General features: G+C 57.0%; 4 protein-coding genes across 5 annotated transcripts; 3 read left to right on the forward strand and 1 right to left on the reverse strand.

Annotated features, from left to right (window-relative positions):
- Positions 1-27,181: 27,181 nt before the first annotated feature.
- Positions 27,182-30,758, forward strand: SPON2 (spondin 2). The gene is made up of 6 exons (XM_036852068.1): positions 27,182-27,395; positions 27,821-28,046; positions 28,400-28,623; positions 28,703-28,894; positions 29,005-29,176; positions 30,350-30,758. Exons 2-6 carry the CDS (start codon positions 27,824-27,826, stop codon positions 30,532-30,534), a joined length of 996 nt encoding a protein of 331 aa, XP_036707963.1. The 5' UTR covers positions 27,182-27,395; positions 27,821-27,823; the 3' UTR covers positions 30,535-30,758.
- A 21,342-nt stretch (positions 30,759-52,100) lies between these two features.
- LOC118895367 (transmembrane emp24 domain-containing protein 11-like) lies at positions 52,101-72,549 on the forward strand. The gene is made up of 5 exons (XM_036852272.1): positions 52,101-52,223; positions 58,251-58,351; positions 70,107-70,253; positions 71,039-71,128; positions 72,397-72,549. Exons 1-5 carry the CDS (start codon positions 52,169-52,171, stop codon positions 72,547-72,549), a joined length of 546 nt encoding a protein of 181 aa, XP_036708167.1. The 5' UTR covers positions 52,101-52,168.
- A 732-nt stretch (positions 72,550-73,281) lies between these two features.
- Positions 73,282-101,422, forward strand: RNF212 (ring finger protein 212). The gene is made up of 12 exons (XM_036853753.1): positions 73,282-73,390; positions 76,184-76,245; positions 79,874-79,948; positions 83,737-83,793; positions 84,038-84,096; positions 85,862-85,914; positions 86,002-86,062; positions 86,827-86,872; positions 90,189-90,252; positions 100,101-100,170; positions 101,052-101,185; positions 101,344-101,422. The coding sequence occupies exons 1-12, from the start codon at positions 73,282-73,284 to the stop codon at positions 101,379-101,381; spliced, it is 828 nt and encodes a 275-aa protein (XP_036709648.1). The 3' UTR covers positions 101,382-101,422.
- A 20,767-nt stretch (positions 101,423-122,189) lies between these two features.
- On the reverse strand, positions 122,190-135,502 carry FGFRL1 (fibroblast growth factor receptor like 1). 2 transcript variants are annotated; one of them, XM_036854028.1, is made up of 7 exons: positions 135,436-135,502; positions 134,769-134,863; positions 125,617-125,889; positions 124,382-124,462; positions 123,991-124,275; positions 123,566-123,919; positions 122,190-123,466 (listed from the first exon to the last, which is right to left on the reverse strand). In XM_036854028.1, the coding sequence occupies exons 2-7, from the start codon at positions 134,845-134,847 to the stop codon at positions 123,024-123,026; spliced, it is 1,515 nt and encodes a 504-aa protein (XP_036709923.1). In that variant the 5' UTR covers positions 134,848-134,863; positions 135,436-135,502; the 3' UTR covers positions 122,190-123,023. The 2 variants fall into 2 exon arrangements, with proteins under 2 accessions (XP_036709923.1, XP_036709924.1); XM_036854029.1 differs by lacking the exon at positions 135,436-135,502 and adding an exon at positions 135,076-135,122.
- Positions 135,503-138,518: the final 3,016 nt, after the last annotated feature.

Consider the following 138,518-nt stretch of genomic DNA (forward strand, 5'->3'; position numbering starts at 1 on the left):
CCGCCACTCGGGTCCACGCCGGGGTTTGGTTCATTTCTGCTTCTGGAGCCGCTTACCCTTGAGTCGTTACTTGATTGTGGAAGGTTCTCAGCTGTTCTGTCTTCAGTGGTCCCCCTTCTTCCCCCTTGGGAATCCTGAACAACAGTGAAAGTACAACTTGCACAAACTGGGAAGCAGCTAACGTAACTGAGAGCTGGTGGAGTAGTGACTTAGAAGGAAACTGAGAGGCAGTACAAATTTGAGAAAAGAATATAAAGGCTGGAATAAGGACATATTTATATGTATCTTAGCAATTAGAAAAAACTGAAAAAACAAACTTTTAAATTACAGATGGATGTACATGATAAATATAAGATCGGAATTAATCAAATACAACACAAATGTATAGTAGAGTGTCAAGAAATTCACTGGTTGGTTCTTTAAATTAGTAAAATTATTAAATTCAGATAAAGGAATTTATTTACCACCAGGAATAGGACTGAAAAGGAGCCTGTTATAACAGTTGGCGATGTCAGTAAATGACAGAGAATGTGATGACAACTTTCTGATGAGAATTTAGAAAACAAGGAAAATACACTTGCTAAAACAGACAAAAAATAAAAGATCTGAGTTGCTCTATAACTTAAAGAAATTGAACTTAAAAAAAAAACTTCCTGAAAGAAAATTACAAATGGCATCGATGGTTAGTTGGAAAAAATATTTGAAGTAGAAAAAACACAAATTACCAACTGATTCCACAGGACAGAAAGAAAGGAGGTGCACCTTCCAATCATTTTATGAGATTAACTCTGATTCAAATCTCCTAGGAAAAAAAGACAATCCAGCCTCATCTTCAGGAGTGAGTGCAGGTGGGGCGACTCCTACACCATCAGCCCAGGTGGTGCACGGGGCCACCTACGGGGACCAGGGCCCTCGGGTCTCCCTCAGGCTTAAGGGTGGCCGTATAGGGACAGGTCCCCCAGGTGTCCTCCACAGAGGACGGTGTTGATGGTTGTCCCAGCCCCGAGCTCCCATAGAGACACCAGCCCTCTGCCCGGGCCTGTCCCCTCCGGGCCTTGTAGGGGTCGCTGAGAGCACTAGGTGTACGTCTGCCGTGTGTGGACACGTGCGCTTCGTCCCTTCCCTGGGCCCAGTTGTCACCCAGTCCCTGCCTCTCTACCCTTGGTATCGCCACAGAATTGCGGCATGCCGAGGCTGGGAGACGCGTCCAGGAATCTTACGGCAGCTTCATCACAATGGTCAGCACAGGGCCCTCCTGCCCGCCAGCCCTGGCCTGGACAGGTCAGTGTGGGCCTCGCCCAGCGGGGGTCGGAGCCAGACGTCGGGTGTGCGCACGGAGCTCGGTGGGACAGCTGCTCACAGCGCACGTGTTGGTTGGGGGTCCGGTGACCGGGGCTGGCGAGGCTTGTTTCCCGGAGGCGTCCTCTCTCTGGCCCGCCCTGCCCCCTGGGATGCTTCCTACCGGTTTCTGCTCCCACGGCCTCAGCTCCAGGGGACCTGCTCTCGGCTGGGGTGCTGTTGTCAGCTGTCCCCCCAGATTTCAGGGTGGCGCTTTGCCCTGTGACCTCGGTTCTGGAATGGGTCCAGGAAACCCTGTTGGTTTTTCCTTGCTGTAAGGACAGGACTGGCGCTTCTGAGCTCTTTCCATGTCAGAGCTGAAACTTTATATTTTAATTTGAGCCCTTTTTTGGTCTAACTTCCTTTGCAGAAGTGTGAGCTTCAGGAGGCCGGCCCTTTGTCCATCTTGTTCTCTGCCCCGTGCCCAGTGTGTGAGGGTGTGAATGAATCAGTGAATCTGGGCCTTTGCTCAGATTGGAGGCACGGGTCATCCTTGGACCTCCCCGTGTTGGCGGCCCTATTTCCCGGGCCCACGACTCCCTCTTCTTGGGTTTTCACATTCATTTTGCTGAAGCACATCCTTCAGTAGCTTCCTGACAATGGGCTCAGGGGAGCTGATTTTGTAAAACCTCACGTGTCTGAAATATCCTCCTGTCGCCCGCACACTGACTGGTGGGGAGGCGGGGGGTCAGGCCCAACGTGCTGCTCCAGGGACGCTGGGACCCCTCCCCAGGCGCCCTTCCCAGCTGGGTGGGGCAGCACCTGGCAGGGAGGAGGCCTTGCAGGCACGGCCACTCTGCGGCGGGTGGGACAAAGTTCGGGACCCCAGCCCAGCCCCACTGGGCGAGAGCCTGGAGCAGGGCCCACTGCAGACCATCTCGCGAGGGTGGCGGATAGGATGGCGCTGGCCCTCTGGGCCTGGCCTGCACCTGCTCTGTCCAGTGGCTGGCTCCGGGCCTGGCGGCTCCTCAGTGCTCACCCTGGGGCCTCTGATCACCCCCATCTCTAAAGAGAAACCTCTCCTGCCCCCTCCCTGCTAGCCCTGCCCCTCCTGACCTGGTGCCTGGTCTCAGGGGACAGCACCCCACCCGGAGCTCCTGCCCCCAACTCCTCGGAGGTCACTGGCAGGTGTGGCCAGTGCCGGTGGTCTCGAGGCCAACCCCGCAGGTGGCCCCTGGGACACGTCACCGCCTCATGGAGCAGCCTCCACCGGCTCCAGGGCCTGAGTCAGGAGCCCAAGAGCTGCCAGGCCCCATGTCCTCAGGCCCTGCACCAAGTCCTGGGATCCCCCCCACAGGCCCGCACCCCGGGGCGGGGGTCCCTCACCTCACCACCAGCAGCCGCAGGAGGCCCTGTCCGGCCCTGCCTGGCCGCCCAGGCTGCTGAGGGACCCGAGAGCCCGGAGGTAGCTGACCTCAGTGCGAAGGGGGGTGGCTTCCAGATGTGTTTGGAGAAAACAGCCGCCGGCCTTGCTGGTTCGGGGTGTGGGCTGGAGAAGGGGGGTCACGGTGACTCCAGGGTCTCTGGCACAGGCGGGAAGGAGCTGGGGGCTGCAGGGAGGGCGGTGGGGAGGCGAGGAGCTCCCCTCTGACCTCGGGCCCCCGTGGGCCCCAGCTGCCCCTCAGCACCCAGGGCAGCCCCTCTGCACACCCAGCGCCCTGCGCTGTCCTGTGACCTCAGCGGGTCCCCCCCACCGGCAGCCAGGGTTTCTCTCTGGGAACGGAGGTCACAGGGTTGAGACTGGCAGTCACAGCCACAGCTACGAGGCAGGAGCATGAAGGGAGGGGTCGGGCTGTGGGAAAGCAAGAGACAAGCCGGCCGACGTTTGCCAATAGGCATCGGCACAGAAACCCCGACCCCACCAGGACCCATCAGAAGACGGCAGGGCCGTTTCACACCCAGAGCTCTGCCGGCGGCTCACAAATGGCTTTGACGAACCCATGGAAAGACATGTGAGCAAAGATTCTTCAACAACCTCCCCGATCTTAAGATCCAGAGTGTGTGTGACACACTGTGCTGACTCCAGAAGAAAGAAGCTTGATGAGCAGCCTGGGAATTAGCAAAGGCCACCGGCCTCTGGGGAGACACTGACCCATCAGGACGACCACCAGTCTGTGTTGGTGGGTGGCGCCAGGGGGGTAACACTGAAACACACGTTCTCTGCGTAGGAACACTGAGGTTCACTGTAACCCAGTCAAAATGCCAGCTGTTTATTGTCAGCAAATTCTTATCTCCAAATGTATATGGACTAACAAGGGTCTGTGAATTTGGGATTATAAAACTTTAAGGCACATTAAAAAGCAGACGTAGCAACAGAGACAGAGATGGGGCCAAACGGAAGAGAACCCGGAGAGAGCTGGCTCGGGGTGTGTGCGCTTGTGTGTGTGTGCATGGAACCTTGAGATGTCGTGGGGACACGAGTCAATGGGAAAGGACACCCTTTTGTGGACGGCATCTCCCTGTGGCCGGAATGGGGGTGGAACGGCTTCTTAAACATCAGGGCTGCAAAAGCGCAGACCACGAGGGAGAAGACGGCTGGATCTGCGTGTCCCCGTCGTGGGCTCCGTCCAAGGAGGGGCCGGGACAACGGGGGGTCAGGGCACACCCCGCTGGCGGTCCTGTGATCTGCAGAACAAAGCAGAACCTGGCGCAGGAGTGGGGGCCGAGGTCAGACTGCCTGCCCCTCTGCAGGCCCGGCCGTCTGGCCTCCCCTCCATCAGGGCTGCCCCCACTGTGGTCCTTCGAGGAACCCAGCGGTGACTGCCCTCAGGCCTCTGCCCCAGATCTGGGGCTCAGGGCCGTGGAGACGGTGAGTGGGCGCCCGTTGCCAGGGTCTGTGGATGCGCCGGGCCCTGGGCCGGGGCTCAGGGGACAGTTGTCCTGGGGGTGGCCTGAGTAGGACACGGGGTGCGGGGCAGGCTCTCTCCCTGCGGCCTCTGAGTCTCCGCCCGGCTGGCCCCCTCCTGCCCCGCCTCCCCTCTTTGGGCCCAGAAAGGGCTCAGAGGAGGCAGGAAGAGGCATTGGGTCCGCATCTGCCAAAGCACCGGCCGCACCGCCCCCAGCTGCTCTGGGCCAGGGCCCAGCTGGATTTGCAGAATTGATTTTCCAGCAAAAAACAACATCAGGGAGAAGCATGGAGACGAGGGCCAGCTGCAGGCTTTTCCGGGCTCTCTGCCCCTGACCGCCGGTGCTCCCCTCGTAAAGAGAACCATCTGGTCCTCTGGGCCGGCGCCCAGCACCCGGAGGAGGACCTCAGGCCCCCGTGACCAGCCCTGCTCCCTGGGCCGCCCTGCCGGCCTCTCCCCTGGCACACGGCATCCAGGCCTGCCCGGGTCATGGCATGGAGCCCAGTCTGCCTCGCCCAGTGGCCCTGGCAGGGACACACTGACCCCATCTGTGTCCCTGACCCTCTGGCCTCAGACCTGAAGCACCGAGGCCCAAGCGCGAGTCTACCTCTGCTCCAGGCTCCCGGCCCCCACAGGCTACCTCCGACAGAAGCCAGAGGGGCTTCGTCCTAGAATTAAGGGATGTCTCTGGCAGGCATCCCAGACGGCTTGGAACCATCTCCGAGAGGCGCAGAGAGACAGAAGGGAGGGGCACAAGACCCCCAGCCCAGCAGCCGCCCCCCCACCGGGGCACCCATGCTTCCTGCGTCCCCCTCACACGGCCAGGGATCTGGTGATGTCTGTATGGGACTCCACCGTGGGGATGAGTCACTGTTTATTCCCCATCCACGTGCCTTCCCCTCTTTTGCTCTTACAAACAGCGGCTCAGCCTGGGGTTGTCCTCGGTCATTGTCCTGGGTGATTCCCAGGAGTGGAATAGCTCCTGCAAGATACACCCCTGTGTAATCTGGGGAGATATTCCCAAACTGGCCAATTTACACTCCCAACTGCGTATACGAGAGCTATTTCCCCACAGCCACCCAGACACTCTGGTTATCAAACTTCACAATTCACGTCAATGTCACAGTGAGAAATGGCACCTCTGTGTGTGCTTGTCTCCTGGTACTAGTGAAGTTGCACGCTGCCCATGGCTCCATGTCCTGGGAGGTATCTTTGTTCATTTTCTATTTGGGAAATTATGGCTGGTCTTTTTCTTATTGATTTGTAAGAGCTCTTTATATATTAAGGAATTAGACTTATCTACAACATGAGTTGTAAATACTTTCCTCATTTGTTGTTTGTTTACATACACATTTACTGACTTTCCTTGGGAAGATCAGCCCTGGCGGGGAGTGTCTTGGCTGCCCCGGCACCATGTCCTCTTCACCCGGGAGCCTGCCCTACCCAGGCCTGGTGCCCAGGCTCAGGTGAGACTCTCCTTGCCCAGTGCCCTGGACTTTGCCAGGGGTGGAGGCCAGGGCAGGGCCCAGATCAAGAGGCTGGCGGGCCCCTCGGAGGCCAGGAGAGAAGTGCACCCCCCAGGAGGCCCCCACTCGGGAGGACAGACTCCCTCCTCACTCTGATAAAGGGCAGCTGATGTCTGATGGTCCTAACTGGGTCCAGAAACTAAGATTTCCCACAGAGGAGAACACCACCAAATCAACAGCAGGGTCAGAGCTGGCGTGTGGCGCCCAGAGCACAGAGCCCTCCGTCCTGGAGGTGGGGACGGGGCAGACCCCCCTCCTTCCTGTCCTTGAGGGTGAAATGCACTGTTTTCGGCAAATGTCCAGGCTCACAGGACACCGGAGGTCCCCACCTGCCTTGTATCTCCTGGCTGTCCCAGGGCATTTCCTCCAAACCCACACCCATAGCCCCTGATCATTCTAGAGCAGCCTGCCCCTGCCCCATGGCCCTGCTCCAGGAAGCAGCTCTTCCCAGCCACTCTTCCTCGCCTGCCCCTGGCCCGCAGCTGACCCCGGTGCGTCCCATCCAGTGTGAGCTGGGCCTGTCCCCTGGGTGCGGAGCTGCAGCTGGGTGGGTGGGGCAGACCCGGAGTTAGTCCTGTCCCCTCCCAATCAGGCACAGGGAGGAGGCCTGGGGCTGGGCAGGCAGAGCGCAGGCAGAGGAGGTCCCTCTGGTGAGGGCCAGGCCGGGCCCTTGGGGACGCAAGGCTGGGGAGAGAGGCCACCTCCATCCTGCTCTCGGGACACGTGGATTTCCAGGAGCCAGACCCGCCCACGTCCACCCCCACCTCCCGCGAGTCTCGGTGTCCCCATCTGAGCAGTGGCTGGTCACTCCCCTCAGGGCCGTGGCAGGCTGCCCAGTGCACCGTCCCCGGGGGGCCTGGTACCCGGGTGGGGGCAGGCCAGGGGTAGCAGCCCGAGCTCAGGGCTGGGGGCCAGCTTTCCAATAAAAGCGGTGAGTGTTTTAACAAATGGAAGGTTCTGGAAATTGCTGAGGAAAAAACCAGTCCTTGGGCCCATCAGGCTTGGCTGGGACGACCACAGGGAGGAGCCGCTGCCCTGGGCTCCCCGGACTCACAGGAGAAGAGGGGCGCTCAGATGGCCGCGGACAGGACGGGCGCCTGGCCCTTGCCCCTACCGCAGGCCACGTTGTGGACACTGGCTTTCTTTGGAACGGAATCCCTGGGCCCGGCAAGCTCGGACCCCGGACGCTCCCAGCTGGAGCCGGGAGTGGGGCTGGTCCAGCCGTTACCCCCGGGGCCCTGTTCAGGGAGCCTGGGATAAGCAGGTCTGTGCTGCTCCTCAGCTGTGCCCGACGCTCAGGGCCCACCTACCCCAGGCCAGCAACGACGACCCTGCAGACCTTCACGTCCTCTCTCGGGCCCTCCCCCAGCTGACCTTGGCCAGCAGTGCCCCTCCTCCCCTCCCCTCCCCTCCCTTCCCCTCCCCTCCCCCTCCCCCCTTCCCCTCCCCTCCCCCTCCCCCTTCCCCTCCCCTCCCCTCCCCCTCCCCCTTCCCCTCCCCTCCCCCCTCCCCCCTTCTCCCTCCCCTCCCCCCTTCTCCCCTCCCCTCCCCTCCCCCTTCTCCCCTCCCCTCCCCCTTCCCTCCCCTCCCTCCCCCTCCCCTCCCCTCCCCTCCCCCTCCCCCTCCCCTCCCCTCCCCTCCCCTCCCCTCCCCTCCCCCCCCCCTCCACCAGTGGCCCAGCCACCTGCTCTCACCCCCACACCCAGGGCTGGGCGTCGGTTTGTGCACCCCCTGTGCTCCTGGCGGAACTCCAACCACCCACCTCATGGGATGCCCCAGCCCTTCTGCCCCATGACCGAGACCCCCCCAGGCCAGGCTTGCTCCCCCTCGAGGGACCCTCCCCTGCTCTCCGCAGAGCTAGGCCAAGCACTGAGCCTGGAGGCGGGGCTGCTGGGGGGCTCCTATCCTGAGCTGCCGTGAACGCTGCTGGGGTCCGTCTCTGAAGGAGACCCGTCTTGCTCTGCGACCCCTGTCGGCAACAGGTGCCCCCTCCCCCGGGAGGCCGGCGGCCCTGGCATCCTGGCTGAGCCAGTGGCCCTCCGCTGGGCAGACTGGCCCCCACCCAGGGGCAGGGCCAAGGTGCCTGCTGTGGGTCCCAGACCTGAGGCCCCTTGTCACCTGCTGACTCTCATCGCTGGTCTCTGCCCCTGGGATGTGGTCCCCACCGAGGTCACCCTGGGTGGCAAGTGTGAATGGACGGTTGGGGACGCCCAGCAGTGGGGGGGGGGGCGGTGAGGGGTGGCTGTGTGACGCACTGGCCAGGGTCACACACTAGCCAGGTGACCTTGGCTACTGGCCCCTCTGCCCTGGCAGAGCTGTGGCAGCTCCACGTGGGCCCACGGTCAGCCCAGGGGAGCTGGGGCCTGGCCTCGGGGGACACGCTGTGGTCTGCGGCTGGGCCCTCCACGGGATAAGCGGATGGGCAGTGCCTATCCACCCCGTGCTGGGCCCTTTTAGTTCCAGAGGCTGGACTGGCCCGGCCCTCAGGCCGGCACCCGGAGAGGCGGCCGAGGCTGGGAGCTGCCCGCCGGCTTGCATGGTGGGACACGGGGACACCAGAGAGGGCCACCTCCCACTCAGGGCCCTGTGCCGGCCCTGGGCAGAGCAGGGTCACCCTGGTGGCCCCCAGTCTAGGGACGGGGGGAAGACTCTGGCGGGAGGCGCCGTCACCCGAAATCAAAACCACGTGCTGGGGCCTGGCCATTCCCGTGCTGCGCGTCTGCTCCCAGCCCCTCCATCTGTCTCCGGGGGCAACGGCGGGGCCCGTGCTGGGTTGGCAGGAAGCCGTGCTGCGTCCCGAGTGTGGCCCCCCTTCCGTGAGGACGGGGTGAAGGGTGGCTTCCCCTGAGGCCGCGTGAGCCCTCTGCCCTTCTGCCGGTCAGGGCGCCCCCTCTTTTCTTTTAGGGCCTCCGTCCTCCCCTGTGGTTTTGTGAGCTCATCCCATCCTCTGCCTGGACTGCAGGGCACAGGCCTGCTCCCTGGGGGGCCTCGCTCGTCCCTGCCCGCCCCCCCCCGCACCTGGGCCCTGTCTGTCCTCCCCACAGGGCTGCCCGGAGCAGGGCAGTGGCAGGAGGGGCGCCCACACCTGGCCTGCAGCCGTGGGGCCTCGGGCTTCCTGCTGGGGAGCTGATGGGGAGCAGCTGTCAGCCCCGGGCCCAGCACAGACCACGCTCCCCCAGCAGTTAGCTCACGGGTACACGTTCTCCGCAGACCAATGAGCTGTCCCGGGAGGGGACGGGTCCCGGGGTGCGGAGCCAGCGTGCCCTCCCAGAGCCGCCTCAGGCCGGGGCCCCGGCCTCCGCGAGGGGCTGGTTGTTGTGAGGCCAGACCTCCTCTTGGTGGCCTCGGCCCCCCCTCCGGGGCCCCTCCAGCACCCCAGCCGGGCCCCACCCCTGTCGTGGAGGGCTGCTCTGGCTGCTTCACCAAGAGGTCCTTTACGACTTGATCAAACCACCGTTTTCTGCACCGACTGTCTATCTGGCTTTGCTCACATATTCCAGAATCCGATTCTGGGCTCGATTCTGGGCACCAGACGGCTTACTCTGCGTCTCACTAGCACACGGACGGGGCTTCCATGGTTGCAGGTATGTTCTGAGTCGTGCAAATACCGCCGCCGAGACGAGCTGACCTTCGTCCAGCGCTTGGCAGGCGCCCCCGCTCCTGCAGGTCCCCATACTTCACGCGGACCAGCCCACAGCCACACGCCCCTCGACAGCCGTGGGGCCCCGGGCTCTGGAGGCACAGTGGCCACCCAGGGTCACTCGGCTGGATCTGGACCAGGGCCCGCGCCCCTCGGCCTCCGTCCCTCCACGTGTTCTACATGTGTCCTCCACGGCGACTTTAAGTAAGTCTCCATCACGGGAACAGCTGGGATCCCACCGGGAGCGTGTACACCTGCTGCGTCTGGGTTTCAAGCCCTCCGAGAGCCTTGAGTTTTTGCATCTGTTTAGGTCTTGTTTGCTCTGCACTCGGCGGGTGTGGTTCTGCTCCTGCCGTTTTGTTCTCGCGGCGAGACTGCTGCTTGACACGCTTGGTGCCCCTCCACGGCATCGTGCCCTCACCACGCACACGGCGAGGCTGCGCCCGGGCCCCTGGCAGCCAGGCGAGGCCTGGCCGAGCAGTGACCACGCGGAGCAGATGGGCTGACGTGGACCTCCGAGACGTGGCCTCGGAAGAGGTGGCAGCTGCTTCCTCCCGCAGGCTGGATCCCGCAGCCCACAAGGCAGCCCCGGAGGCCAGTGGGGAGGCGTGGTGGAGGGGCCGGTTCCTAGGCCTGCGGGAGCAGAGTGGCCATCAGGGTGAGAGCTGTGAATGCCTTTGGCCATTAATGTCACCTTTACTCTTGGGGCTGCTTGACCACAGTTACTGCTTTGAACGGAATCTCTGCTGCCTTGGCTTCTAGGTGCTCATTGCTCGAGAAGTTACTAGCTTTTGTACCTTTATCTAGTATCATTCTCTTATTCATTTTTAATTTTTTAAACTAGGGGATATGGGGGAGTCTTTAGATTTATAATCACGTCATCAACACTAAAAATTTTATCTATTTTTTCTAAGGTTGATGTCATTTATTTGTCTTCTCTTGTTGCATTTGCTAGAACCACCAAGAAAATGTTGAATTACAACAGACAAAGGGGAGTACCACTCCTCTCTCCTGGCATTTTTGAGACAGTTTTGTGTTTTCCATGCAGCATGATCTTGGCCTCTGTTGTGGGCAAAGTCTTCACTTTCTCTTTCTATTTTAATTAATGTTGTTACTATTAATAATCGCTGAATTTTGTCACATTTCTTTTCAGTACTTATTGATTTGGTTTTATGAATTTTCTGTGCTAATTTGTCCATTAAATTATTTAGGTGAATCATTGAGCCACCCTTGGAAGCCTGGCCTAGACCAGTCGTAGTACATAATTCTGCAGACTTTTTACTGGGTTCTCTTTGCTACTCTCTTATTTAGATTTTTTCCTCATCTTCATTTGTAAGTAATATTTGTCCACAGTTTTCTTTTTTGGTACTACATAAGGTTTTTGTATTAAATTATACTGGTTTCATGAGGTGAATTACAGAGTTTTCCGTCTTTTTAATGTGTCTCGGAAAAGTTAAAATAACACTGGAATAACTTTTCTTGTAACTTAAGGTTAGCTCTTACTCAGCTGTGAACATCTGTCCCTGGTGCTTTTCCCTATTTGTTCATTTTAAATCACCTTCCCAGGTTCTTGTATTCGTCTGCTCATGTTTTCCCTATTTTAAGTTATTTTGGTGATATGCATTCACTAGAAAATTACCAGTTTGCTTCAGGTTTCTGAACAGTTGTCCCAGATTTGAAAGTTGTGGTGTGTGTCAGCCTTCCCACCTTTTCTGTCCCTGAGTCTCCTTCCTCGTTCCTAATTATAGGCAGTTTTCTAAATTTCATACGTAAATTCTAAACCGAGACCGCCATTCCTTCATCAGGCTTTTGGGCGGGCCAGGCAGCTCCATTTTATTTTCTTTTGGAAAAATCCACTTTTATCATTTCTCCTTTTTTCTTATTTGTTTTCTACTTAACTTATTTCTGGTCTTACCTTCATAATTTCCTCTCTCTACTTTCTAAACTGCATCTTATTGCTCTCATTCTAATTTCCTAAGATGGGCACGAACTCCCTCACTGTTATTCTTTCCTTGGAGCGCCTGAGCGCTGGTCGGTTGAGCCTGTGGGCTCAGCTGAGATGCTGAGCTTTCCGGAGAGCCTATGTGTTCAGATTTGACTTCCCGCTTTATCTAAGTTACCTAGGAAAGTCTTTCTTAGTTTCTGAGTGGTCAAGATTGGGGCTATGTGTGTGACACCTTTTAAAATTTATTTTAAATTTTCTTGGATTATAATAAGATCATGTTTGTTAACCTACTTTTTGCTCATTGAGGTTTCCTTTGTGGGAGAGTCCACGTCACGGCCTCATAGAAAGTACAATGTTTTCTCTCTGAGGAACATGAAGATCCGTATCTACACCCACATCTGCTTGTTTTTCAGTTGCCACGAGACCTAACTATGAAGAGGTCCGGGGAGAAGTCCCGTGTCTGCATCCACAGTCCTTGTTTTACCTTTCAGTTGGCTTTATGTGTTTAGCCCCTGTGTTATCTGGCACGTATGTTTACGGCTTCCTGCCATCTGCTTGCTCATCGAACGCGTGTGTTAGCGTGTCCAGTGCTTACGTCAGCCTCCGTGCCCAACCTGCTTCCTGTCCTGAGCTGCGTCTGGACATCAGCTTGTACCCTCTGTTCTGATCCATGGTCAGTGCTGGTCTGTTTCTGGAATTCTCCTTGGATGGGATGTGTGGATGCCACGCTCACAGCCACTACTTCTGGGCTAGTGTGCGATGCTGGGTGGGGTCCTCCTCCCTCTGAGACCCATGGATGACATTTCACTGTCCTCCGCTTCCAGGGATGCCGATGAGAACTGCAGCCCTCCTTAATATTTTCTCTCTGGAAGTAACGTGTTCGTTCTGACAGCAAGCACGAAACCTTCCCCGCCTGCGAGGGTTTGGGAGGGTGAGGAGGGCGCCGGGGCGGCTGCGGTCACGATCACGGCAGCAGCTTCTGCGAGCCCCTGCCTGGCGCCCGCCGTGCTGCTGCCACACCCGCCTCCGTGCTTTCAGCCGGCGACCCCGTTGGACACCTGTGGGTTTGCCCAGTACAGTGGCAGAGGTGAGAGATCAAGAGAGAGCCCCCTCAGCCCTTCAGTGCCTTGCAGACCCTGTGCTCAGACGGGGAGAGGCGAGGCCCTGAGAGGCACAGAACCTCCCTGGGGGCGCACGGCTGGTGAGTAAAGGCTCTCCACGGCCTCCCCTCCCCAGAGCTCGCGGCCTCCTGCGGGCGTGGCCCAATAGGGAAGCGGGAGAGGCCGCTCCTTCCCTGGGCACATCCCCTGGCCTGGGCTCCCTCTGGGTGCGGCTTCCCGGCCCACCGGGGGTGAAGGGGGAAGGTCGGTGGGAGGGTGGGCAGCCGCCAGCCTCCACAAGCCTCCTAAGAGGCCAGGGTGCCAAGAACTCCCCGAATTGGCCCCCTCTCACATTAGTCACAGGACCCCAGCTCAGATCACCGCAGCAAAGGGGAAACTTACTGCCTTAAGGGGGGAGTGGTGGACAGCCCCCGCCAGGCCCTGTGGGACCCAGGTGTACCCACTTCCCTGCACTGCGTCCCCCAGGGTGGGCTGCCCCCCAGACAGCTGACGAGGGGCCGAGCCAAAGCCCACACCGCTTGGCACCCTCCCAGGCCCACTGCGGTCAGGACGTCCAGGACAGGGGGAGCCAGGAGAACGGAGACAGGACAGGGTCGCCCTGCAGAGGACCTGGGGAAGGTTGGCCAGAGCCACCGTCTCCCCACAAATCCCATCTGCACCCGCAGGGCCTGTGCCTGGCTGGGGGCCTCACCCCAGCAGCTCGGGGCCCAGGTGCCGACCCCTGGGGACTCTCGCCCCGGCCTGAACACAGGGATCTACACATTAGCACCCCGACCTGACCCCTGAGGGGGACGACCGCCCTGCTGCCCCCATGGGACTCCTGCCCAAGCCAGCCTCTGAGGTCTGATCACACCCTTCAAACCGCCCAGGACTCACGGGTCCGCAGGGCAGCACAGGGTCCGGGAGGGGCTCCTGCACGGGGGGACGCCAGCAGAAAGCTGCTGACCTTTGGGCGGGTCTGCGGCTTGGCTGGCGACAGGTGTTAGCGTTAGTGTGCTGGTTCTGACCGCTCTTTGGGGCACTTAAAGCCTGAACGGTGGACGGGACAAGCACCTCGACTGTTTCGGCAACTTTTCTGTAAGCCCAAGTCAGTTCAGAAACAAACGTTTTCTTCACAAGTGTCTCTGCAGTCGGGGTGGTGCGGGGCGAGGGCTCGTGATCTGCCTGTGGAAGCCCGGAGCGCACGCTGGCTCACCAGAGGGTGGACGTTCGTCCCCTCCCCGTCCTGTCACCCAACCGAGGCGGGCTCCGTGCCCCCCCAGCCGATGAGCGGCTGCTGGGCTCCTCCTCATTCCTCTCCTCTGTGGCTGGGGGGGGGCAGCTGATGCTTTCTTTAAATCCCTAAGAACAAGGCTCACTTTCCACGTGTGTAAGATGTCCTTTGGGAAGTCCCAGAGGAGGGGGGGCATTGCACAAAGTGCACGTGATCCTGCGAGCCCCCCACCGGCTCTGTTCTCCGCGGTCTGTAGGGGCCGCAGCAGGCGCCATGCCAGGGGCGCCCTCCCAAATTGGGGGACTCCTCTCCCCGCGAACAGAGCTATTTGGAGGATCGGGGCCCTGTGGGCTGCTCAGGGGGCCCGAGGACTCTAGGAGGTGCTGCAGACCCCCTGCAGGGGCGGTAGGGGCACCCACGGGGCGGGCAGGCCCCATCAGGTGCCCCTGGGGGAGGAGTGGGCCCCAGGGCGGGGTGCAGCACCTTCTTTTGGCAACGGCCAGCCTGACCTCCAACACGCAGCCAGACCCAGTCTGAGCACGGCAGCAGGAATGCACGGGGATGGGCGGCCGCTGCGGGGCCGGGGCTGCGCCGCGTGTTTTTCCTGCCAGTGGCTCTGGCCCCCGGCCACGGGAGCTGACGCTGACCCACATTTCCACCGCGCCCGGCAGAAAGCAGGCCACCGCGAGGCTGGAGCCGGGGCGTCTGGCCGCAAGGCTGTGGGCTCAGAATTTCTAGGCTGGGAAGCAGGTCCCGAAGGGGAGGGAGGCCTCCCCTGGTCCTCGGGGTGCTGGCCTCGCCAGGCTTGTGGGGGGAGGCGGGGAGGCCGCCTGGGCAGGGGGAAGGGGACAGAGCCTGGTGCCCCTCGCACTCCCCCCTGGTGACCCCTCCCCAGCGGGGCTGGTCCGGGGGCCCCCACCCTGGGGTTGGCTCCTCCGGTGATGCCCCCGTCTGAAGGCGGCCCCTTGACCGGGCTTCCTCTGGTTGCACCTGCCACCCTGACTAGACAGGACAGGCCTGGACGCTGCAACACAGACCCCAGGAGGGGCCATTCGCCATCCTGGGGGAGGGGTGGATGGAGGCCAGGGGGCATGGCTTGGGGAGGGTCCTTTGCCCTCTGGTAGCCCCGCCTGCCGTGCTCAAAGCCCAGGCAGTGTGTCTCCCCCACGATGGGGAGCCCTAGCTGCCGCTTCCCCCCAGGACCCCCCAGCAGTGCTCAGGGCCACAGCGAGTGAGGCCACCAGGGGTGTCAACGGCCTCACTTGCCGGCCCCAAGGCCGGGTGCGCTGGCACTGCAGGGGCCCTGGGGATTCTTCACCCAGACACCTCGGCCCCCCGCCTCCCTCCCCTGGTGCTCGGCCGGCTCTGCTCCCCAGAAGAGCCCAGCCCGAGGGTTCGGCCCCGGCTGTCACCGGCGGTCTGCAGCTTCAGCCAGCCCCTTCCCCGTGGCTCTGTCTCCTTGTTGACAGGATCAGTGGGTGGTGTGGCTCCCGGGAGCCTGCTGGACCAGGTGGGGCTGCGGCACAGGGAGCGCTGAGGCAAATGCCCTGGGGCTGGGGCACCCCGGACAGCGGGACACGTCCAGGCTTTTAGAGCAACAGGCTGTGCCTCCCCCTCTACGCCCCACCCCTCCCCAGCCTGTAACCCAGACTGTGAGTCCTGTGAGCCCGGCAGACGAGGAGGGAGGCGTCGACGGAGGTGCTCCCTGCCCCAGGGGCGAGGCGTCTCCTGGGGTCCCCTGCTTGGCCAGAGAGCACCCCCTCTGCTGACAGCACCCCCTCTGCTGGGAGCACCCCCTCTGCTGAGAGCACCCCTCGGCTGACAGCACCCCCTCTGCTGAGAGCACCCCCTCTGCTGACAGCACCCCTCTGCTGGGAGCACCCCCTCTGCTGGGAGCACCCCCTCTGCTGGGAGCACCCCCTCTGCTGGCTCTCTCCAAAGTTGCCCCTCTCCCCACCACATGTCCTTCCAAGGAAAGATGCTTTTCCTGTGGAGACGCAGCTCCCTGAGCCCATCAGAACTCGGCTTCCAGGTTCAGATATAGCAGATGACTTCACAGCCCCGTGGAGAGCAACAGAGGAAAATCCAGGGGGAGGAAGATAATGTGAAAATTAAAGTGTAAATCCCCAAATCCCAAAACTTTCCCCAGGATCCACAGCCAGCCTGGCCACCAGGGAGGGCTTCTGACTCAGGGCTTGTACGCAGCTCCATTCCTGCACAGCCGCTGCGCTGGCCTGTGGGGTCATGAGGACAGGGGTCATCTCTGTGGGAAAGCACTGGGAGCCAGAGGGGCTGGAGGGCCATCAGGGAGCTGGTCACACCCCACACTCCACAGAGACACCGAGGCAACTCTGGCTCAGGGATCCCTCAGCCCAGCTCACCCCCGAGCGCGGAGCGTCCGCCGCCCCGTCAGAGCCCAGAAACCCAGGGCCACCACCCTGGTGCTGGGCGCCCAGGCCCCGAGGCAGGGGCTGCTGTCCTGGGGGCCCTGCCCCCTCCACCTGCCCCGGTGCAAACCCCATCGGGAGTGTGTGTTGGGGTCCTGCCCACGGGTTCAGCGTCCCCTCTGGGCTGTACACACATTCAAGCACCGTCCCCTGCTGCCCACTCCAGCCAGTGCTCCCCTCCCCCGACCCCCAGGCCGTCCCTGCAGATCTCAGAGCCCTTCCCAAGGCCGAGCTCTGCTAGACAGGGTCCCAGAGAGGGTGTAAGAGGCAGCGGAGCGCACAGCCCGGGAAGAGGCCATTGGGCCAGGTGTCGGGTGAGGGCAGTGAGGACCCTCCTGCCCCCCTGGGTCCTTCCCGTGTGCGGCCATTCTGCACTGTCTGTCTACACTCGTGGCCGAGACCCAGAGCAGACGGGGAAGCACAGCCCCAACCCGCCCCATATCCTGCTGGGTGGGAGCCCACACTGGGCACCCTTGTCGTGGGCCTGGGCACGCAGGAAGCATGGGGTGGGGTCCCAGCCCTCGTCTGTATCTCAGCCCCGCCCCCCTCTGGGTAAACTTCCTACAAGGCTTTCACCTGCTCTCTGAGCACCTGACCTTCGGCTGCTCTGCAGCTGCTTCCCTGATCGACGCTGGCCAGCTGGTTACTCAGCGTCCCCTTTGGAGCCCACCTCTGATTGGTGGGTCGCATTGGGACCGGGGGCAGCAAAGAAACCTGGGGCGCTTGATCCTCTTCAACACGCCACGCTTTGGCCCCTGGGTGCGATGACCCTGTAACTGGTGTGTCCCTGCAGGGACCCGGAAGCTCCTGAGGGGTGTGAGCTGCAGCCAAGACCCAAGGGCAGCTCGTAGGTCCCCCAAATGCCCACAAGCCCTCCAGCCCCACGGCGCCGCTCCCCATCAGAGGTGGGGTCTGCTGCCTGTGCCGTGACCCGGGGCCGTGGCTCCACGACTCACGAGGGCAGGTCAGGAGCGGCCGTGCAGCTTCCTCCTGGCTCGTGTTCCCAGGGCACCTGCCCGGCAACCAGCCACCGCGCTGAGAGGAAGCACGGGGCACGCAGGAGCCACGTGCAGGGGCTCCAGGCCCCGCCAAGGTCCCAGGCCAGCACGAAAGCCCTGGCAGTGAGCGGAAGGGCCTCGGGATGACTTCGGCCATGGCCTTCCAGCCACCCGGTGACACCAAGAGGAGCAGGGGCCAGCTGCCCACTGAGCCCTGCCCACGTGCAGGTTTGTGGGCAAAACAGACGGCGCGGTGGTTTCCAGGCACTTGGTCCCGGGCTGGCCGGTTAAGTGCCGGCCGATAGCCAGAGCAGACGCCCCGCGGGGCCCTGGGTGCTGCCTGCTGGCAGCTCCTTCCAGACCCTTCTGAGGCGCGTGGTCCCTGCAGCGCTGGGGGTCTGAGTGCTCACGGGAGCCCAAAAAGGCTTCCTGCCCTGAATCCAAAGCCCCACGGCTGCGTCTTCCAGGACACTCTGCAGGGACGGTGCAGGCAGTCGGGCCTTCCCCCAGGATTGTTGCTCACGGGTCTAGTGGGTTGCTTCTCCTCAGAGCCCACGCATCCACCAACGCCCCCACTCCTGCGATGTCCAGACTCTCGGTGACTCCCGGCTGGCACCACTGTGTGAATCTGCTGATGCAGAACTTCCTTCGCTGAAGGAGCATTTTCTTCTACAGTGAGTCCCCTACATGCCAACCTTCAAGTTGTGAACTTTCAAAGACGCGAACGTGCGTTCCCATGTCCAATCATGCAAGTAAGTCATGTGTCTGGCATACGTTGTCACGTGTGTGCATCCTCTGCCAGTGGTTGTGCTTTTGTGTACTTTACTGCACAGTACCGTATAAAGTACGGTAGTAAAGTATCTTTATTTCAGGGCCAGGATGTCCGGAAGCAAGAGTAAAAGCAGCAGTGATGTAGCTGGTACTACTGTACTTTTCAAGGTACTGTACTGTAAGATTTTAAAAGTTTTCTTTATTTTTTGTTTGTTTTTTACGTATTATATGTGTGAAAAGTATAAACCTATTACAGTACAGTACTATATAGCCGATTGTGTTAGTTGGGTACCTAGGCTAACTTTGTTGGACGTACAAATAAATTGGACTTACGAACACGCTCTCGGAACAGAACTTGTTCGTACATAGGGGACTTACTATACTGTATTTTTGAGACAAATTTCCCTGTGTCTTATTCTCTCTGGAAATACCAGCAGTTTATTGTGAACCCATGTGCTTGTCTGGTTTCCTCTCTGTTTTTTCTCCTTTGCATCTCGTCTTGAATACCAGGCTCCACCCGGGCTGGCATCTTTGCTCTACCCCTTGACATGTCTGGTGCTGAGGACTGTGCCTGGCACACAGGAGTCACTGATTGTTTTGACTGTCTTTTCTTCTTTTTTTAAAAAATAAATTTATTTATTTTATTTATTTGTTTTTGGCTGCGTTGGGTCTTCATTGCTGCACACGGGCTTTCTCTAGTTGCAGCGAGTGGGGGCTACTCTTCGTTGCTGTGCACGGGCTTCTCACTGCTGTGGCTTCTCTTGTTGCAGAGCACAGGCTCTAGGCGCATGGGCTTCAGTAGTTGTGGCACGTGGGCTCTGTAGTTGTGACTCGCGGGCTCTAGAGCGCAGGCTCGGTATTTGTGGCACACGGGCTTAGTTGCTCCACGGCATGTGGGATCTTCCTGGACCAGGGTTCAAACCCGTGTCCCCTGCATTGCCAGGTGGATTCTTAACCACTGCATCACCAGGGAAGTCCTTGACTGTCTTTTCTTGATGGTGTCTTTTGGAGAACAAAGGTTTTTCATTTTGATGAAGCATAACTTATTTTTCCTTTGGTTGTTTGTGCTTCAGGTGTCAAAGCTAAGAAATCATTGCCTAAATCCACGGTCACAAAATTTATACCTAAGATTCCTTTTATAGTTTTATAGTTTTAGTTTTATGTTTGGGTCTTTGATCTGTTTGGACCTAATTTTTGTATACGGTGTGAGGTGGGAACCAAGTTCTCTCTTCTGCATGTGGACGTCCATTTGTCTCGGCACCATCTGTGAAGACACTGCTCTTTCCTCTAGCAAAAGGTTTTGGCACCCTTGTCAAAGATCAATTGACCATAAATGTAAGGGTTCATTTCTGAACTATCAATAATGTTCCATTGGTTTCTATGTCTATTCTTATGCCAGTGACACACTGTCTTGATTCCTGTAGATTTGTAATAATTTTTGAAATTGATAAGTGTGAGTTCTCCCACTTAGTGCCTCTTTTATAAGGTTATATTGGTTATCTGGGGCCCTTTGCAAATCCATACGAATTTTAAGTTCAGCCTTTCCATTTCTGGAGGGGAAAGAAAAGCGGCTGGAATTTTGATAGGGATTGTAATGAATATGTAGATGAATTTGGGGAATGTTTCTGTCTTAACAATACTAACTCTCCCAATCAATGAATGTGAGATGTCTGTACGTCTTCTTTAATTTCTTCCAACAACGTTCTATAGTTTTCAGTGTACGACTCTTATACTTCTTTGCTTAAGTTGACTCCTAAGTTTTTTATCCTTTTTGATGCTATTGTGAATGGAATTGTTTCCTTCATTTCACTTTCAGATTGTTTCTTGCTAGTGTATAGAAATACAACTGATTTTTGTGTATTGATCTTATATCTGCAGTCTTGCTAAGCTCATTTATTAGCTCCAATATTTTTTGTACAGATTTCTTTTGATTTTGTATACAAAATCATGTCATCTGCAAACAGAGATAGTTTTACTGCTACTTTGTCAACTGGTTGCCTTTTGTTTCATTTTCTTGCCTAATTTTCCTGGCTAGAACCCCCAACACAATGTTGAATAGAAGTAACAGGAGTGGGCAACCTTGTCTTGTTCCTAATTTTAGGGGGAAAGCTTTCCTTTTTCTTTTCTTGCAATGACTTTATCTAGTTTTGGTATCAGGGTAATACTAGCCTTGTAGAATGAGTTGGGAAGTGTTCCCTCTTCTATTTTTTCAGAAGATTTAGAGAAGGATTGGTGTTAATTCTCCTTTAAATATTTTGTGAAATTCACTGGTGAAGCCATATGATCCTGGACTTTTCTTTATGGTAAGTTTTTTTTTATTACTAATTCAACCTCTTTATTATAGGTCTATTCAGATTTTCTATTTCTTCTTCAGTCAGCATTGGTAGTTTGTGTCTTTCTAGGAATTTATCCATTTCATGTAGGTTATCTAATTTATTGGCATACTATTGTTCATAGGATTCTCTTATAATTCTTTTTTATTTCTGAAAGGTCATTAGTAATGTCTCCTATTTCACTCCTGATTTGAATAATTTGAATCTCCTCTTTTTTTTTCTTGGTCTAGCTGGTCAATTTTCTTGATCTTTTCAAAGAAACAACTTTTGTTTTCATTGATTTTTCTCAATTTTTGAAATTCTCCATTTCATGTATTTCTGCTCTAATATTTATTATTTCCTTCTGCTTGATTTGGATTTAGTTTGCTCTCCTTTTTCTAGTTTCTTTAGGTGGACGGTTAGGTTACTGATTTGAGATCTTATTTATTTCCTTCTAAGTACTGCTTTGCTTCATCCCATAAGTTTGCGTATGTTGTGTTTTCATTTTCATTTATCTCAAAATATTTTCTAAATTATAATGTGATTTTTTTCTTTGACCCATTGGTTACTAAGGAGTATAAGGTTTAATTTCAATGTATTTTTTAATTTCCCAAATGTCTTCCTGTTACTGATTTTTAATTTCAGTCCGTTGTGGTGAGAGAACGTATTTTGCATGATTTCAATCATTTTAAGTTTACTGAGACATCTTGTCACATGGTCTATTCTGGAGATGCTCCATGTGCTGAAGAACACTGTTGTTGGGTAGAATGTTCTCAGACGCCTGCTGGGCCGAGTCTACACTGGGTCTACAGAGTAGCTCACGTCCTGTGTCTCCTTATGATCTGCTGTCTTTTTTTTTTAAGATTGATTGATTGATTGATTGATTGATTGATTGCTATGTTGGGTCTTCGTTTCTGTGCTAGGGCTTTCTCTAGTTGCGGCAAGTGGGGGCCACTCTTCATTGCGGCGCACGGGCCTCTCACTATCGTGGCCTCTCTTGTTGTGGAGCACAGGCTCCTGACGCACAGGTTCAGTAGTTGTGGCTCACGGGCCCAGTTGCTCCGCGGCATGTGGGATCTTCCCAGACCAGGGCTCGAACCCGTGTCCCCTGCATTGGCAGGCAGATTCTCAACCAGTGCGCCACCAGGGAAGCCCCTGTTCTGCTGTCTTGTTGCTTTATCCATCATTGAAAACAGGCTATTGAAAGTTGACAGTCCCCAGTGATTATTGTTGAATTGTCCATTTCACCCTTCATTTGTCTAGTTTGCTTCACGCATTTTTGGACTCTACTGTGAGATGCATATACTTTATAACGGTTATATCTTCTTGATGGATTCACCTGCTATCATTATAAAACGCCCTTCTCTGTCTCTTGTAACCATATGTGTCCTGAAGCCTCTTTTGCCTCATATGGTAGAGTCACTCTCACTTGCTTTTGTTTACCGTTTGGTTCATCTGGTTCATCCTTTTACTTCCACCTCTTTCTGCCTTTGAATGGAATGTTGGTCTTTTGCAGACAGCATGTAGTAAGATCAGGTTTTACTTTTGTCCACTCTGCCATTCACTGTCAGTTAATTGATATTTAATTCATATTGAATCTTTAACTGTAAGGTAGGATCTGCTATTTGCTACTTGTTTTCACCTGTATTATATCTTTTTTGTTCCTCTATTGCTCCATGCTGCCTCCCTTTGTGTTAAAGGGATATTTTCTAGTGTCTCATTTTAATTCGCTTGTTGTTTCTTTTTAAATTTTATTTATTTATTTATTTTTTGCTGCATTGGGTCTTCATTGCTGTGCATGGGCTTTCTCTAGTTGTGGCGAGTGGGGGCTACTCTTTGTTGCAGTGACCACCAGACAGGTCAAATAATGACAAGTTTCTGGGGACACTGCTTTGAAAGTGCTTGGTTCCATTCTGATCTCCCCAGTGGCGCTGGGTTGTTGGTTTTCACCATGAATCTGGGTTGTCAATTTTCAAGGCTACTGTAGAGCTGGAGGGTGGGGCATGGGCCTAGGGCAAATTAAAACACCTCACAGCTTGGAGAGGATGTGGGGAACCTGGAACCCTTGTGCACTGTTAACAGGAATGTGAAATGGCGCAGCAGCTGTGGAAAACAATGTGGCTGTCCCTCAAAACATTAAAAACAGAGCTACCAACTATACTTCAACAAAAAAAATTTTAAAAAAAAGAATTTCCATGTGATTCAGCAATTCTACTTCTACCCAAAAGACTTGAAAGCAGGGTCCCAAAGAGATATTTGTGCCACCTTGTTCGGCAGCATTAGTCACAATAGCTAAGATGTGGAAGTGTCCATTGTCAGATGAATGAATAAGCAAAATGTGGTTAATACGTATTATTATACGTACTATTATTCAGCCTTAAAAAGGAAGGGAATTCTATGAAGGAAGTCAAACACCAACAGTACATTATGTGACTATTTGTATCAAGCATAAAAAGAGGCAAAAATAATTGATAAAGTTGGAAATTAGGCCAGTGTTCACTTTGGGGATGGTAGTGACTGGACGGTAACAAAAGCGGAGGCTTCATGTGTTCTTAAATTTCTGTTCCTTGATCCAATCACTGATTACATGAATGCCTTCCATTTCTGAAAATCCACTGAGCTACATGCAAGGAAAAATATCATTTTCTTTATGTACATTACACTTTGTAAACATTGACTTACAAGGAAAAAAAAAATTACAGGGACATTAAAAAAACAAAGGAAGGAAATTCTGACACCTGCTACAACATGGATGAGCCCAAGAACATTTTGCTGAGTAAATAAGCCAGATATAAAGGGACAAACACTGCATGATTCCACTCAGATCATGTCCCTAGAGTCGTCAAAATGACAGAGACAAAAGTAGAGTGAGGGTTTCCGGGGCTGAGAGGAGGGGACAGGGAGCTATTGCTGGAAAGGGACAGAGTTTCAGATTCAGAAGATGAAAAGTTCTGTGGACGTATGGTGGTGACGGCGGCACAACGATGCGAATGTGCTTCATGCCACTGAGCTGTCGCTGAAAAATGGTTGAGATGGTAAAAAGCAAAAACCTCAAAGCTGCTCTTACCAAGATTCAGCTAATTTTCTTGATTGAAAAACAGAAAACAAAAAACAGCTCTCCAAGGACTGCTGCAAGCTTCTGGTTAATTTCCAGAGTACAGAAAAAGTCGGTTCTGACCGTTTTTGCCTATTTTCTCGTTGCTATTACAACGGACAGTGTTTTCAGAGGTCCGCACTCTGCCGTTTTTGCTGAGGTCCTGGCATCGTAACTGGGATGGAGACACAGCAAATTCTGCTGCACAGACAGTCCTGTGTTTCTGGAAGCCGGGCTGCCGAGCAGAGGAGGGAACGTTCATGTTTACAGCCAGATGGAGGCATATCTCCCCCCAGGCCTGCGGTCGGCGGCCATGGAGGCCTCCCCCGTGAAGGTGAGGCTTGGCGAGAGCCCTGGCTCCCCTGGCCCTTCTGCAAGCCAGGCTTGCTCGCAGGGGTGACACCCACAGAGGCCGAGCCAGCGGCGAGGCCCCCCACTGGGCCTCCCTGCACGAGCGCGGGGAGCCGGGTGCTGTTGGGGGGCTCAGCTCGCCCAGCACCCATCGTAGCGCCTCCCGGACCCAGGGTTCCCTGACCTGACTCAGGCCCCACCAATCAGAAGTGCTAAGAGACCTGAACCCAGGATGGAGTGAGGTGGGAAGGGGGGAGGGAGGGAGGTCTCTGGGCAGGTGGGCAGCAGCTCACAGCTGCGTTCCTCAGACTCTGGGCTGCAGGACTCCAGGGGCAAATCCCTGTCTGCTCGGGCAGACTTACTTCTCTGCAGGAGCCAAGACTGTAAACAAGGCAGGGCCGACCAGGCCTTCCGGGGCCCCTGTCAGGAGGAGCTATCCCTGAGACCCGAGACGGGAAGAGGCCGACCTGGAAAGAGCTCTCCAGATAGAGGGAGCCGCAGTGCAAAGGCCCTGGGGCACACGGGGAGGAGGTGCTGGGACAGGAGGGCGGGCGGGCGGGCAAGGGGCCAGCTGGGCGCTGGGAGGGCTCAGCCTCGGGGATGGGAAGCCCCTGTGTGCGGGCTGTGGCGTCTGGCAGGAACTTGGCTCTCGGTCAACGTCTGGTGAGGGGACAGACCAGCAAACAAACGCGTGCCTGTCAGCCGGCCAGCCCCCGAGGAGCCAGACTCCACGCCAGGTCTGGGTGCTCCCAAGGAGATGGGCGTCCCCACGCCCAGGGCCCCACCTGAAAGAGCCCTTGTTACCCTGGCCCCAAGAGCCCCTTGGCCAGAATACAAATGGAAGGTCCCGCTGGAGCCCAATGCCCCTCGGGCCCCTTGGGTTCTGGGCCGTGGCAGGGCCCCAGCCCGGGGCACGGACATGACCACTGCGTCCCCGGCATCCCGTGTGCCTGGCCCGTCCTCAGCGGCTCGCACAGGGACTCCTGCTAACTCCACGCCCCACCGGGGCCAGTTGGGGCAGCCCAGACCCCGCCCCAAGCCCCCCAGGAGCACCACTCGGCTAGAAGACGCCGTTTAGAGCCGCCAGCCCCTGGGAGGACAGTGCCGGCGGCTCGCCCCGCGCTGTGCACTCATTTGAGCTACAGCGGCCCTGGGGTGGGCGCCTGGGGTCGGGGTGCCCACTGCAGCCATCCGAGTCGCGGGTGGGCGGGGGATGCAGGCAGGCCTGGCAAGCGGGGCTTGGACGGGGCTCTGCCACTGGGGCAAGCGGGGAGGGGCAGCAGTAAGCGAGTGTCGAGTCTGCGGAGGCCTGGCCACAGCACCGCCCTGAGCCTCGGTCCCCCGAAGCCACCTCGGGGTGACTGACCATAGACTGACGTACGGGAGGGGACCCTGGCCTCAGTGTCGGCCAAAGAACCAAGCAGTCGCCGAAGAACAGAATTCCACCCGCAAATGCACCCAGGTCCCCAGCCCCACAGCCTCGGGGAGCAGGGCTTCTGTCCGTTGGGGTCACTCCCGTGTTCCCGGCGCTGAGACCCGGGAGGTGCTGGACACGTGTTTGCAAACGGATGACTTTACCCGGCGGGGGCACCTGTGTGCAGAGGAGCCTGCTGTCTGCAGGGCTGTCAAGTGCTGCCCAGATGCCCCCTCACCTGCTGCCTGTGAGGGACGGGGCACCGCATCCTGGTTGGCGGAGGAGCCCGAGGGTCAGAGTGGTTTGCAGTGCGCCCGGGGCTCAGAGTGTAAGCTGACCCCCGACTGGCCAGGCTGCCCCGCCGGAGACCCAGCCCCGGCCAAGGGGCCACAGGCTGCCGGCTCCCAAGCCTGCCTCCACACCCCTCTCTGAGCAGGGCACCCCGTGCCCCGCTGTGTCCCAAGGACTCCTCAGGCATGCTCTCAGGGTCACTCCACCACCAAAGGAAGTGCCTCCCTGTTCACCCTCCCACCGGCCCCTCCCAGGGGAGCCCTGAGCAAACAGAAGGTCCAGCCTTCAGTCTCCACTGGCCGCACATCGAGGTGGGGCCCCGGCAGGGCAGAGCTGTGGGTGTGAGGGGCTAGGAGGGGAGCCTCCTGTAAAATGGGGCGAGCCCTGAGGCCACCCGCGGCCGCTGGACGGCGGGCCAGGGCTGCCCAAGCACGTCCTCACTTCCCAGCACGAAACGGCCCAGGCCCACCTCCCACTTTCTCTCCTCAAACCCGGATCAGCCACTTCTCCAAGGACAGGGTGTGAGCAAAGACACCCCTGCCCGTTCTGCACCCGCTTGTGAGGGTGTGGGGACGTCCCCAGAGGCCACGTGGCACATCCACGCGTGACGAGCCTTCCGAGCTCCAGCTGCGTCCCTGCACGGCTGGCCTGTCTGCGAGGATGCCAAACAGCACGGCACGCACCTCGGAGCGACCACGGGGTGGCAGTGACCGTCCCACGTCTCCCAGGAAGCCAGACAGAAAGAGATCTGCACTCCCCGCTTTTTTCACAAAGGTTTTCTTTTTGAAAAAGAGTTGTTTTTCATAAAGCATTGCTATTTATGTTAATGTGCAATACGTTTCTTTTTGTTACTTTTAAGTGAATTGGTAAGTATTCCGAGCATTTCCATTAGGATCTCAAACATGGTGAGATCGATGGATGTCACCCACACAAACAGAAGCTCCTTGTGGGTCTCAGTGACTTTTCAGAGTGCAAGGGGTCCCGAGACCAAAGTGTTTGAGAACCACCGCGTTGGGCTCTGTCTGGAGCCTGAGGACCCGCAGTCTGAAAGCGGTGTTTGCAGCCATTCCACCGCGGTTGTGTTGTTTACTTGAAACACAGGTTAGATCATTTGTTTTTGTTTGCGTTCTATTCTTGTGGATTCTGTTCATTTTTCTCTCTTTTTTTTGGAATATGTAAAACATTAACATGGTTTCAAACATCAGAATGCTTCCTTTTAAGCTTTAGAGCTCCCTGGGCGGTTCTTACAAGCCAGACCACCCCACTGTCCTTGTCTTTCCCGGCTCCCAGACCCCGTGATGAGGGTTCTGGAAATGTTCTCCTGACAGTGAGCAGAGATAAGAATCTGCTGGCATTTTCTTCCGTATGCCAGGCATCCTTGGGGCTCTTCCCCATGGAGGGAAGTTGGGGGACCCGGGGTCACCTCCTGGCCCTTGGGGAAGGCGGCCTCATGGTTCCGACTCCCCTCGGGGGGACGGTCCAGATGCCCTGGCCACGGTGTGGACGGCACGGCTGCTCTATGCAGCTCCGTACGCAGGAAGAAGGCAGCTGTGTCCGCTGAACCCAGGGCCCCTGCTTCCCCGCCCGTCCCCAGCACTCGGACAGACGGACAGACGGACAGACGTCAGGCCTGACCATGGCCCCCACGTCCCACCCTGCCCTGAGGGCAGGGCACGCTGGCGGCCCTGGCCCAGCTCTCTTCCCAGCCGCTGGCTTTGGCACCCCCTCCGGGGAGACACCAGGGAGGCCCTGATGGGAAAGGAGAGAACTGGGGGGAGAGGGGGGTGGGCGGGAGGAAAAGACAAAGGAAGGGGTGCGGCGAGTGGCCGGCGCCCGAGGGAGGAGTGACCTCAGCGCTGGAGCAGTGTCTGCTTGGCGTCAGAGCAGGCGGGCGGCCAGGCCAGCTCCAGCACTGAGGTCCCTTTCTCTCCCTCTCCCCCGCGTCCCATCTGCCGCTCGCTCTCCGGCGGCCGCGGTGGAGGACCTGGGGCCTCATTGGCCGGCTGGGTGCCGTCTGCAGCATAAATTGGAGCTCTGGGCTCTTGCTGGGACCTTCGGCTGCCCACAGCCTCCGGTCGCTCTTGCTGGGTGAGTACTGCGTGCGCTGGCCCCGGCCCCGCAGCCGCACTGGCCTCCTGGTGCTGCCCCCGCCCAGAAACCCGCAGCACCCCAAGAGGGGCAGCACCCCAAGAGGGAGGCCCATCTAGTCCGGGGCACGGCGACCCTCCTGGTTCCCAGGGTTCCCTCAGACGGCAGCGCCAGAGGTGTGTCCCTCGGGAAAGCTGCAGGGTGCTGAGCTGGCTGTGAGCTCCATGCCAGGTGTAACCGGCCAGGCACCCTGGGCTCCTGTAACCCAACCCGGCTTGGCTTTCCAGCCATGGGGTCAGGCCCAGCCGGAGCCTGGAGGGGGAACGCGGAGGGAGGTGCCCGGCGTCCTCGGGGGCCTGGAACCAGGGGCCGTGCGCAGGGCATCGGGGACCAGCGGCGCAGCATGTGGCCCCCCCTTCTCGTAGGTGATGGGAACCCTGAGATCGGCTGCCGCCTGGGGTGGAGCCCTCTGGGCGCTCCTCCTGGCCACACTTGGCTGCTCGGCCGGCCAGCCGCTGGGGGGAGAGCCCATGTGCACGGCCCAGCCCCCGGCCAAGTACAGCATCACCTTCACGGGCAAGTGGAGCCAGGCATCCTTCCCCAAGCAGTACCCGATGTTCCGCCCACCCGCGCAGTGGTCATCCCTGCTGGGTGAGTGCAGCCCCTGCCGTCCCGTGCCCGGCGGGCCTGGCGGTGACCCCCAATGCTCGGGAGGGGACGGTCACCCGACCGCGGCCCCGCACTTCACAGTGTGGAGGGGACCTCACCCAGTTCACTTCGGTGCAAGAGGTACTGGCTGAGTGCCTACTGTGTGCCGGCAGCAGTGCCCTGGGCTTCGGGGACGTGGCGGGGCAGGGTGGCCTGGGTCACGGGAAGGGCCGGCCGGTTGCCCGTCCTACCAGCGAGGCGCCGGGCAGCGTGAGCCGCCGTGGGACATGCCGCCCGGCCCCACGAGGGGTGGGACGGCGTCCAGGCGTGGTGCTCACAGGGCGGGCGGGGCCCAGGGGCAGCACACAGCCCCGACTACAGCCTGTGGAGGAAGGGCCAGTACGTGAGCAACGGGCTGAGGGACTTCGCGGAGCGCGGCGAGGCCTGGGCGCTGATGCGGGAGATGCAAGCTGCCGGGGAGACGCTGCAGAGCGTGCACGGCGTGTTCTCGGGCCCGGCCGTGCCCAGCGGCACCGGGCAGACGTCCGCGGAGTTTGAGGCCCACTCCAGGCACTCGCTCGTGAGTGGGGCGGCGTGGACGGGGGGCGGGCGGGCGGGCGGGGCGGCGCGGGGGCTGCCGCTGAGCCCTCGGCCCCCAGGTGTCCTTCGTGGTCCGCATCGTCCCCAGCCCCGACTGGTTCGTGGGCGTCAACAGCCTGGACCTGTGTGACGGGGGCCGCTGGAGGGAGCAGGTGGCGGTGGACCTCCACCCTTACGACGCCGGGACCGATAGCGGCTTCACCTTCTCATCCCCCAAGTTCGCGACCGTCCCGCAGGACACGGTGACCGAGGTGAGGGGAAGGCAGCTCTCTGGGCGGCGGCGCTCCCCGGGAGGACAGCCGAGGCCTGGGGGCGGGGCTGGCCCTTCCTGACCCGTCTCCGGGCCGGGCCCCTCCTGCAGATCACGGCCTCCTCTCCCAGCCACCCCGCGAACTCCTTCTACTACCCGCGGCTTAAGTCCTTGCCTCCCATCGCCACGGTGACCCTGGCGCGGCTCCCGCACAGCCCCAGGGCCTTCCCGCCCGCCCCGGGCCTGGGGCGCGGGGGCAACGAGGTCGCCGACAGCCTGCCAGGTGAGCCCAGCTCGCACCCCTCCGTAGCGCCCACGGCCACCCCCCACCCCCGCTTCACACGCGTGATCCTGGGTTGCAGGCGCTCGGGCTGGCGGGCAGCCGCGACATGCACCACTGGCTGCGTCGTAGCAGAAGCAGCACCTGGGTTTGGATGTCAGTCGGGGACTTGCTCAGACGTCACCTGGTCCCGAGCTCCCGCTCCAGCTCTTCCCTCTCACCCTTAGACTAACCCTCGAAAGTCAGTGCCCGCCCCAGAGGGAACGCCTGTGAGGTGACACCCGCTGCCTTCACAGAGGCAACCCCGTCCCCGCGTGCGCCCCGCCCCCAGGGGCCATGGTCCGGGGCTGAGCCCTGCACCGCCGGCCCGCCCCACGCAGCGCGCCCGTCGCCTGGCCACAGAGCTGGGTTGCGCGGCCGCGTGGGGTGTGAGGACGGGTCAAACCGGGAGAGGCCGCTGGTGCTCAGAGGGCGGGGCAGCGCCGTCGGGGCTGCGTGAACCCGCGTCTCTGAGCGACTTTAAAAGCAGGATGGGAGCATTTGGTTGGGGACGCTGGTTCTGAGAGATTTGGGATTTGGTTCATTCAACTCCAAACTGAAGAGTTAACTCTTGCCCAGCACTTTCAGCTGAAAGCCTTTCACACTTCTACAGCCCAGAAGTGAGTCGGAGAGGCCCCAGGCCCTGCCCGGTGTCCCCGCTGACCCCTGTGTGCCCTCCCGGCAGCGGGTCGGTGGCGGCGGCGCTGCCCGCGGGGGCGGGGCGAGCGGTGCGCCGGTGCCGGGCGAGCGAGGGGGCCGCGCCCCCAGTGTGGCCAGCTTGCCGAAGGGTCGGCGCCTGGAACAGCAGAGCAGGTGCTGGAGACCCTGCCGGTCTGTGCCCGCGTCAGAGAACGCTTCACGACAGGATCTCTGCTCTCCCCCCGCCCCACGCCCTCCCCCCCCCCACCCCGGAGAGCGGGGGTCCAGCCGGCATCGGGCTCGCAGGGCGGAAACCTTCACCCAGTCGCTCGGGGGTGGCTTTTCGGGGGTGTGCTTGGCGGCGTCGCCCTGGAGGCCGCTGGAAAGCGCGCTGATAAAATCAGGAGTTTCCTGGCCAAGTTCGGAGGCGGTCTCGGGCAAGGACCCCCTTCCTCTCCCGCAGCCCCGCCCCGCTCACCGTCCTCCTTGCGCCCCCAGCTCCGGAGACGCCGCTGGACTGCGAGGTGTCGCTGTGGTCGTCCTGGGGGCTGTGCGCAGGCCCGTGCGGGCAGCCCGGGGCCAAGAGCAGGACGCGCTACGTCCGTGCGCGGCCCGCCAACCATGGGGCGCCCTGCCCGGCGCTGGAGGAGGAGGCCCCGTGCGTCCCCGACAACTGCGTCTGACGCCGGGGCCGCCGAGCCCCCTGAGCCCCGCCACCGGCGACCTCCGCGCAGAGACTGGCCCCCGGCCCAGCGGCCGCGCTGCACGAGAGCCGCACCCAGGCCGTGAAATACCTCAGACCTGGTCGCCAGGCAGCCGCCCGGGGCCGCCGGGTCACCGGCGCGAGACCAACACCTGCCTCGTCGGTTCCCATCCCAGCTCTTGAATAAAGATCAGCGTCTCCTGACACCCGGTGCTGTGGTCTGTGTGTCCTGGGCGGGCGCCGGGTGAAGGCGGGGCCGGCAGATGGGCCACCAGACTTCCCTGAGGAGCAGGTGTCACCCTGCGGGGAGGAGCCGGTGGACCGCGGCACACACGTGGCACACACGGCACACACGCAGCACACACACACACACGGTGCACATGCAGCACACAGGCGGCACACACACACGGCGCACACGCAGCACACACCATACACACCACACGGCACACACGTGGCACACATGGCACACACGGCACACACACACGGCACACACGCGGCACACGGCACACACACGGCACACACGTGGCACACATGGCACACATGCGGCACACACCGCACACATCACACACACAGCACACACATGGCACACACGCACACACGTGACACACACAGCATGCACACACACGTGGCACACATGGCACACACCACACACGCGGCACACACGGCACACGCGGCACACGGCGCACACGGCACACACACGGCACACATGACACACGGCACACACGGCATACATGGCACACACGGCGCACACACACACACGGCACACACACACGGCACACACAGGGCACACGCGGCACACATGCACACACGCGGCACACACGGCACACACACACGGCACACACACGGCACACAGGGTACTCAGAGGACCAGCAGTACCGCCCCCCCCCCCAGGCCTCTGACCATCGAGGCCCCTGACCTCGCAGGAGGGCCCTGAGGCCTCACTCTTGACCTGCCCTAACCCTTGTCTGAGGTCGGGGTTCACAACCTCGTCCTGCTGGCGTGGATCCCGGCTGGTCCCTCAGGGGACTGCCTGCTCCCTTGACGCCCCCAGACCACTCTTTCTCCTGCTTGGCCTCCTTAGAATCAGACCCCACGGCCGCCCACCGCCCAGCACCACGCCCTCTGCCTGCTCCTGCCGATTCTCGGACCCTTTCTCTGCCACGTGGAGACCCACTCGCCCACCCTCTCCATCCCCTTAGGGTCACCTCGTCCACCTGAAGGTCGCTCTGGGCGGCCCTCCGGGCTCCCCACAGCCTCGGTCATCCCTCGAGGCAGCACAGGTGACCCTCCGTGTCCCGTCCAAGCGGCTGGCTCAGGCCCGCCCCCAGCTCCGCGCACCTGCCGTGGGGTCTCCATCACCAGTCTCCCCTCTGTGCCCCTCGTCCCTCTGCACCAGCAGACGTGCTCCTCCTTCCACCCGAGGACACGGTTCTCTCGTGCCCACCCCCGCTGGGTTGCAGACACGCCTGGAAAGGGCTCTCGCGCTGCCCGCCAGCGCCTACCCCTCCTCGCCATCCCCCTCTCCCTGCTGTCCAGGGCCCTGTCTGCCCATCCCTGCACCTGGGGGCCCGTGACTTTGCTCCTGTTCCTTGCCCCGCATGTGCCCGTGACCCCCAGGCCCCCGCCCCATCCCCCCACTGGCCTGTGTCCTCTGATGGCGCCCCTCTCCTCCCTGACACCCGTCCCCACGAGCTCGACCTCAGACCCCCCCACCCATCCTCTCCACAACAGATTCCTATCCCCCACGGTCACCTTGACCCTTGACCTCAGGGAGGAAGGAGTGAAAGCAGCCGCCCCCAGTCAGGGGCTGGAAGCCCAGAGGAAGCCCTGCTCGACAGACGGCACGTGTGCTAGGAGGAGACTCGTGTGCCCGAGGTTCCCAGCAGACGTGCTCCGTGGACTTATGGGCACAGGGTCTTCGGGCACAGCACTCCCCAATGGGGGTGCCAGCCCGCACCCCACCAGGCGCCGCACCCGCATCCCGCATCCCTGGCTCCCTGCACGTCACTGGAGCGCCACCCGGGCCAGATTCCTGGGAGTCCAGGGGCACAGACGTTCCTGCCCCCGGGCAGCAGCTGCCCCGCAGGCACCCAGCAAGCGGCCCTGGGGTGCAGGGCAGGGGCAGGGTGACTTCGAGTGGTTGAGAAGCTTGATTTGCTTCATCTATTTGGCAGGAGTCCTGACACTGAGTACCAGACAGAGGAGATGGCCTTGTTTTGCAGAGGGTGGCCACCGGCGAGCAGTGGTGCAGGAGCCAGACTCCACCCTGAGCAGCCCCTCTGACCTCTGAACCCTCTGCCTGGTGTCTGAGGCGCTCGCAGCGGCAGCCCCAGCATGGGAGCCCGTACACGGCCGGCCCTGCGAGAGCACAGCCTCCAGCACGGGGCTCTGCACAGAGAACACGATTCCCGAACGCACCCCGACGCTCGCCGGGGCTTGCGGTCTGAGACCACAGCAAAGGTCTGAAACCCCCAATTAACATCCTGAGGCACCGAGAAGAAATAAGCATAGGTGCTCCCTGCAGACCCCACAGTGGACTCTGGACTCAAAATCCCCACCTTGACATGAACTCAAATCAAACCCACCGAACACGGGAAAATGACACCCCTAAATTGGAGGAGACATCAAGCTCCAAAATCAGACCACAAAGCCATTCACGTTGGGATGATCACGTGTGAGATGCAGTGAAGCAGGTTGACTGTGTCATCCACACCTGAGCTCAAAACTCAAGTGTACCACTGAACCGAGCATGTAACACAATTACAGATTTAAACCTGAATCAATCGGCTAAACACTCTAGTCAAATGAGAGACTGTAGGCTGGACTCACAAACCATGTGCCATTTACAGTCCTGTGAGAACACTGAAAGGCTGGGGAAAGACGGTGGGGGCACCCCTGGGACACCCGTGTCCACCTCCCCCTCCTTCTGGGGCACAGGCTTGGGTGGGGCCTTGGGGGGAGGGGAGTGTTGTCTTTGGGGCCAGAACATCTACTGCCCATGTGGGAGCACAAGTCAACAGCGAGGTGCCTTTGCAGAAGCCTCTCGGGCCAGCACCCGGAGGACGGCACCTGGAGAGAGCCCAGGGCTTAGAGCAGACTCAGAAACAAGTTTGGTGTGTTCAGGAACGAGATGCGAAGGAAGCACGTGATGAAAGCAAAGCTGTAAAGGAATCCTGCGCTAGGAGATGCTCAGGCTCTGAGACAGAGGGGCTGCGGCGCTGCTGCTGCTGCTGGTGATGCGGGCGTGGGGCTGGTGGTGCTGGTGATGTGGGTGTGGGGCTGGTGGTGCTGGTGCTGCGGGTGTGGGGCTGGTGGTGCTGGTGATGCGGGTGTGGGGCTGCTGGTGCTGGTGATGCGGGTGTGGGGCTGGTGGTGCTGGTGCTGCGGGTGATGCTGGTGATGCGGGTGATGCGGGTGATGCGGGTGGTGCTGGTGATGCGGGTGATGCTGGTGATGCGGGTGGTGCTGGTGATGTGGGTGTGGGGCTGCTGGTGCTGGTGGTGCTGGTGATGCGGGTGTGGGGCTGGTGCTGGTGATGTGGGTGTGGGGCTGCTGGTGCTGGTGCTGGTGATGCGGGTGTGGGGCTGCTGGTGCTGGTGGTGCTGGTGATGCGGGTGTGGGGCTGGTGCTGGTGATGTGGGTGTGGGGCTGGTGCTGGTGATGCGGGTGTGGGGCTGGTGCTGGTGATGTGGGTGTGGGGCTGCTGGTGCTGGTGGTGCTGGTGATGTGGGTGTGGGGCTGGTGGGGCTGGTGATGCGGGTGTGGGGCTGCTGGTGATGTGGGTGTGGGGCTGCTGGTGATGTGGGTGTGGGGCTGCTGGTGCTGGTGGCGCTGGTGCTGGTGATGTGGGTGTGGGGCTGGTGCTGGTGATGTGGGTGTGGGGCTGGTGGTGCTGGTGCTGGTGATGTGGGTGTGGGGCTGGTGCTGGTGATGTGGGTGTGGGGCTGGTGCTGGTGATGTGGGTGTGGGGCTGGTGGTGCTGGTGATGTGGGTGTGGGGCTGGTGCTGGTGATGTGGGTGTGGGGCTGGTGGTGCTGGTGCTGGTGATGTGGGTGTGGGGCTGGTGCTGGTGATGTGGGTGTGGGGCTGCTGGTGCTGGTGGTGCTGGTGATGCGGGTGTGGGGCTGGTGGGGCTGGTGATGTGGGTGTGGGGCTGGTGCTGGTGATGCGGGTGTGGGGCTGGTGCTGGTGATGCGGGTGTGGGGCTGGTGCTGGTGATGCGGGTGTGGGGCTGGTGCTGGTGATGCGGGTGTGGGGCTGGTGCTGGTGATGTGGGTGTGGGGCTGGTGCTGGTGATGTGGGTGTGGGGCTGGTGCTGGTGATGTGGGTGTGGGGCTGGTGCTGGTGATGTGGGTGTGGGGCTGCTGGTGCTGGTGGTGCTGGTGATGTGGGTGTGGGGCTGGTGGGGCTGGTGATGCGGGTGTGGGGCTGCTGGTGATGTGGGTGTGGGGCTGCTGGTGCTGGTGATGTGGGTGTGGGGCTGCTGGTGGTGCTGGTGCTGGTGATGTGGGTGTGGGGCTGCTGGTGCTGGTGATGCGGGTGTGGGGCTGCTGGTGCTGGTGATGTGGGTGTGGGGCTGCTGGTGCTGGTGATGTGGGTGTGGGGCTGCTGGTGCTGGTGATGCGGGTGTGGGGCTGCTGGTGCTGGTGGTGCTGGTGATGCGGGTGTGGGGCTGCTGGTGCTGGTGGTGCTGGTGATGCGGGTGTGGGGCTGGTGGGGCTGGTGATGTGGGTGTGGGGCTGCTGGTGCTGGTGGCGCTGGTGCTGGTGGTGCTGGTGCTGTTGGTGTTAATGGTGGTGGTGATGGTGTTGGTACCGGTGGTGGTGGCGGAGGTGATGTTGATGGTGGTAGTGCTGGTGGTGATGCAGGTGGCGGTGCTGATGGTACAAGACGCTCTTTCAGGAAGGTGGCTGGGGACACCCTCCTGACAAGCCCCTCCAAGCAGAGCTCTGAAGGAGGGAGGGAAAGCCTTGCAGAGATGTGGCAATGCGTGTCTCGGCAGAGGAACATCGAGGGGCAGAGGACACAGCCAGGGGGCCTGTGTGGCCGGCACAGAGAGCGGGGGTAGCCTGGCAGGAGGCCGGGGCCGACGGGCTGTGAGCTTCTGCTCCTGGTGAGGTGAAGAGTGGATGGGACGTCACAGGAGGGCTTTGAGTAGAGAAATCACTCATCAGTGCGTGTTACAGATGGTCGTCTGGTCATTTGGAGAGCAGAGTGTAGGGGGGCAAAGGCAGAAAAAGAGAGAGTTAGGGGCCACTGCACTAACCCAGAGAAGAGGGAGGTTTGGGCCGCAAGGATATGGTGGAAGTGGTTGGAAGTTAATGAATTCCAGGCTGACTTTGATGTAAAGGCAACAACGGTACTCACAGACTGGAGACTAACAGTACGTCCCCCAGTCGGCTACGTCGGCCCATCCTACCTCGGAGCATTAAGTTCAGGAAGGTCTTGGCCTGGCTGGGTCGGCCCGGGGATGGGGGGCACCAGTGCTGACAGGCTCCCTCCTGAGGCTCCTATGGGTTCTGCAGTGCATCACACGTCAAATAGATGAGGGACACTGGGCCAAGCAAAGTGATCCCAGCATCTATGCTAATGCCTGAAGGCCCCTCGCATGGGCTAGAAATGCGTCTGCTGGGATTTCAGGGGGCTGCTGGCTGGGCCCCGTGGGTGGCCGGACACACAGCCAGCCCACTGCAAAGGAGGCAGAAGTGGTCAGAATGTCCACTGCTGGAGAAGGAAGGGGAGATCATGAGAAAGCAAGCAGGTAACGGGGATGGGGTGAGCAGTTGGTGGCACTGGGGGGAGGAAGGCAGAGGGTAGGACATTGAGAAGTGACAGGAGGGGTCTTCCTGGCAGAGATGGTGGGCTGAAAACTCACATCTAACTCTATTCCCACCCAAACCCCACTGTTTAGATGGCATAACCCAGATGCCTGCCTTGGGTGCTAGGTCTGCTCATACACCCTGAGGAGACTTCTTCCACCACCACTGTACAACTAGACCCCGCACTCTGGATGGAAACACCACTTGAGACACTGCCCTTTTCATAAGAGGTAGGAGAGAACTGTCACCTCCTCGTCCACTTCTACAAATAAGCAAACAAAAAACTGAACGGGGCCTGGAGCAAAGAGGAGCCGGGGTTAAGCCACATTAAGTAAGCGCATGAGCGGCCGGGTGAGGGCTCCCTGAGGGCTGCGGCTGAGCTTAGGTCAGTGGCAGGATGGGGAAGACACCCAGTCTCCTGCACCAAGTTCAGCCCTCAAGGTCAGCAGCAGCCCCTTGAATAAGGGAAGAGCAGAAATTAATCTCTCTGTAGAAAGCTTTCCCAACTCCCACCAATCAAAACCAAGCAGTGAGTGAAACACAAAAATCACCAATTAAATGAGAAAATAAGTCACTAAAATTGAAGGTCAGCAGAAAAAGACCCAAGATCACAGATAATGAAATTGTCAGAAATAAAATATAGAACAATGACAACAAAAAATGACCAATTAACACGGGATAATTAGAAACAAACAGATAAATCTGGAAAGGAAAAACTGTGTGGAATGACAAGTCCTCAGTGGGTTGAAGAGCTGAGCTAGGCATAGCTGGAGAAAGAATTAGTGAACTGGAAGATATATCACCCAGAATGCAGCACATAGAGACAAAGAGATGGAAATATTCAAAAAGATATGGGATATAAAGTTATAAAATGTTTTAAGTTAAACACTCTGAAGGATATAATAGGGATAATGGAGAAGAGATAATATTTAAAGAAAAAACAGTACAAAAGTTACAGAACTGGCTAAAATAAAAAACACCTTTTAGACCATATGCTTTCATATTTAAGAACCAGTGCTATTCTGTCCAACGGACACTGGAACCAAGAGACAGGGAAGATGGCAGAATAGGAGGCACCTGTGAGGTGAGACTCCATCTCCCACCCAGACAACAACTGCAGGGGCAGAACCCTCTGATGTAACCATCTGGGAACTCTGGAGTCTGCTGATGGCTTCCAGGGGAAGCCTTGGATGGTAAACTGCAGTTCATTTCGGTCAATTTCAGCTCTTAGCACCTAGAAGCTACCCACCCCCCCTCCCCCAGCGAGGAGGCCTGAGGCCAGGAGGCCATGCACCTGTTTCTGGAGCAGCCTGCCCACAGCTTGCAGGAACCGGTGGGGCAAAAAAGACCCTGTACAGATATCGGGGGCCTCTGCTCTGATCACTGATTGCTGCTTCTGATCACAGAGGTGCAGATGAATAGGCCGGCAGCCATTGTTGTTGCACTTCCCCCATTATTGCAAGACCCTCCCCCTCCAGCTGAAGTGACTGCCAGGGGACTTAAAGGGTTGGCAACCTTCCCCACCCCCTTCATTTTTTACTTTTTCTCCCTTTTGGGAACCAAACATTAAAGACAAGGACATTAAAAAACAACTGCAAATGCAGGGAAAATTATTGATAGAAACTGACCATGCACGCCCAGAAATGACCTGAGAAGACCTTAGGTTTACACCTTAGGCTGGTCCTCAGCACAGAGACAGCCTACAACTACGAACAACAACAATAACACCAAACAGCAAACTCTGGGGAAGGGGGAGAATCTGATTTCCAGAATTAGCACATTATTAGATCCAACTGTCCAGTGTTCAACAAAAAAAAATAATCACAAGGCATACAAATAAATAGGAAAAGTATGGCCTACACAAAGGAATAAAAATAAATCAACAGAAATTGTTCCTGAAAAAAGATCTAACGGCAAACACACTGGACAAAGACTTTAAAACAACTGTCTTAAAGGTGTTAAAAGAAGTAAAGGAAGATATGGAGAAAATCAAGAAAACAATGTGTAAACAAAATGGAAAAACCAATAAAGAGATGGAAAACCCATAAAGAAACCAAAAAGAAATTCTGGAGCTGAAAAGCATAATAACTGACATTTAAAATCCACCACAGGGATTCAAAGGCAGATTTTAGCAGGTAGAAGAATCAGTAAACTTAAAGCTAAGACAATGGAAATTATCAAGTTTGAAAAACAGAATGAAAAAGATGAAAGAAGAGTGAACAGAGCCTAAGGGATGTGCGGGACACCATCAAGCAGAGCAGTATACACACTTGGGAGTCCCAGAAGGAGAAGAGAAAGGAAAGGGCAGAGAGAATATCTGAACAAATAATGGCTGAAAACCTCTGAAATCTGATAAAAGACATCAATACAAAAATCCAAAAAGCTCAATGAATTCCAAGTAAAATGAACTCAAAGAGGGCTTCCCTGGTGGCGCAGTGGTTGAGAGTCTGCCTGCCAATGCAGGGGACACGGGTTCGAGCCCTGGTCTGGGGAGATCCCACATGCCACGGAGCAACTGGGCCCGTGAGCCACAATTACTGAGCCTGCGCGTCTGGAGCCTGTGCTCCGCAACAAGAGAGGCCGCGATAGTGAGAGGCCTACGCACCGCGATGAAGAGTGGCCCCCACTCGCCGCAACTAGAGAAAGCCCTCGCACAGAAATGAAGACCCAACACAGCCATAAATAAATAAATAAATAAAAATTAAACTTTAAAAAGAATATCACCAAACATTCCGAGAAGCAACTGGCCCTGAATCTGATCAGGGACCACTTCTAATCTCTTTAAAAAAAAAAAAAAAAAATGAACTCAAAGAGACCCCCACTAATACATATTATAATCAAACTTTCAAAAGACAAAGAATCTTGAGAGCAGCAAGAGAAGCAAACTGTCACATACAAGGGATCCTTAATAAGACTGTCATCGGACTTGCTCTCAGTGACTTTGGGGGCCAGAAGACCAATGTATTAAAAGTGCCAAAAGAAAAAAAAAAAAAGCTATCAACCAAGAATCCAGTATCTGGCAAAACTGTCTTTCGAAACTGAGGGAGAAATAAAGACATTCCCAGAAAAACAAAAGCTGGGGGGGTTCATGACCACTAGACCTGCCCTGCAAGAAATATCCTCAGGTGAAATGAAAGGACATCAAAGCTGTATGGAGAAATAAAGATCCCAGGAAAGGTAAATACATGAGCAATTATAAAAGCTAGTATCATTATAACAATGGTTTGCAACTGCAATTTCATTTTCTACATGATTTAAGAGACTGATACATTTAAAGAAAAAAATTATTAGTGTAAAATCTAGTAATACTATAACTTTGGTTTGTAACAACAAATCTTATTCTCTACATAATAGAAATAAGAGACTGATGCAGTTAAAATAATTATGAGTTTATGTTTTGGGGCATACAATGCATAAAAGTGTAATTTTGTGGGACTTCCCTGGCAGTCCAGTGGTTAAGACTCTGTGCTTCCACTGCAGGGGGCACAGGTTTGATCCCTGGTCAGGGAACTTAGATCCCGCATGCTGCATGGCATGGCCAAAAATAATAATAATAAAAATAAAATTTCAAAATGTAATTTTGTGACATCAAAAACTGAAAGGGATGGGAAGAGTGCTGTAAAGGAGCAGAGTTTTTGTATATTTTTGAAGTTAAGCTGGTATAAATTCAAATTAGAGTGTTATAACTTTAGGATTTAAATGTAATCCCTGTGATAACCACAAAGAAAATAGATATAAAATACACACAAAAAGAAATGAGAAAGGAATGTAAACATTCCTCTACAGAAAAATCAACTAAACACACAAAAAAGACAGTAATGCAGGAAACCAGGGCCAAAAAAAACCTCTAAGGTATATAGAAAACAAACAGCAAAATGACAGTAGTCCCTCCCTATCAGTAATTACTTTACATTTAAATGAATTAATTTTTCTCATCGAAAGACGTAGATTGGCAGAATGGATAAAAACACATGATCCAACTTTATGCTGTCTGCAAGAGACCCACTTTAAATCCAAAGACACAAATAGAGTGAAACTGAAAGGATGGAAAAAGACATTCCTTGCAAAAGACATTCCTTCCTGATTTCCTGCATTACTGTCTTTTCTGTGTGTTTAGTTGATTTTTCTGTTGAGGAGTATTTACATTCCTTTCTCATTTCTTTTTTTGTGTACTTTATATCTATCTTCTTTGTGGTTATCATAGGGATTATATTTAAATCCTAAAGAGAGCAGGGGTGGCTATACTAATATCATATAAAACAAATTTTAAATCAAAAATAGTTGTAAGAAACTAAGAAGGACATTATATATTAATAAAATTTTCAATACAACAAGAAAATATAGGGACTTCCCTGGTGGTCCAGTGGTTAAGACTCTGTGCTTCCACTGCAGGGGGCGTGGGTTCAATCCCTGGTCAGGGAACTTAGATCCCGCATGCCACGGGGTGCAGCCAAAAAATCTTTTTTAAAAAAAAAGAATAAAAAAAGGAAAATATAACAATTATAAACATTTACACACCTGACAGAATATCAAAATATATGAAGAAAAAACTGACACAATTGAAGGGAGAAATAGACAGTTTTACAATAATAGTTGGAGACTTCAATACCCCACTCACAATAATGGATAGAACAACCAGACAGAAGAGAAGTAAGGAAACAGAGGACTTAACCATCACCATAAACCAACTAGATCTAACAGACATGCACAGAACACTCTACCCAATAACAACAGTATACACAATCTTCTCAAGCGCACATGGGACACTTTATAGGATAGACCATATGTTAGGCCACATATTAAGTCTCAATGGATTTTAAAAGGTGATATCATATAAAATATCTTCTCCAACCACAACAGGATGAACTTAGAAATCAACAGCAGAAGTAAAACTGGAACATTCACAACTTTGTGGAAATTAAACAACACACTCTTAAACCGATGGATTAAAGAGGAAATCACAAGGAAATTAGAAAATACTTAGAAAGGAATGAAAACAAAAACACAACATACCAAACGTATGGGATGCAGTGAAAATAGTGCTAGGGGGGTGGGGGTGGGGGGTTATAGCTATAAACACATTAAAAAACAGGAAAGATCTCAAGTCATCAATCTACCTTTACAATCTAAGGATCTAGAAGAAGAAAAAACTACACCCAAAGCTAGCAGAAGAAAGGAAATAATAAAGATTAGAGTAGAGATAAACAAAATACAGAATAGAAAAGCAACAGAGAAAAATCAATGAAACCAAAAGCTTGTTCTTTGAAAATATCAAAATTGACAAACCTTTATCTATATGGACTAAGAAAAGAAGAGAGAAGACTCAACTTACTAAATCAGAAATGAAAGTAGGAACATTAAAATCAATACTACAGAATAAAAAGGATTACAAGAATACTATGAATAACTGTACACCAATAAATTAGATAATTTAGCTGAAATGGACAAATTCCTGGAAATACAAAACCTACCAGGACTGGATCATGGAGAAATAGAAAATCTGAATAAAACTATAACTAGTAAGGAGATTGAATCAGTTGTAATAATAATAATAAATCTCTTGACAAAGAAACTGGACCTGATGGCTTCACTGGTGAATTCTACCAAACATTTAATGAGGAACTAATACCAATCCTTCTCAAACTTTCCAAAAAAATTTAAGAGGAGTGGACACTTCCTAACTCATTCTTTGAGGCCATTATTACCCTGATCCAAAGCCAAACAAAGACACTACAAGAAAACTACAGATCAATATCCTTTATGAACACCGATGCAAAAACCGTCAATAAAATATTTGCAAACTGAATTCAGCAGCATATTAAAAGGATTACACACCACAACAAAGTGAGATTTATTCCTGGAATGCAAGGATGATTCAACATATGGAAATCAATCAATGTATTGAATATTATGACACATCAATAGAATGAAGGCAAAAAAAAACAACACATGATCATCTCAAGTGATAGAGAAAAACCATTTGACAAATTTCAAATTGATGCAGAAAAGCATCTGACAAAATTTCATGATAAAAACATTAAAAAAACTGGAAATAGAAGGAAATTACCTCAACATAATAAAAGTCATTTATGAAAAACTCACCAAAAGCATCATACTCAATGGTGAAAGAAAAAAGCATTTCCTCTAAGATCAGGAACAAAGCAAGGATGCCCACTTTCATCACTTCTATTCAACATAGTACTGGAAGTTCCAGCCAGAGCAATTAGATAAGAAAAAGAAATAAAAGGCAACTAAATTGGAAAGGAAGAAGTAAAATTATCTCTGTTTGCATATGTTCTTAAATGTAAGAAATCCTAAAGATAACACCAAAAATCTGTCAGACCTAATAAATGAATTCAGCAAAGTACCAGGGCACAAAGTCAACACACAAAAATCAGTTGCATTTCTATTCATGAACAATGAAAAGTCTGAAAAGAAACTTACAAAAACAATTACATTTATAGCAGCCTCAAAAAGAAGAAAATACATAGGAATCAATTTAACCAAGGAGGTGAAAGACTTGTACAGTGAAAACTATAAAATATTGCCAAAAGAAATTAAAGAAGACGTAAATAAATGGAAACACATTCTATGTTCATGGATTGAAAGACTTAAAGTTGTGAGAATGCCAAAACTACCCAAAGCAATCTAAAGATTCAATGCAATCCCTATCAAAATCTCAATGATGTTTTTTCAGAAATAGAAAAACCCATCCTAAAATTCATATGGAATCTCAAGGAAACTCAAATAGTCCAAACAATCTTGAAAAAGAAGACCAAAACTGGAGGACTTAAACTTCGGGATTTCAAAACTTACTACAAAGCTACAGTAATCAAAATAATTTGGTATTGGCATAAAGGCAGGGATATAGACCAATGGAATAGAATAGAGGGCCCCAAAATAAACTCTCGCATATATGGTGAAATGATTTTGACAAGGGTGCCAAGACCATTCAAGGGGAAAGGACAGTCTTTTCAACAAATGATTCTGAGAAAATTGGATCTCCATATGTAAAAGAATGATGTTGGACCCTTGTCTATACCATATACAAAAATTAACTCAAAATGTATCAAGAATCTAAATATAAGACCTAAAACAATAAAACTCTTAGATGAAAACATAGTAGAAAAGCTTCATGACATTGGATTTGGCAATGCTCTCTTGAATATGATACCAAAGGCAGAGGCAACAACAACAAAAAATAGACAAATTGAACTTCATGAAAATTTTAAAATTTTATGCATCAAAAGACACTAGCAACAGAATAAAAAACCATATATCTGATAAGGGATTAATATCCTGAATATATAGAGAACTCCTAAAACTCAACAACACGATTCAAAAATGGGTAAATGACTTGAATAGACATTTCTACAAAGAAGATATCAAATGGACGATAAGCACATGAAAAGATACTCAACATAACTAATTATTAGGGAGACGCAAACCAAAACTGCAATGAGATACCACTTCACACCCAATAGGAGAGCTACTATCAAAAAACAGAAAAAAATGAGCGTTGGCCAGGATGTAGAGGAGTTGGGACCCTTGTGCATTGTTGGCGGGAATGTAAAATGGTACAGCCACTGTGGAGAGCAGTATGGCAGTTCCTCGAAATGTTAAGAGTAGAACTACCCTATGATCCAGCAATTCCACTTCTGGGTATATACCCAAAAGAATTCAAAGCAGGCCCTCACCAGAACCCAACCAACCTCCAGAACCGTGAGAAACAAACACCTATTGTCTGTTCACTGCGCAGTCTGTGGTGTTTGGTTGTAGCAGCCCAAACAGACTACGCCAGTGGTCAGGGAGGGACATGGCGTGGAGGACACGGGTTGACAGGAAGGGAAAGGCCAAAGCCCCCGATAGAGCAAGGTCCCTGACGACAAGGAGAAGGAGGGCTCCAGTGCCAGGAGGGCTGGGGGCACGGTCACAGGTGGAGACAGAGACAGAGGACCCGTGCCTGGTGGCCAGTGCCTCGCACTAGGAATGCACCCAGCAGCCGCCCCACCGAGTGCCAGAAAGGCCACCATGCGCATCTTGTACTGAAGGCCCACTGTGTGCCTGGCACAGAGCTAGGACCTCCTACTACCGGCCTCACCTAGGCCCAACCACATTGCTGTGAGGTCAGTGCTACCACTAGCTCCCTGCTTTACAGATGACAACCCTGGGGTCTGCTGGCCTGTCTGTGTTCTCACAGCTACAAAGCAGGTCAGTGAAACAACCCAGCCATAGGAGTCTAATCTCTTAATCCAAAAGCAATGCTGCATTTCCCCCGTTTTTCTACTTGTTTCAAGAGTGTTCATAATTACTTGCTGAAGCATTCTTTTGACAGCACACTCACATTTTAAAAAAATGAGTGTGTGCAAAAGCTGCTGAAATCCATGTAAGGTCTGTAGTCGAGTTAACTGCACTCTGCCAATGTCAAAATCCTGGTTTCCGTGATGGCTGTGCAGTCCGTGGGTCATGTAAGATGTTACCGCTGCGGGGATCTGGGTGATGGGTATGATTTCTGCAACTTTTTGTGAGTCTATAAATATTTCAAAATAAAAGGTTTAAAAAGAAAACATTGCATGCCAGAGCTGAAAGAAATAATAAATCACACTGGACGACTTTAACTGTTTTCTTTTTAAAGAGAAAACGGAGACTCAAGAGAGTCGTTTTGGGGTGAGGACTCCGTTAGACTCCGGCTCTCACCCCTTCCCAGGCCCGGCGGACTTGCGTTTCTCTCCCCCACGAAGCAGCCTTCACTCCCTCCTCCCCCCACCTCCCGCCAAGCAGTGGAAGTGACCAGAGAATGGCCATTTGGGTTTGGTCACTCCCGCACAGCTCAGGCCATCTCTGGGCCTCTGCCGGGTGCGGCGCTTCAGGGTCTCCAAGACTTGTCCCTTGGCCTCACTGTCTTTCATTCCATTGGAACATTTCAAAATCCTTAAAAGGAACCGATCCAAAGGAATTCTGATGTCATCACACTTGGCAAGGTCCCAGGGTTCAGGCGTCTTTTATCTTGTTCTCTGGGACCTGCTGCAATCACCCGCCCAAGTGTAGCCACCATATGTCACTTCTCACAAAAATCAATTTACAAAGCTATCCGAAGAAATGTAAGCACTCAGTAAGCAGTATCAGCTGCAACGGATCCATTTCAAAAGAAGTAGAACCAGAAGTGGCAAAAGCAACAGAAATGCAGATGTTAACATTTCTTTTGAGTTTTTGTTTTTCACTTTCAACTGCTTTTTATTTCCACGTAGGGGAACGAGAGGAGAAATGCATAATAGAAGACATTCCAAGTGACACCTTGATAACAGGTGGGTTAGATGAACTCTGTTGAATGTTGAACTCAAGATGTCATCTTACGGTGGTGTCGTGCTAACCTCTTTTGTTTCTAACATCTTTATTGGACATGCTAACCTCTTGCTGTGTGTGCTCTTTGGCAGAGAGCTTCACGCTGTGCGCTTTTCTCTTGAGACACGTTAGCAAGTTACGCAGAACTGGCTTGAAAACAGCCTTAAGAGGGAATTGCATAATTCGTAAAACAGGAAACCCAAACACAAGACCACAGGATCCAAGCTTGATTTGTTTTTCCAGTTGTCAGGTTACCTTAAGTAAAACAATCTCTGATGCCGTTAATCATGCTAATTGTGGTTGAATTCTCAGAAGGTAAGTGCGGTCTCTAGACTGGTCCAGTAACACAAGACAAACCAGCAGGAGTCAGTGTGTCTTCTGATCTTCAGCTTCCAGAGGCTGATTTAATCATCAGCATACTACTTACATGCGCCAAACACTACAATGGCACCCTCGACACAATTCTTAAGCATTTCCTTTAAAGGTCCTTTTTATAAAACATTTCATTGCACATTTACTCTCTGCTTTTTGTTCCCTGTGTGTCGCAAGCCCCTAAGTCTACAGCCAGGACCTTAGCGCAGTCCATCCGCTCTGAGCGTGAATACATTCCCGACCGCTGTGGGCTCTGCACGCTTAGGCTGCCTGCACCCCGAATAACTCTGTTTCCACTCCCTGCCGCACTGAACTATCACTAAACCTTCGCTGCCTGTCAAATCCCTGACTTTCACTTAGTGATACTTGATCATAAATGCATGTGTCAAACCCTGCCTGGTTAAGAAGTGTCAATCCAGAATATGCTATATTTAATGTTTAGATCACCATTAAAATGGAAAAACAAAAATGTTAAAATTTCTGTGGATCTGTGGGGACCTGAGACCATGCCTAGTGGCCCAAGTCCAGGAAGAGTACACGGCAGCTATGCCTTTTCTCTTCACATCTCTGAGTTCCTATGAAGTCTGATGAAACACACCATCTCGAACGTCCAAGAGAGATGAGCTCAGAGCCAGCCATTTAGTCAAATCTACCTAAAAGTGTGTTTTTGCTCCTCGGGACTAGAAGTAGGCGGCCGCCTTCCCCAGGCAGAGGCCGCGCAGGGCACCGCAGGAGGACAGAGGTGTGCCGGCCATCGCCGTCATCGCCAGCAGCTGGGTGACTTTCAGCCTCGTCCCCTTATCCATGAGCTGGAGGCAGCACCTGCCTGGAGCACCTGGCAGCCCCGACCAGCTGCAGGCGTGCGTCCTGCTTTCTCCCAGCCTCTTGGACTCTGTTTCCAACCTGTCAACTCGGCCTCCCAGGGTCTGTCCGAAGGTACCAGAGAAGCAGGTGTGGCCCTGATTCTGGCTCCAACCCCTCCCTGAAAGGAAGGAAATTCCTGAGAAGCAGAGGAGAGCCTGGAATCCCTCTGCTGGAGGCTGAAAGGGAGACAAAGCCACCTGCGCACCTGTGAACCGTGCCAGCGCAGGGCACTGCAGCCAAGCGCAGGACTAGAAATCCTTGCTCTGTAAACTTGCTTGGAAACTTCAAATACATGGTGTACTTTTATACTGTTTCTCTTAGTTCCTCGTAGCAATGCTCTTTAACGATAAATTCCAGGTTGTTTTGAATGAACACAGGGGGCGAGGTTTTTAGGAGGAGAGGGACGAGAGGGACGAGGGAGCTCTGGGGGGCTGTGGGGTAAGGAACCGCCGCCGGCCCGACGAGCTTTACAACCACCTACTTGCTGATCCTTGGAAACACTTTTTTTAAAAATAAATTTATTTATTTTTCATTTATTTATTTTTGGCTGCGTTGGGTCTTCATTGCTGTGCACAGGCTCTCTCTAGTTGCGGCGAGCAGGGGCTACTTTTCGTTGCAGTGCGCAGGCTTCTCATTGCGGTGGCTCCTCTTGTTGCGGAACACTGGTTCTAGGCACATGGGCTTCAGTAGACGCAGCACGCGGGCTCAGGAGTTGTGGCTCGCGGGCTCTAGAGCGCAGGCTCAGTAGTTGTGGCGCACGGGCTTAGTTGCTCCGCGGCATGTGGGATCTTCCCAGACCAGGGCTCGACCCGTGTCCCCTGCATTGGCAGGTGGATTCTTAACCACTGCACCACCAGGGAAGTGCGGAGACACTTTTTTTTTTTTTTTTTTAATGTTTCTATTATCTAAATCAAGATGAAACAGAAAGATATTTCAAAGTTTCTGATACAATTTTTTTTTCTTTTTTAAAGGGGAAGAGGAGGAAATGAGGAGTCTTTTTTTTTTTAATTGATTGATTGATTGATTGCTATGTTGGGTCTTCGTTTCTGTGCACGGGCTTTCTCTAGTTGCGGCAAGCGGGGGCCACTCTTCATCGCGGTGCGCGGGCCTCTCACTATCGTGGCCTCTCTCGTTGCGGAGCACAGGCTCCAGACGCGCAGGCTCAGTAGTTGTGGCTCACGGGCCTAGTTGCTCGGCAGCATGTGGGATCTTCCCAGACCAGGGCTCGAACCCGTGTCCCCTGCATTAGCAGGCAGATTCTCAACCACTGCGCCACCAGGGAAGCCCCGGAGACACTTTTTAAACAAGGCTGTCAGTTCTTATAAAAGTCAGGCGCTGAGAGAAGGTGAGAAGTGCCGTGGAGCACAGTGATCACGTGGGAGACTGTTCATTAAAAGGAAAAGAATTAGAATTCAGAAGCAATGAAATCTCGCTCCTGGTCGCTCCCTTCCAAAGGGTCCTTGGATATGACTCTTGCACTCGGCCAAAGTCTCCAGGGTTCTGTAGTTCTCTTTCTTCAGAGTGCAAACCTTCAGCCAGACCAGGAGATGGAGGAGGAAGAAGCAAAGCTGAACGAGGATCATCGCTCATCACTGCACCTCAGGGGGTCAAGCGCTGGGTGCCCGCTGAAGCCCCCACCCCGAGCCAAGGAGTCAAGCGCAAGTGATTCATTAAGGGGGCGTCCCCCAGGAGAAGGAGGGAGAGAGGCCAGGCGAGGGGAGCCTCCAGGTGAGGCCAGGCTCAGACTGAGCCCGGGGAGCTCGGGAACGTGAGCCAGCACTGCAGATGCCCACCCAGTGTCCCCACCGCCGAGAGGACACCTGGGAGTGAGGCTGGGGACCCAGACAGACCCTCAGACCCCTCGTTCGGGCAGCATAATTCACAACAGCCAAAGGAGGCAGCGACCCGTGTCCATCAACAAACGGATGCATGAACAAAATGTGGTCCATGGCACAGTGGAATATTATTCAGTCGTGAAAAGGAGTGAAATGAATAAAAATGAAATTCGGAACCCACTGTAGCATGCAACAGGACAGATGCTGTGTGGTTCCACTTGTATGAGGTCCCTAGAGGAGTCAGATTCAAAAATCAAAAAGTAGGAGTGACGTGACCAGGAGCTAGAGGGGGAGGGGAAAGGCAGCTATTGCTTAAACAGGTGCAGAGTTTCTGTTTGGTGGAGAAGTTCTGGAAACGGATGGGGATGGCTGCACAGCAACGTGAACATCCTTAATGCCATCGATTTGCACACTTTAAAATGCTTACAATGTTAAATTTTGTTATATATGTTTTACCACAATTTTAAAAAATTAAAAATTAGTTGGCTAGGAAGCCCCCCAGAATTTTCCCACCTCCCAGCAAAGGAGCTGGCGGCTGGGCCCCACCCCACGCGCCGGCTCTGACGCTCTGGACCCCTCCCAGGCCCCGCTCCAGCCTCGGAGCGCACAAGCCACGAGAGTCACGGCTGCTCTTTCTGCCGCCTCAGAGGCGCCAACGTCTCTGGGCGCCCCGCCTGCCCCAGGCCCTCCCTCTGCAGACACCCCCGGTTTCTACGGACACGGGTTCGGGAGACGTGTCTGCACGTCTGGCCTCTCCTTGGTGACACAACTTTGACACCCAGAACGAGTGTGCAACTAAGATGCACACCTCTGCACAGAAGGGACCAGCGTGGAGGACCATCCATGGGAGGGAGACACGAGCTGAAGAGCAGCAGACACTTCACAGGAGGGGGAACCCAAACAGCCAGGAGCAGGTGGAAAGGCGCTTGACTCCGTGCCCACCAGGCAACACAAAGCCCATGAGACGCCGCCACGCACCCACCAGTGAGAAAACCGAGTGTGCCGGTAGGTGTGCACCACCACCCCCACTCCAGGCTGCAGACTTCACCCCCAACATGGTGCCCCCCGAAGATGAACACAGGCCCCGTCCACAAGCTGGGCAAATGCAGGACATGCCCAACAGAAATGCACACACGTGCTCAGCTGCACAAGAATCTTCAGAGAGGCACGACCCGAAATGGCCCAAACCAGGCCTGTCCAGTGCCCATCCACGGACAGATGGAAAATAAAGTCATCCGTTCACATAACGAGACCCTGAGCAGCAGCAACAAGGGATGGTCTACACCTGCATGTAACACGGACAAGCCCCCAACGCACGCTGACGGTGTTCCCAAGAGGACACGTACTGTATAAAGTACAAAGACACAAAAATGCTGTGTCTTCACAAGTCAGAGGGCTGGTGGCCTCCGGGGATGGATGCTGAGGGGCACGGGGGTGTTTGGGATGTCAGCAATGTTTTGGCTGGTGATTTGGTGGCAATTACTCATTGACTGTACCCTGGTGGGGTGTGTGGTGTAGGAAGTGTGTGCTCACGTCCGGTCAGTGACATGTCACCTCCTGCGCTCCCTCCACACAGAAAGAATCTCAAAAAGGCTCACAGGTCAGAGGGAATCCAAGGTGCTCAGGGAGCCTGGAGCATCTGGAAGAGGCCACTCTGTATTCACGGCGACTGTTGGAAGCAACTGCTTTCTATGCCCAGGTTGCACCCGGGTCAACAGGATGGGCTGGCTTTGAACGCCCTCCTGCCAGGCGGCCCATCCCAGTTCCTTCACTCGTTCCTCAGACACTGCGGGGCCAGTTTGTCTGTAGAGCTCTGTGCTCAGCACTGGACAAACGACACTGGATCTTTCTTCAGCTCTTTGAATAGACCTCAATTAGGTTACAGAAGAACATTTAAGGACAAAGAAACATGGTCACAAAAAAATTGGGTGGAAATAGGCTTCCCTGGTGGCGCAGTGGTTGAGAATCTGCCTGCCAATGCAGGGGACACGGGTTCGAGCCCTGGTCTGGGAGGATCCCACATGCCGCGGAGCAGCTAGGCCCGTGAGCCACAACTGCTGAGCCTGCGCGTCTGGAGCCTGTGCTCCACAACAGGAGAGGCCGCGATAATGAGAGGCCCCGCGCACTGCGATGAAGAGTGGCCCCCGCTTGCCACAACTAGAGAAAGCCCTCGCACAGAAACGAAGACCCAATACAGCCATAAATGAATAAAATAAATAAAAATAAAAATAGTGTTAAAGGTGAGGAAATCAATAAAAAAAAAAATTGGGTGGAAAAATCAAATCAGAGATGTACAGTATGATTTCATTTTTTTATAAAATATACGATGTGTACTTACAGGGAAAAGGTTAGAAGGGTAATACTGAATACCAAAGACTTCTGGAGGGGATTTTTACTTTCCAAAATTCCTACAAGAGATGCATTTTACTTTTCTAGCATCAACTCAGATGGCCCTCAGTTCCAGCTTCAAGGACTCACAGGCTGCAGCAGAAGGCACAGCCGCCTCAGGGGTCGCAGGACGAGCCGAGGGCCTGAACAGGGGCGCACACAGGGTCCCAGGGAGGCAGCTGGCCTCCTGCGGCACGCGGCTCACGCCTGCCACCCGACAGCTCCCAGCCAGGGTCACTGAGTGGAGCCCCCAGGAGGAAGGGCCCCTGGGGAGCTAGGTCAGCGCAGAAGTTCTGCCAGGACTGCACCTGGGGTTTAACACGCGCGTCACACAGCCCGGGGCTGCGTGCAGGGCAGGGGTGGAGTTTGTGATGAGGGGCCGAGCGCTGAGTTGGGAAACGAGCCTGCAGAGTTTTCATCCTGGCTCAGCCTTTTATTTTCTGGGTGGTGTTAGACAAGTCCTGTAGACTCGGCTGTAAAGGTGGGTATTATTATACCGACTTTCCAGGGTTGTAGGCCCTAATGGGCGTTGACATCAAAAGCCCAATAATAACGTAAGGAATAATTCATCAAGTGCTTGCATAGCGCTTACAATGTGCTAAGTGCTGCATTAAGCTGTTTACAAATAGTAACTGGGTCTTCACACCCCAAGTGATATACACCCTTGTTATCCTGATGAGAAACACGTCAGGCAGCCTGGCCCGCTCTGGTTGCCCGTCGCATGGGCTGTCCTGTCCACGCTGGGAGGACCGCCAGGCCCAGTCACCCGCGAGCAGTGCTACTCTTCTGCCACCTGGTGGTAGCCATCGGGCATAACACCTCCCTCTGGGCCAGGAACACCGGCGCTGTAACCAGGGGCCACGGGTGCGCATCCATTCAAAATCCTTTATCGAACACGTACAAATCCTCAGCGAGCCCTGCCCTCGCTCAGTCCGGGCCCAGGCGGCCCACAGAGGAAGACGCCGCACGTCCCCAGACTCCAGCCCCTCCCAGAATGCGGGTGGTGGGGGCGGCACTGGGACAGTTGCACGCGGACAAGAGGGCGGATGGTGAGTGTGGGGAGAGTGACAAGAGCAGAGCCCTAGAGGACAGGGAGGGGGAGGCAGAGGGCGGTGAGCTGCCGGGGAGAGGGTGCTCGTGGTGGAAGACAGAGACGCTGAGTGCGTCCACGTGGGCAAGGCAAGCCCCGGACGGGGGAGGGGCTGGAAGAGGCTCCCGAGGAGACCCGTCGTCCCGGAGGACAGGAACCCACGCAGGCATTTCCAGGCGGCCGTCCGCCTGCCTGGCTGTGTGCTTTTCTCCAGGAACGTTCGGCTGCTTCAGCAAAGGTGCCGTGTCAGGTTTAGGGCTTTGTTGCCTAACTTGGTGAAAGTTCCACGTGCACTTGAAAAGAAATGTGTACCCTGCTGTTTGGGGGCCATCCCAAAAATGCCAAGCAGGCCCTGCTGGTGGACGGTGCGAGTCAGCTCTCCCACGTCCACTAGCCCTGTCCACGGCCGAGGAGCGCTGACGACCCAAGGGGTGGACTCGTCCACGTCTCCTTTCAGCAGTTTTACTTCATGTGTTTTGAAACTGTTGATGCATTTAGGATGGTTATGTCTTCATATTGAATTGACCCCTTTATCATTACGTTAAGGCCCCTCTCTGTCCTTGGTAATTTCCTTTGCTGTGGAGTCTACTTTATCTGATATTTAGAGTCACGTGAGCTTTCTTTTGACTGTCGTAATGATATGTCTTTTCTATCCTTTTACTTTTAACTTACCTATAGCATTATATCCAAAGTGATTTTCTCAAAGACCTAACAGTTGGTTCATTTTTTAAAAAATCCATTCTGACAATCTTTGTCTTATCTCCGTTTATACCATTTACATGTAATGTAATTATTGATATGTCAGGATTTAGGTCTGCTGTTTTATTATTTGTTTTCTTTTTGCTCCCTTTGGGTTTTGTTCCCATTTTCTATTTTGTATCTTCCTGTGGGTCACTTGAGTGTTTTGTAATCCATTTTGTGTTACCTATAGTATTTTTCACTGTATCTCTTTGTATAGTTTTTATTAGTGGTTGCTCTAGGGATTACAATACACATACTTACCACAGTCTACAAGGATCAATATTTTACCATATCGAGAGGAATATAGAAACCTTATGACCATGTAAGTCCCTCTGCCCCCCACCCTGTAACATAGTTGTTGTAAATATTATGTCTACATACTTTGAGAACAACACCAGGCAATGCTGATTTTTTTTTTACCTTCAGCTGTCAAACAACTTTTTTTTTAAAGGGGAAGAGAATACTCTATTGTGGTTTCCCCTGTGTTGACTTCCCCATTGTTCTCCCTTCATTCCTGCTATTCCAAGTTTCCGTCTTACCGTTTTCTTTCTGTCTGAAGAAGTTCCTTTAGCAATTGTTTTACAGTAGGTGTTCTAGTGAAAAAATCCTCTTAGTTTTCCTTGACCTTAAGAATACTTTGCCTTCATTCTGAAGGGTATTTTTGGTGGATATAGATTTGACAATTCTTTTTCTTTCAACACTTGGAAATGTGCCCCTCCCTTCTGGCCTCCATGTTTCTGATGAGAAGTCTGCTGTTACTCCAATTGTTTTTCCCCACCAGTAATGCAGTGTTTCTCTCTGGCTATTTTTCATAGGTTTTCCACCCTCCCCTTTGGTTTTGAGAAATTTAATCATGATGTATCTGGTGGTAGATTTGGGGGAGTCTGGCCTTGTAGGGTTCACTTAGCTTCTTGAGTATGTAGGCTTATCTCTTTCACCCAGTTTGGGAAGTCTTCAGCCATCATTTCTTCCAGTATTTACTCAGCCTTACACTCTTTCTCCTTTCTTCTGGGACTTGCAAATTATAGACCTTTGATTATTGTCCCACAGGTTCGTGAGACTGAGTTTCTTTTTTTTTTTTCAATCTATTTTCTCTCCATTGACCAGATTTGATTATTTCTATTGATCTATAGGTTTTTTTGGTTTGTTTGTGGTTTTGGTTTTTTTTGGCCATGCCATGCGGCATGTGGGATCTTAGTTCCCCGACCAGGAATGGAACCCACGCCCCCTGCAGTGGAAGCACGGAGTCTTAATCACTGGACCACCAGGGAAGTCTCCATTGATCTAGTTTCAAGTTCACTGACTCTTTCCTCTGTCATCTCTATTCTTTTATTGAGTCCATTTGGTTATTTTTCAATTTCAAATATTATATTTTTCCTGTTCTAATGTGTCCATTTATTTATTTTTATATCTCTTTTTCTGAGACTCTCTACTTTTCCATTTAAGGGTGTTCAGACTCCTTGTTGATGCATTTTTATGATGACTTTAAAATTCTTGTCAGATAATTTCAATGTCTATGTCATTTTGGTGTGTCTACTAGCTGTCTTTTCTCGTTCAAGTTGAGGCTTTCTTGGTTCTTGACATGGTGCGTAATTTTGTAATGTATCCTGGACATTTTGAGTATTATAACTCTGGTTCCTATTTAAATATTCTATTTTAACAAGTAGTCAACCCATTTAGTTTCAGATCACACATCCTAACCTTATTTTTCTGAGACTCTGCACTACTATTCTGGCCTACCCTGCTTGCGTGCTACCCAGAGGCCAATCTGAAACCTGGGTGTTTTCCACACCATGGTTGGATTCTCAAAGCTTTTGCTGTACTTATTCTGGTTGGTCTCATGTACAGGCTGCTTAGGGGCGTGCCCAGGACACCCCATACACAGATTTAAAAACCGCCTTCTCCAGCTCCCGCCTCCCTGTAATCCTCCCCATCTCTGCCTCTTCACTGTCCTTCACTAAGTGCAGGTCAGGCATCGCCACAGGTCTTCACCCCAATCCCCACATGAAGCAGCCTGTGGAGAGGGTGCCGTTTCTTTCACAGGGTTCGTCTGGAGTAGGGCAGGTGTAGTCAAAGGGGTTCCATCCTGTTGGGTCACCCTATTCCAGATCCTTTTGCACGAGAGAGCAGACTTCTCCTGAGCGGGTTTTCTTTCCTCCTCCCTGTCTCTCTTTCAGTTTGGTGGGGACTGCTGTTTGCTCCAGCACCCAGGCCAGGATATGGGGGTGGGGGGCAAACAGGGAACTCACAGCTGAGTCACACTTTGAGTCCTTGGCAGTCACCTTCCTTTCTCCACCTTTCAGAGTCTTCTGATAGTTGCTTTAGACATTTTGCCCAGGGTTTTTAGTTGTAATTAGCGGGAGAAATAGGGTGGAATGGGCTTACTCCATCTTTTCTGGTATCACCAATGACACCTTTTTTAAAGATCCTCTTCAGCTGGAACATTCTAAACAGTCTATAATGTACACTATACAGATTTAACAAACTTGTGGAGACAAGACAACCAGGACTGCTCAGTGAGGCCTAAACTGAAGTCACTCCAAAGTGTAGGCAGGGCTCAGGGGCGTTGCCACCTGCCCGTCCCAGGAAACGCGCTCTCTCCTCAGGGCTGCCCGTGCGGTCGTGTCCAGGGTGAGATTCCCATCAGGGATGTGTCTCCGTCTGCCTCCCAGGGAGTCAGTGTGGTTCTGGGCTCGGTTCTAATTCTGCCCCTACAGCTTATTCACTGTGTGACTTTGGGCTATGACTCTGACACTCAGTTTCCATCTTGTAAAATAGGGACAATACAGAATCCAACACTTTTTACAACCTCTGCCACTAGTACCTGGTCCAAGCCACCTAGACTACGACAATAGCCTCCCTTCTTCCACTGCTGATCCTTCTTCATTCCTTACTCCATGCGAAAAAAAATTTTAAATGAAAGCCACATCATTTCACTCACCCGCCCAATTACTTCCCAATTTTCTTTTTGAGGGGGGGAATAGGGTCTTTTTTCTTTTTTTGAATTTATTTATTTTTGTCTGTGTTGGGTCTTTGTTGCTGCGCACGGGTTTTCTCTAGTTGTGGCAAGTGGGGTCTACTCTTTGTTGCGGAGCACAGGCTTCTCATTGCGGTGGCTTCTCTTGTTGTGCAGCACGGGCTCTAGGCACACGAGCTTCCGTAGTTGTAGCACGCGGGCTCAGTAGTTGTGGCTCGCAGGCTCTAGAGCACAGGCTCAGTAGTTGTGGTGCACGGGCTTAGTTGCTCCGCAGCATGTGGGATCTTCCCGGACCAGGGCTCGAACCCATGTCCCCTGCATTGGCAGGCAGATTCTTAACCACTGTGCCACCAAGGAAGCCTTTCCCCAAAATTTTAAAAAGGATTTGTAGACCATCCACGATCTGGCCCGTTACCCCTTCAGCCTCATCTCCTGTGATTTTCTTCCTGTTAACTTCACTCCAGCACTCTGCTGTTCCTTGAACACTCCAAGCATTCTCCTGCCCCAGGACCTTTGCATGCCCTCCTGCATGGAACGATCTTTCCCCAGTGGAGGGAGCATCACGAGGTAGTAAGGAAAAAGGCACTACACCGCCTAGATTGAATCTTGACTCTGCTACTTGCTAGGTACGTGACCTTGGGCAAATTACTTTATGCTTCGGTGTCATCACATGTAAAATCGTCATAAAATGGTATCTACCTACATAGCGCTGTTGTCATGAAAATTCAGATTACATGTGTAAATTTCTTAGAACGGTGCTTGGCACACAATTAACACTGAATGTGATTTATAGATAGATACGGATGTAATCTGCATATATGTGATAAACAAATATTATTAAAGCGGATATTATTTTTACTCCCCTGTCCCTTCAGGTCTTTGCTCAAATATCAGAGAAGCCTTCCCTGACTTCCCCACATAATGCTTCCAAGTCCCCTACCACTCCTACCCTGTCTCTTGCTTCTTCTTGTAGCATATTTAACATCTTCAACATTATATATTTACTAGTTGTATGTTTCTCCATGGGAACGAAGACATTGTCTATTTTGTTCACTGTGTCCTCAGCTCCTAAAACAGTGCTATCCCCTTGGGAGGTGTTTGCTATACACCTGTCAAATGACCTGTCAACTGTAAAAATACAGTTGACCCTTGAACAACACAGGTTGAACTGCGCAGGTCCACTTACTCGTGGGATTTTTTCAATAGTAAATACTACACTACTACATGATTCACGGCTGCTTGAATCAGGGGATATGGAATCACAGATATGGAGGGCCACCTATAAGTTATACGTGGATTTCCAACTGCTTGGAGGGTCGGTGCCCCATCCCCTGCGTTTTTCAAGAGTCCACGCTGCTATCCTCAGAGCACATTAAATAAGCTGATGCACATTAAGTGCTTAGGACACTACCTGGCACATCAGGTATTGTTAGCTACTTTCAATAAATGTTAGCCCTTTTTTCATTCCCCACTTAACTTTCAAGGGCACAAGGGGGAAGTTAAGCCACATGACACTTATCACATCCTAAAGGGATCAAGTGGGACACTCTCCCAGTGATGCGAACTTTAGCAGGAACACCTGGATGCAGCAAAAGGAAGGATGCGATATGAATACACCTGTTCTTTAGGAAGGAACTGCGCCAGAAGCAAGTAGGTTAAGCTACAGGAGGAAGAAGTGGAAGGCAGGAGATCTGTGGGGGAGATGCTGGGAAGGCCTCTCAGGCCCGACCCACAGGAATTTTACATTCCAGGTGCAAAGCTTTCATAGGCTACTTTTTATTATTTTCAACAGTCCTCACAACTCTGAGGCTTAGGAGCGATGTGTATTATGCCCATTTTTCTGAATAGAATGCTGAGGCTTGGAGTGGTGAAGCGACTTACAAAAAAGAGTGAGAACAGGACCAAGAACTCTGTATTGCAGAATCTTCCTTCTCTGCTACATAAGCTAATCACCAAAATATAAGCTGTTCAAAATAACAGTATTTTGTGATTTGGATAATTTGAAAAATTCATTTATCAGTAATCATATATAACTATTTCTTAACTTATTTTATAATAAATGTCTTAGGGACTTCCCTGGTGGTCCCGTGGTTAAGACTTCGCCTTCCAATGCAGGGGGTGTGGATTCGATCCCTGGTCAGGGTGCTAAGATTCCCACATGCCTCGTGGCCAAAAAACCAAAACATAAGACAGAAGCAATATGGTAACAAATTTAATAAAGACTTTTAAAAAATAAATAAAAATAAATGTCTTATATTTTTGAAACAGGGACTTTCAAGATACAACGGTGGGACTTGGGCAGACACGATTTCCTTGAATCTGCTCCTGGTTTGGGAATGTTTGTGACTGTTACAACTTACAATGATGAGGTAAAACACACTTTTTGTCTTGCTACTGAAATCTTTTATTTTCTGAAAAGTCATGTGTCATGTACACCCACAAACTTTAAATCTCCACACAGCGCTCACTATCCAGCATTTCATTTTTAACGTGTGTAGCCCTGACAGCGGCACTGCACCAAGACACAGAAAGTGCCTGCCTTCAATGAGCCTATAGTCTAGCTGAGGAACAGAGACTCCTTAACATACAAGGTAGGAACAATACAAAGGGCAGGACTCGCACTCATCATCCTGAGGTTTTGTTGGTCTTACTGGGCAGAGGGAACCCACAGGGCCAATGCATCCCTCTGGTCGTGCAGGGCCAGGCTTCACCTGCTCTGCAGGTGCCACAGCCTCACCCAGACACGAGGGTCAGATAGGCCGCCTCTCCCTCCTCCTGTCTGGTGGGGTTTCTGTAGGAATGCTGCCTCTGCGTCTGTCTGGCCTCACAGGGTGCCTCCTCACTGGGAGCTGCAGAGTAGAAAAGGCACCACGGTCTAAAGGAAAGAATGTGGATCTTGGAGTCGGAGCCAGGTGGAAGTGTAGATGGTCATCTACAAGCTGAACCTTGAGTGGTTACTTGACTGCTTTAAGCCTCCATTTTCTCCTCTGTCCAACGGTCGCAGCAGATGTTGTTCCCCACCGTGCCAGCTCAAGGTACTGTGACCTGCTCCATCCAGTAATTCAAGCGTGACTGCAGGAACTACTTCCCTTTGGACTTGCTGTCCTGGGGATGTGCTCATGACGTAGCAGGATGGTGGTGGAGCAGAGCCTCACAGAACAGACAGGCATGTCTCCAGCTGGCAAGGAGAGGGTACTTGATGTAGACGGGCCCAATTTCCAGTCCTCATGAGGGCTGCGCTCAAGCCAGACACTGTGACGCCGCCGCTCACGTGGAGGCCAGGAGACTCCATTCCAACTGGACCACTGGACACCTGATTCCTGCCCACTGTAGCAGCCTTCTCCTGGTACACCGGGCACCTCCGTGACAACAGTTCCACTGGGGCCATTTTCCGAATTCTCATACAGCTACCCTCTCCTCCTGACACCCCCGCCTCCTTCGCTTCCTGCCCAGTTAAACCAAAACACAATTCTCTGCTGTCCTTCCCTGTAACCTTTCATGACTGATCTGGAAATGTCTCCATAGCTTGTTAAACCCAGAACCCAAATTTTAGTTGGACAAAACACTTTCGCAGAAAAACCTGTTCACTGTTTTTAAGACAGAGCTGTTTCATTCTCCAAAAAACACATTTACTTGAAACAATACCCCCTTCTAGATGGGAGAAGTGTTTTCATTCTGCAAACATCCAACAAATATTTGCCACGGGCCAGGAGAGAGAGAAAATTCTCACCCCAAAGGCCTGATTTTCAGGAAGGCTCTCTCCTTTTGGAAGTAAGAGGCCCAGACACAGCTCTGGTTTAACATTCCTAACAAGCTAAGATCCTCTTTGAAGATCCTGAACAGCACCCCGACAAGGACTCGGACTGCTCCTAGCCGGGTCGATGTGCCTGGATGCAGGGTACTCTCGGACGCTAACCTGAACACATGTCCCTTCCTACGGCAGGTGACTGGCAGGCCAAGGGGTAACATGGCTGGTAGGGTAGGCAGGGCAGACAATGACAATATACATGCACCATTCAAACTATGCGTTTTGTATTCCATTGTCCATTATTCCGTGTCCAATATTCCTATTCCATTTTGCAGAAGAGAAAACTGTGGTCCTGAGAGGTAAAATGACTTATACAAGATCACATCATCAGCAAGTGGAAACACTGAGGTCTAAATTCAAGCACGTCTTTTTCTAACACACCAAACTAACAGGCATTGCTGACTAACATGTTTGCTGACTTGAATATTCACTGGAAGCAGACTATGTAGAACCCTGACACAACACTAAGGCTCAGAAATTGAATTTAACAGGTGATGAGTCATCACTGGATATTTTTCCAGGGAAGAGTATTCTGCTATTCATAAAAAATTAGAAATCAATTGCAAAATCTGATTCTTGAATGCAGTTTTTATTTAACAAAGTTTCCCTATCAACACTCTGTTAAGTGAAATTAAGTACATGGCAAGATCCTTTAATTTTCTCCAAATCAAAATTGAAAGATTTAAAAAAAGAATCTTGGTTGCATTTTTCTATGTGTAATACATACCTGTTTTTAAAGTGATTTAATAGATTATCTTTTCGAGCAGTTTTAGGTTCACAGCAAAATTCTGCATAAAGTAGAGTTCTCGTATGCCCTCTGCCCCCACGTGAAGAGAGCCTCTTCCACTAGCAGAACTGGAATGGCACAGCTGTTACAACTGATGACCTGCACTGACACATCATAGTCATTCAAAGCCCATGGTTCACATTAGGATTCCTTCTTGGCGTTGTACATTCTATGGATTTGACAAATGTGTAATGACATGTATCCATCATCATAGTATCAACACAGAGTAGTTTCACTCCCATAAAAATCTTCTGGAACCCGTCTATTCATCCCTCCCCCCTCCCTAACCTTTGGAAACCACTGATCCTTTTACTGTCTCCACAGTTTTGACTTTTCCAAAATGGCATACAGCTGGAGTCATACAGCAGGCAGCCTTTTCAGAGTGGCCTCTTTCACTTAGGAATATGCACTTAAGTTTCCTCTGTGTCTTTTCATGGCTTGATAACTCATTTCTTTTTAGCACTGAACAATATCCCATTGTCAGGATGTATACCATGGTTTACTGATCCATTCACATGCAGTGGGACATCTTAGTGGCTTCCAAATTTTGGCTATTATAAATAAAGCTGCTGTAAACATTTGTGTGCAGGTTTTCATGTGGACGTAAGTTTCCATCTTATTTGGGTAAATAAATAGTAAGACTGCAGAACTGTACGGTAAAAGTATGTTTAGTTTTGTAAGAAACCACCAAACTGTCTCCCAAAGTGGCTGCACCATTCTGCGTTCCCACCAGCAGTGACAAGAGTTCCTGTTGCTCCACATCCTCGCCAGCATTTAGTGTTGTCAGTGTTTTGGATTTTTGCCATTCCCATAGGTGTGAAGTATCTCATTGTTGTTTTTAATCTGCAATTCCCTAATGACATACGATGGGGAGCATCTTTTCATGTGCTTATCTGCCATCTATATGTCTTCTTTGGTGAGTTGTCTGTTCAGATCTTTTGCCCATTTTTCAATTAATTTGCTCATTTTCTTGTTGTTTTCAGAATTCTTTGTATATTTTGGATAACAGTACTTTATCAGATACGCCTTTTACAAATAGTTTCTCCCCGTCTGTGGCTTGTCTTTTCATTCTCTTGACAGAGAGACAGACAGCTCTCTCTTCTGCAGAGCAGTTTTTAATTTTAATGAAATTCAACGTTTTAATGTTAAATGTTTAATGAAGTTTAATTTTAATTAAGTCCAGCTTCTCAATTCTTTCTTTCATGGATCGTGCTCTTGGTGTTGTACCTAAAAAGTCATAACTAAATCCATGGTCTTCTAGACTTTCTATGTTACCTTCTAATAGTTTTATAGTTTTGCATTTTACATTTAGACCTATGCTCCATTTTAAGTTAATTTTTGTAAAAGGTGTAAGGTCTGTGTCTACATTCATTTCTTTGCATATGGATGTCCAGTTGTTCCAGCACTATTTGTTGGAAAGACTACCTTTTTCCATGGTATTGCCTTTGCTCCTTTGTCAAAGATCAGTGGGTCTATATTTGCATGGGTCTGTTTCTGGGCTCTCTGATGCATTGATCTATTTGTCTGTTCTTTCACCAATACCACACTATCTTGGTTACTGTAGCACTATAGTAAGTCTTCTTTTAAATTAACTTTTATTGGAGTATAGTTGCTTTACAATGTTGTGTTAGTTTCTAATATACAGCAAAATGGATCAGCTATACATACACATATAGCTCCTCTTTTCTGGATTTCCTCCCCATTTAGGTCACCACAGTGCATTAAGTAGAGTTCCCTGTGCTATACAGTTATAGTAAGTCTTGAAATCAGGAATGTCAGTTCCCTGACTTTATTTTTATCCTTCAATATTGTGTTGGCTATTCTGGATCTTTTGCCTCTCCATAGAAACTTTAGAATCAGCCTGAAGATATTCACAAAATAACCTGCTGACACTCTGACTGGGATTGTGTCAAATCTATAGATTAAGTTGGGAGGAACTGACTTTTTCACAATATCGAGTCTTCCTGGCATGAACACAGGATATCTCTCCATGTATTTTATCTTCTTTCTTTCATTACAGTTTTTTAGTTTTCCTCATATATCTCTTAAACATATTTTGTTTTATTTATACCTAAGTATTTCATTTGGGGGAGATGCTAATGTAAATGGTATTGTTTCTGATTTCACATTCCACTTGTTCACTGCTGATATAGAGAAATTGATTAACATATTAACCTTGTATCCTGCAACCCTGCTATAATCATTTATTAGTTCCAGTAAGTTTTCTGTTTATTATTTTGAATTTTCTACATAGACAATCCTGTTATCTGTGAACAAACACAGCTTTATTTCTTCCTTCCCAACCTGTATACCATTTGTTTTCTTTTCTTCTCTTACTGCATTAGCTAGGAATTGAAGTATGACGTTGAAAAGGAATAGTGAGGGACTTCCCTGGTGGTCCAGTGGTTAAGAATCCACCTTCCAATGCAGGGGACGCGTGTTCGGTTGGGGAACTAAGATCCCACATGCCGTGGGGCAACTAAGCCCACGTGCCACAACTAGTGAGCCCGCATGCCACAACTAGAGCCCATGCACCCTGGAGCCCGAGTGCCGCAACTACTGAGCCCACGCACTCTGAAGCCCGCATGCCACAACTAGAGAGAAGGCCACGTGCTGCAATGAAGATCCCGCATGCCACAACTAAGACCCAAAAACAGCCAAAAATAAAATAAATAAATAATAAAAAAGAAAAGGAATAGCTAGAGAGGAAATCCTAGCCTTGTTTCTGATCTTAGTGGGAAAGCCTCTAGTTTTTCACTATGAAGTATGTTAGCTGTAAGGTTTTTATAGATTTTTTAAATCAAATTGACAAAGTTCCCCTATTCTCAGTTTGCTGAGAGTTTTTGCCACGAATGGATGGTGGATTTCGTCAAATGCCTTTTCTATATCTATTGTTATGATCAAGTGATCTTCTTTAACCTGTTGATGTGATGAACTACATTAATTGATTTTAAAATGTTGAACTAGCCTTGCATATCTGGAATAAATCTGACTTGGTCATGGTGCGTAATTCTTTTTATACACTGTTGGATTCAATTTGCTAATATTTTGTTGAGAATATTTGTATCTATGTCCATGAGAGATAATGGTCCATAGTTTTCTTGTGTCTTTCTCTGGTTTTGGTATTAGGCTAATGTTGGCCTCAGAAAATGATTTAGAAAGTATTCTCTCTACTTCTGGAAGAGATTGTAGAGAATTGGTCTGATTTCCTACTTAAATCTTTGGTAGAATTCACCAGTGAACCCATCTTGGCCTGGTGCTTTCTGCTTGGAAAGTTATTATCGATTCAATTTCTTTACTAGATATCAGCCTATCCAGATTGTCTATTTATTTTTGTGTGAGTTTTCACAAATTGCGCCTTTCAAGGAATTGGTCTATTTCATCCAGGTTACCAAGTTTGTGAGCACAGAGTTGTTCATCGTATTCCTCTACTACCCTATTGATGTCCATGAGACCTGCAGTAAGACTCCTCTTTCATGTCTGGTATTATTACCTTGGGTCTTCCTTTTTTCTTAGTTAGCCTACCTAGAGGTTTATTGATTTTATTGATCTTTTCAAAGAACCAGCTTTTTGTTTCATTGGTTTTCTCTACTTATTTCCTGTTTTCATTGATTTCTGCATTAGCTTTTATTAGCATGGATCTTATTTCTCTTCTTATGCTTATTTTGGATTTAGTTTGCTCTTCTTTTTCTAGTTCCCTAGGTTTAGATGATTAATTTTAGATCTTTCTTTCTTTTTAATATGTGTTCAATGTTATAAATTTCCCTGTAAATACTTCCCTGACTGTATCCCCCAAATTTTGATTAAGTTGTATTTTCATTTTAATTCAGTTCAAAATATTTTTTGAGATTTTTAAATTGTGGTAAAATACACATAACATGAAATTCATCATCTTAACCATTACTAAGTGCACAATTCAGTGGTATTAAATATATTCATAATGTTGTATAATCATCATCCTCATAACTCTTTAAATCTTGTAAAAATGAAACTCTATACTCATTAAACAATAACTCCCCTATGACTTTAACTACTCTAAATACCTCATATAAGTTGAATCATACAGTGTTTGTCTTTTTGTGATTGGTTTACTTCACTTAGCATAATTTCCACAATGTTCATCCATGTTGTAGCATGTGTCAGAATTTGCTTCCTTTTTAAGGCTGAATAATATTCCACTGTACGTATATACCACATTTTGCTTATTCATTCATCTGTCAATGGACACTTGTGTTGCTTCCACATTTTAGCTATTGTGAATAATGCTGCCATGAACATGGGTGTACAAATATCCTGATACCCTGCTTTGAATTCTTTTGGGTATATATCCAGAAGTGGAATTACTGGGTCATATGATAATTCTATTTTCATATTTTTGAGGAGCCACCATAATGTTTTCCACAGCAGCTGCACCATTTTACATTCCCACCAACAATGCACAAGGGTTGAATCCTTGCCAGTACATTTTTTTGTTTGTTGTATAGCAGCCATTCTAATGTGTGTGAGGTAGTGCCTCATTGTAGTTTTGATTTGCATTTCCCTAATGATCAGTGAAGTTGAGCATCTTTTCATGTGCTTGTTGGCTTTTTCTGGTTGTTTGGGTTTTTTTTAGCACTTTGAATGTATCCGACCACTGCCTCTGGTCTCCAAAGTTTCTGATGAGAAATCTGTTAATCTTATTGAGAATCCCTTCTATATGATGACATCAAAAATCCCTGACATTTGGAGGACACGGTCCTCTTTGCCTACCCTGGCTTCTAAGAGATGCATGCAAGCTGCTCCAGGAACACCTGTGCAGCTGCCTGCCATGTGGCTGGCAGGGGGGTGGGGGGTGGGAGGTAGGTAGCTACTACTGTTCTAAGAGCTGATATTGACCAAAATTAACCACAACTTGCCATCCAAGTCTTCCCCTGGAAGTTGCAAGCCTTCAATAGACTCCAGAGTTCCAAAACAGTTCCATCAGACAGATTCTTCCAGTGTAATTGTTGCCTAGAGACAGATTCCTGGTGCCTCCTATTCCACCATCTTCCCAGAATTCTCTTCCAATTCAAAATACTGTTTCTCTTGAGATTTCTTCCTTGACTCATGTGTTATTTAGAGGTATGCTGTTTAATGTCTAAATATTTGGGGACTTTCCAGCTATCTTTTTGTTATTGATTTCTACTTTAATTCCCTTATGGTCTAAGAGCATACGTTGTATGGTTTCTATTATTTTAAATGCGTTAAGGTGTGTTTTATGGCCCAGAATGTGGTCTGTCTTGGTGAGTGTTCCATGTGAGCTTGAAAAGAATGTGTATTCTGCTTTGTTGGATGAAGCAGTCTACAGATATTGATTATATCCAGCTGGTTGATGGTGCCATTGAGTTCAACTGTGTCCTTACTGATCTGCTGCTGGATCTGCCCACTTCTGATAGAGGAGTATCCAAGTCTCCAACTATAGTACTAAATTCTTCTATTTATCCTTGCAGTTCTATCAGTTTTTGCTTCATGTATTTTGACACTCTGTTGTTAGATGCATACACAGTAAGGTTTGTCTTCTTGGATAAATGACCTCTTTATTACTATGTAATGCTCCATTATGTAATTATCCCTGATAATTTTCCTTGTTTTGAAGTCTACTCTGTCTGAAGTTAATATAACTATTCCAGCTTTCTTCTGATTAAAGTTGGCTGAAAGTTGACATATACATCTTTCTCCATCCCTTAACTTTTTTTTAAATTAAAGATTTTTTTGATGTAGACCATTTTTAAAGTCTTCATTAAATCTCTTACAATATTGCTTATGTTTTGGATTTTTGACCATGATGTGGGATCTTAGTTCCCCAACCATGGGATCCAACCCGCACCTCCTGCATTGGAAGGCAAAGTCTTAACCACTGGACAGCAAGGGAAGTCCCTCCATCCCTTAACTTTTAATATATATGTGTCTTTATATTTAAAGAGGGGTTCTTGTAGACAATACATAGTCGGGTTTTGGTTTTTTTTTTTTTGGATCCACTCTGACAATCTGTTTTAATTGGTGCATTCAGACCACTGACATTCAAAGTGACTGTTGATATAGCTGAGTTAATATTCATCATATTTATTAGTTTTCTAGTTATCGCCCTTGTTATTTGTTCCTATTTTTGTTTTCCACTCTTTTTCTGTCTCTTATGGTTTTAATTATTTTACGATTCCATTTTATCTCCTTTCATAGTTATACTTCTTTTAACTTTTTGTCAGTGGTTGCCCTGGAGTTTGCAATATACATTTACGACTACTCCAAGTCCACTTTTGAATATCACCATATCACTTCACAGGTAGTACAAGTACCTTATAATAACAAAGTAATCCTAATTCTTATCTCCCATCCCTTGCATCTTTGCTGTTGCTAATTTCATTTATATATAAACTATAATCATCAAATACATTGCTGCTATTATTTTGAAAGACATATCTATTAACTCAGTTAATAAGAAAAATAAAAGTTTTAATTTTACCTTCACTTATTCCTTCTCTAATGCTTTCCAATCTTCACATAGATCCGAGTTTCTGACCAATATCATTATCCTTCTCTCTGAATAACTTTTAACATTCCTTGTAAGACAGGTCTATCAGGGACAAATTCCCTCAACTTTTGTTTGAGAAAATCTTTCTCTTTTACTTTTGAAGGAGAATTCTGTAGGATACAGAATTCTAGGTTGGTGAGTTTTTTTCTCTCAACACATTAAATGTTTACTCTCTCCTTGCTTGCATGGTTTCTGAGGAGAAGTCGGGTGTAATTCTTATCTTTGCTCCTCTATAAATAAGGCTTCTTTCTAGATTTCCTCTTTATCTTTGATATTTGCAGTTTTAATATGATATGCCTAGGTATAGTTTTATTGGCATTTATCCTGCTTGGTGTTCTCTAGGCTTCCTGGCTCTGTGGCTTGGTGTCTGACACTAATTTGAAATTCTCAGTCTTTATTTAAATATTTCTTCTGTTACTTTCTCTTTCTTCTCCTTCTGGTATTCCCATTATGTGTATGTTACACCTTTAATAGTTGTCCCGTAGTCCTTGGATATTGTTCCTTTTTTTCCCCAGTCTTTTTTTGCTTTGTAGTTTTGAAAGTTTCTGTTGACATATCCTCAAGCTCAGAGAGTCTTTCCTCAGTCCTGTCCAGTCTACTAATGAGCCTATCAAAGGCACTCTTTATTTCTGCTACAGTGTTTTTGATCTCTGGCATTTCTTTTTATTCTTTCACAGAATTTTGATCTTTCTACTCACACTACCCATTTGTTCTTGCATGTTGTCTACTTTTTCCATTAGAGACCATAGACTATTAATCATAGGTTTTCTAAATTCCTTATATGATCATTCCAATATCCCTGCCATATCTGAATCTGGTTTTGAGGCTTGTTTTGTCTCTTCAAACTGTGTTTTTTGCCTTTGAGTATGTCTTATTATTTTTCTGTCGTTGTTGAAAGTTGGACGTGATGTGCTGGGTAAAAGGAACCTGTACTGGTTCCCACAGAGGTTTCTGCTCAGGTAAGTTGTGACTCTTTGTATTTGCTTGCCTCTCCAATTTTGGTGGCAGCAGTTTACCCTGTGACCTCAATTCTCTGACAGATCTAAGAACTGATTTTCTTTCTATGCAGCTTTTTACTTGTTAAGACAGAGGGACAACTTCCAAGCTCCTTATATGCCAGACTTGAAGTCCTATAACTGTTTTTAAAATGCCAAACAGGGCTTCCCTGGTGGCGCAGTGGTTAGGAATCCGCCTGCCAATGCAGGGGACATGGGTTTGTGCCCCGGTCTGGGAAGATCCCAGATGCCGCGGAGCGGCTAGGCCCGTGAGCCACAACTACTGAGCCTGCGTGTCTGTAGCCTGTGCTCCGCAACAGGAGAGGCCGCAACAGTGAGAGGCCCGTGCACCGCGATGAAGAGTGGCCCCTGCTCACCACAACTGGAGAAAGCCCTTGCACAGAAACTAAGACCCAACACATCAAAAATAAATAAATAAATAAATTTATAAAATGCCAAACAATATAGAAATGTACTAAACAGAAAAGTCAAAGTTCCCCAACAAATATAACTGCCTAATAACTTGGTATATATTCTTTAGAATCTTCTTCTAAGCACGTGTAGTTTTACAAATGATACTTTTTACAAAAATAGGATCCTATACAGACTATCCCTGAATATTGTGGACACCTTTAATATAGATATGGGTGTAATAGTCTCTTTTACTGCTACCTAGCATTTCTTCATTTGGCTTTGCCTAAATTTAATCAATCCACACTAAAAGGTATGAGTTATTTCAAAACGCATATTTTTAAATAAATAACATCACACTGAATATCCTTTTACATATAACTGTCCATTTGGGCATTCCCATAGGATAAATTTCTACAGGTAGCACTGCTGGGTGAATGGTTTTATACACTTGGCCAAAGCACTCTCTGAAATGGTTGTTCAATTTACATTCCCAAAACAGTGTTTAGAGATAGTATTTCTCCATACTATCCCCGCCCCAGGTACTTTTAAGTCTTTGCCAATCTGAAAACCAACAAGGAATATCTTACTGTGGTTTGTATTTTTTTGATTACCAGCAAGACTGAGTATTTTTCATGTTATTGGCCATTTGATTTCTTCTTTAAGAATTGCACAGTTTTCACTAGATTACATGGGGCTGATTTTTTTTTTTAATGGAAAGTAGAGAATAATAAACTTAAACTATGGAAATCCTCAATCCTAGGTATTACTGTCAAGGTTATATGGCCCACAAGGAACATTCTATTTCACTTCACATTTACCTGGCGAACACATCATTTGCTTAGAATCTAATTCTACAAGGCTTGTGTCATTTGGAGGGAGTAAGCTGGTAAGTCTGTGCCTCCGTGTACTTGTTGATGAGCAGCGTCAGCACTATTCAGGCGTGACAATGATATGCAGAACCATTATACCCAGATCTCAGCACAGCAACCAAAGGGGGAGCTGGAGAGCTTGGAAGGGGTTCAAAGGAGAGCCACGGAGTTGATTAAAGGGCTTGAAAAAGGAGAACTGGGAGGGAAGCTTAAGAGAACTGTGATTATTCAGGCTTGAAAACAATTGAAGGCTGAAGGGTGAATTAATAATGGAATTCCAACAAATAAAACTCTTACATGGTAGATGGTGATTGGCTATTTTCTAAATGTGCTGAGAACAGATGAAGAGAATTTGTACTTTAGCATCAGAAATTTAGTTATATGTAAAGAACATTCTCCTGAGAGTAATCAACTTCTCTCAGGGCCAAAGGCTCTTGCCTAACAGTCTATGGTTAATATAAGTACTCTTTCAGGTCAGCAGGTACTATTTAATGCATTATTATTACAAAGAAAGACTACTGAGTATAACAGGGAATAGAGTGGCGGTGAAGAAAAATAGAGAGCTCGAGAATGAAGTAGTGTTTGCTCTCAAAAAGGGAGAGTGGAGAAAAAGGAAGGAATGGGAGGACACAAGGAGGGAAAAAGCAAAGAAGAAGAGTGAGCCATGTTAAAAACATGTTTCTTCCTTTTTACTGTTTGCACAGCGGATCCACTTAGATATTCGAGTTGGAGAACATGACCTTGATGCAGCCATTGCTCAAGCAAAGGACAAAGTTAATGAAGTTAGCTTCAAGCTTGAACATCTAATTGAGCAAATGGAGCAAATAGTCAAAGTACAAAACTATCAAAGGGTCAGTTTGCCTATTCAGCTTATGCTCCCTCTTCCTGCCCAGCACGTGATTCTCCACGAAGCCCCCGAACCAAGGAAAGAGTAAACTGCCTGTTTCCCGGGCTTTCTCTGAGCTAGGACTGCATGGACATGCAGGGGATGGGGGGACAGTGCTCTCTCACTGTTCGCGGGACCGTGAGCTCCTCTAGGAAGGCGACTGTGGCTCACTCGCCTCTGGGGTGTGAGCTTACAGGATGAATAAATAAGCGTTTCCAAACACACCCCACATAGCTGCAGAGTCTCAGTGTGCCCACTTTCTAAATCACTATTTTGTTCTTGTGACATTATGTGTTTCCTGGGTCACTGTGCTCAGTGGACCCTGGTCAGATGTGGGCTCAGATCTGCCCCCCCACTCACTAACGTTCTGTCGTCTCTAAGCTTCTGTTTCTTTATCTGGAAAATAAAATGAGCACAGTGCCCAGCTTAAAGTAAAGTAAGAACCTGAATGATGAACATCTATCAATTAGGTAATGTTCACTTTGTTTGATGGTAACAAATAAAACATATAAATAATAGATCAAATACCTGATATTTTACGCCAAAACACAAAAGTGTGTTTTATAAGGTTGACTCTTCCTCCTTGTCTTTGACTAACAACACCCCTTGGCTTAGAAAATGATACTGCACTTTGGCATAAGAGATTACCTGGGTGACATTAAGTACCTTGAATGCATACAGCACCTTCCCCTAAAATTCATGCATGAAGTACCTTAAGAAACGTAACCTGCCTATTTCTCTTCTGCGTAGGACCGTGAAGAAGAATTTCGAATGACCAGTGAAGATACAAACAGCAACGTTTTATGGTGGGCCTTTGCACAAACACTAATCTTTATCTCAGTTGGAATTTTCCAAATAAAGTACCTTAAAGACTTCTTTATAGCTAAGAAACTTGTTTAAAAATATTAATAAAGGCAAATAACTACCTTCTACCTTGCATGTTTGAGTTAATATCAAAATATATTCATAAGCGTGCATAACTTTTCTGATTTCAAAGACATCAGAGGTTGGAATTGATGTTATATCATTGTAACACTGATAAAATGTCACTTTAACAATGTGGCTTCTGAGTTTGATAAAATAAATACATGATCCAGTTCTTATTTTAAACTTGGTATAGGTCAGCACTGTCCAACGGAAATAAAACGTGAGCTATATATGTAAATTTTAAGTTTTCTGGTTGCCACATTAAAAAAATTTTTTTGGGGGCTTCCCTGGTGGCGCAGTGGTTGAGAAATCTGCCTGCTAATGCAGGGGACACTGGTTCGAGGCCTGGTCTGGGAAGACCCCACATGCCGCGGAGCGACTAGGCTCGTAAGCCACAACTACTGAGCCTGCGCATCTGGAGCCTGTGCCCCGCAACAAGAGAGGCCACGATAGTGAGAGGCCCGCGCACCGCGATGAAGAGTGGCCCCCACTCGCCGCAACTAGAGAAAGCCCTCACACAGAAACAAAGACCCAACACAGCCAAAAATAAATAAATTAATTAATTTTAAAAAAAAAAAGTTTTTTTTTTAAAGAGTAAAATTAACCTTAGTGACCTATATTTAACCCAATGGATCAAATATATTACCATATTAACATGTAATCAATACATAATTATTAATGAGGTAGTTTACATTCTTTTCTTGATAGGAAGTCTTAGAAACCCAGGTGTATTTTGCAATCAAAGCACATCTCAATTTGGACCAGTCACATTTCAAAGGCCAACGGCCACACGAGGGTCATGGCTACAGCACTGGACAGAGGGAGTACCTCGTTTCCCCACGGCGTTCCACTTAGAGTGGTCCTGAATCTCTGCATTTCTCTATTTCCCTGAAAGATGGCCACTTTTCTCCACACAAGTGAATGGCCCAGAGGCTTTCTCTGAACCAAGTTTTCTCAGTGGGTCCCACTCTGATCCACCTCCACAGGCGGATGGAAACTGCTCTTTGGAGAGGATGGGGCATCCCGCAAGGAGTGTAATTCTACGAAAAGCAACTTCCATTTATTTCTTCTAAATTTTAAAATAAGCATAAGCTCACCAGAAGTTGCAAAAACCAGTACAGAGAGTCCCTTCCACCAACTCCCCTATCCACCGTTTTTAAAAGCGAAATAACCTCCCCCAGGTCAAGCCTTTTCACATGTGCGTGTTCGAGGCAAGCAACGGCGCCTGGCCCGACCCGGCCCACCTCGACCATGGGGTCCAGCCAGTGGGCCCTGGGCCCCACTCACACCCCATCCTGATCCTAACCTCCGTCCTGGGCTACCAGGTCTCCTAATGCCCCGGCCCCAGAGCTTCCCATCCCCTACCTCCGACTGCCCAGACCCCCTTGCTGTTCCTCTGGTCCCTCCTGTCTCCCGGCCCTCATCCTCCGGGGCCCAAAGGACCCTCCGCCTCCCACTTCCAGTATGGCGAGCACTGAGGGCCCCTCACCCTGACCTCCCCCCGCCCCGCATAATGGAGGGCACGAGGGGCCACCTGGTCCACCTAGCCTGTCCGCTCAGCGCACCGCGTCTCAAGGTCGATGCACATCCCGCCTCCACACGATCACTTCCACCCAACCCTCAGGCGCGGCCTCACCTGACCCTGTCGGCAGCGGCCTCCCACCGCTCTGCGCCTGCGCCGGCGTCCCGGCGCACCCACCTCGGCGCCGCCCGGGGGTCCACGTAGGTCCTGGGCTACAACGCGCTGCCCTCAGGAGAATCGCTGGAGATTGCAGCGCTGGAAAGAGCGAGGCCAGGTCCTCGCCTGTATGTTCCTCCTCCCCGACGTCCAGCCAAAACAACCCGCAGAGGGGAAAGTCTAATTCTAACCTCCCTCTCTTCCCGGGTTGGTACCTTCCAGCACAGGAGTTCTGGCGGGATCGGCGCCGCGTTCTGGTGCGCAGGCGTGGAGTCGCAGCCCTCGGGCCACGCCCAGATCCCGCGTCCAGGTCTCGCGTGGGTCTCAGGAGGGCTTCGGTTGGGCTTGGGCCTTGCGGCAGCGGCGGCAGCGGAAACCGCTGCGTAGCATGGCCGGCTGGGTGTTCTGTAATCGCTGTTTCCAGCCACCCCAGGGGACTGCGTGCTTCAGCCTGACTAACTGCGGCCACGTGTACTGCGATGTCTGCCTGCGCAAAGGTCAGGGCGGGGTCAGGGCGTTCAGGGCCCTCGGGCCAGGCCCACACCTGGACCCCTGGGCTTGGGGGGGGGGGCTTCCAGGGGGCGGGGCTTCCGGGGGAGGGGGCCTTGGGGGAGAGAGTCAGCGGGCCTGGCGGGGGGTGGGGGGAGGGGCGGGGGGGAGAGGACCTTCGGAGCAGGGGGCCTTGGGGGAGGGACGGGCATGCGGGGGTGGGGGGGGCACAGACCGAGAGGCTCCCGGTCGCGACTCTTGGGCGCCTGCCTGCGGGCTGGGGGGGCAGGACCTGTAGGGGACACAGGGAGGGCGGGCAGCGCCCCGGCCGAGTGTCTCAGTTCTGGCACTGGCCCGCCTGCCACGTGGGGTCCGACCTCAGGCTGGTCCCTGTAAGGATAAGCGCAGCCGGAAGCGGGGGGATGCAGAAGTGTCCCCGGCAGAGGGGGTGGGAGGAAGGGGGAGGCCTGAGGCGGGAGTGGACTGCGAGGGAGGCCCCGGCCCCGCCTGTGGGCAGCGGGCAGTGGGCAGTGACGTGATCGACGTGTTCTTTTCTTCTTGTGAAATGTTTTTATTGACGTATAGAGTTTATACAGGAAAAAAGCCTAAATGGAAACGCAGTGAGTTCTCACAAAGTGACTTACCTGTGAAACTAGCTCACAGATTAAAAATCAGACCATCTCACACACACACACCCCCAGGCCTCCTCAAGGAAAACCACTGTCCTGATCCGCGTTGGTGTCCATCGCCTTGGACTGTTTAACCCCGGTGAGCGGGTGGTCCAGCGGGCAGCAGGCTCCCCCCACACACACCCGCCCCGGGTGGCCCCTGCCTGGGCCTCTCGCTGCGGGATCCTCGGTGCACACTTGCCCCTGGTGCCCCTTCCTTGCTGCTCGGACCGACGCCGTGTCCTGGTGTATTTCCCAGCTCGCGGCTGACCCTCGGGCTCTTCCAGGCCTTGGCTGTCAACAGGTGGTGCTGCAGGCATGTTCATGCTGGGGTCTGGGGGTGAGCACCGTCGCGTGCCCAGGGGTGGGCTGGCTGAGTCTCGGTCTGCGTGGCTGGGGGAAGTGGAACTTGGCGGGTGGCAGGACTTGGGGAAGAAGCGGCGCCCTGCACAGGGGAGAGGTGTCGGAGCAGGACAGCCGCCCGCGGGGCTGGACAGAAGCAGCGGGCAGGTTGGGCAGACCTGGGTGCAGGAAGGCATCTCGGTTTCCAACGTGTGGAGCTCGCCGGGGTTGGCGGTGGGGTTCCCATGGCCATCCAGGACGCTGCGGGGAGACAGCGGGTTTGAGGTGAGGCTCAGGACCTCACCTTTGGACACGGAGGTTCCAGGGAGAGCCATGCGGGGAGAGACCGAGGGGGGCTGTGAGGACACACGAGGGTCTAGGAGTCCGGGCAGCTGGAGTGCAGCAGGGAGAGGTTAGTGCAGAGAGGAGAGTGGAGATGCTGGGGTGACGGGAGGGCTGAAGGCAGGGGATGCAGGAGCCCGTTCTCACCTGGGGAAGAGCATTTCCTAAAGAAGGTGGGTGGAGACAGGAGGAGGCTGTGAGGGGAAGAGAAAGCAGAAACGTCAAACCAGGCATCCTAGCGCAGTCAGCCAGCGCATCGGCATGTGGCCCTGGCCTTAGAGGGTGGGTGACCTGCGTGATGCCGTGGGGATGGTGGGGATGGGCTGGCGTGGGGATGGTGGGGATGGGCTGGCTCGGGGCTGGGAAGCGCCAGGGAGGGCTAGGGGCGGAGCTTAGTGGGAGGGTGTCTGAGCGAGGACAGGAGCCCTCGGGGCTGTAGGAAAGAGAGGAGGTGAGCACAGGGTGGAAGGTTAGGCCTGGCCTGGGGGGCCGTTGGCCTAAGACAGAGGAAGGAGGCTGAGCGCATCGGCCACTGTGTGGTGCCGGGGGAGAGAGGTGCGCATGACGGGCCTCTTCTTCAGTGGACGACACGGGGGCTTGTTTGAGTACCCCCTGCAGGGAACTGGGGGGAAATGACCAAGAAAAGCAGAGGGGTGCCCAGCAATGCTGCGGATTCCGCAGTGTTGGAATCGTGCTTCTCAGCCGCGTTGAACTGGGGGGTGGAGGGGGAGGCAGCCCCGGGTTTGGGCTGCTGTGCTGCCTGGAAGGACCCGTGGCGGGTGGATGTGGACCGACGGCTGGCCTCCAAGCTGCCTAGTGGAGAACCCAAGATCAGAGGCTGTGAGGACGAGGCAGGGCCGAACCAGGAGCTGGAAGCGAGGGGGACGGAGTAGGGGGAGCCCTGAGGGGTGCAGGGCCAGCCGGTGGAGGAGGAGCACGTGGAGGCGGGCAGCCCACGGGGAGGAGGCCGAGTGAGGGGCGGTGGTGGTGGGGGACATGACACCTCCGTCCTCATCCCCCGGCACTGCCTGGCCTGTCTCAGGAGCTCAGTAAATGCTCCGACGCCCAGTGAGCTGTCCCAGCTGCCACAGGGGTGAGGCCGAGGGGCAGAGCAAAGCACCGCAGCTGCCAGGTGGGTGGGAGGAGCTTTTCATTTTGTAGAGTTTAAAAGTTTAAGTTAAGTTATTCCTATAAAATCTGATTGTAAGAAATATCTGGGACTGATCTAAATTTGTGTTGTTGATCTTTATGGCCACCGTTTTGGAGCATAATTGCAAAACAAGAAAAAAAAGATTGTTACTTATGTAAGTCTTTTCAGCTATGTGCACGCCCACAGGCTTGTCTACTGCAAGTGCTGTAATCCTGTATACTTTTGCAAGAAGTTCTGCATTTATATGTATTTAAAAGCACTACTCACTATAATAGAATAAAATTTGCTTTCTGTTGTAGGTAAAAGGGATGAATGCTTGATTTGTAAAGTTCCATGTCGTACAGTTCTGCTTTCGAAACGTGTAAGTTGAAATCTGTAGTATCTGAAAGTTAATCACAGTGTTTCTTTTTAAATGTGACGTTCAATTTTTAGTCATTTGCGGTGTCTAAAACTTTTGTTTGTTTTGCTGCGTGCAGTAGGAGATCTTACAAGCTTTCTGCATAAAGTCCAATAGCGTGGTTCTGAATACCTTGCACAACTTTCTCCTTAGCCAGAGCCTGGCCCCATTAGGAGGTGTGGTGCTCCTGGGAACAGAAGTCGGGTGCCTATGTTTCTTCAGTACAACACCAGCTCCTCAAGAAGGTGGTGGAGTTTGGTTTTCCTGGGGTCATTTCCAATTAAGGGGGCTGAGGGCAAGTCGGTGAAGTTGATTCCTTCACATTTAGGGTCTAAGATGTGTATTTGATCTGATGTTTAATCTATAAAAATTGCTTTTCTGATTACAAATATAGTATAAAATTACACAAAACTCAAACCTAACAGAAAATCATAACAGAGAATGTGAAAGTCCCCCAAATCCTACTTCCCGAAGATGATGACAGCCAGGAATGTGGATCCTTTTCTGGGTGTTAGTGCGATTTATCTTTTATATGGTGTTTCCCAGTTGACACTACATTTTCTAAAATGTACACACCCACATTCTCTAAAAATGATTGCATGGTATGACAGTATTTTCCTATTGGTAAACCTTTGGGTTTTTTCAGTTTTTTACTATTTCAAACAATCTTACAGTGAATTTTTTTTTTTTTTTTACCATAGTTCCACATACCTGTAAGACTATTTCTAGAGCATAAATTCCTAGAAGTGGGAAAGCGAGGGCTTTCTGTTGGGGTCTCCATGCGTGTGGAGTGCAGTCACTCCCCCCCCTTCTGTCCCATTCGGGGACTCCGCCCGTATTTCCCCTCAGGAAGGCCCTGGGCCCTAACTATAGTGAGGTATCACCTCACACTGGTCAGAATGGCTGTCATCAAAAAATCTACAAACAGTAAACGCTGGAGAGGGTGTGGAGAAAAGGAAACCCTCCTACACTGTTGGTGGGAGTGCAAATTGATACAGCCACTATGGAGAACAGTGTGGAGGCTCCTTAAAAACTAAAAATAGAACTACCATATGACCCAGCAATCCCACTATTGGGCATATACCCAGAGACAACCATAATTCAAAAAGACATATGTGGCTTCCCTGGTGGCGCAGTGGTTAAGAATCCACCTGCCAATGCAGGGGACACAGGTTCGAGCCCTGGTCCGGGAAGATCCCACATGCTGCGGAGCAACTAAGCCCGTGTGCCACAACTACTGAGCCTGCGCTCTAGAACCCGCAAGGCCACAACTGCTGAGCCCGCGTGCGACAACTGCTGAAGCCCGCACGCCTAGAGCCCGTGCTCCGCAACAAGAGAAGCCACCGCGATGAGAAGACTGCGCACCGCAATGAAGAGTGGCCCCCGCTCGCCACAACTGGTGAAAAGCCCGCACGCAGCAACAAAGACCCAATGCAGCCAAAAATAAATAAATAAATTAAAAAAAAAAAGACACACGCACCCCAGTGTTCATGGCAGCACTATTTACAATAGCCAGGACGTGGAAGCAACCTAAATGTCCATCAACAGAGGAATGGATAAAGAAGATGTGGTACATATATATGATGGAATATTACTCAGCCATAAAAAGGAATGAAATCGGGTCACTTGTAGAGACGTGGATGGACCTAGAGACAGTCATACAGAGTGAAGTAAGTCAGAAAGAGAAAAAGAAATTTCATATGTTAATGCATATATGTGGAATCTAGAAAAATGATATAAATGATCTTATTTGTAAAGCAGAAATAGAGACACAGACGTAGAGAACAAATGTTTGGATACCAAGGGGGAAAGGGGTGGGGTGGGAGGAATTGGGAGATTGGGATTGACACATATGTACTATTGTTACTATATATAAAATAGACAGCTGATGGGAACACACTGTATAGCACAGGGAACTCTACTTAATGCACTGTAGTGTCCTAAATGGTGGGGATATGTGTATACATATGGCTGATTTATTTTGCTGCACAGTAGAAGCTAACACAACATTGTAAAGCAACTATACTACAATAAAAATAAATTAAAAAAAAAAAAGGAAGGCCTTGGGCCCTGACAGGTCAGTGCTGACACCCTCGCCTCCCTCCTGGCCCATGGAGGTCTTTGTGTAGGACCGGGTTCTCTGTGGGCGTCAGTCTGGTCTCCACTCACTAGGGCCCCTGTCCCTAGTGTGTAGGCCTCACCCAGGCCCTCAGGGGAGGCATGGCTTCTGTCCTGTTTCCCTTGGAAGTTGGGGCTCGAGGCGCGTTGGGTGCTGTCCAGGGTCTCGGGTGGAGGTCAAGCGCGGGGCTCATGTGCGCGCGGGGCTCACGTGCACGCGGAGCCCTTGCCATGGGCCCCCTGCCCTCCTGGCACCCTGCTCAGCCCTCCTCCGAGCCGGCAGTGGATTCTGGAGCCGCTTCCCCTGCAGCCGCCCCTCCACAGGGTCCTCCAGAAGCTCCTCGGGGGCCCTGGCCCTTCGAGTGCATTTCCTAGTTTCTAGCTCGGGTCTCGCTTTCCCTAAGTGCAGTGTTACTGTCATTTCAGCTGAGATGGGGAGCGGCTGGGCCCGTACGCTTGGTACAGACTGGGAGGGGCCCAGGCTCCTGGTCTCATCGGCCTGTGTGTGTCCTTGTCCCGGCCCTTCTGTGTCTCTTGTGCTGTTGTGACCGGGTGGTGGGTGGGGGCAGGAGGCAGGTATATCTGCACGAGGAGTGTACGTGGGCAGGTGCCGGTTCGTAAACCCTACTTTTTCATGTTTGCTTTTTAAATAACTCAACACGGGGCTTCCCTGGTGGCGCAGTGGTTAAGAATCCTCCTGCCAATGCAAGGGACAGGGGTTCGAGCCCTAGTCCAGGAAGATCCCACATGCCAAGGAGCAACTAAGCCCATGTGCCACAACTACCGAACCTGCACCCTAGAGCCCGCGAGCCACAACTCCTGAGCCCGTGTGCCACAACTACTGAGCCTGCACTCTAGAGCCTGCGAGCCACAACTACTGAGCCCACGTGCTACAACTACTGAAGCCCGCGCACCTAGAGCCCATGTGCCACAGCTACTGAGCCCATGAACCACAACTACTGAGCCCGTGCGCCACAACTACCGAGCCTGCGCTCTAGAGCCTGTGAGCCACAACTACTAGCCTGCGAGCCACAAGTACTGAAGCCCCCACGCCTAGAGCCTGCGTGCCACAGCTGCTGAGCCCAGGTGCCAAAACTACCGAGCCTGTGCTCCACAATTAGAGAAAGCCCACGCACAACAACGAAGACCCAACGCAACCAAACATAAATAATAAATTTATTTTTAAAACTAAAATAAATAACACGTACTTGTGAGCAGTTCGAAGTCATGCCCTCGCTCTTCCCACTTCTGATTTCACTGTTTCCTTTGTACGCGGCTCCCCTCAGCCGCCTGGAGCCCCTCAGCACTGCCCTTGGTCCTCGAGGAGGTGGCACCGTCCCTCACCCGCGCCGTGGAGTACTCGGTGCCCCTGGGACGCAGCCGTGACGTCCTTGCGGCTGAGTCTGGGCCCTGAAGCGCGTAGAGCCCTGGCCCGTGGAGGCAGTGGCGATGGAAGCAGCCTTTTCTCTTTCAGACAGACTCCGACATCCAGGCCCTCTTCATGGGCATAGACGGCCTGTGCAGGAAGTACGCAAGGGACACCTCCCAGGTGAGTCCTAGGCTTTGCCCTCCGCCCTTGGAGACTCGGTGTTGTGGAGACCAGTGCACTCTGGACACACGGTGGGCGAGTGTCTCCCACCCCCACTGTGGCGAAGCCGGGCAGTCTGTCCCGTGGTCTCTGTGCCTTTGCTGGGTGTCAGGACACAGTGGTCGCTTGGTCAGGACGCCCCACTGAGCCTCATGATTCGAGGGACGGACCTTAGATCTGGGGTTTGGAAGGTGGGGCTGGGGCTGTCTGGACTCCGGGCAGTGGGCTGCTTTGTGATGCTGTCCTCTCCTGAGGGTCCCTTGTGCAGCCCTCGCCCACCCTGTGGCCCCCGTGGCATCCGTGCCTGCCCGACCCTCCTCCTCGTCACCATGCACATCCCCCCTTTGCTGCTTCACGCGCTCGCCCCCGTGCCCAGCCTCTAATGCTCTGCATCCGTGCCCTCCTCACGTTCCTCCCTGGACGTCACTGCACAGCCTGTGGTCCCCCCAGCTGTCCTTCTGTTAAAGGCACAGCCCCCACTGTTGGCTGCCTGCCACCTGCCCTCGGAGGCCGTGTGGAGGAGCGGCCAGGAGCCGCCTGAGGCCGAGGCCCTTCCCTGGGGCAGCGCCACTCGCCCAACCGTTCTTGCCCTTTGGCCTGCATGTCTGGAGGCCGTGGTCAGCCAGCCTGCCAAGACCATCCCCTCCCCTGGGAGGCTGCTCTCTGGCTCCGACGTGGCCAGAAGCACCAGTGGGGCCGTGGCTGTCCCCCGTCATCCTGGGACTGCTCCAGGGGGATGCAGGGGCGCCCCAAGACTCAGCATCAGCACAAGGTGAGTGCTGGGGTCGGGGGTCGGGGACTGCCCGCATCGCCCCTTTTGCAGTGGGACCCTCTTTCGGGCCAGGTCCCCGGGGCCAGAGCTGGCTGTGTTGGGAGGAACACAGGTAGCCCTGCGCCTGGGGGAGTCTCACTGAGGACAGCCCAGCACGGGGCCCGGGGCCACCCCTCCATCTCAGGCCACGCGCCCCCGGCGTGGAGGGAGGACCGTGCAGGGGGCAGCCCAGCGGCCTTGGGTCCGCCGTCTGGTGGTTACGTGCCCGTCTCAAGTGCAGGGCTGCCGCACGACAGAGGACATAGCAGCTCGCTCTGCGTGCTGGCCTGTTGGGTTTGCTGTTACTTTAAATGAATTTAATAAACATCTTAAATTTCTCTCAGTGTTAGTTTCTTGCAGGGTAAAGGTTGGCAGGTAAGGCCCATGTAACAGCCTCTGTGGGTCCTCGGTGACCTGAGGCGCGTGCAGCGGCCTGGGACCAAGGCTGTGAGCACGTGGGCGCGGGCCCTGGACATGCCAGGGCCGTGGCAGAACCAGGCCAGTTCCTCCACCCACTCACCCTCCCGATCTCGTTCTGCCCCTGAAACCTCCTTCCTCTGACGCCTCTCACCCACCAGCCTCTCCCCAGAGACCGGAGGTGGGAAGCAGGGCAGCGGACTGGGCAGCGCCTCCTGAGCCCTCGGCACGGACGCCCGCGGCCCCACCCGAGGGCGCTGTGCCCCTCCTCCGGCCCCGGTCTTCCGGCCGCCCGCCGGGCACCAGCGCGGAGCGGCCGTGCGGGGCAGCGCCTCCTCGGTTTCTGAGCAGAGCTGGGGTGGCCGCCGTCCGGCGCGGCCTCTAGGCTTCATGCAGTCTCATCAGGCCTCGCCTGTGTCTCAACCCACATGAGGGCTCGAGCCCGTTTTCATTTTGTTCTGTTGGAACCATCTGGCCCCTGCCTAGGTCACAGCGCTCAGCCTCGGGCGCCCCGCCCCCTGCAGATGGCTTGTGGCCGCAGGGTCCGGGCTGCCCCCGAGCCCGCGTGAGCCTTGCGCCCTCAGTGGGGCTGCTCTCGCCCCACCGGCCGGCCCCTCTCCCAGGGCCAGCTTTGCCCGTGGCCCCGCCCCTGCTGTGGCCTCACCTGTCCTGTTGCGTCTGTATCAGCCACAGGGGGCCTGCACGCTTGTCCTCGCCAAGGTCCTCATTCAAAAACGGCCTGCCAGAGTCGAGATAGCCACTGGCCTGTGCGCAGGCCTTGCTGAGCCCCAGTGCCTCCAAGGCGGGTCCCATGTGCCAGCTGGAGTGTGACCCACTCCCAGCTGCTCCAGAACGGCCCGGGGCTGCTCCCAGAGGCGGTGCTGTCTGTTTCTCAGTTTGGGCCCTGCACCAAGGCACGAGGTCAGGGGTCAGCGCGGGACGTTAGTCTCTCGCCGCAGGTGTAGGACACACAGAGGAGTGAGCTGCGGAGACAGGTGACTGTCACTGTGTCTTGCTGAAGGTGATTGGGGAAGGCGGCTTGAGAACTGTCTGTACAAAACCCCTCCCAGCTGTGCACGGCCCCCCCTCAGTCGGGAACCCGATGGCCCTGCCTCAATGCCCTGCACGCTGTGAGGAAAAGGCAGCCGGTCACGGGCTGACGGGGGCTTCACTTCGCCCGGAGTGAGGACCCAGGAGTCCGCCTGCTGAGGCCCGGGGGCAGCAGGACTTGAGAACCGTTGGTGCGGTCCAGAGCCTTTCTGGGACGGGGCCTCGCGAATCATGAGGACTTGTGCAGGGGCGACATTGGGGTCCCCTTGGGGCACCCCTTCCACAGGCTGACGCTCTGGGCAGAACCTGTGTCCGTCGACCCACCCCTGGGTGGAGACACGCGTCCCTGGTCTCATGGAGCGGGGGGCTCGCTGGAGCGCTGTGGAGCGTGTCCCCTGACCCGAGGGCTCTGAATCCCTCAGGAGATGTAGGAGCCAGGCGGTCAGGAGACTCTGAAGAGGGTGCTTGTCCCTCCTGACCACAGCCCCGCCCTCTGGAGGTGGCCTGGCCCGAAGATGGGTGGGCTGGGCCAGCCTCCTTTCCACAGAGGGATTTTTCTCCCTCAGTTTGGACCAGACCAGTGAGCCCCAGGGAAAAGGCCACCGTCCCTGGATGTTTGCACGCATGTTGGCAGATTCCTAGGGGGGAGTGAAGTGGGTGATGCGTTTATACAATGTGGTCTTCAAATCCCAGTTTGCCCAGCACATGGTTCTGCTGTGTGTCAGCTGTGCGCCGACGGCGACAAGAATTAGGTTTAAGCAATTCAGTTTAGTGTTCTGAGAGAGTGGGTGTCGTTGTCTGAAACTCCAGTGGTGACAGTAGCGCTCTCTTCCGTTGAGGAAATCACAGTCGCCGTTTTCTAATGTACGTGGGTGCTCTCAGGGACCAGTCCAGGCTCTGGGCACCACAGACGTGGAGGTTGGGGCTCACATAAATGGAGGACCAGGGATGGTGCTGGTTCCAGGCGCTGCTGGCCCTGGATGTCCAGTCAAGGTCACTGGGCTCCTGGAATGGCATGGCCCTGTCTGTCTGCCTGGTGGCATTATTGCCTGGCGCAGGCCCGGTCGGGGAGGCAGGTCAGGGGGTTCCTGGTTGGTCTGTCTGGTCAGGGGGCCATCCTGTGATCCAGTTGCTGTTGCCTGAGGGACAGCACACGGTGATCGGCCCTTGTGGAATGTGTCCCATCCCATGGCCTGGGCCCCGAGCACCCCTGAAGCCACACGGAAGGGAGGCACAGCAGCCCTCGTGCCCACACGATCCCCACGTGGAACCCGCGGCCCTCGCTGCCTCTGGGCGGAGTGCGCCTGGCCGTGACCGTCCACTCAGCCTGGGCTCTGCTGGCATCTGCTCTGGCTGCCAGGCAGTAGCGGGGCCACGTCTTGGGAAGAGCCGGTGGCTGCCGGAAGTCCCCACCGGCCTCTGCGGCGGCCACCACACGCGCGTCAGCAGCTGACACGTGTTGTCTTTGCAGGTTTCAGAATTTCAAGAACAGCACAGGAGGAGACTGATAGCCTTCTACGGAGAAAAGGTAACTCCAGTTGATTGGCAGCGAGGAGAACAGCGGTCGCGTCAGCCAGCGCTTATTTCCTGCACACCTGATGCCCTGCACTTGGTGCACGTGGTGCACGTTCACTCATAGATAGCGTGAGGGCCCCTGCCACACAACTCACGTGCTGATTTGTGGTTTAAGAAATCGAGGATCCACGTGTTGCGTCGAAACTGTCGCTTGGTGTAGTGCGTGTGGTAACTGGAAGTCGTTCAATTGTGTTTAGATTTCTCAGCTGGAAGAGTCCCTCAGGAAGTCAGCGCTGAGGATGGAGCAGCTGCAGAGGTGAGCCCCGGGGCACGAGGGCGGTGGTGGGCCTGCTGTCGTGACTGGTCGTCTGTCTCAGCCCTGTCGTAACCGAGGGCGCGGAGGAAAGAGCACTTCGGTTGGCTAGGAACTTCTGTCAAAGCAAAAGTGCAGGAAACTGGAGGGGAGGAAAGGGAGACAGAAAAGAAGAATTTTTAAGAACGTGAGTGGTTCCCCTTGGGGGGGCCCCCAGTGATTCCTGGGGTGACGGGAGGGGGCCTGGGAGGAGAGTGAGCCCTGCCTGCAGTTCCCCGGAGAGCGCGTGCAGCACACGCATCCCCTGGTCCGGGCCCTGGGGCAGCCCTGGGCCCACTGGCCCCCGGGGGTCAGTACAGCACCACCCGTGTTCAGCCACGTCCTCGGTTTTATGAGCCACGGTATGAACGCAGTGAACATTCAAAAGTCCCAATTTGGGGGCCACGGGTTAACCTGCGGGGTTGCTGTCTACCCAGCGGTGACCCCCCTGCCCCAGTGCGCGGACTCCCGCCTCCTTGCTGCATCGGGCAGCTGAGGGCAGCGTGGGCGCCCAGGGGCCACCAGCCAGAGTCGGAGCTGGGCGCCTGCCAGTGTGGACTCAGCCTCGTCTGGGGTGAAAAGGCCTCCACCCACCCGCCTTCGCGATGGGGCATGAGCTGCTGGTGCCGCCTGTGAAGGCGTGTTTGGGGTCAGCGAGCTGCGGGCCAGCGCAGCGGCAGAGGAGGCCTCTCCCTTCCCTGAAGGACTGCGGGGAAACAGCGCGGCCGAGACCTCCTGTGGCGGGCGAGGCCTGACCCTGACACGGGGACAAGAGGCCCCCGGGCCAGTCCCTGGGATCTGTCCTCCTTGGTGTGCAGTTTGCTTTCTTTCTGTGGAATCATGTCTTTCCTTAATTCTGGAAAATTCCCAGCCCTTACCTTTCCCATTCGCCCTCTGTGGCTTTGTCCCCCCCTGGTGTCTGCACCTGGTGGCCTGCTCCTTCAGACCCCGGTACCTGCAGCACCCACTCCGCCCCACCGCGCACGCCTTCTCCCCGCGTCTGGCTGCTGTGTCTCACCCTTCCAGCCCATCCCTGGCCATTTTTGGTGCCGTAGTCTCGCTCTGCCTCACAGGCACTTTGTGTCCCACCTGGTGTCTTCAGGGTCCAAATCTGCCTGTTTCCCTCGGGCTCCAGGTGGAGTGTTCTTGGCACGGTGGGTTCTGTGCCAGGCCCACCCACTGACCGCTCTGCGTGCACCACGTGGCCTGTGTCTCCCTCTGGGGGGAGCCTGTGCCCCCCCACGCGGCACCCTTGCCCCAGACCACGCCTGCCCGGGTCTGCCCCGCCAAGCACGGCGTGGTGTCACCGCTGCTGACCCTGTCACGGAGCCTGTTTGGGGGGGGCCTTGGACACTTGCCCTCCCCACACGCCCAGCGTGGCACCCAGTTTGTTCCACTGAGTCACTTGGAAGCAGGAGTGAGTGCCCTTCAGGGAGCTGGGCCCCAGCACGGCCAGTCCCCCCGCCGGTCGGTGGGCCGCTCAGCAGGCCTTTATTGAGCGCCTGCTGTGTTCTCAGCACTGTCTTGGGCTCTGGCGAGTCAGAGGGAGCTCCCTCCATTCCGGTGGGATGCAGCCAGGTGTGTGCAGGAGCTGAGGCTGGGGAGGGGGCCGGGGGACAGTGCCATGGAGAACAGGGGCTGTTTCTGTTTTCTTTACTTTCAGGTTGGAAGGAATTACCTGGAAGTAAACGTTTATGGCTCAATTAATGCCTTTTCTCCATCTATTTAGTGTGAGATTGTCACAACAGACGGCTTTCAGCACAATAAAAAATCCAGCTTCAAGTAAGTAAAGCGATGCCCGGAAGGGGAGGGTTGTGGCGAGGTGCGGAGTGGACCCGATGGGCTCCAGCGCCAGGTTTCTCGCCACAGCTCCTTCGACAAAGCCCAGCGGGCCTCTCTTCCTGCCGCCTGACTCGTCAGCCTCTGAAAGGTGTGCACCCCCAGCCCCCAACCCCCGAACGTCAGCGGGCAGTGTTTCAGACGCAGGGGTACGTAGCACAGGCACCAGCAGCTTGCGCCTGGCTCCGCTTCCGTCCCTGTGGCCGCAGGCATCGGTGGGGGGTGGTCACGTGACCCGGGCTGGACAGCTGGGTGTCGTCCCCGGGACCCTCCTCTGACCCTGGGACCAGAGAGATGTGGAAGGAAACAGGACGAGAGAGGGGTGGCGGCCGCGGTGGAGTTTTTCTCTTGGGAGGTTGGAGTGGAGCCCGCGGGTAGCGGGTGTGATGAGGCCCCGTCAGCCTGGCCGCCCCCGCCCCAAGCTCGTTCAGAAAGTAGGGGGCAGGCCCTCTTCCCGCCGCCTCGTGCTCCCGCGGGGATGCCCGGCCACACCCCACGCCAGCCTCTGGGCTGGTTAATCAGGGAACTGCCGTGGACCGAGCCCTGCCTGCACGAAGCGTGTGGGCCGGGCAGTAGGTGCTCCTGCTTCCGGGAAGCCCGGCAGGAAGCGGAGGAGCCCAGTGACGGCGGCCGGAGGGGAGACAGGAGGGCTCGTTTGGGCCGGACAGCGGGGGCTTCCGTGTCCTTGGGTGGGTGCGCGGTGGTTCCCAGGCCTCGCTGACCACGCGGGGCTGAGATCCCCGAGCTCCCCTGGTGCTCGGCAGCTGCAGGAAGGAGAGCCGCCCGCGGGGCCGCGTGTGTTTTTGTTCCTTGGTCGTAACCAGGCCCGTGACCGTGTTTCACTGTCTGTAACAGGGTGGAGTCCATGGAAGTTGACCTCACGCCCTCCCCGAGGAGAAAGGTGAGCGCACCTGCCCTCTGCGTGCCTGGTTCCCAGATGCCTCGCGTGGATGGTTTCTCGTCACTGATGACCTTCCTGCACGCCAGCTCCGCGGACTCTGGGCGGCCAATCTCCAGGCGGCTCGCAGGAGGGACCTGGGAGGGAGGCTGGGGTGCGGCCGTGGGGCCACTGGGCTCTCGCGGCTGCGGGGGTGGGGGTGCCCTCCTCCCACCACTGGCTTCTGAACTCAGTCCTGCCTGGAGGCCTCGCGCTGCTGTGGTCACCGAGTACACATGACCTGCGAGGTGGATGCCAGCCTGCGGGCTGGTTGGCGAGAAGCGGTGCTCATCCCCAGGGAGCCATCCTGGAAGCAGATGTGGAGGAACCTGGGCTGCAGGGCTAGGCCGTCAGGGGCGGGGTGGGCAGCAGAGCCACTCCGGCTCCGGTGGGGAGACGCTTCCCACCCACTACCCCTCGTCAGCCGTCTCCCATCGCAGAAGGGGGCGTGGGTGCACCTCCGCCCTGCCGCAGACCTCGACCGCTCACGAGGCAGTCCCCCCAGCCTGGAGCTCACAGGTCCCTGCCGGCTCGCCTTTGCCCTAGGAACTGGACCGCGAGCCTCGGCCCACATGGGGCCCCATTCCGGAGGTTAAAGAACGTTCCAGAGATGAGGGCTGACGGCTCAGCGACGGGGTGTTCCTGGGCGGCACATTGGAAATTGTGCCTCGGGACCAGAATGCCACAAGCTGGTTTGAGATTCCAAAGTGAGGTTCTAGACCAACATCTACGCGGGCTTGGGTGGACTCTTGTGGACCCATGTCCCCATCTCAGCACTCACCCCTCGCAGTGTGGAGCAAACAGGCACGGCCACGTTCCAGGAAAACCATCGATCACAGGCTGTGGCTGCCAGAACGGGACGAGCGTTTTCAGGGAAAACTGGTCCACCCAGCGGCCCACCTCCCGGACACCCCGTCAGCCCTGGGGTGGGTGTGCGCACACCTCTCTGGTGGGGCTGCCCTGAGACCCCGAGCGGGGCAGTGAGGCGTCTCCTGGAAACCCCAAGACCCCCCAGGAGGTCCCGCAGACGGCATGGCTGGGCCCACCCTGCGGCCATGGAACAGAGGGCAGTGCCCACGCTCCCTGAGGTGACCCCAGAAGGAGTCTGGTGGTCTTGGCGAGGGAGGTCCTGGAGGAGGAGAGTGGGTTCCTGCCCCCCTCCCACCCCCCTGCACCGGGCCTGGGTCCTAGGAGGGAGGGAGAGACAGAGCCTGCCACCCGCCCTCGGCCGTGCCTGCGAGCAGAGAGGGACCTGCCGGTGAGGTTCCGCGTGGGGACTTGGACCGTGGACGCTCAAGGGCTAGCTTGGCAGGTGCTGGTTCCCCGGAGGGGGTGACCCACGTGTACAGTGAGGACGTGCTTGAGCCCGTGAGCCGTGGGGAGGTGGCACTGCGGGCAGCAGGCGGGGGCCTCCAGGGCGTGGCCTCCAGTGAGGACGTGGCCCCGCGGAACCCCGAGGGGCTGCGCACGCACACGGCCCCACCATGCCTTCCTGGCGCGGGGCCTGGGCCTCTCCAGAACGCCCGTCCTCTGGCGGCACGAGCTCCCCGCAGAGCGAGGTGTGTGGAGGAGGCCGTGACGCAGCGCGCAGTCGCGTCCCACAAGCCAGCCGGGTCACATTACGGGGACTTGGTGGCTGATGGGCCGGTGGAGGGCAGGAGACCCACCCCAGAATGCAGCCCAAGGTCGGGCCCCTCCCTGGCCCTGGCTGCCCTGGTCGGGTGTGGTCCCGCTCTGCCACATCGGCCCAACCACCTGGCCGTCCACGCGGAGACGTGCTCGCAGCCGAGCCGGGGTGACCGTTGAAATCCTGAGGGCAGCCGAGTACGGCTGCCAACAACCCAAATTCTCGACAGCAGCTCCCAGGCGCAGGCGCGCGCGAAGAAGCGGGTCCTGTGGGGGCCTGTCTCGGCACCTCCGCTTCCTGGAGTTGCGCCCGCGCCCTCCCCCGGCCTGGGCCGCGGCCAGCGCTCACCTGCGTCACAGCCACCGTCCTGGACACGCTGCATCTTTAAACTCTTCCTGCTTCGCCTGTTACTGGAGCCTCCCCCAGACAGGCGCTAACCCGACAGGAGTGATTTCGTCTCCGCTCTTTGATAACTTTTCAGAGTTGGCCTGTGCTGGACACTCGTGGCCTGACGTGTAGGACAGGCCGGAGGTGGGGGGAGGGGCGGGGGCCGGTGCAGAGGGGCCGGGGAGGGCGGCCGAGCTGGAGGGAGGCCCTGAACGCAGCAGAGAAGCAGCAGCAGCAGGAAGGGCTGTGAGGTCAGGCCCTGCTCACCGCGAGCCACGGTAAAGCCACGGCAGCAATGGGATGAGGGCACCCTGAGCAGTGAGCGTCCCCAAGCCAGCCCTGCCGTTCTCGCGGACCCTGGAGAGGCCCTTGCCTTGGGCAGGATCCTGGAGTGGGTGGGCCGGGGAGGGAGGCCAGAGGGAGGGGAAGCTGCTCCGGTGGGTGGGCACCAGCCTGCCAGGCAGTGCGACGCCGTTTGCAAAGCGTTCGAGGGTGGGGCCCAGTCCCTCCAAGGTCAGAGTCTTGCCAGCAGGCATGAGCCGGAGGCAGGGCCGGGTGGGGACATCTGCAGAGGGTGCCCTGAAACGAGGCCGCCGCCGAGCTGGCGGGGAGGCTGCGTGACAGCGGAGCAAAGGACCGTCGTGGGCGCGGGAGCTGGGAGGTGGGCCTGAGGTCGCAGCAGGGGCACAGGTGGGGCGGTGGCCAAGTCTAGGGCCCCAGGAAGGGCCAGGACGGGCTTTGGAGATGAAGAGACGGGCACAGAAGCAGCGCCAGGCCTGGGTTCCTGGCAGTGGCTGTGTGCCCCGCCCCAGGTCCCACCGCGCAGTTAGTTAGAGGGGCGGCTCCGGGGGCAGAGCGGGCGGGATGGGGCGCCGCCTGGCGGATGCTGCCGTGTGCGTGGCGTGAAGCAGGCCTGGCGCCGGGCACTGCCCACCAGCCCTAATCATGCCCGTCAGCATCTGGATTTCGAGGTGACAAGACGCTTCCCAAATGAGGATTTACTCAGGATTTTGAAATTCCTAACGTCAGCCAAGAAGTTGGTTTACTTTTCCTCTTCGGAGACTCTTGAAAGCACTTGGTGGGTCCTTCGTCCACCCACCACCGCGGGCCCCACCCGCTCGGCCGCATCCCCGCACAGCACGAGGCCAGACAGGAGTTTCTCAGGCAGATGAGACCGAGGAGCTGTGTTCTTCGCAAATGAGGAGGTTCTTTCCTCCTGAGTGACAGCTCTGGAACGTTACCAATTGTTTTCTTCTTACTACTTAGCGTGAGGTCGCCCCTGGCCTGACAAGGATCTCTCTGCTCAGCCCTCCTCGGGATGGACGCATGGGTAAGTGGAGACCCGCCGCCTTGCCCCGGTCCACACGTGCTGAAGGACTTACCCGGTGGGTGTGGGTCCGTGTGGAGGCACGTTTCCCCCAGAACGGGCCCCTCCTGGCTCCATCCGGGGCACCTATGGGGCCCCACCTGACCCAGCACAGGGGAGGCGGGCCCTCGTGTCCTGTCTCCTAGGCCTTGAACAGGAATCCTAGGACCTGCTGTGCTGACTGGTGCTTGCTGCAGTGGCTGCTGGGTGAGCACCCGGGCCCTTCCCCGGGGGGTCAGCGTGAGCCCGCCCGCCTGCCCAAAGCACTAGGCTGTGGCGCACGCCCCATCCTCCACCCCAAGTCTCTCCCTCACCAAACTCGGGCCAAGTCCCTGGAAGTTTCCTCGGTGTCATCATGGAAATGTTTACATTTGAGATAAATGCTTATTCATTCTTAATCGTCAGCTCTTCTGTTTTCTTTCTTGCCGTTGCTTCTTGCATCTCCGTCCTTAGATTCATTTTTTTTCTTGCTGAAGTTGAGATTCTGATAGTTGCCTCTGAGGTGTAGGTTTTCTGAGCCGCATCTGTCTAGGGCCTCTTGGTGCCGCCCTTGCACCTGAGCACCTGGCTGGGGCTCGATTTGCTTCTGCACTTTGGCATCGCTGCTGCGCCTGCCCCTTCCTCCCTTCCCCTCCCCTCCCCTCCCCTTCGTGGGTGCTGTGCTCCCAGCCTCAGCTCACAGGTCAGGCCTGTGTCTTCCTGTCTCCCTTCCCTGCCCTCCCCTGGGATCCCAGGCCATCTGTCGCTCCAGGGCCCTTTCCTCTCATGCTTCCCACCTCCATCCTCCTGTGCAGCTGGAGTGTCCGCCCGTCAGGGTTCCCTTGGTTTTGGAGGTGGCGTTTCCCCTGGGCGCTGGGGTGTCCTGTGGGCGTCAACGTCCTCTCCGCCCTCGTGACTAGCCCAGTGTCCCCGCCTTGTGCCCCCACCTTCATGCTGCCGTGCGGGTGTGGGTTTCAGGTCAACGTCGGCAGGTCTGCGGGGCAGAGCCCGGCGCTGGGAGCATCTTTCCCTCAGGAACCGGGGGTCTGGCAGATATTGAATGTAGTTCCCTGTGCTGTTACAGTAGGATCTTGTTGTTTATCCATTCTATCAATATCTTGTAACGACCTAAAATGGAAAAGCATCTGAAAAAGAATATATATGTATGTATAACTGAATCACGTAGCTGTACACTTGAAACTAGCACAGCACTGTAAATTAACTATACTTCAGTGTTTTAAAAAACAAAAATGCAGTTTAAAAGAGGAATTGAAATACTTACATTGAAAAGCATTTAGAAGGCAACACGGGCAGACTGGCAGGAAAGAGAATGAGGTGCAGACAGTAAATAGCAGGATGGCAGGTGCAGGTGCACGTCAGCCGCCCAGTACCCATGAGCAACCGGCCACACCGGTGAAGAGATGCCCCGCGTGCTCCCCACGAGAGCCGTGCTTGAACTACAGCAGCACAGACACGTCCCAAGTGACAGGACACCGTGCGTTTGGCAGCCAGATGAGGGCTGGGGTGCGGTGTGAGTATCAGAGAAACAGACCAGGACGAGGACGGTTCTGGAGGCCAGGAGCAGAAGGGACCCCTCGTAACAGGATGTCAGGAAGACACACAATTACAAATGCTTATACGCCTGACAGCAGAGGAAAAGCTGCCAATGGAAAGAAGAGCCGACCATCCAGTCTTGGGAGCTCGGTGCTCTCCCCTCAGAGGTGGAAAGCTGTGAGGGAAGCAGGAATGAAAAAGACACGAGACACATAGGGAAAGAGCAAAGCGGACACGCTGACGTAAGCCACAGACGGCATCGGGTATGAGTGTGCAACAGAGGCAGAGACGTCAGACTGCTGCACACTGTCTGCAAGGGACACATCTCGGACCCAGAGGCACAAATAGGCTGAGACAAGATGACGGACAGGGTGCATCAAGCAAGCCAGCCAGTACAGAGCTGGAGCAGCTGTCTTCACATCACACACACAGGTCATAAGATAGGAAACGTCTCTAGAGACGGGCATTTCATGATGATTAAAGGTCCATTTATCAGGAAGACATAACCGTTAGTGCAAACACGCCACAAAAGAAAGTCCCCAAACGCATGAGGCCAGAGTTAAAAAGAGACTTAATTCAACACATGATTTGAGCATTGCAATAGCCCACTATCAATAGTCGATGGGACAACTAGACAATTGATCAGAGAGAAGATGAGAGACTGCTTATCTGACAAACGCGACGCCACCAGCAACAGCGGAGTGTGCAGTCTTTCCAAGTGCAAATGGGACATTCTCTGGAAAAGATCACACGGTGGGACACAAAACAGGTCCTGATACTTAGGACTGTTCATATGGAGTGTATTTTGGGGCCACAATGGAATTAAATTGGAAATCAACAGAAAAAAATTCTGAGAATAAAATATTTGGAAATTAAACAACACAATTATAACTAGCTTATGGATCAAAGAAAAAACGTCACCAGTGATATCAGAAAGTATCTTGAACTGAGTGGAAGAAAATACAGTGTACCAAATTTACAGGATGCAGGTAAAGCGGAGCTTAGAGGGAAATGTATAACTTTAAGTGCTTATATTAGGAAGGAGATCTAAAATCAGTTATCTAAGCTTCCACCTTAAGAAGCTACAAGAGAATAGAGTAGAAATCTACAAAATAGGAAACAAAAACAGTAGAGAAAACCAGTGGAACCTAAAGTTTATCCTTTGAAAAAATTAGCAAACTCTTGCCTAGACTGACCAAGAAAAAAAGAGAACACAAATTACTAGTATAAGAAATGAAAGAAGGAACATCACTACACATCCTACAGATAATAAAAGGATTATAATGAATATTATGAGCAACTCTGCCAACAAAGTAGATGACTTACATGCAATGGACAAATTCCTAGAAAGAGAGAAAATATCAAAACTACCTCAAGAGGAAATAGTAAGTCTGGGTAGACCTCTATCAAATAAAGAAGTTGAATTAGTAATTTTAAAATCTTTCCACAAAGAAAAGCCTAATTCTCATTGGCTTCATGGGTGAATTCTTTGAAACATTTAGAGAAGAACTAATACCAATCCTACATAAACTCTTTAAGAAAGTAGGAGAGGATCAAAAACTTCCCAATTCCTTTTATGTCAGTGGTATCTTAATAACACAGCCAAAGATAACACGGGGAAAAAACTGAACAATAATCTTCATGAATATTGGTGCAGAATTCTTTAAAAATATACGAGGCAATCAAATCTAGCAACATATAAAAGGATTTATATACCATCACCAAATGGGGTTTATCTCAGGAATTCAAGGTTATTGACATCTGAAGATCAATTAACTGTATTTGTAGAATGAAATACCTAAAAAACAAGATCTTTACAACAGAAAAAGAATTTGACAAAATTCCGCAACCATTCGTGGTAGAAACTATTAGGAGACACGCACTAGAAGGGCACTTCCTCAGTCTCATACAGAGCAGCCAAGACCCTAATGTGGGGAGGTGGAACCTTTTCCCTGGAGACCAGGAACAGGACAAGGATGCCCACAGCCGTCACGTCTACTTGCCTTTGTCCTGGAGGCGCTAGCGGAGCAGAAATTAAGGCGCATAAGTTGGAAAGGAGGAGGTGTAACTATTTTGTAGACAGCTGATCTTGCTGTAGAAGATCCCAAGGGGTCTGTAAGAATACTGTCAAGAATTATAAACAAGCTTGGGAAGGCTACAGGGTGCGAGATCCATATGCAAAACTCCGTCGTAATTCTGTACACTGACAACTGACAGTCCAAAAGTGAACGTAGCTGATCGTAACCATCAAGGTTTCCTTCTGGGCTTTCTGTTCTGTCGATGAGTATATTCCATCCTTCCTTTCATAAATGCCACATTATTAAGATTACTTGTGCTTTACGGTTAAGTTTTGAAATCAGAGACTTCGTTCTTAATTTACCGAAGTAATCTTGGCTCTTCTAAGGGCTTTGCATTTCCATATGAATCTTAAGATCCACTCATCAGAGTCTACCAAAAAAGCCTGCTGGGCTTTGATAGGAGCGCATCGGTTTGGGGGTGTTGCTCTCTCGACACTCCTGCGTCTTCCGGTCGGTAGACCTGACGTGTCTGCCTCTCCGCTTACCGGTCCCTGATTGACCTGAGGAATCATCGTTTTCAGTGTAGGGGTCTTAGGCGTTATCCATAAACTGGTACCCGAGTAGTGAGTTATCTTTTTTTTTTTTTTTTAATTAATTTATTTATTTTTTTGGCTGCCTTGGGTCTTTGTTGCTGTGCGCGGGCTTTCTCTAGTTGCGGCGAGTGGGGGCTACTGTTCGTTGCTGTTCGCGGGCTTCTTATTGGGTGGCTTCTCTTGTTGCAGAGCACGGGCTTTAGGTGCATGGGCTTCAGTAGTTGTGGCACTCGGGCTCAGTAGTTGTGGCACACGGGCTCAGGAGTTGTGGCTCGCGGACTCTAGGGTGCAGGTTCGGTAGTTGTGGCACATGTGGCTTAGTTGCTCCTTGGCATGTGGGATCTTCCTAGACTAGGGCTCGAACCCCTGTCCCTTGCATTGGCAGGAGGATTCTTAACCACTGCGCCACCAGGGAAGCCCCGTGTTGAGTTATTTAAAAAGCAAACATGAAAAAGTAGGGTTTACGAACCGGCACCTGCCCACGTACACTCCTCGTGCAGATATACCTGCCTCCTGCCCCCACCCACCACCCAGTCACAACAGCACAAGAGACACAGAAGGGCCGGGACAAGGACACACACAGGCCGATGAGACCAGGAGCCTGGGCCCCTCCCAGTCTGTACCAAGCGTACGGGCCCAGCCGCTCCCCATCTCAGCTGAAATGACAGTAACACTGCACTTAGGGAAAGCGAGACCCGAGCTAGAAACTAGGAAATGCACTCGAAGGGCCAGGGCCCCCGAGGAGCTTCTGGAGGACCCTGTGGAGGGGCGGCTGCAGGGGAAGCGGCTCCAGAATCCACTGCCGGCTCGGAGGAGGGCTGAGCAGGGTGCCAGGAGGGCAGGGGGCCCATGGCAAGGGCTCCGTGTGCACGTGAGCCCCGCGCTTGACCTCCACCCGAGACCCTGGACAGCACCCAACGCGCCTCGAGCCCCATCTTCCAAGGGAAACAGGACAGAAGCCACGCCTCCTCTGAGGGCCTGGGTGAGGCCTACACACTAGGGACAGGGGCCCTAGTGAGTGGAGACCAGACTGACGCCCACAGAGAACCCGGTCCTACACAAAGACCTCCATGGGCCAGGAGGGAGGCGAGGGTGTCAGCACTGACCTGTCAGGGCCCAAGGCCTTCCTTTTTTTTTTAAATTTATTTTTATTGTAGTATAGTTGCTTTACAATGTTGTGTTAGCTTCTACTGTGCAGCAAAATGAATCAGCCATATGTATACACATATCCCCACCATTTAGGACACTACAGTGCATTAAGTAGAGTTCCCTGTGCTATACAGTGTGTTCCCATCAGCTGTCTATTTTATATATAGTAACAATAGTACATATGTGTCAATCCCAATCTCCCAATTCCTCCCACCCCACCCCTTTCCCCCTTGGTATCCAAACATTTGTTCTCTACGTCTGTGTCTCTATTTCTGCTTTACAAATAAGATCATTTATATCATTTTTCTAGATTCCACATATATGCATTAACATATGAAATTTCTTTTTCTCTTTCTGACTTACTTCACTCTGTATGACTGTCTCTAGGTCCATCCACGTCTCTACAAGTGACCCGATTTCATTCCTTTTTATGGCTGAGTAATATTCCATCATATATATGTACCACATCTTCTTTATCCATTCCTCTGTTGATGGACATTTAGGTTGCTTCCACGTCCTGGCTATTGTAAATAGTGCTGCCATGAACACTGGGGTGCATGTGTCTTTTTTTTTTTTAATTTATTTATTTATTTTTGGCTGCATTGGGTCTTCGTTGCTGCGTGCGGGCTTTTCACCAGTTGTGGCGAGCGGGGGCCACTCTTCATTGCGGTGCGCAGTCTTCTCATCGCGGTGGCTTCTCTTGTTGCGGAGCACGGGCTCTAGGCGTGCGGGCTTCAGCAGTTGTCGCACGCGGGCTCAGCAGTTGTGGCCTTGCGGGTTCTAGAGCGCAGGCTCCATAGTTGTGGCACACGGGCTTAGTTGCTCCGCAGCATGTGGGATCTTCCCGGACCAGGGCTCGAACCCATGTTCCCTGCCCTGGCAGGCGAATTCTTAACCACTGCGCCACCAGGGAAGTCCGTGAGTTATCTTGATAGTGGAATTTTCTTTAATTTCAGATTGGGTACAGTTTGCATGGGGCATCTTTTCGTTCCTTGCTTTCGCCTGATTGTGTCTTTGAACCCAGAGTGTGCATCTTGTGGACAATGTGTGCTTGCATCCTGCTTGTAATCTCTGCCTCTGACTGGAGTGTTTAGTCCATTGAGTCAGCATAGTTATTAATAGGTTTGGATTGATGTCTGCCTCTTTGCCATGTGTTTTTGGGATTTTTTGTTTATCTGTATCTCCTTAACTGCCTTCTTTGGCATTAAATATTTTTAGTGCCCTGTGTCCCCTCAGAGCTGTGACTGCATTCGGAGTCAGGGGTCTCTAGGAGGTCAGCGCCGTCCTGAGGGTGGGACCTAATGTGATAGGATTCGTGTCCTCACGAGAGACGGCACGCGCGGGAAGAGGTCACGTGCGGACACAGCAGGAAGGCACCGTCTGCAGGCAGGAAGCGGGATCCACTGGATCACCAGGAGTCAGATCTGCCGGCACCTTGATCTTGGACTCCAGCCTCGGGGCCTGTGAGAAATAAACGTCTGTTGAAGCCCCAGCCTGCGGTGGTGGCGTGGCAGCCAGAGCGGACTGGGAGACTCGACCTTCCGTTGATATTTATGCTGTCTCTTGTTTTCTTGCCTCGGGAGTAGCCTCACGCCTCTTATCGGCCATCCAGCTGGATTCTGGTCAAATGCAGCAGCTTCGCCCGTGCAGTCTGTTTACTCGCTGCTTTGTGATGCTTTGTTTATGTGTAGCCACTTAGGTTACGTAGAACCCCAGCGATATGGCCTGTAATGACTTCCCTTACAGAAACTCACGTGTCCTAAAGATCAGGAGAGGAAACAAAAGCACATGTGCCCCTCCCGCTTGTCAGGTTTCTGGACCCACTTCCTTCCTGTGGAACCAAGTGCTTGTCGGTGGGTATTCCTTTCAGACCCAAGTACCGTTTTATTGTGGGGCAGTTTGGCCAGCTGTGAATTCTCCGAGTTTCTGTCACCTTTGAATGATGATGTCTTCATTTGGAGGATAATCTCACTGGGAAGAGAATTCTCAGGTGACTGTTCTTGGCACCTTGCGGGGTCCTCCTGCTGCCTCCGGCCCCTCCCTTGTTTCTGGTGCGGAGTCGCCGCCCTCAGCCGTGTCCTCGTGTGTGATGAGTCGCTTTTCCCCTTTGCTCTGAAGACTGTCTCTGCCCTTTGCTCACTGTGGCTTTGGAGGACTTGGCAAATTCGTCAGTGTGAGTCCTCTGTCCTCGCCCTTCTCTTCCAGGGTGGCCGTGGCTGCTCTGCGGGCCTGTGCGAGCTGGCGCCCGGGCATCTCTCAGGCAGGGCGGCCTCTCTGTGCTCAGTCTCTGCTCTGCACGCAGCAAAACTGTGCCCCCCCAATTCCTGCAGGGTCACCCCCGGCCGTGCCCTTTCCTCCTGCTCTCCACCCCCGACGCAAAGGCGCAGCTTCACAGGGGCCGCTCACGGCCCAGGCAAGGAAGCCCCCTTCCCAGGCAGGCGGCAGTGGGTGTCCGGGCACGGACGCTGTTGTCTGTCTTAGACGATGTCCTAAAATGGTCCCGTCTCGTGCTCGGTCTTGGGGAGGGGCTTCGCGGACTTCAGCTCCACCCAGCTGGAGGTCCCTTCTCGGCGAACGCTCCCTGGGTGAGTTGAGGAGCCGCGGGTGCCTCAGCCTTGCTCCCCTGCCGGTCTGTCCCACGAGCTTGTGCACGATGCCGACCCGTTCACACATCTCGGGCCGCCCGCCGTCAGTGCCCAGGTCTCGTCCACAGGACGCAGCCTGTCTGCCTGGCAGCACAGGGACACGAGTGTCCCCACATTCTCGACCTTGAAACTTACCCTCTTTGAATGTCAACATGTTTTGCATTTAAATTTTTCAATGGCAATCTTTCCAAGTGTGTTGAATCACACCGCTTTCCTGAACAGAGACCCGGCCCTGACTTGGATGTGTCCTGTTGGCTGTGGAGCCTCAGCCGGTCACTGGCTTTCAGTCAGGCTGCAGCACCGGCCCTGGGGGCGGCTCCTCGGTGCTGCCCGGGCCTCCTGCGGCGCCCGGGGTCACCGCCCTCAGGACCGAGAACTGCCGTGGCCCGTGGTTCTCAGGCAGGACCCAAAAGACCCCCTACTGAGGGCCTGGCACCCGCTGTTCCTGCGGCCAGAGCGCTGCCCGCACGACCCGTGAGGCCTCGGCGGCCTCAGCTGTGTGGGTAACCGTTGTCCCCATGAAGTCCTGTAAAGCGCACGTGAGAAAGTGCTGCTGCTGGCCGTCGTGGGGTCGCGCGTGTAGTCGCTGAACAGAGGATTGCACCCGGGACCCGTCAGGCGTGTGAGGCCAGCAGGTCAGGAGCCGCCGCCGTGCAGGAGGGAGAGGGACTCACAGCCGCCGGAGGCAGGCGGCACGGCCGCCGGGAGGGGTGAGGCGGAGGCCTGGGCCAGAGCCTTGGCCGCAGTTTTCAAGGGAGGAATGGCAGGGCCGCGGGAGAGGCTGGCAGGCTTGACGTTGGCTGGCTTGAGCATCTCTGTGGTCGCAGGTGTCGGGGCCGCCCCGCTTGTCTGAGGTCCGGCCGGGCTGATTGGGGCCGAGTGGGGCAGCGGATGGAGGAGGGGCTCAGAGCCGTCTCTGGATTGGCTGCTCTTCATATCACAGGCATGCCCCGCTCACAGGCAGACCAGTACCGCCTCTGGGAGTGGGCCCGCCCTGGCAGGGGCAGTGCCTCCAGGGTCAGCAAGGCCCCCAGACGTCAGACCCTCATAAAGTACAGAAAATAACAAACCCGATGAACGTAGCTGCCGAGATGGTTTATCCTCCTGGTTCTCAGCTGTTCTCCGGGGCTTTCTGAGGGTCACCTGCAGTGGGCACAGCCCAAGACAAAGAGATGAGACCCCCATTGCCCACCTCGTGCTGTGCAGCCTTGGGAAAGGCACTCACCCTCTCTGGTCCAGGTTCTTTGGTTATGAAAGGGGTACCGTGAAAGGACACAGAGGGAGCCTAACCTAAATGCTGTCTGCCCTTCTTTCCCTGGCTTCCTTCTGTTGAAACTCTCCAAACTTTAGATGCAGAGGAATTCAGGTATTAAAGAAGAGCAGTCTTTTCATGTCTGCTCCCTGGTGTGACTAAAGCATACCAGGGATCATTTACATCTTTAAAAGAAGCTTCTTATTAGCCCAGAAGCTGTCAACGGGCAGAAGTCGAGCCGTGTAAAACTCCTGCGGTCTGGGTGGAGGTGACACGGCGGTCCTGGCGCCAGGGGTCGCCCGCAGCCCCACGCTCTCTCTCTTGTCCCCGGAGTGGTTGTCAGAGTAACAGGAGCCAAGGCTTAGAGTGCAGGTCCGGACATTTATTGAGCGCCTGCTGCATACCAGGGGTGGCGCCCAACGGAGTCCGCGGGCAGTGTGAGTGTGGACAGCGGCTGAAGGTCAGCCCCGGCCGGTCCGGGCATGAGACCGCGCGGTCAGGACGGTGCACGTGGGTGAGAAGATGGGGAAGAGGGTGGGGTCCGCACCCTCCCGGGCGGGGGCAGGTCTCCACCTGTGGCAGGGATGGGGAAGCAACTCGTTCACTTCTCGCCCACCCCCAGGCAGCGTTGCCCACCGCCCTCAGCACCGCGGCCTGACACCGAGTCACCCCAGCGAGCCCCAGGCGCTCAGGTAGGGCCCGCTCGCGGCTCCTGGGGGGGGTGACAGGATTAGGTGGGGGCGGGAGGGACCCGCCCGTCCCGGCGCCATCCGCGGGCCCTGAGTGAGGCGGGGCCCAGTAGACCACGTCATGTTCTTGAAGCTAAAACGTAACTTAAGCAGGTGCCCTGTCGCGAAAATCCCCGGAAGAGCCATTGCGGCTGCAGGACGTTTTACTCCAGGACAGCCTGGGGTCGGCAGGGTTTCCTGAAGGGCAGGTGGCCGCTGCGGCCGGTGCTGCCCCCTCTGCCAGGTCAGGTCCCAGCGCCACCGCGTGCCCTTCCTGCACGCGGGGCCGGCTCCGCGCGGGGCTCCCTCCTCAGCGCTGGGCGCTCAGGCGGCGTCTCCGAAGGTGGGCCCTCCCCCGACCCCTCTCCCGAAGCCTGTCCACGCTTTGCCCCTCGGCACAGTCCAGCCGCTGGCCTCCAGACCGCGCGCCCACCGCCCCTCCACTCACAGAGCCACCCACCCAGCCCCTGACCACAGGCTGCGCCCGGGACCCCTGTGAGGCTGCCTGCACCCCACTCCACAGCAGGAGCCCGCCCCAGCTCCGAGCCCTCTGACTGTAACTTGACTCTTTCAGCGTCAGCACAGAGGGGCCCTGTGGGAGGGTCCAGCGATACAGGTCCTGGGCCCTGGTAACGGGCAGCAGTTCTCGGGGGCCCTGCCACGGTCACCAGGGCCCAGAGAAGCCCTCCCACGGGGCTGCCTGCCGTGCACTGCGCGTGAGCTGCTCCCGCTGTACCGGCGGCCCCAGGCTGGCCGCGCTGCCTTGAAAACCGAGAAACAGTCCACGCTTGAGTGACCTCGTTGCCGAAGGCGCGGGTGATTTTGTCTGTTGAATTTACCACTAGGATCCCAGCCCTGCAGACGCCCCGCGAGTGGCCCAGCCAGAGCCCTGCGACCCAGGCGGCAGGCAGAGCCGGGAGAGGGGCGGCACCCAGGCAGCCCCTCAGCATCTCGGGGCTGCTGCAGAGGCAGCATTTAGGTAAGTGCCGCGGGGAAAGGCAAGCGCTGTGTGGGGAGCAGACACGGAGCTTGGGGTGTCCCTGAGAGCTGCGTTTCTGAGCCTTTGGAAGTGGGCCAGAACCCAGCCGTGCTCACCTGTGCGCTCCCTGTGGGTTGTGCCTCTGCCGCTTCCCGCAGGGTCTGCCGGCCTCGGGGGGCTCGTGCACGAGCGATGAGCAGGATCCCGCCCGTCTGGACGTTGGCTTGGCGCCTGCCCGCAACATGTGCGCGTGTCCAGTGCCGTGATTCTGCGTTTTCCTGATGGAGCGACTCAGTGATACGCGTGAATAAAGTGTTTTTCGGACTCTCTTGGGGCAGCAGTGTATGATGTGTTTGCATTTGGTACCTTAGAACTTCCTTAGGGGTGACCATCCCCTGCCTCCTCCCTGCTGGGGGCTTCCAGCCTCGGCTCCTGGGTAGGCGAGGGGGGGTCTGGGCACTGAGCACCGAGGCCTGCGGGTGGCCACGTGGGTCAGACCCGCCCCAGGGCCGGGGGTGCCTTTCGTTGCCCAGGTGGGCCCGTCACGTGAGGCTCATCTGTCTCCAGACGTGGGCTTCGTGTGTGACTTCCCCCTGCAGGCCGATCGCGCCCTCCTCACCCCAGTGTCGCTCTGGACAAGGCCAGCTGGAAAGACGGTTAATTACGATCCTTCGTGTAGCAGTCACCTGGAACTTGCCCCCAGACTGCCGGCTCCTCTCACCGGGGTCAGGCCCGCGCCTGAGGGCGGGAAGCAGATGCCACGCGCTGTGCGCACGGGAAGCCGAGGCTGGGCAGGCTGCGCTTTGTAGCTTGTAGCCAGGGCGTTCCCCGCCCTCCTTCCCCGGGGCTCTCGGTGTGCAGCCATCCCTGCTGCCGGATAGCAAAAGTCAGCAGAAGTCGTCGAGCGTCAGAAAATGCTCCCGTGTTGTAAAATCCCTGGCCCTGTTGTGTCCCCTGTGTGCATCCAAGTCCGGTGAGCGTGAGACCTCAAACGGGAAAACGTAGGTGCGTGTGCAGAGCAGAGTTCACCTGTTTACCACTCGGCGGCAGGTGACGAGGGGGAGGGGCTGGCGGGAGCCGAGAGGGGACGCGGTGGCCACCTAAGAGGAGCCCACGTGGTGCCGCCCCCGGGCTTCCTGCAGATGGAGCGCTGGCTCCGTGGGATTGGGGCCTGCTCGTCGGTCCGCGGTTCTGAAATCCCACTCTTCCATCACCTCAACTCGCTTTTCAGACAAAAACTTTGATGCCACGTTTTTAGCATTTTCTGTTCTTTATCTTTGCTGTTTTTCACAGTTGAGCTTCAGTCCTATGGGCATCTGGTCAGCCTTTGTGCCCCCTGCCCCTTCAGCTCAGCTGACCACTAACATCAGTACATCCACTTTCCTTTTTCAATTCTTCTCATCGGAGAGGCAGAATTAAATAAAAGGTCCAAATAATAGCAGACACCTTGCTGTAGACAAAGGCGACGTCGCAGCCCAGCACCTGGTGTCACACCAGCTCAGACCCTCTGTCTGTGGACGCACGGACGTCCAGATCCAGCCTGGACGTTGACCGATACAGGGGAGTGTGAGCTGCAGGAAAACAGGTGGCTGGGAAGCCCAGGGCCAGCAGCAGGGTGGAGGGGCGTCGTGGGGTCGCAGGAGGGGCGGGTCACAGCCAGGGCCTGGGGATGGGGAGAGCGGGGCGCCGGGCCTGCATGGGCCGTGTCGGGACCTCAGTGCCCCATCTGCGACGTGGAAATTAAGTGAAACTGTCCCGCCCCACGTGTCACACAAGGACAGTGGCGGGCGTCTCGACACCTGTAGCCCGGGGGTCGTGTGACCGCCAGATTCACCACCCGGGCCTTTCTGTTCCTGCAGCCGCCACGCAGACGCGTGGGCCCCGTTCTCGGGAAAGGGGGCCACTGCCGGGGCTGCTGGGCGAGTCTGTGAGAGCTTTAGGCCAGAAAGAAGAAGGAAAACCAAAACCACACAGACAGCATGGGCGACGTGGCTACGCCCCGAGGCTGGGTATGCGGAGCAGGCTGGCGGGGACGCGCCCCCGAGGCGAGTGGGGGCAGAGCGCGCCACAGCCGAGAAAGCACCGCAGTGTCCACGGCAACAAGGCGCCCGCACAGCCCGGTTCAGTCTCGGTACCGAGAGTCCCGTGCAGAGTGCGGATGTGAAATCACGGGGCTGACCGCACGCTCGGGGGCGGGGGGTAGCACCTTGTTTTCCTTTCTATAACGGGTTCTATTCAGAGGCACCGTTGCTGTTATTTGCATCTTATACCTGATCCATTTAGATACAGTGAAGTCAGTGGGTGCTGACTAAATATTTGACAGTGTATCTACCACCGTGGTTTTATCTTGTTTCTCATCTTTTAATAACAAGGTGATACCTATTCATTCAGCCCCAGAGCTGAGTGAGTGGAAGCGAGTCCCCTCAGGCGGGCCCCACAGGCGCCTGGGCAGGGCACGGCTCGGGCACTGCCCAGGCAGCACAGCGTCTTCCAGACACGTCCCATCTCTCAGAACCCGGCTCGGTGGGGTCGTTGGTTGTGGTTTTAATAAAAAAATGGGATCCCACTAGGGGGCCGTGGGGCCAGCTGCGCTGTGAGCTCTTCCCGTGGCTTCCGTGGCGGCGTTGGCGCTGGCTGTCCTGCTGTCTACAGCCACGTGGCTTCCGCAGCGTGACGGTCAGCACCACGGCCACACTGCCCTCAGCACCTGCGACGGGGACGAGGCTGGAGAGGGACGTGGAGGCCCCATGGGCAGGGGCGCGGGGCTGAGGCCCCAGCAATTCACGAGCGTCCTCAAGCCCATGACCCTGGAAAGCTGGGGGGCAGGAGCATTTGGGGGATGCGGGGGGTCCGAGGACGACAGGTTCCCGGAGTTCTGACGGGGGACTGGGCTGGGGGAGCCGGACTGGGCCCCCCCCCATTAGGACCCCCTTCCCTAACAGGAGACGTGGGCCCAGAGGAGGCCCACGAGGCCGGCGGGTGAGGTGGGACGCGGTGAGGGCTGCGTGGGGTGAGTCAGAGGGCAAGGCGAGGGGCAGGTGAGGACGCGCCGCAGGCTGCGGGCACCTGGTGGTCACTCCTGCAGCGGAGACGCTGGCTGGCTTGGCAGAACGGCCCCCGCACGAAGCAGGAGAGGCCACCCCGGGGCAGACACACGGCACCCCACGGAGACCCCCGGGGACACGCGGAGAGGCACACTTGTCTCCTCGGACTCTCTGTTTTTAGGGGGTGCTTTCAACCTGATCTGTTTATAATTGCATCACATATTTCTGTGCTTCTAAAGTCAGATCTACCCAAAGAGAAATCTTCGAAGAGGCCCAGCGTCTGTCTGACCCCCACCTGCTCCCCACTCCCCTGGACAGAGCTAGTCTTAGGTTCAGGCTTCCATCTTTACCACCTGGAGGAGGCACTCCTGCCCTTCTTCTTGGATGAAGACGTTTTCACTTCCTGCGCCCAGGGCGTCGCGGGCAGTCAGCGCCCAGACCAGTATTCCAAGCTGCCACCCCTCCCTCGCCGCTGTCCTCAGGGGCGTTTCGGGCCCTTCTTGGGAGGAGAGGCCAGTGCCTCGGGCTGTGCAGGAGCCAGACCTTGTCAGTCTGGACATTGCCGTCTCTAAGAGACAAAGCTGACACCAGCTGGCAGAAAGTTCATTTTCAGCCAGAAAATGTCCATGGACAAATAGTGTCGAGTTAGGTATTAATTTACAGTCGCTGGATGTGTTTTTCGAAGGTGGAAGAAAGGGTTCCGAGCAGCACCGTTTCCCGGCACACAGAGTGAACCTCCGCCAGCCAGGGAGCCAGGGGCCAACCCTCTGTGGCTTCTACCCGCCAGCCCACAGCGAGCTTTATAGAATAATCCAGAAAGGCCTCCAGACAGACAGGAAGCCCCAGGAGGTGCTGAGCTCTGGAGAGAAGCCCCCTGCTGCCCCGGGGTCGGCCCTCCCAGGGAGCGTCCACCCACCACCAGGGCCCTCCCCGGACAGGCCTGGCCCCAGGGGAGCGGGAGCTGGGGCGGGGCACCTGGCAGCAGAGCCCCCACCCCCAGACACAGGCACACGGCCACCACGGAGAGCACGGAGGCCCTTCCACGCCCCTCGGTGGGACACGGAGGTTTTGAAGGAGTTTTCTTTTCAGACCAAGAGGAAATTCCTAGAATTCTTCGGTGGTAAATCCAGGCCCCTGCGTGGAGCTTAGGGAGCCGCGGAGCCAGGATGCACGTGGCGAGAGGAGGCCGGGCATCCCGTACTCCCTGTTTGCGCCTCCTGGGGACCCCAGATCCCTGGGGGTCTGGCCGTAAAGGAAGGCACCCAGCGGGTCGGGTCCTGTGGCCGGAACGTCCACAGTCCTCGGCGGGAGCAGCCTGGTGCCACCCTCGGCCGGGTGACCCACCAGGCTTCAAACTCGGGACCCCACCCGCCATCTGTGTGAGTCAGTGCCCAGCACCCGGGGGAGGCCCCGGGAGGGATGTCCACCAGCCCCGAGTCACGGAAACCACACATCACCCTGTGACAGGGATGCAGCCGACACGCAGGCGAGTGCTCCGGACACCGCCCGCCTGGACAGTGGCCATTCGCCCCCAGAGTCTGCTCAGGCCCCACGGTCAAGCCGTCATCCTAACTTCCAACTTGGAAAGACTCTCAGGCAGAAAAGTTACAAAGTAACATCGATGCCAAGGACAGGCCACCCTTTCCCCAGACTCACCCGTCGTGGACAGCCGTCCATCTGCTCCACCACTCGGCTGCACACGTGCTCTGCACACGCAGGCCCGGGGCTATTTTTCAAGCGGAGTGGTTCTCATTCTGGCTTCACCTGACGTTTTCTCGTGACCAGTTGCAGGCGTCCGGACCACTCGCGTGTGCTTCCGGGCGCCGAGGGTCGGCACCCCTGCTGGTGACCAGCACCGTGCAGACACGCCTCCACGCTCAGCGCGGCTCCCTCGGCCTCCTTGGACGTCAGGGACGCGAGCGCGGTGCAGTGGACTCCTCTGCGGCGGGTGTCCCGACGCCCCTTTGCAGACACGCACGGGCTCCAGGAAGGCGCGCATCGCCAAGCCCCTGCCCGAGTGTGGCCCCGGGCGGGGGGAGGCTCAGGTGCTGCCGGGGGAGGCGCCCAGGCCCGGGAAACGGGACACGGTGCCCCGCGCTCCCCACGCGCAAGGGCTTTTGCTCTGAAACTGCCAGCCTGTCACGGGGCCATACTTGGATAAATATGGCAAAGAAAAGAATCACTAGAAGATGAAATTTTAAAAGAAATTTAAAATGACCAGAAGATGAAATTTTAAAAGCACAAGCCTGTTTCTTTCTTATGAGATCCAACAGACGTACAATCTCCTGACCGACTGCGACAGAGGTTTCTGAGCGCAGGCTCACGCCGACCCCTGCCCCCCGAGCACTCTTCAGGGACGGTCACCAGCGGCTCAGGGATGAGGGCCGCAGCATCCTCCTTCCCCCCCACCCCGCCTCCGGCTTCAGGAGGCCCTGCCCCCCACGACCCCGTGGTGAGAAGTGGAACTCTGAGTGTCCTGAGGGAGGCCGTGGGCCGGCCGGGAGATGGGGCGGGGGCCCGAGCTCAGCCAGCTCTCGAGGCCTCGGAAGGAGGAGGCCAGGCAGAGCCGGCCCAGGCGTTGCTGCAGGGTAGCTCCGAGGTGGGAGGCTTTGCAGCTGTCGTGCAGCCGTCGTGCAGCCACTGAAATCCTCAAATGAGGGCCAAACGCATCCACAGGACTAACCCTCCAAAGCTGATGTGAGGTGGATTTTAAAATGAGAATAACACTTGTGTTAATGGCACACAGGCCATGGGGGTGGGCGCCAGGGGCACTGCACCTGCCTCAAACGGGATGTGTCACCAAACCTGGGCACAGAAGGCGGGGGGCGGGGGCACAGAAAGCGGTATTTCAGAATCAGAAACCAGAGGATGTTAAATAAAATACCGAGCGCACGCACATTTTCATCCGCGACAACCTTGAAGTTGGTGCGCTGCATGTCGTGCGGACACGCCAGTTAAGTTTTAAGGTCTCAGGGCCTGGGGCAGGGGGACGGGGCAGAACTGCTAGTTGGATAGGTTTGTACTTGGGGTGATGAAAATGTCCTAGAGCTGGATGAGGTGACAGCTGCACAGTGTGTATGTCTGGATGCCTCGGAACTGTGCACTTTAAAATGGTAAATTTTGTGATATGTAGAGTTTACCACGATAAAAAAACTCTTAAGGCACACTGAAATTAAAGATGCTCGCACGTAGAAACACCATTTTCACAGTTTAAAACATTCCGTGTAATTTGCACCAATGCGGAACGCTGGCTCTGAGCCTGTGCTTTTGAAGTCAGGTCACACGCCTCCTTCCGGTGACGCCATCGTAAGTGGGACAAAAGGCTGCTGGCCAGGTGAGTGATCGGATCCCGGACAAGGGTGGGGGCGGGGGTCCCTGCCTGGTTTGGAGAGGCTCTGGGAGCCCTCAGCTGCTCGGCCACCAAGGCCCTAGGTCCACACCTCCGTGGCACCTGGCCCCGGGGGCCAGGGAGGGTCGGCGTGGGCAGTGGGGCCAGGAGGGCGGACAGCTGTTGTGGGGCAGGGGACCCCCGGGTGACACCGCACCGCACCCGCCCTGAGCCCACTCCGGAGTGTCTGCTCAACCCAGAGTCCAGTGGCCGGCAACGTCCACGGGCAGGCGGCCGTGCCCCAGTGCGGCCACACTCAGGACACAGGTGAACCAGCTGGATGTGCGCAAATGACACATTTGCCTTGGCCCCTTCCAGGACTTTTTCACTCGAACTGTTTCTTTTTAAAACCTCGTTTGTTACCTAATTTATTTCTCTGGACACAGCGATGAGCAACTTAGGACCTTTCAGTCCCGATGCCGGCTGTGCTCCTGCCCCAGGGCGCGTGCCCATGAGTACATCGAAAATCTGTTCTCAGGACTTCCCTGGTGGCGCAGTGGTTGAGAATCCGCCTGCCAATACAGGGGACGCGGGTTCGAGCCCTGGTCCAGGAAGATCCCACATGCCACGGAGCAACTAAGCCCGTGCGCCACAACTACTGAGCCTGCTGGACTCATGGACACAGGATTGGCTGTGTCCACAGCCCAGGATCTCGGCACTGGGTGGGGGCCGAGGCTCAGGACAGGCACGCACAGCCACCTCCCAGGAGCCCGGCACGGAGGGCGGCTGCAGGTCCGGCCTGCTCCAGGCGGGCTCGGGGGAGTGGAAGGCACTGGACAGGCTGGCGGATTCCGGAGGCCGCACGAGTCCCCGTGAGGCTGCGCACGAGACGGGGCTCGGGCTGCAGAGAAATCGTTCCTCGTCTTTCTGAGTGCCGTGTATTTCGCTCATCCTCCTCTCCTTTCGGGAAATTGCTTTCAGCAGAGCCTGCCTGACCTGAGGGCCAGGGAACACACTCGGTGACGCTGTCGTCTGTTTGGCAGGTGCGCTCGGCGCTTGCAGCCCAGGACTCACGTTAAACTGGCGCTCGGGCACCGTCCAGAGCAGAGAACAGCTGAGAGCCATCATGGCGATGGTCTCGGGGCCCCCCCTTGGGCTCCACGGAAGATGTGTGGGCCCAAAGCGGGCAGGGCCTTGCCCACCTGGGGACCGGACCACTGCCCTCTGGCAGCAGGCAGACAGCTCTGCGCCCTAGAGACATAGGGCGCCCTGCCTCGTTCCCCTTGACCGCCTGCCCCGGCAGACTCAGCACCAGGCACTGCCCGGGTGGGGCCGGGGGAGGGCACCTGCAGACTGGGGCGCAGCAGTGCCAGGAGGGGCTCGGGCAGCCCACTGAGACTTTGCCCGCTCCCGCTGACGTGAGGATGGCGCCCGGCACCCTGGAAGTTCCAGGCAGCGGCCTGGCCCCCAGGAGAGGCTGCAGCGTGGGAGTGGGTGCTTGAACCCTCAGAGCCTCGGAGGAAGGGAAATTTGGCGCTGCAGAAGCATAGGAGGAGCGGGAAGAATTCCATGACTCAGGTCATAACCCGTTTTCGGAAACGTGTTTTCTTCCTGAATCCACAGCACACAGCACCGTCTGCAGGCCAGACTGGGCAGCTCCGGGCTGCGTGCGGAACCCCGTGGCGGGGGCGGGGCTCGGTCCAGCTTGGCCAGGAGCTGAAGGGGACACCGATCAGGGTGCCCCGGGCCCAGGCCCAGACCGGAGCCGCCCCACCGGCCTCCCTGTCCCCGCCCTGCTCCCGCGGAGGGGCCGGCTGGCGACTCGGTGAGCTGAGTCTGTGTGTCGCCAACCCTGGAGCCCCGCAGAGGGTGGGGCTGACCGGGAGGGTGGAGAGCGCAGGAGTCGGGACAGGACCGAGGGTGCGGGGTCGGCAGGGGGCGCAGTGCTGTCCTGTGGCCCGGGGCTGCGTCGAGCCCCCGCCCGTGCTGAGCAGGGCAGGACCCTGCTCTGGGTGAGGCGCCCCTCACCCTCATGTCCAGAGCGGCGTGGGCCTCCGGACGTGGCCCTCGGGACACACACACCAGCCACAGGCGCCACATGTGAGTGGGCCAGCCTGGGTCGCTCTGTCCAGGAGTCCAGCTGGCACCTTCCCCAGCCAACTCTGGCACCTTTGGCTAACCCCTCCCCTCTCCGGGCACCCACGACACTGTTCCCCAGCCCCACGGGGTGCAGGACTCCTGAGCAGGGACCTCCAGCCTGGCCTGGGGCGGCACCAGAGCTGGGCACACTGAGGGACCAACAGACGGACGCCGGGATGGACGCATAGGTGCGCGTGCATCTGTGGGAATGTGGGGGGGACCCCTGCTCAGCCCCTGCTGGGGGCATCCGCACACCATCCTGGGGCCTTGGTCTGGGTCGGCAGCTGCTGTTTCTGGCCCCAGATGACTTGGTCCTGACTCAGGTCTCAGGCCAGCAGGGAGTGAGCCTGGCGGGTGTGGGCAGGACCCCGGCGAGGTCCCCAGTCCCAAGGGCCCCAGGCAGGTGGTCGGCACCCGGGCCCTTCCAGATCTTCCTCCCAAGCTGACTCCTCCAGGCATCTTCTTACTTTTATTGCTGCTGGTTTTCTGCGTTTTTTACATCTTCCCCCCAAATTTGGCAGAAAGACAACCTTACTCGGGGCTTTTCCCCCCGAGGCCCCGGTGGATTGATCTGGAGCACGGCGGCTGCGCTGGAGGGGCATCCTTGGAGCGGAGCTTGTTTTCTTTTCCGTGGAGCTGGAATCGGCAGCTTCCGCGTAAACCCGGAGGGCGTCATGCCCCCGGTGAGGAAGCATAGCCATGGTTTCCTGGCTTGTGACCTGGTGCTGGGGACCCCCTCCGGCCCCTCTGCTGGTCCCCCACCCCAGGGAGGAGCTGGGGTTACCGAGGCTTCTAGAGTCCCCCACAGGATCACGGGAACACTTGGCTCCCCCAGGGCTGAAGGACAGCCTCGGCTGTCCTTCCTGGGACCAGCTCCAGCTCCTGCCCGGAGGAGCTTCCACTGGGCGTCTAGACCTTCTGCCCAGGCCCCCGGCTTCCTGTCCGCACCGCCAAGCTGGGAGCACCCTTCAGGCAGTGCGGTCGGCGGGGGCACGGGTCGGAGCCGCCAGCCTCCCGTTCTACACGAGACGGCCCCGCTTCCAAGTGCGAAGAGCTTGAATGCAGCCCTTGGAAGCGTTTCCAGAGGTTTTTGGCATCAGAAAGAGCCTTCTGTGAACCTGGGAACGTGGCCGGTGGACGCAGGGGTCCCCGTGGGCACTTCCGGGTGGGCAGCCGCACTGCACCAAGAATGTCTGCTGCTTTCCGAAGCAAACAGGCCTGCACTGAGCCGCTGGGCACCCCTCAGCCCTGGCCGGGGGTGTCTGGCATGGGTGACACACAGGGACCAGGGCAGCAGACAGAGGAAGCCCGGGACCTCTGCATCCTCCCTGGAGACCTGTTCGCCCTGTCGTGCCGGGGCACTGGTGGCTGGAGCCCTGCCCTGACCCCTGAGTGTGGAGGAGGCTGGGGACACGCCCAGACTCACACCGTGTGCACACTCACGCAGGCACAGACACGTGCGTGCACACCCAGCCCGGCCCCCTCCGCACACACCGTGACAGCAACACCAGGTGACAGGTGACAGCTCGCCGAGCCCCAGAGCAAACCCACCGCCCTGCGCCCCGAGACCCCGGGAGCCCGGCTTGGCACCCGGTCCTCATGTCCAGCCTGGGACGTCCGGGCACACACGGGACCGACACGGCGGCTCCCAGCACTCGGCCTCCCTGGCCTCGGGGTTGGGTGCAGCCCACAAAGCCCTGGGCGGTGGATGACCCCACGGGACAGAGAACCCCTTCCTGACGTCTCCCTCCTACTCTGGCCACAGCGGCCTCGACTCCCACACCTCCCCGGATCTGGGCCCGCGCCCCCAGTGCCCCTCGGCCAGGCCGACGGAGGTGTCCCCCCAGAACTGCGGGTCAGCCTGCCGCCTGGCCCTCCGCCGGCTGCCCTGGGCCTCAGCCATCACCGCTGAGAGCGCTGGTCAGGAAACTGGATATATTTGCAATTATTTAAAAGCTCAGAGCCAGCGTTCAAAATGGGGCTGTTTTTCCAGTGGAAACTGTAACGTGAGCCCAGGATCTTCCCACTAACCCCCTTGGCGTGTGAGGCCGACACCCCACTCGGGGCCACGCCAGGCCAGCCGCCCCCCGGCTGGGGTGGTCCCACTGCAGTGCCTGCCCTGCCCCGACCCGCCGGGAGCCCCCTTCGCACGCCGGCCCGACCCTGCAGCGAGGGCGGGGCTGCCCACCCGGCCTGGCCGACACAAGGGCCGGGAGGAGGCGCTGAAGACCCTGCGGCCGAGCCCCACGCCCTGCGCCCTCCGCTTTGCTCAGACCGCAGGTGGCGCCGGGCCCGTCCTCCGCCGGCCAGCCGGGCGCGAGAGACTGGCCACAAGCACTTGGCTCTCAGCAGCCATGCCCCGGAGCGCAGCGCCCTCAAGCGTGCCTCCCTGGACCACCAGGCTGCGGTTCTCGCTCACCCTCCCCAGGGACCCCCAGGCTGGGCCCACCTGCACGCACCTGTCCTCCTTGGAGGAAGGGCTGTCCCCACTTGCGTCGGCTTAAGCAATGGAAACGCGGGACAGTGGTTATGGCTTCGTGGCCCAGAGGGCGGCACCCAGTGGTGCTTTGGGGCTGTTCACGGAGTGGAGCCTCCAACCACTCCAGGCGCCGGCGTCGGGCAGGCAGAGGGGGTCCCGCGCCCCAGCCTTGAGTCCCTGATCCCAGCGGGGCTGCCCTCACCCACCACTCACTCTAGGACCTGGGCCCTAAAGAAAGGGGTGGGGGCCCCAGACCACTCTCCCCCACCCCACAGGGGCCTCTGCTCCCCCCCTGTTTCGGACACTGAGCCCCAGGTCCCTGACACAGACGTGCCCTAGAGGACAGACTCCCCCCGCGGGCTGGACACACCTGAGCGCTGCCTGCGGGTCCCCGGAGCTGAGAGGAGCCGGCGGGCAGAGGTGGGTCCCCCCACGGCCACCTCCTCCCCGGAGGGACAACAAAGCACTCTCAGCCCCTAGCGGGGGAAGGGCCACAGGAGGTGCGCACTGGGGGATATGCATGACCCAGGCTCCCTGCCTGAGCTGAGGGCCCCCTCCAGGCCCAGAGGGCCGAGGGCGGGTTGGGTGGTGTCAGGGGCCTGGGGCCACAGGCCAGCACACCTGGGGGACCAGAGGGAAACCTGCTGCCCCCCCCGCCTCGAGGGCTCCAGGGAGACCAGGAGGTCGTGGGACCAGCCGGCATGGGCGGCCACTCCCCTAAGACGGGGGACACGCTCCTTTGTCCCGAGTGTGCGGTAGCACTGGCCAGACAGCGGGAGGGGACGTCGCTCGGGGAGGCCCTGGTGGACGGGAGGGGCAGCCCAGGACCGCACCGCTGCGGCCCCCTCCTGGGCAAGCGCCGGTGGCCGGGGGCACAGGGCAGGCCGGGGGCTACGCTGGGACTGGAAGGCCACAGGAAGCCAGCCCTGCCAGGGACGGGAGCCACAGGTCCGGCCACGCTTCGCGGAGCCCAGCCTCCTCTCCACCTCAGGAGGGAAGCAGAGGGGGCCTGCGCAGCCGAGGGACGGTCGGTCCAGGTGTCCGCTGCGGCCCAGGGCCTGGGCTGGGGGTGGGGACAGGGGCGCCTCGGAGCATCAGAGTCTCCCACAAAGCCACAGGGCCGCAGGCTGGGGTGCCAGCCACTGCCGGGAAGGCTGGCGCCTCGGCCAGGGCAGGCGGGGCCCAAACACCACAGCGCCCTCTCCCCACCCCATGCCCAGCAAGGGGCCCCAGCTCTCGTTGTCTGTGTGGGACTGTGCAGCCCCCGGTGAGTGATGGCTGGCATGGTTGACACACACACACGCGTGTGCACACGCGCCTCCCCAGGCACGGAGCCCCTGCCCCTCGCAGGGCAGGGTGGCCAGGTTCCCAGGCCTCAGAGTCCCTCTCCTTGCCCTGAGGACCCCAGCCCATGGCAGGTCCCTCACCCTAAGTCCCGCCCTGCTGGGGGCTGAGACTGGGCCCCAGGAGTGGACTCAGGTCTGGCGTCGGGTGGAGGAAACTGCAGGCTGCCCGCCGCCCCCTGCCCTCCCTGGGCCCCCATCCTGGCCACCTGGCTGAGCCCGGGCCTCAGGGATGTGGTGACAGCCCCGAGCGCCCACCGCCTTCCCACTCTGGGTGGACTTCAGGCCCCAGGCCATCTCAGAGGGTCCAGCGCCCGGACCTGAGCCGTAGATGGGCACCAAGGCCGCACTGGGGGATCACCCCCAGGTGCTCCTGCCAGGTGACCTGAAAGCTACTGTGCCTCCGGTGGGACCCCAGGCCAGCACCTGCTCTGGTGTCCGGACTGGTGGGATCTCTGCCTGCGAGGATGAAAGCTGGGCCCCGCCGGGCGCCCCACCGGGCAGAGTCAGCCCTTCCCAGGGGAGATACGGATCTCGGAGCAACAAAGGGGCCTCAGGGGTCACCTTTCAGCCTCCACACAGGCTAAGGAGAGGCTGAAATGCATCCGAGATGGAGACATCAGGCAGCCTGGGCCCCCAGCCCGCTGACCCCCACTGGGGCCGGCCTGCCCTGGAGACGCCAAGGGAGACCCCACCGGGCCGTCTCACAAACAAGGCTCCCGGCGGTCCTCTGGCCTCACACCTCCTGCCCCGGCCCCCCTAGGAAGGGTGCATGGAGTGAAGACAGATTTGAGGGAGGGGACGGAAGGGGTCCCAAGCGCCTCACACCCACACGCACACTTGCACGTGTGCACATACACACAAGTGTGCGTGCGCTCCCGCCGGGGCCCGGGCTGCCTGGACAATGCTGCAAGCCGATAGCACGACCCCCTGGGGGGAGGGAGAAGCTTGGCTGCGTCAAGAACGGGCCACAGACCCTCGGTCACGTCCAGGGGGCTCTGGGCAGCGGCGAAGAGCAGGGTGGGGTGTGGGCCAGCCCCCCAGCTGGACAGACCCTGCCTCCCCCCATCCACCCTCAGCCAGGAAAGACACGGGCGCTCGTCAGCGGCCAGGAGAGGAGAGAGGAGGGAGGGTGGGGGGAGGCCATGGACGGGGGCCGGCCTCAGCCTGGAGCAGTGGCTGCCCGGGGCCTGTGCTCCGGCCACGGCCCTCTGCAGTGGCCAAGCATTCGGGGTGCAGGGGTGGGGCCGTGGCCAGGCCTTCCTGGGGCGGGCGTGCAGGGTACGGAGGGGTGTGGGCCTCCAGGTCCAGGCCACTGGGACCTCCAGCTCCTCTGCTGGGCCCGGCCCTGGCGTCCGCGGGGCCCTGGCGGTGAGGGCTGCCGGGCAGGAGAGGGCTGCTGGCTGGCGCTCCCCTCATTTCCTCTTGGCCCGAAGGCTCCAGGCGCCGCGGGAACAAAGGGTGGATTGTGCCTCGTCCTGGGCCTGCTCCCCGCCCGGCCGCTGCCCCTGCAGGGCCCCATGGGCGACGCTTGTGTCTGGAGCCAAGCAAGGCTCCTCCGGCCAAGCTGCGAGGGCTCAGCGAGCGGGCGGCCACGGGCACCGGCCGCGGCCCGGGAGCCTGGGAGCCTGTCCCGAGCCCAGCTGGCCCGCCACCCGCCCTGCCGGCCTCCCTGAGTCCAGCGGCAGCAGCCAGGCGGTCTCGGCTGTGCCCGCCCCTCACCTTCTCCTGTGCAGACACTTCCTGTCACCAGCCCACGGCTCTCCAGCCCCGGCCCCTGCCCAGCCCAGGCCCCCCGTGTCCTGTGACGCTCACCACCACCCATCCGCCCCGCTGGACCAGAGGCAGACACCCCCTGCTGTCCATCCAGCCAGGCCTCCCCGTCACTGGGCATCTGGGGATGCCCAACGCTCAGAGTTGGCTTCTGGGGGGCCACGCAGGCCAGGCCCCTCGGTTTCCAAGTGGGCAGAAAGGAAGCAGAGGAACTGCGCCCAACGTCCTGCATCCAGCACCCCTCCGGCAAACAGTTAATGAGCGCTGCTGTGTGCATGTGTGAGCCCCAAAACCCCAGCCCTCCGCAGCCCACAGATGGGGACGGTGGCAGGGCGCAGACAGTCCAAGGCCAACGCCATCCCGTTTGCCCGTCGGGCCCAGGGTCCTGTGGCGGCAGACCTCCCAGCAGGCGGTCCAGTCCCTGCCTGGCCGGCACCCACACCTGGGAGACGCTGGTGGACACAGGGCTGTCCGCAAGGCCTCCCCCAGAGCAGCCGGGGCCGGCGGGCCGCTCAGAGCAGAGCTTCAGCCAGAGGCGCCTGGAGGTGCTGGGCTTGGGCAGAGGGGTCCAGCGTCCTCCCCACCAGAAATGGGGCCGACCCCGGCGCGACCCCCACCCCCGTGGAGCCCTGCCCCCAGAGGACGCCCAGAGGCCTCCGCTTGGGACGTCCCGTGTCCCCTTCCTCCCTCCCTCCTCCCCCACCCCCACTGTTGGTTTAGCTCCCGCCGCTGCTGTCAAAGGAGCTTTGTGGCCGCGAGTGGAGCCGGTGCCGATGGTCTTGGAGGGGCTCCAGGAACGAACAGCGGAGGACGGCTTTTGGAAGAAACTGGAAAAAAAATAAGAGGAAAAAGTTGTGAAGGAAGAAGGAATTTGCCTCTGCTGAGCCCGGTGCCGCCCCAGCCCTCCCTGGGCCTGGGTCCAGGCTGAGGTCCTGCCCACCCACCGCCCCCCCCACCCCCGGCCAGGGCCATTCCGTGCCTTCTGGGCCCAGGCCTGAGCTCACCTCCTACCCAGGCAGGCCCCAAGGGCTCCCACCGGCCCCTGAGCCGGGTCCTCTCGTCCAGGCCACAGATGAGGAGACTGAGGGTCAGAGTAGCTGGGCAGCTGCCTAGGGTCTCATGACACAGAGAGGCTGCTGGCCTGAGAAGACGGCCTGTGCACGCTGGGTGGGAGGTGCTGCCGGGCGCTTTCAGGCTGCACAGAGCACGGTGAGGGTTGAGGCTGGGGTCCTGGCTCCCTGCCTCCCAGGGCCCGAAGGGGATAAGGTGGTCACCCCCCGGACTCCCACCTTCCTGTCCCCAGGCCATGGCAGTTGACCGCAAGCTACACTTTCTGCCAGCGGCTGGGCCACACGAGCAGTCCTGGAGGCTGGCCGTGACTCCCCTGTGGTCCGGGGGGCAGGGGTGTGTGGCCACCAAGAGCTCACTGCCCCTCGCGCATCAGGCCCTGCGTAAAGCTAGGCGGCCCTGGCGTTGCTGGAGGCGGAAACCCATCCCAAGCCGGGTCCCCACGGCGTGCCTGAGGGGAGGCTCCAGCAGGCAGCGGCAGCTTCAGTGCTGCCCTGGGCTGGCGGGCCTCGTGGAAAGGCCACTGGGACAACACTGGGGCAGAGCTAGGGAGGGCCTGGAGGGATGAGGCAGCGGTCCCCGGCAAGAGTCCAGGGCTCCAGGGACCCACTGACAGGGGCTGCCAGTTTCCCAGGAAGCTCAGGAGTCCCTGAGCTGGAGGAAGAGACAGCGTCAGCGGGGGGCCTCCACCCTCGCCAGGGCCCCCCCACCGAAACCCACCTGCACTGCCTGCCGTCGGGGTGGGCGCTGCTGGGGGACGGCTGCTGCTTTCCAGCGAAGACCCCCACCCACTGGCCTTGCCCACCCCCAGCATGCAGCCCCCAGACCCTGGGGACCCCGCAGAGGCAGATGGGGCCTCCGGGGGTCCGCAGCCCTGGCACCAGGGCCAAGATACCCCCTGCCTGTCCTGTTCTCCCTGGCTGTGCTCTCCGCCAGGGTCTCTCTAGGGCCCAGGGATGGCATTTTGGGGACATGAGGAGGACAGCTCGGTCTTCCCTTCAACGCGAGTCATCCCAACCAGACCCTCTCCATCCCCCACCCGTGACTCGGGATAAGCGGCCCCGCCCCTCTGGCCAGCTGTTGGCAGCTGTCACCACCTGCCGGCCCAGGGCCAGATGCCCCACGGCTGTGGAGCGAGCGGGGGTGGGGCGTACAGCTGTCTGGGTGCGAGGGCGTCTTGCCCCGCCCCCGCCCTTACCGGAGCTGCTGGACTTTTCATGGACCCCCCCACCCCACCCTGGGATCAAGTGTGCGTCTGCGCCCAGCCACCACGGGGCGGGGGGTGGGGACCTCTGGTCCTAACCTGAGGCTGCTCCATGCAGCCAGGCCAGCACGCGCCCCTCCCCAGGGCTTGTCTGGGGGGCTGGTCGGGCCCTCAGAACTGTACTGCTCATGCGTCCGGCTCAGCTTCCCTGGAGTCTTGAAGGTGCAGTGGGGGCGGGGCAACGTGGGTCAGCGCAGCCTCTGGGGATGGACGCCCGCGGCCCAGGAGACAGGAGGGCACAAGCCCCTGAGCTCTGGGCAAGGCCCAGGCAGGACTGAACCCAGATCAAGGAAGGAGGGGCCGTGTGTATCTCAGCCCGAGACCCCCTGCCGCGGGAGCATCAGTCTGCTGCGCTGGCCACCGGCCTGACCCAGACACTCTGTCTTGTCACCCCAGACAAGTGCCAGAGACAAGACCCCCCAAAAGGAACCAGCCTGCACCCTGAGAAGCAGGAGTGTGCTGAAGGCCCCCAACCCAGGGCCTCATTCTGCCCCGAGCTGGTACAGGATGGGTGCTGGCAGAGCACCCTCCCCCCAGCTCCCCAGGCTGCCCAGGGTGCCAAGGCAGGGGCATGAGACGCCGGGCCTGGTCGTCAGTAGCCTTGCGGTGGATGGGCACACCCAGCCGGGGCCAGTGCAAGTCCTGTGTCAGCGGCTTCCACGCCTCAAATCAGCGGTGCCAGGGGTGCGGGCCGCTGACTGGGGCGCCACTTGCTGCAGGGTCTGGGCTGGGCTGCTGCTCGGCAGACCCTGGGGGGTGGGCTCTTGAGCCCACCGGGCACGACCCCAGGTGACCCCAGGCCACAGAGCCAGAAAAAGGCGTCGGAAGCTGCTGACCCAGGGCTCCACTGGGCGCCACCCCCTGGGGGTCTCCACGAGAGAAGCCCCTTGGGAGGCAGATCCCACCTCCAGGGCCCTACATTCCCAGGTCTGGGGATCCTTGCAATCTCCCACCTGGGGTCACTGACGTGTGCTGGCCTGAATGGGAGGTCGACCCTCCCTTCCACAGACAGCGGCAGTCCAGGGGTCAGGGTGGCTGGGCCGGGGGGAGCACCGGCTTGCGGAGGTCTCTGAGCCAAGGCAGGACTGGAGAGGGCTCAGCAGGGCAGCCGTAGGGGTGGGGGACAGCCTGGGTGGGGCTGGCAGGATGGGGGTTGAATCTGGGGAAGGAATGCATAGACCTTCACCGGGCTCCTAGGAGAGGCCCTGGCCCTCAGCTCCCCTGACACCTGGCCCATCTTGTGAGGGCCCTGAGCCCAGCCAGGCCCGGGCGGTTGAACAGGACGGGCACCCGGCACCGGGTGAGGTCAGCACGGGGCACAGAGGGAGCCCCCAGCTGCCAGGCCCCGCCCCTGCCCTGCCCAATCCCCGCCCCTCCCCGTGATCAGCAGCCTCGGTCCCTGCCCACCATATGCAGCAGGGACGTGCCAGGTGCTGGTGCCAGGCATGGGGCGGAGGCTGCCTCCCAGCCCAGCCCGGGGGCCCGGCCCCCGCGCAAGCTTGGCCCTGTGGGAGTCCCCTGTCTCCGTACCCCACCTTGCAGCAGCCCGCCCCACAGGCCCGTGCGTCCCAGGGCAGCCCAGCCCACGCCCTGGGTCTGGGCAAGGTCCGCCGGGGGCGCTCACCTTTCGGCCCCTCGGGGCCCAGCCCCTCCATGCCACCTCAGCCCCCGCAGCAGGTCCAGGGCCCTGCAAGCCCCAAGCAACGCCACCCGGGGGGCTGGGGCAGCCTGGCTGGCGCCTGCAGGTCCTTGACCCCATGCCCCCAGTCCCAGGTCGAGTCTGTGCTGGTCCCGACCCCATGTCCTATGTTCCTGTCCCTTTTCCTGTGTCCTACATCCTGCATTCCCGTCCCAGGTCCCCTGGCCTGGCCCCCAGACAAGGCTCTGATCCCCTGCCAGGCCCTCCCAACCCCAGGTCCACGGGGGTGTGGTGGCCCCACGTCCCCTCATCTTCAGCTTCTGTCACATGGCCTGGTCCCTGGACATCAGCCTCAGGCCCCCCCTCTGGGACAGCTGCACAAGACTCTCGGCCACCCCTTTGAAGCCAGGAGGGCTGGGCTGCGGGGCTTGGGGGTGGGGAGGGAGCAGGCACACCCGAGGGTGTCAGAGCCTGGGCTGCCCTTTCAAGGTCACCAGGCTTCAAGGGGACCAGCTTATCACAGCCCAGATCAGTGGGAAGATGCTGGCCTGGCCCCGGGGCTCCTCCCTCCTGGCACCCACCCACCCAGCACCCACCACCCAGCACCCCCACCACCCAGCACCCACCACCCAGCACCTCCACCACCCAGCACCTCCACCACCCACCACCCACCACCCACCACCCAGCACCCCACCACCCAGCACCCACCCATCCAGCACCCCCACCATGGACATCGGGAGTTTCAGCCCAAATGGCTCTCAGAAGCCTCAACAGAACGAGCCATTAGTGGCTGTGAAATCAGATCAAGACATTGACTCCCAGTCTGGCCTGGGAGTCACTCTGAGACACAGCTGGATCCCCCTCCTCTCCCTTGAGACTGGGGGCCCCCACTCCCACCCCACAGGGAACCCCACAGAGCTGGGCACAGGAGGCATTTCTGTTCCTGTTGGGGGTCCTGGTAGCATCATGGGTGGCTGTGCCCTGGTCTTCCTGCCTGTGGCCAAGGGCACATTAGGGCCTGGCCTTGGTGTTTGTGGAGGGGCAACTGTGGCAGGAGAAGCCAGGGTGCGGTGCCTCAGAACCCAGGAGGCGAAGTCCTGCCGCGGTGCCCCTCCTCATGCCACTCTGGGCTCCCCGGCCCTTCGGAGCCCAAAGACTCTCCACTCCGGCCTGGCCTGCCACCTGGCCCCGCCTGCCGCCTGGCCCCGCCCACTCGCGCTCCCATTGGCTCCGCCCCCGCACAACCTGGGAGACCCCAAGGGGCGCGGGGCGCCAAGGAGAGGGAAGGAAAAGGGGGTGTTGGACAGAGGGAGGGGGGCCGGTCAGTTGGAGGCCCAATGAACAGACGTCTGTCCTGGTGGGCTTCGTGGTGGCCAGGCAGCCCCAAGAGGATGGGTCTGTCTGGTCGCCCAGACCCCCCGCCCAGCCAGGCACCCTAACATGTCCACAGAATGACCAGCCCATCAGCAGCCCTCTCTCCTGAAAGGGCACTGGGGCATGGGCCTGGAGCCACTGGTCTCCCGAGAACCAGGACCCGGGGCCCTGATGGGCCTGTCAGGTCATTAGCCCCCAAGGCTTCCCTGGGGCAGATGATGAGGGTGGTCCTCACGTGAGCCCAGGTAGACAGCACTGTCCCTCAGGCCAAGAAGGGCACAGGGTTGGGAGTGGCAGAGTCTCCTTTGAGGTTCTGGGGGACTGTACCCTCAGGGGTGCTGGGCAGGGGGCAGCTCATGCCCTGTGACCCAAAGATGGCCCACAGCCTGAGGTCTCCCCACTGCCCAGCATCTACCCTCTCCCCACCCTACCCCCTCAGACTGAAACCCAACCAGGCGTCGGCTGCAGCGTGTCCTGTCTGGGGAACATCTGTTCGGTCACCAGCTGCGGGCTGCCTGCAGCCCACACTACCCCCCTGGCCACTGCAGCCCGCTCCCCACAGCCGGCCAGGCCCTAGGTCTCCCGCGGTGCCCACTATAGGTGGTCTCCGTCACCAGGCCACAGCTTGGTCACTGCCCACAGAGTCAGGACCACCCCAGTGGGGCTTACCTCAGAGCTAGCCCCTGCCTCCTAAGAGATAGGAGTGGGGTCCCCCCTGGGAGGCCAAAGGATGGGGGCAGGTTGAGAAGGACAAGGGACCCCATCCTGCACTGCATGGGGGTCCCAGTGGAGGAAGGGCAAGGGGACTGGGGACTGAGCCCTGGGAGACTAGAGCAGCGGGAGGGGACCAGCCCGGAGCTGGGGAGGAGGCGGGGGGTGGGCAGCAGCTCACTGCCCAGGCACGGAGGAGGGGAGACTCGGCCCTAGCCGTGGGCCCAGTGTTGCCTGGGCAGGATGGCAGGCACCCTGACCGGCGGGTCAGGCAGAGCCTGGGCTTGTTTCCTGAAGCGCTGCGAACTAGCGGCTCAGGCTCACCCCTCCTGCCGACCTTCCGACATACCGCGCAGGGGGCTTCACTAAAATCGCACCGGCTCTTTTCTTAAGATGCTCCAGAACCTCTGGGCCAGGGGCAACCCAACCCCTGCCTGCTGGTTGAGTGAGTCAGAGCCTCAGTTTCCTCATCCGGAGAGCGAGGCCACGGGTGCACACCCAGGGTGGACGGTTCCCTGCAGGCAACTGGCCCTAGCCCACCTCCCCACCAAGGCCACCCAGGGGACCCCAGAATGTGGGATGGGAGAAACACGGGCCCTGCACTGAGGGCTGGGGGGCCCCCCCCGGGCCAGATGTGCAGGACTCTGGCTGGCCAGGGAGGCGCATGCAGGCGAGTGGGGAAGAGTCCTTCGGTTCAGGGCACTGATGGCAGGACCTGGGGACCCTCAGGCCTCAGCCCCCGAGCCTAAGGCCTGGTGATGGGGCTCCTGAGAGCTCCCCCATCCATCCTATAAACAGGCACATGCTCACGCACAGATGCAAACACAGGAAGAAACACCAGCTTAGAGGAAAGGATGCACATTTTCTTGTTTAACAAAATAAATTAAATATACGAAGCTTCAGCTCAAACTCTATATAAAATTACAGAGGCCTGGGGCCGCCACGGGTAGTGGGGTGATGGATGCCCGGTCCCGAGGTGGACATCCAGCGCGGCCAAAAGGCCAGGTGGGTCCTGGGCCTCAGGAGAGGCCGAGTCTCTGTGGCCCAGCCCTCCTTTCATCATTATTAATATTATTATCTTAATTTCTTAAATATAAATATCAAGGGCCCCTTCTCTCTGGCAGTGGGACGGGAGGCACCCCCTGCCAGCTCCGGCCTCTCAGGACGGGGCCTAGGACTGCTCCGCCCGACCCCCCTGCCCAGGGCACTGGTGGACTCCTGGACACCCAGGACAGGTGGTGGCAAAAATAGCCTGGGCAGGGACACAGGCGGGCAGGCGTAGGGAAGGGGGTCGGAGTTTTTGGTTTGCAAAGCCAGGGTGCCTCTCAGATCTCCTGCCAGGCCAGGGTGGGGGGGTGACCATGGCCCCCATGAAATCCTTATCACGGGGCCAAGGGATTCCTTCATGAGCTAGCCCATCGCTACATGCGCACTGCAGAGTTACAATACAGACCTTCCTGAAGGCTTCTTAGTCTGAGTGTGTGTGTGTGTGTGTGTGTGTGTGTGTGTGTGTAGTTGTGTGTGTGTGTGTCCAGAGGTATGTCATGCATGTGTGTGCGTCCAGGTGTGTGTGTGTCTCACGTGGGGCGCCTCTCACCGCAGTCCATCCTCCTCTGTGGCCCCTGCCCCAAGCCTGCCCGGCTGGCCGGGCCCCCACAAGCCCACCCCGAGGCACCCTAGCACTGGTAGTGGATATGTTGATGCTGGTGGACCTTGCCCTCCACGTGCGAGTGCGTGTGTGAGTGCGTGTGCGTGTGCGTGTCCGTGTAGAGTTTGGGGTAAAGCTTGGGGCCGGGCGCTGAGCCCGGGCCCAGCAGGTGCTGGGGGGCCGCCGGGGGCCCGAGTTCCTCACACAGCCCCACACCGGGGCCGGCACCGAGGGTGGGGGGTGCCGGCAGGTCCTTGTCCCCGCCGCGGTCGCGGGCCGTCGCGGGCGGGCGATGTGCAGGCACCAGAGGGGCGGGCGCGGGGGCGCATGGCTTCTTCTTGGCCTGGCAGAGCCACAGGAGCACGGTGCCCAGGATGAACACGGCGCCGGCTGGGATGCCGATGACCACGGGCCACGGCAGGCTGGTGGTCGAGGACGAGGGGCCCACGGGCGGCCCTGGCGGCTTGGGGTCTGCGGGAGAAACCGAGGAGGGGGCGGGGAGAGGAGCGTCACGTGTGGGCGGGGCCCGGGTGGGGCGGGGCGGGGCGGGGCAGGGCGGGGCCCACGCACCGGGCAGCACGGTCAGGAAGGCGCTGCGAAAGCTGTAGCCCATGGTGTTGGCGCCCAGGCAGATGTACATGCCCGCGTCGTCCTGGCGCGCGCGTGTGATGAGCAGCTTGTTGAGGTAGGAGCCGTCGGGCCGCGACCACACGTCACCCGTGGGCAGCACCACGAACTTCTGGCCGCCCACGTCGATGGTGGAGTTGTAGCGGCCCTCGGCGCCATACTCCACGCGCTTCAGCCACTGGATCACCGGCTTCACGTCGCTGCGCACTTTGCACTGGAAGGATGTCGTGCCTCCGAAGTCCACCGTCGTGTTCACGGGGTGCGTGCCCGTGAGGACGGGCTTGGAGCGCGTCCGCTCTGCGCAGGGACATGCGTTGGGCACAGCCCCCGGGCGCAAGCCCACCCCCACCCCTGGCCCCGGCACTCACGGATCACGTCCACCTTGTAGGTGGCGTTGATGGCGCCCGCGCGGTTCGACACGCGGCACGTGTACTTGCCGCTGTCCTCGGGGCGCAGGTTCTTCAGGCTCAGGGTCCACTTCTTCTTCCTGTGCTCACCAGCCTCCGGGCGCGTCAAGGCCTGGTCATCCTTCATCCACATTATGTCGGGCCGTGGGTGCCCACTGGCCACGCACTTGAGCCGCACGGAGCTGCCCACGGGCCGCGCAATCACCCGGCGCCTCATCTTGGAGGGCTGCGTGAAGCGGGGCCGGGCTGCGCGGGGTGGGGGGGAGCGGGCGGGGCACAGAAGTCAGCGGGCACTGGGGTGGAGGCGCAGCCCCCCCCCGACCAAGATGGCGACGCCTCTCCCCGCGCTCACCCCACTGCTTGCTGGCTGGGTCTTCCTGGCCCCCGGAAGAGCCGTCGTGCCCCGGGCTCTCCCTTCCTGGACTGGTGTCGTCTGCAGAGGGGAGGGTGCATGAGAGGGGCCTCGGCAGCCCCTGTAAGACCCCAGGACTGGCTCCCAGGCCCCAGCCTCAGGCCCAGCTGGGAAAGCTCTAGAAACGCCAGCAGGAGGCCATGGGTGCACACCCACATCTCAGAATCCCAGAGACAGCTGGGCAGGAGCCGCCCACCCGGCCCACTCCCTGGGTGCAGGTGACCCCGACAGGCGTGGGTGGGACGGAGATCTGGCTCCCCCACCCTGGCTCCGGGGGGTCTGCAGGGCCTGGGGGAGGTGGGGACCAGGCCCAGCCGGCAGCTGCAGTAACCCTAGCCCACATCAAGGGGCCGAGGGCTAGGAGAGCTGACATGGCTCGCATACCGCCTGGCCATCCTCCCCTTTGAAAGGACGCTGGGGGGACACCCACAGGACTCCCATTCCACAGCCCAGAGAAGGCCTGTGAGGCCTGAGGGGGGCGGCGTGCTGAGGAATGCCCCCCCCTCCCGGTGACAGCCGCGCCTCCACGGCCCAGAACCAAGGCCAGGCGCTCAGACCCCACCCCGGAACCCAGCGGAGGGGCGCGTGGGTCAGGCTCTTCCTTTGTGCTGCCAGGGAGCCTGCCCCGAGGGACCCGCCCGGGAGCCCATGGGGGAGGGCCAGGCGCCAGCGCCCGGTACCAGCGAGTGGAGGGCGTGTTGCTGGGGGCGCCGCCCGGTCCCCAAGCCGGGGCCCCAGAGGCAGAGGAGAACAGAAGGCCCTTCCTTCCCAGCGGCCCCTCTGAACTCCGAAACCTGAGCCTCAAAGTCATGGCCGACGCCAAGGCTGCCGGCCCGCCTGCCCCGCCAGGCTGCCCTTCAGTGGGACCACCACCTGGGGCCCCCATACCCACCCCTGCCGCCCCCCCCAGCCAGCCCTGGCCCCCAGGTCAGCAGAACTTTGGGGGAGAAGGGGTCGGGAGGAAGGGGAACCCCAAGGTGAGGCCTGAGGGGGCGGGGCCCGGCCTGGGGGTGGTGTCCTGGGCTCAGAGGCGGGGAGCAGGACGGGTCTGGTGCTGGGGGCCGTGGGCCGAGCTCATGCAGCGTGAGGGGTGGGCACACGGGGAAGGTCTGCCTGCCCGCCCGAGCTGACTAGGCACGCACGGCAGGCCCCGCCCTGGCACGGCCAGCACTGACCCATCACGATGAGGGTGTAGTTGACGCTCAGGCTGCCGAAGCCGTTCGCAGCCTTGCACACGTAGGCGCCGGCGTCCCCTCGCTCCACCTCCTTCACCTTCAGCCCCTGGGGCAGCACGCGGAAGCGGCTCCAGCCGCCATGGATCGTCCGGCCGTCCTTGGTCCACATGGTCAGTGGCGGCGGGTCCCCCTCCACGGGGCACTGCAGCCGCACGGTGCGGCCCAGCCGGGCCACCTGCCGCGGGACTACCTTGTCCGCCATCCTCGGGGGGCCTGTGGGGGTCAGAGGGCTCGGTCAGGGAGGAGGGGACCGGCAGGTGGTCGGTCAGGGCCAAGGCAGGCATGGGCACTGGGAGCGGGGGGAGGGCTGTCCCTGCCGGGTCCCCACCCCAGGACTCCACCCAGATACACCTACCCAGCTCCCAGACCACAGGAGGCGGCGTTCACCCAGGGCCCACCGCGCTCCCGCCCGGGAGCCGGAATGCAGGGGTGGGGGTGGGAGGGGGGAGGAGCGGCTCGCCCAGGAGGCACGTCCACAGGCGAGCGAGGGCGGCCCCCACCACCTCCCTGCAGGCACCCCGTTTGTGTGTGCACGTGTGAGCGTCCCTGCGTCTGGTGGCCCACGTCTGTGCCTGTGTGTGCATGGGCTGCATCAAACCGGGTCTGTCTGCCTGGACAAGAGCCTCCCTGCTGCCAGGCAGGCCACACCAGGTCACCAAGGCCCTGGTCAGAGGGCAAGCAGCTGGGCATCCCAGCCCTGGGTGGCCACTGTCTGCCGTGGGAGAAGCCTGAGTCCTGGGCTGAGGCCACGATGCCCTTCACCGGCGGGGAGAAACCCATCCCCGTCCGCACCGGCCCGGGTCCACCCAGCCTCACTTTCTCTGGAGTCAAGTCCAGGGAGAAGGGGGATGACCAGGCCTAGAGGGCAGCAAGAGACGGGCCAGCTGGGGAGGACGCTGCGGACATCAGAAGGCTATGGCGCGATCTCCTGGTGGACCCTCAGGCCCCTCCCTGCCGCGCCCCCACGCCTGACGCCCTGAGCTGGGGCTGGTCTGCAGCCCCTGCACCACAGGAAGACCACGAGGGGTGGAGGGCTCTTACGTGGTCACCCACCCACGGTCCCTCCAGACCAGGAGAGGCAGCCACGGGCACCCAGCTGCCCTTCCCAGGGGCTTGGCTGGGCCCGGCTCCCAGGACTCCGCCCACCAGCCACTGGAAGGGGCACCCACCCCACACGGCAGCCACTCCAGGCCGTGAAGGCCAGGTCCCGAGCCCTGGCCACACGGAGGTGCCGGAGGCGCGGCTGCTCTGAGATGCTATCGCTACAGGGCCTGAGAGCGGCATGTGTTTTTAATAACCAGCTGGTGTTTCTTCAACATGCAATTGCCAGCTGGTTCTGCTGCCGCTTTGCAACCAAAGTGCTCCTGTGGGTCCCCCAGAGACTGTAGCTCCCAGGGACTCTCACAGAGCATGGGCCCCCATCGCCTCTGCCTGGGGTGCGCAGGGAGCGTAGGGGCCATCCCCATTTGGATGGAGGGAGCTGACAGCCCAGGGCTCAGCTTCTCTGGGGCCCCAGGTGGGGAGGGGGTCCCGAGTCTCTGATTCCAGGGGACTGGGGTGTGAGAGACACAGAGACACTGGGCACCTTCCCTCTACAGCCTCCCCCCCTCCACATCCTGCCCCATTCGGCTGGCCCCACCCCCTCCATGCAGCCCCTGGACAGTGGGCCGTGCCAGAGGTGCCAGCCAGCCAGCCAGCCCTCTGGCTTCCCCTGATACCCGCCTCTCCCTAATCACTCACTTGTCTCCAGGGCCCCCCAGGCACCTACCCAGCTCGCAGTGGGAGAGGCTTCAGGGCCCCCAGACAAGTGGACCTTCTGAGGCCCCCCAGGCCGCCCAGGGTCCGGGCCTCATTCCCAGGCAGACCCTGTCCACCACCTGTCACTGCCTGAAATTCCACCATTCACAGGGGCCTCCCAGGCTGCAGGACAAAAGGGCACCCCCCAGCCCTTCCCGGGCTGACACCTGGGTGCAAGGATCACACACACACAAGCACAGGCACACGGACCCACACATGTCCACACAGACACACGAATGGCTTGGAAGGCATGTGGGGAGGACGGTGCCCGCACGAGGAACAGCACCCCTCCCTGCTGGGGCTTTGCCTGTCCCAGCGGCATCGCGGGGGCACCACTGGGGGCTGGTTCAACACCCCCGACCCCCGAAGGAGCCCGCCTCAGTGGCAGAGAAAGCGCCAGCCTGACAGGCCCCTCCCTCTCCCCACCCGCCAGAGGAGACCTTGTTGGGGGGCACCTACTGGGTGGCAGGGACGCCACCCTCGGTCCTGCGGAGTGGAGGGACAGAGCCAAGTGACCGCCAGATGGGCCGGAAGTGTGGCCCCATGGGCCGGCCTGTGAGCAGTGAGGGGGACAAGGCAGCGCCCGTCCAGAGGCCCCGGCTGGAGCCAGCCTTATCCTAAAGCAAACAGCCCCCCTCCCCTCTGTGGCCAGCCTCACCCCTCCCCACCCCCACCTGGGCTCCGGGGGACCCAGACATGAGGCCGGGGCCCTGCCCCCCACCCCGGCCTCTGCAGAGACCCCCCAGCAGGCTCACCAGCGGGAGGCCTGGCCCCCCAGATTCCTGGGAATTTTGGCCGCCAGCACGGCTGCTGCAGCTCTATATTTAGCCTGGGAAACACAAGCCCTGTTGTTCCACCTGGACAAGGCCTCCCACCCCTCAGCCACGGGGAAACTGAGGCCTGAGCTGGAGACCCGCAGGCCCCTGGAGGGCATGTGGGTGGGGGCAGCCGACGCAGCCTTAGCGCCTTCCCCGTGAGCACCTCCTCCAGGAAGCCCCAACCCTGCACCCACCCGCAGTCACAGCCCTAGGAAGCCGCGGGCACAGGCAGGAGGCACACGGCGCAGGCAGGGCAGACGCGGGGCAAAGGCAGGCTGGGGCAGGGTCTCACCCCAAGAGGGGGGCTGAACGTAACGGGCAGGGAAGGTGTCGCCCCTTCCTCTCCTCCATGCTCCTTCACCCTCAGCTGTGAAAACATGGTCAGGAATGGGGGTACTGGGGGGGATGGGGGCAGCCACTCCGAGGCCCCCACAAACCCAGCTTGGATTCCCAGCCGCCATCCAGAGCTGCTGTCACACACAGACCCTGTCACACCGACCCCCAGAAGCACACCCCAACAGTGGATGCAGACTCCCCCCCACACACCCCACCTCTGAGCATTCCAGACGCCCAGGCCCACAGCCCCTCCCCCTGCCCGGCCAGGAGCACCGCTTTCCCCCGTTTAGTATAACAAGACCCGGCGGCAACCCCAGCCGATACCCCTCCTGCCCCAGGGCCCAGGGAGGCAAAGCTGCTGGCAGGGACAGAGAAGGGACCCCCAGCTGTGGCCCACCCCGTGCCCACCACCCCGTACCCCCAAGCCATCTCCACAGGCCCTCGGGGCCGCCCCAAAGCTCAGCACCCCACACCTCACTGCCCCGCGGCCTCCGCCCAGCCTGGCGCACCTTCCCGACACCCCCTCCTCCCTCCCCGCCCCCAGGGGCACGGAGGCCTGCCCTGGCCATTGCATCTGGACCCACGCTCCCGCTCTGTTCACGGTCTGTCAGGGGCTTGGCCGTGGCAGGGATGAGAGGGGTCCCAAGTATCGGGCTCCACCCCTCCCCACCGCCCAGGGTGTTCTGTGGGACCTGGCTTGCCGACCCCCAAGCTGCCTTCAAGAGGGGCCGGGCCAGACATCGCCCCTCTTCCAGGGCCCGTGTGCCAGAGACCAGCAGGGGCCACAGAGGCCCCGGTGGTCTCAGCCGTCGCCCCGTGAAGCCGCAAACACAGGTGAGGATGAGGGTGCATGAAGCACCGGCCGGCTCATCCGGGCAGCTCCGTCCCCCGCAAGCCCTGCGAAGCCCCAGAAATTTCCAGCCTGGAAGGAATTCTCTGGCAGGGGGCGGGGGAGGTGGGGGGCGCGTCGGGCTAACCAGCATGGGCCTGGCTGTGGGGTGAGGGCGGCCGGCCAGAAGCCACCGTCCCGCTGTGCAGGGCCAGCTCAGCAAGCGGCGTGGGGAGGGGTGCTGGGCCCTGGCTGGGGGGCCGGGAGGGGGCAGGCACCTGGCACCAGGCAGGGCAGGTAGGCAATCTCTGGGGGGTGCGGGCGCCCAAGGTGGTCCTCACAGTGAGGACCGGGCGCCGCGGGTGAGCTGGGAAGGCCGTAGGGCCAGCACCCTCCCCAAGAAGGCGAGGCCTGGGGGGGAAGGACAGGAACGCCCCAGGGCGGGGGCACAGGTGAGGACCACCCCAGGGCTGCCACGAGGGGGGCAGGCTCAGCACACGTGCACACCCGCACTCGCACACAGGCTCCCGGTCACCAGCCGGCCCAGGGCGGCCCCCGGGGGCTGGACCCACGGGACCTGTGGCGGAACTGGTAGGACCCGCAGGACAGGTGGTTGCCCCAGAAACCAGGCCATTCTGGGCGTGGCAAAGGGACAGCCTGACCCACCGAGCAAGCCGGCTGCCCAGCCGCGCACCGGGGGGCGGGCAGACCGGGGGCCTCCGGGTCTGTCCTCTTCTCTGGAAGTCCCCAGATGGACCTTCAGTGGACCCCCAGCTTCAGGGCTCCTCCGCCTCACCCTCACCATCCCCAGGACCGACACGGGAGGCCCGGAGCATCACCCTGACGGTGCCACTGCCCTGGGGGGGACCCATGTGAACTGCCAACAGGGGGCAGTGACCGCAAAGCACCCGGGCCCTCACCAAGGGACTCAGCTGAACACTGGGCAGCCCCCGACGGGTGTCCAGATCTCACCAGGCCCACCAGACTCAACGCGGACCCACCCTGCCATCCACCCCCACCTCAGGCACATCACTTGACCCAGACCCGCTCCCAGCTGCCAAAGGACCGAGAAGGCCCTTGTCCAGTGGGGCCTCCCACACCTGCCGGCACTGGACCGAGAGCCCAGGGTAATGCGCCGCGGGGCCCAGACCACCCCAGGGGGCCCCGATCCAGGTTCCGGAGTCACCTCGGAGGTGAGACAAGGACATTTTCCTGAGCCTGGAGCCCCTGGGCGTTTAAGCAGAACCTCGAGGGGGAGGGCGATGGCTATGGCAGAAGACCCAACCACGCAGCAGCCCGGCCTGCGCGGCCCCAGGCCAGAGCCCCTCCCTCCCACCCATACCTGCTCCACGGCAGCCCATGCCCACGGCGGGCTTCTTGAGGCGAGGACTGAGGCCATGGGGCCTGAGCAGGCCAGCCCAGGCTAGGCGCCCCCAGGCCCCCGGAGGCCACGGGGCAGGCCACCTGGCCCTCAAGGCGCACATGCTGTGTCAGGCTGAGCTCCGGAGTCAGCCCCACTGTCCCCGCCGGAACCCGGACAGGCTGCTGCACGAGTGCAGAGGGCAGCCCGGAAGCCACTGGCAGTGGCCCCGGACCAGGAGAGCGCACTCCGCAGGCCCCGGCTCCTCCGGGGCTCAGGACCGTGGGAGCCAGAGGGGGTCCCTCCTCCCCGCCTGCTGCCCCAGGCCCCTTTATTCACTCCTCAGCCACTCAACAGCGCACAGCTTGTGTAAATCTCTCATGAAATAAACTCCCCGGCAGGAAGAAAAGCAACTGTGTTTCCTGCCAAGATGGGAAACCCTGGATTTCAGCAGCCCTTAGGCTGGAGCAACTCCTGCAGTGCTTCAGGGACAGCTCCTAGGAACCCCACCCTGGGCCAGATCTCCTCAAGGGGGCCAGTCTGTGCTGGACGGGGGGCAGGCACCTACCCCACCCCCTGCCTGCCTCCAGGCCCCGCCCCCAGCCACTCAGTGGGGGCACAGGGTGTGGATGGAGGCCCCAGGACTCCTCGCCGGAGCCAGGAAGGCTGGCCACGATGTCCTGTTGGAAAAGCCCCCAGGACACCCCCTCAGCTGACCAGCCTCTCGGCCGAGCCCTTCCCCACTCAAGGCCCCTCCCCCGCTACACCACGGCGCCCGTGTCCGTTGGATGTCCACTCTGGCCCGGTGAGCTGCCCACCTCTGCCCACAACATCCCCCCAGCTGGAGGTCTGTCCTTGCCCACCCTGACCGGCCCCCACCTCTCCTTCCAGGCCCCAGAGTGACGCCCATGCCTCTGCGCCCCACCACCCTCCAGTGGACCCCGGGCTGCGACCCCACCTGAGGTAGCCCAGGACAGCGGCCCCTGCTCTCCTGGGGCCCGGAGAGAAGCCAGGCTGGACTTGACCAGGAGCACCTGGTGGCCACCACTAGGAAGAGCGGGTGGCGGGCAAGGCAGGGTGGGGCCACGCTGGCGATAATGTCCGTGGGGTCTGGGGACGGTGGCACGGGCACGCCTTCCTTCCACACGCTGACCTGCTGACGGAGGCCGTCACCTGGACGCACCAGGGCTGCGGTCACCAGGCGAGGCACAGCATGGGGCAAAGGAGGCCAACGTGGATGGCCACACAGCGGGTAGGCGGCCACAGCCCACCTCCCCCAGCACATCAGTGAGCCTGAGCCGCCCAGGTGATCGGAGGCTGAGGCTGCTGCTGGGGAAAACCAACACGTCCCCCGTTAGGGCTGCGGAGCCGGGCCGGAGCCGGAGGCCCACTGATCCCCCCACGATGGAGACAGAGCCTGTGGGCGGCCCAGGCTCAGCCTGGCCCAGCCAAAGGCCACTTTGTTCAGCTCCCTCCTCCCCCCAGAGGGGACAGTGATTTATTTTCCCTTCCAGGAGTGGGGCCCAAGGCAAGACGTAAATGGGGCCGCTGGCCCACATCCCCACCTCCCAGAGCCTGGGCCGGGCTCCCACAAGTCCACCTCAGCCCTGGCCGCACACTGGCCAGCACCGCCTGCAGGGACCTAGAGGGGAGGAGGAGACCCCCTGCAGCCTGGCCAGAGGCCGAGGTCAGCCAACGCACATGCACACGCCACAGCCGCCCTGACGGCCACATGCTTCCCCAACGACTCACACGCTCCAGCAGACCCTTCCCACCACAGCCCCAAGGCAGGGCAGCCCCAAGTCCTCGCCGTCCCGCAGGAGGTAGGGCACCCGGGCACGCCGGCCAGGTCCAGGGGACAGGGAGGGACCTCCAGGGCTGGCTACTCGGAGACCATCCACTGCACCATCCTCAGAGAAGTTCACACGTGGCACTTCTCAGAAAACCCTGAAATGACTTCTTCCAAAGTAATTTGTAAGAGGTATTTCATTCGGAACCTCTCAGAGCTCTCACTGTGAGAAATAAAATGGAAATGAAGAAAGCCAAATTCTTTTTTCAAACTTGAAAAAAAAAAAAAAACAGTTTAAGACAAACCCACCAAGATTGTGAAACTTTGGGAAAAGGGGAACTTTAAAAATATGATTGGAGTCTAGAAATGTACCGATTCCAGAAATTGTGACACCACGGGGAAAACGGCTTTCAAAAAACCACCCAAACTCTCTCTGCGCTGGTTTGTCAGCCTAAAGAAGGTCCGCGCTCAGCCTGTTCACTCGCCAAGTGGGAAGGGCCTGAAACGACTCTGCCCTCCAGTCGAGGCCTGGCGGAGAAGCCAGCACAATTCAGGAAGAGCACTGCCCCCCGCACCCCCAAAACCACAGAGGCCCTTGCCCTTGGAAAGGGGCTCCCACCTCCCTACTGCCGCCAGGGCCTGCACCATGGAGCCCGAGGCCTCAGCCAAGGGGCACAGGGCAGGGTGTGGTCCCTCTGGGACCCCTCGGCGCCGAGGCAGGCCCTACCGCCCACTGCCATCCATGGCCCGCTGCCACCGGCCACTCCACCTCAGGCTCCAGCCAATGACCAGGCCAGGCCAGTGGCCTCCAGAACCTCCTTGGCCGAGTGGCCAGAAGACAGGCAGGTGCGTGGATGGGGGAGAACAAGCAGATAAAAGAGCAATCAGAGTCCAGGCCGCTGGCCACTGGCGGAGGGGGGGCCCTGCTGGGCATGACCTGAGTGTCCGCAGTACCCTGGCCACTGCCCGTCCTGGCCACGCCTGGGCAGCCCCCACCCTCAAGCCAGCCAGCCAGTCCCTGGCGGGACAGGCGGGGCGGGGGGGGGGGTGGGTACCGTGGCATGAGGCCCACCTGGGCCGCCGCCCGCCACCCCACACCCGAACGTGGCCATATAAGGCCGGGTTGGTCTCAGTGCGCCCGCTGGGCGGCAGCGGCGGCGGGGGAGGGGTGCGAAGCCGCAGAGGGCTGGTAGACAGGGCAAGGACGATCCTGAGTGGTCAACACGCCCAAAGGGCTGGCCTGGCCGCAGGTCCCGCCTAGCTGAGAAAGGCCAGCACTGAGCATGGCAGTGGGAGTCTACGGGCACGCATCACCCATCAGCCAAGGACGCCCCTTGCTGGGGCTGGTTGCAGGGGCAGGGGTCCCTCCGGAGGCATCTGGGCCTGCCCGCTTGCACAGCAGGTGTGTGAGCCCACGTCCAGGCCCTGGTGTGGTGCACGCCGAGAGACGTAGTGTGTAGCCGGGAGTAGGTGGTCTCAGGGTCTGCCTTAAGACAGGCCCCTACCCTCCACCATGCAGTGACCCCATGCACTGGGCACTCATAGTCTCCCAGCCCCCACCCTGTACCTTCCTAGAGATGGGCAGGCGTAGGGCACAGGGCTGGGTCATTAGTCCCAGAGGCCAAGAATGTCCCCACTGTTCCCACACCCAACCCTGGCCACCAGGGGGGTCTCTGCAGGTTCCCAGGGGCCTAATTGGGTCCAATGTGGCCAAACAGCCCATCACGCAAGAATCCACCGTGAGCAGCTGCCCGCAACTGCAGGGATGTGTGTGTGGATGTGTGCGTGTGTCCTGAGGGGAACTGGGGCCAGAGCCCACCCTGCCAGCAAGCGTGGGGCCCCACGGATGAGCTGTGGGTGCCCTGAGGGTGAGGGGTAACCCTGTGGGAGAGCTGGAGGGACCTCATGGGTGAGATGGGGATGCCCCATAGGTGAGCCCACAGGTAGCTGGGGAGCCACGTGGGTGAGGGGGGCCCGCGGGTAAGCTGGAGGGTCCCATGGGTGCACTGGGGCGCCCCGCGGGTGAAGGGCGGGCAGAGCGGGGCCAGCAGGGGCGGGGCGCAGGCACGCGCGCCAGGCGGGCACTGTGGCAGGGTTCAGGGCCGGAGGGAAAGGGGCGGCGCTGGCGGAGGCCGGGGCGCCGGGCTGGGCGCCAGCACTCACCTCGGGCGGCGGTGGCCGGCGGGAGGGCCCCCAGCAGCAGCGGCAGCAGCAGCAGCACCAACGCGGGGCTCGGCGTCATCTCGGCCAGTGCGGACCTGGGGTGCATTCAGAGGCCGGTCACTGCGTGGGGGTGGGGGTCGCCCCGCCCCCCGCCTTGGGCCCCGGAGCCGCCCGCACCCCAGCCCTGGATCGCGGGGACCGGGGTGCGGGCCGCCCCGCCTTCCCTGCCGCGCTTCGGGCGGAGGAAGCGGCGGCGGGGGAACCGTGGTTATCAAAGGCAGACAAAGGGTTTACACTAATTACCGACCTCCCCCGCCCCCCCTCCAAACACCGTCTGGATTCCTGGCTCTTGTAACTCGGGCCCTGCCCGCGGGACACACAACACCGGCGGCCCCGCAGATAATCGCCTGCGCCATTAGCGGACAAATTTGCGTTGGGGGGGGGGGCCCACGTGGGGTTCAGGGGCGGGGGCGGGGCACTGGCAGGACCTCGGGCCAGGCGGGAGCGGCGGCGGCGCGTGCCGGTGCCGGCGGCTCCCCACCGCAGAGCGGGAACCCGGACGCTCTCAGCCCGGGCCCCCGCCCCCAGCCCCGGCCCCGGCCCCCGGCCCTCCCGAGTCGGCCCGCCCAGTCTGCCCCGGGGATCGCGGGCGCGCGGAGGGGCTCACCTCGGCGGAGCTCGCGGGCGGCGGGGCTCAGGGCCGGGCCCGCGGGGCGCGCTGCGCGGTCATCGCCGCCCCGGGCGCCGCACCCCCCCGCCCCGCGCCCCCGGGCCCGGCCTCGGGACGGGGCGGCGCTACCTGGGCGCGGGCGGCTCGGGTCGGGGCCGGGGCGGGGGCCGTGGGCTGGGGCCGGGGACGGGACGGGCGGCGGGGTCGGTCCGGGGGCCGGGGCCGGGGTCCCGGGGCGGCGGGGCGAGGGGCCCGGGGCGCCGCGCCGCGAGGCGTCCTTCCCTGCGGGGCTTTGTCAACTCTCCCGGAGCGAGCGCCGAGCCCGCCGCGCGCCCCGCCCCGACACAACTTCCTGCCAATCGGCGCGCCGAGGCCGCCGCGTCCCGCCCCCTTGTCCCGCCCATCTCCCCGCCCCTCTCCCCGCCCCGCGCCCGAACTTTCCGCCAATCGGCGTGCGCGCCCGCCCCGCCCGCCTGGCTCCCCGCCTTAACCCTCGCGGTGCGGGCGGCCCGCGGGCGGGTCGGCTCCCCGGGGCACGGCCCCGCCCCCGTCCCGCCCCGCCCCGGTCGGCCCCTGGCCCAGCCACGCCCCCGCACGGCCCGCCCCTAGCCCCGCCCCCAGCCTGTTCCCACCCTCCCCAGCCAGGTCCAACACACCGCGCCCCCTCACGGCCATCCGCCTAGCCCCGCCCAGGCCCAGCCCAGCTTTGCGCACCTCCAGGTCCCGCGGCGCCCACCTCACAGCTGCACCCGTTGGCGCCCGTGTCTGAGCACACAACTTCAGGCCACCAACACCCCGCGCACCTCCAGTGCTGGCCCTGATCGAGCCCCAGCTGGGCCGTCAGGGCCCCGAGGTCTGAGCCCCCGGGTGTCGTTGGGAGCGGAGGGGAGATCCAAGACCCCGCTCTGGCCCCAAGAGACTCCAGGGAGGGCCAAGTCGCAGGTGATGTGGGGTACTGAGGTCCTGTGCAGATGAAGAAACGCAGGCACAGAGAAGTCAGGTAATTTACCCAAGATTTCCCAGGCAGCACTTTCCCAGGCATGCCCAGGACTGGAAGCGCGCGCTGCGGAGTCCAGCTCTCCCGCGGATCTCCCTCCACGCTGCCCCACTGCCCTTCCCTTCCCTGTTCAGCAACGTGCACACACTGGCTCCCGTGCCTCCCCTATTTCCATCCATCAGGGTCTCCCCGAGCAACCCGCATCCTCTCTGGCCTGTATCAGTGGGTCAGGCTCCCCTGGCTTCCCCTCCACTGTCACATCTCTGGAACGGAGAATCATCATTTAAAACACAGCCTTGACACGTCTCTGGCTCCCCAGTGCCCTCAACACAAACCCCACCACCCTTGAGGCCCTGGATGCCTGGGTCCTGTCCAGCTCCCACCCCCACCCCCTGCAGCCCTCCCTCCATCCCCTCTGGACCTTTGCCCATGCTATTCCCTCGGGAGCCCTGCCTGGAACAGCCTCTCTCCTCTCAGGAGCTCCCTCTCCCAGGAAGCCTTCCAGCGAACACTGGAACTGGAGAGGCCTTGCAGGTCCGAATCTCCAGGGCAGAGGAGAGCTGGGTGAGGGGGTGTGAGCCATCAGGGTCTGGGGCCCGGCGAGACCCAGGCTGCGCACCTCTTCCAAGCCAGTGAGAAGGCGGTTCCCAAATCCTGTCTCTGGGCCAGGGTGGGCACCTCGTGGGAGGGTGGTGGTGAGCCAGGCCCGCCCCCCATCCTGCCTGCACGCGGGGTGAAGGCCCAGACGTTGACAGAGCCGAGTAGCCCTCCTGCGCTTGGAGTCAGGCCCCGCAGCGAGAAGGAAGCCAGGAGGGCGGGTTCAGTGCCCACCTAAGGACGGTGCCAGCGGCGCTGGGGGGTCACAGGTGCTCTGGGACAAAACGGGCATGTGGGGGAAGAGGTCCGGGGCTAGTGGCGGGCTGCGCGGGCAGGGTTACGAGGAGACGCCACCGGGGCGTGAAGGGCTGCGACAGGTGGGCGGCTGCCAGGGGCAGCGGTGCGAAAGGTGGCTCTGAAGCGGGGGCGGGGGGGTCGGAAACAGGAAGCGGGCCGAGGGCGAGGCGGCCCCGCGCCGGTGGGCGGGATGAGGTGGGCCGTGGGGAGGGGTCTCCGCCAGGTGAGCAGCGCCAGGTGCGGGCGGCAGTCCCTGCTGGCGGGCGAGGGGCCGTGGCCTGGTGTGCGCGTGGGAAGGGGCGCGTCCCGGGCGGGGCTCACCTCCCTGAGCGGGGACGCGCTGCCCCCTGGCGGAGGCTCGGAGCGTGGCGGCCCCGGAGGCCGCCCGGCTCCCCACCCTCCCTCCCTGGGACCCGCGGCCGCCTCTCCGCGCAGGACGCGGCGCTCCCCACGCCGGCGCCAGGCCAGCCTGAGCGCATCTCCAAAGCCGCCTCCTCCACGAAACCCTCCCACCAGCGGGCTCCCACTTCCCCTTCATGACAATGGGCCCGGAATACGGAACCGGTTCACATACTGTCTTTTTAACCTCCCGGTCTCAATCCTCCCGTCTGCGATCAGACCCCATGGAATTATCCTGGGGATTGCAAGAGTTTCTGTCTCCCACCTGCCGGACACAGCGAGCCCCAAGAAGTATTTATCTGCTCTTCATGCAATCGTCAGTCAACCACGAGAAGCTGAGCCCTGGCTCTGTGCGAGACCGGGAACGGGTGAGGGTGGGCAAGGAGGGCGTGTCCGCAGCCCTGAGAGAGAAGGCATCTTAGTAGCAGGTGTAGGGACTGAGAGAAACGCCTCTAATGATGGGAAGCGCTTGCCAGGGAATTGAAGCCCCTGATATACAGGCTTCTGCTCCAGATGAAATGACCAGATTTACATGCTCTCCGCATGTTAAAAAATAAGAAAATTCAGAGATAAATACGTGTGAAAAGCAGCAGCCAAGACATCACGCAACAGGAGACATCATGCAACAGGAGACAGCGATCCTTGCGAGACGGCAAACAAATGAAGGGAGACTTGAATAGTCCCTGCTCCCTCCCTGCAGTTTCCAGGGCGCAGTGCAGGCAGTGGGGACCCAGCCCAGAGGGAGGGGGAGTCCCGGGAGGGCAAGACGGCTGGGGTTCACAGGGCAGAG

The sequence above is a fragment of the Balaenoptera musculus genome, chromosome 5 (assembly GCF_009873245.2).
Source record: "Balaenoptera musculus isolate JJ_BM4_2016_0621 chromosome 5, mBalMus1.pri.v3, whole genome shotgun sequence".
Classification (NCBI taxonomy): domain Eukaryota; kingdom Metazoa; phylum Chordata; class Mammalia; order Artiodactyla; family Balaenopteridae; genus Balaenoptera; species Balaenoptera musculus.

Bases quoted from the DNA above. Each gene is read 5' to 3' on its own strand.
- FGFRL1 (XM_036854028.1), bottom strand. From the start codon at position 134,847: ATGACGCCGAGCCCCGCGTTGGTGCTGCTGCTGCTGCCGCTGCTGCTG. The intron at 124,463-125,616 runs GTCAGTGCTGGC...TCCCCTCTGCAG, and splicing joins CTACACCCTCATCGTGATGG to ACGACACCAGTCCAGGAAGG. The intron at 123,467-123,565 runs GTGCGTGGGCCC...TTTCTCCCGCAG, and splicing joins CTTCCTGACCGTGCTGCCCG to ACCCCAAGCCGCCAGGGCCG.
- LOC118895367 (XM_036852272.1), top strand. From the start codon at position 52,169: ATGCGGGTGGTGGGGGCGGCACTGGGACAGTTGCACGCGGACAAGAGG. The intron at 58,352-70,106 runs GTAAAACACACT...CTGTTTGCACAG, and splicing joins TTACAACTTACAATGATGAG to CGGATCCACTTAGATATTCG. The intron at 71,129-72,396 runs GTTGGAATTTTC...AACCTCCCCCAG, and splicing joins AAACACTAATCTTTATCTCA to GTCAAGCCTTTTCACATGTG.
- SPON2 (XM_036852068.1), top strand. From the start codon at position 27,824: ATGGGAACCCTGAGATCGGCTGCCGCCTGGGGTGGAGCCCTCTGGGCG. The intron at 28,047-28,399 runs GTGAGTGCAGCC...GGCGGGGCCCAG, and splicing joins GCAGTGGTCATCCCTGCTGG to GGGCAGCACACAGCCCCGAC. The intron at 28,624-28,702 runs GTGAGTGGGGCG...CTCGGCCCCCAG, and splicing joins CCCACTCCAGGCACTCGCTC to GTGTCCTTCGTGGTCCGCAT.
- RNF212 (XM_036853753.1), top strand. From the start codon at position 73,282: ATGGCCGGCTGGGTGTTCTGTAATCGCTGTTTCCAGCCACCCCAGGGG. The intron at 100,171-101,051 runs GTAGGGCCCGCT...ATTTACCACTAG, and splicing joins AGCGAGCCCCAGGCGCTCAG to GATCCCAGCCCTGCAGACGC. The intron at 101,186-101,343 runs GTAAGTGCCGCG...CGCTTCCCGCAG, and splicing joins GCTGCAGAGGCAGCATTTAG to GGTCTGCCGGCCTCGGGGGG.